This window comes from Lycorma delicatula, chromosome 3 (genome assembly GCF_047948215.1).
Source record: "Lycorma delicatula isolate Av1 chromosome 3, ASM4794821v1, whole genome shotgun sequence".
Classification (NCBI taxonomy): domain Eukaryota; kingdom Metazoa; phylum Arthropoda; class Insecta; order Hemiptera; family Fulgoridae; genus Lycorma; species Lycorma delicatula.
This window is the reverse complement of record NC_134457.1, coordinates 11,990,491-12,112,386: the sequence shown is the minus strand read 5'-3', so window position 1 is coordinate 12,112,386 and position 121,896 is coordinate 11,990,491. Positions and strand designations below refer to the sequence as shown.

Here is a 121,896-nt window from a genome sequence, read left to right as displayed (position 1 = left end):
ACCTGTACTTTATACTGGAAGGCAGACATCCATATATGATTCCCTGAATGTGACTGGCTATTTATCTTCATGTAGTTACATATAAATTCCAAGAGATGGCAAGAGATGTTCTTTCAATCATTTTGAGGTGGGAATTCCTGATACAATGTAATTTGAAACCATTTTACTTGAGTTATCAAATGAATTCAGTGACCATGAGTTCTTAACAAGACGCATTTATTATTTTTTTCATGTTTTTCACTCATTTTTAAGTAATTTGTTTACAAACTGTTCCTTCCAAAACTTCATTTTTGGCTTGCTTCATTTGAATTTAAAAAAAATTTTCAAGACAAAAATTCCGAAGGAAATGAATAAAAATATTTATATTATAATAACACCATATTATACTATTCCCTGCCTAGGTGCAGTACGTCTTAAAATTGCTATTATTATATTTCCATCAATGTTACTACTGTTACTATTACTATTCAGTGTCTTTTACATGAAAAGAATTCAGTGTAAAACATAACCAAAATCATCAGCTATACCTATATCACTTATAGTTTGCACCTATCACCTATAGTTTGCAAATTCTAGTGTGCTCATTGAGACTTGTGCAGTTTTCATGTAAGCTTTTTCTCGCCAGATAATTGAACAGTGTTCCTGAACCAGATTAATGGCAGAATTCAGCAAAAACACAAGGTATATTTTGTTTTTATGCATGAGTGCATCTTTTAAGATATTTTTAATAGTTTTTGCATGAACTTTTTTTTTCTTGAAAATGTCTTCTGCCCACAGCCATAAAACATCACCGCCCGTGAAGGGTTAAGATTCTTGAACAGTTAAGTATATGTGTGAAGTATTGTTTCAGATTGGGCAATTTATTTACAGAAATTCTGAAAAAGTTGCAAAAAGGCTTACAGAGAAGATTGAACTGTACAGTATCAATATTTCAAATATGTCCAAGTCATTATAATGCGAAGATGATATTAATTGCTTTTTTTCATTGGAATGGTGCCATTCATTATTAGTAATAATTTTGTGCATGTCTCGCATCAACTTAACAACAATAAATTATTTGATTTGGAAGTAATGCAGTATTTGAGGGAAGCAGTGAGAAAATAGAGATCTGAAGAGTGTGTAAACAAAACATAGATGTTCTACCATATCAGTATACTTGTGCGTCTGCTGCTCCTTATTTGACAGTTTTAGCCTTGTTGAGTTTGTGCACAATACAAATATTATACTCCAATCCTAGTATTTTCCTAGTTTCACACTTGCAGATCTTTTTCTGTTTACTAAGGTGACAGCTGTGCGCTGAATGGATATTGTTTCCACAAGATAGAAGAAATTTGTTACAGGACCCGATAAAAGAAATTTACTATTCAATGTAATTTCCTATTGAAATTATCATTTACAAACAGTGAAAAATGCTAGGGAAGCTGTGTTAAGGTTGAACATTACTTTGTTGGGATAAATTTTGATAATTGTTTATTAAGTAAATAAAATATCTGAAAAAGTTTGGTTTTCTTTCTGTTAGAAAAAATTATAAAATTTGTTACTCAGTAATGATAAGTGTTAAAACAATTGTATACAGAATAAAAATCTATAATCGTGTTAATACAAAATTGTATTGACTTAAATTCACTCTAGTAAGTTTGTTAACAACCACAGTAAGGTATTACTTCAGAGGATGAATGAGGATGATATGTATGAATGATGTAGTCATGTACAGTCTCAGGTCACTCCTGAGAACTGTGGTTAATTGAAACCCAACCAACAAGGAACACTGGTATCCACGATCTAGTATTCAGATCTGTATAAAAACTGTTTTAAGTGGGATATGAACCTTAGAACTCTCGACTTTGAAATTAGTTAATTTGCAGTGGCGATAACAGATAAACCTATTAATATCTAAGTAACTCTGCCATACAATGCTTTACTCTTATTAATGATTATGCTGTGTTTTTATAATGACTTATTTTTCATTTCAGATTACAACTGTTTGTTTATGGGCACCTGATAAACAGACAAATTTTCAAAATAGATTTGCAATATAGCATTTCAATTTACAGCTTAAGGTTCAGAACTTCTGAAACTTCATTTACTCATCTGAACAGAAAAAAATACTTTTATTTTAGGATATTAGTTAATAGTTAAATAACTATCTTTGAACTTTTTTTCTTGAAAGAATGTTTTGATCTAAAAGTTAAATCACTTACGATTTCACTGATTCTATAAAAAAAATTTCCTGCCTCTTAAGTGAATTTGTTTTATTTTGGAGCTGGTTTATTGATTGTATTTTTTTTTTTTTTTTAGTGATACTATTAAGTGGTGTGGAATATTCAAGAATTTTGTAGAATTTACATTAAAAAATGGAGAAATCAGTGAGTTTATAGATTGTGTTAAAGAACATAAAAACACTTACATTCATGAGAAAAAAGAAGTTATGTGGCCTGATGTTGTAACTATCTTAACAACAGCCAAAGATCTTGAGGATAGTCATATTCCACTGGTAATGAGCTTATAATTTTATTGTTTTGATATATTGTCCATTAAAACAAAATTAGAAGATACTCATTCCAGCTATTTTACCTTTCCAGCTATTATAGTGTAGTAAACCGATTAACTGGAAAGGATGATAATCATATCAAAATTCATTTTACCACATTTTTATTTTGATTCATGGGAATGTGAAATGTTGTGAAATAAAAAAAGCTGAAGATAAATATTTTGGCATCTGTTTGGATTAATTTTTAAAATTTATCTTCTTAGAATAACAACATAATATACTTTCCTATTTTGAACTCTTCCATGTACTTCTGAAAGCTATAATGTGGTGTGTACCATACTTGTAGTTTAAAAAAGTGTACTATTTATTTTGAAACACTGTAACCTTACTTTGGTAAGTGATTTTTCATGAAAAATTTCCTTTAAACTTATCTAAAAACAATTTGTTTATGTTTGTTATTTCATTTTTTTTTTATGAAACTTCACAGAATCAGGTGTTTTATTAACATTGAGTTTTACTAATTCTTTTTTTACTTTCTTGTATGAATTATTGTGATTGCAAAAAATTTTGGTTTTCAGATTTCAATAGAAATATCCATTTTAACCATCCCTGAACCCATTTTGACTAGTTTCAGTGTGACGTTTGTACAAACGTGTGTATGTATCTCACATAACTAAAAAACAGTTACTGTAGGATATTGAAATTTTGGATTTAGAATTGTAATATCTAGTTGTGCACCTCCTCTTTTGATTGCAATCAAATGGACCAAAATCCAAAAAGCAATTGGATTTTTGACTTTTTCTTAACTGCGACATAAGGCCTCATTGAGAGCTTTTCAATTGATAAGACTGTCTTGTAGACAGTAGAGAGAGTGAAGGGGTTGCTATCTTCATGTGGGACAAGATATCTACAAGGATACCACTTGCTACTCTCATCTCTGCTGTTACTATAAAATCTCTATCCCCTTCAAATACATATCTGCAATTTATATCTCACCAAAGTCCAAGTTCAATTCTCTATGTGTATCAAATTTCCTCACATAAATTCCATCACCATCATTAATAGTAGGAAACTTTTAATGCCGACCACCGTATTTAAATGGAGCTCATCAGTCTGCTCCTTTCAAGGAAATATGATGAACAGAGTAAGACTTGAACCTCTGTCTGCTGAATGATGGGTCATGCACATTTATGTCATTATCATCTGATACATTGTCCAACATCGACCTCTCCTTGTGCTCACCAAGTCCCTGTCTTAATTGGTCTGTTTGTAACGATTTTGACGGCAGTGACCATAGACCAATTATTATTGCTTTTGGTGTCGACCACTTTGTGAACAAAAGAGATGGCTTGTTGAAGAAGCAAATTGGAACAGTTACCATAACAGCCTTCCCATCACAGTAGTGCAGATGCCCAGGATCAACTTACCTTTTTTATCTCCCTGATCCTCAATAATGCTAGTAGATACATTCCATAAACATCTGTAAATCCTAGACGCCCTTCTGTTCCTTGGTTGAATGATAATTAACAAAGTGCGATTAGGAAACAACTGCAGGTCCTGTGTAAATTTAACTGCAGACCTACAGATGAACATCTGAATTTGTATCATAAGGCTAGAGTGGGGGATGCTGTTGGGTGTTATTAGAAGCTAGGAGAAAGTCATGGACAAGTTAGGTAGAAACCTCATACACTACTCATAACTCTAATATATGGAAGAAGCTTCGTGCAGAAACATTCTACTGTTGGATTTATTCACGATGGAGAACTGCTATGTCATCTTCTGCAGTCGCATCTAACTTTGCAGATTGGTTTTTGTTTGGGGACTCCACTTCATCATGTACTAATGAATTTCAGATATAAGATACATGGAAATAGTATCATTAAATGTTGGTGATTCGGTCAGTGAATTAAATACTCCCTTTGTATTCAATGAGTTGTCACATGTACTAAACACTTATGTGTCACCCCCCACCTTTCCTGGTCCTGACAACAGTCCTCTCAATATGCTCTCATACCTTTGCAATTTGCCACTACAACAACTACTGTATATTTATAATGATTTGTTCTCTGCACAAGTCTTCCCACCCATCTGGTTGGAAACCATTTTCATACCAGTACCTAAACCTGGTAAAGGCAAAGCATCTCCTCAGGCTACCATCCTATCTCCTTGACAAGCATTCTATGCAGAGTAATGGAGAGAATGGTGAACTGCAGGCTGACTTTGTATTTAGAGAGACATGTTGTTTTTATTTCCAGAACAGTGTGGTTTCTGCCAAGGACGATTTTCAGTTGACCATGTAGTGTCATTAGAAATAGCTATTCAAAACACTTTCCTGCTCCACCAACGCCTTCCTTTGCTATCTTCTTTGATATAAGGCAATCATGGCCTGGCAACATACTATTCTAGACACCCTTAAAGAATGAGGAGTCAAGGGCAATATTATTAGGAGTTTGCTTACCTTTATTAAGTTTCTTAAATCACTGAACTTTCCATGTTTGTGTTGGAGGCTTTGTTGGATAGTGTCTCCTTGGACAACGGAGTGCCTCAAGGAAGTGTATTAAGTGCCACCTTGTTACAGTCATTAACAATATTATTAAATGTATGCAGCCACCTATTTCATGTTCTTTATTTATCGGTGATTTTACTAAGAATATCATGTCCCTTCAGCAGTCATAGCTGAGGTACTACTGCAAGATACTATATCTCACCTTGAAGCTTGGTCCATAGTCTCTGGCTTCACCTTTTTGTCTGAGAAAACAAAATATATAGTCGTCTCTCGCTGCGAGATTCTTTTATTCCAGTGGTATAAAGACGATCCATGTTGTACAGCACCAATGGGTCTTCATACTCAATACTTATGTACCTTTTAAATTTCGATACACCTTCTATTTGCCCAACCTATTCCTGTTCATATCCTCCATGGACACTCAACCCCATAAAATTTAATTTTGATCTTACCATATGTAATAAAAAATCAATATCACCTAACATAATTCAACAAATTTTTTTATGAATTTCTCTCAAAGACAAAACCAGAATAGTATACAGAGATAGATCGAAACAGAATGAAACCATTGGGTGGGAATTTGTCATTAATGACAGAACCTATATGTTCGGTCTGCCTAGTACTGCAAGTGTCTTCACTGCTGAACTGTACGCCATCAATAAAGCTTTGAATATCATTAATCCAAAGTACGCTCATGTCCTTATTTGTAGTGACTCTTGCAGTACACTCCAAGCTTTAGAAAATTTGTATTCTAGAAATCCATCAGTGAAATTTATAATGCAGTTGCTGAGTTGAACCATCACAACACAAGTGAGTTTCTCTGTTGGATCTCCATAGATTCTATTGCTAAAGATGCATTTAGTCATCATCATGTTATTACTGCCAATTTTATTAATTTTGTAAAACAACTCTTCAAGCAATGTGGTAGGTGACTGAACTGTTAACAGCAGATAAACTCTGACACATTAAGGATGCTGTGCTGCCTTGAGATTCTTCATGTAAAATAATTTGCTCAGAGGAAGTGGTTGTATGTCAGTTGCGGTTAGGACATACCAGAGCTAATGACATACGATATCTGATGTCATCAGAAAATGCATCCCTCTATGTACAATGTAATTCCTGCTTGACTGTACACCATATCATTGTGGATTGCATATGTTATGCAGTCTTGCACCTTCTTGGTAAATTTAAATTGCCAAAAAACATTTGCTGTATTCTGGGCAATACTAAGGAAGTTTTAAACTGGGTATGTTGTTGTTTTACAAAGTATCAATATACTTAATAGAATTTAATATTATTTTACTATCTGAAACCAACAATTGTTTTTGTTTAATCGTGTGATAAATAAAAATGATTTAATTTTTTTTAATTTGTGTGTATATTTTGTTTTGATGCTGAGACCATTTTTATCTTAATCACTTGTTATCCAAAAAGGGCCCTTTTACACTCCTTTCGGATTTCATTATATTTTATTTGAATTTGTCTAAATTTTATATTTTTTGTTTGCTTTTGTGACGTAATTTTAAGTGAGGTTTTACTGATAGGTTTGGCTGTAATTTTTTCTTTTTATTATTTAGTTTTGGTCTGGTTTTAATTTTTTTTTTGTTACAATATGTTTGTCCCAGGCAATGATAATGCAACAGCGTTTTTAGCTCTTCCAAAAACATTTAATGATTATTGTTTATTAAGGTTTATTATTAATCTCTCTTTGTTAGTGTAAATATAATATAGTTATTTTGTTGGCTAATTATTAAAGTGAAAGGAAAATTTTGAGAAAAATTTATTTAATACAGTAGAGATTTTATTTTTTCAACAATGGGATTCTTTATATTTTGTTTATTTCAAACTCATGATGATTTTTTCTTTGTCTTCAGCATTTGACTGATTTGATGCAGCTCTCCAAGATTTCCTATCTAGTGGTAGTCGTTTCATTTCAGTATACCCTCTACATCCTACATCCCCAACAATTTGTTTTACATACTCCAAACGTGGCCTGCCTACACAATTTTTCCCTTCTACCTGTCCTTCCAATATTAAAGCGACTATTCCAGGATGCCTTAGTATGTGGCCTATAAGTCTGTCTCTTCTTTTAACTATATTTTTCCAAATGCTTCTTTCTTCATCTATTTGCCGCAACACCTCTTCATTTGTCACTTTACCCACCCACCTGATTTTTAACTTTCTCCTATAGCACCGCATTTCAAAAGCTTCTAATCTTTTCTTCTCAGGTCCTCCGATCATCCAAGTTTCACTTCCATATAAAGCGATGTTCCAAACATATACTTTCAAAAATGTTTTCCTGACATTTAAATTAATTTTTGATGTAACCAAATTATATTACTGACTGAAAGTTCGTTTCGCCTGTGTTATTCGGCATTTTATATCGCTCCTGGTTCGTCCATCTTTAGTAGTTCTACTTCCCAAATAACAAAATTCTTCTACCCCCATAATCTTTTCTCTTCCTATTTTCAAATTCAGTGGTCCATCTTCATTGTTTCTACTTCATTTCATTACTTTCGTTTTGTTCTTATTTATTTTCATGCGGTAGTTCTTGTGTAGGACTTCATTCGTGACGTTCATTGTTTCCCCTAAATCTTTTTTACACTCTACTAGAATTACTATACCATCAACAAATCGTAGCATCTTTTATCTTTTCACCTTGTACTTTTACTCTGGATCTAAATTGTTCTTTAACATCATTAACTGCTAGTTCTATGTAAAGAATAAAAAGGTAACAGGGATTAGGAACATCCTTGTCAGACTCCTTTTTTTATTACGGCTTCTTTCTTGTTCTTCAATTATTATTGTTGCTGTTTGGTTCCTATAAACGTTAGCAGTTGTTCTTCTATATCTGTACTTGAACCCGAATTTTTTTTTTTAAATGCTGAACATTTTATTCCAGTCTATGTTATTGAATGCCTTTTCTAGGTCTATAAATGCCAAGTATGTTGGTTTGTTTTTCTTTAATCTTCCATCTACTATTAATCTGAGCACTAAAATTGCTTCCCTTGTCCCTATAATTCTCCTGAAACTAAACTGGTCTTCTCCTAACACTTCTTCCACTCTCCTCTCAATTCTTCTGTATAAAATTCTACTTAAGATTTTTGATGCATGACTAGTTAAACTAATTGTTCTGTATTCTTCACATTTATCTGCCCCTGCTTTCTTTGGTATCATAACTATAACACTTTTTTTGAAGTCTGATGGAAATTCCCCATTTTCATAAATATTACACACCAGTTTGTATAATCTATCAATCGCTTCCTCACCTGCACTACGCAGTAATTCTACAGGTATTCCGTCTATTCCAGGAGCCTTTCTGCCATTTAAATCTTTTAATGCTCTCTTAAATTCAGATCTCAGTATTGTTTCTCCCATTTCATCCTCCTCAACTTCCTCTTCTTCCTCTGTAACACCATTTTCTAATTCATTTCCTCCGTATATCTCTTCAATATATTCCACCCATCTATCGACTTTACCTTTCGTATTATATATTGGTGTACCATCTTTGTTTAACACATTATTAGATTTTAATTTATGTACCCCAAAATTTTCCTTAACTTTCCTGTATGCTCCGTCTATTTTACCAATGCTCATTTCTCTTTCCACTTCTGAACACTTTTCTTTAATCCACTCTTCTTTCACCAGTTTGCACTTCCTGTTTATAGCATTTCTTAATTTCCGATAGTTCCTTTTACTTTCTTCATCGCTAGCATTCTTATATTTTCTACGTTCATCCATCAGCTGCAATATATCGTCTGAAACCCAAGGTTTTCTACCGGTTCTCTTTATTCCGCCTAAGTTTGCTTCTGCTGATTTAAGAATTTCCTTTTTAACATTCTCCCATTCTTCTTCTACATTTTCTACCTTATCTTTTTTACTCAGACCTCTTGCGATGTCCTCCTCAAAAATCTTCTTTACCTCCTCTTCCTCAAGCTTCTCTAAATTCCACCGATTCATCTGACACCTTTTCTTCAGGTTTTTAAACCCCAATCTACATTTCATTATCACAAATTATGGTCGCTATCAATGTCTGCTCCAGGGTAAGTTTTGCAGTCAACGAGTTGATTTCTAAATCTTTGCTTAACCATGATATAATCTATCTGATACCTTCCAGTATCGCCTGGCTTTTTTCAAGTGTATATTCTTCTATTATGATTTTTAAATTGGGTGTTGGCAATTACTAAATTATACTTCGTGCAAAATTCTATAAGTCGGTCCCCTCTTTCATTCCTTTTGCCCAGCCCGTATTCACCCACTATATTTCCTTCCTTGCCTTTTCCAATGCTTGCATTCCAATCTCCAACTATTATTAAATTTTCATCTCCTTTTACGTGTTTAATTGCTTCATCAATCTCTTCGTATACACACTCTACCTCATCATCATCATGGGCGCTTGTAGGCATATAGACGTTAACAATCGTTGTCGGTTTAGGTTTTGATTTTATCCTTATTACAATGATTCTATCGCTATGCGTTTTGAAATACTCCACTCTCCTCCCTATCTTCTTGTTCATCACGAAACCTACTCCTGCCTGCCCATTATTTGACGCTGAGTTAATTACTCTAAAATCACCTGACCAAAAGTCGCCTTCCTCTTCCCACCGAACCTCACTAATTCCTACTATATCCACATTTGTCCTACCCATTTCCCTTTTTAAATTTTCTAGCCTACCAACCTTTTTCAAGCTTCTAACATTCCACGCTCCGACTCGTAGAATGTTATTTTTTAATTTTCTGGTGACCCCTTCCTTAGTAGTCCCCACCCGGAGATCCGAACGGGGGACTATTTTACCTCCGGAATATTTTACCAAGGAAGGCGCCTCCATTATTGCTATGTGAAAATGCAGAGAGCCACATTTTCTTGGAAAAAAAGCAGCTGTAGTTTTCCATTGCTTTCAGCTGCGCAGTACTCAGAGGACTGAGTGATGTTGATACGGCCGTTTAAGTCGTCCCGACTCACGCCCCTAACAACTACTGAAAGAGCTGCTGCCCTCTTTCAGGAATCATTCCTTAGTCTGGCTCTCAACAGATACCTCTCCGATATGGTTGCACCTTCGGTCGAGCTACTCTGTATCCCTGAGCACTCAAGCCCCCTCACCAACGGCAAGGTCTCATGATTCATAGAGGAGGAGTACAGTAGTAAATACAAATATTGGACCCTCATTTGGAAATCCAGCTTGTCACATTCACCCATAAATTTCATGTTCCTTTTTAAGAAAAAAGGTGTGTGTTTTACATGAGTCAATACAATATACAGTTTTATGCATTGTACATACACCAAACTTTGGTTTTCTTGGTTATAGACGTGAAAATATTCTCACAAAAAATTAAATTTGTTATCTTACTTTAACTACATAACACAAAAAACTGTATTGGCAAAGGAGGATATATGCACTAAACATTGCATAAGAGTTTAAGTTAAATTCATGTATTTTTTTGTCATAATTGATGACAGCATTAAATATAATGAGTTGTATGTATGCAGCTTTGACAATATCTTTTATTTCTATATGTAGTGTAGAAACTTTTTAAGTTACTGTTGATTTGTTCCAAATTATAAGAACAGAGCGTAAAAATAGTTGTTTATTTTTAAATCTCTTTCATAAGTAAATAGTAAAATTTTAATTTAGTTAAAATTGCATACATGTAATTGTAGCATTAAAATTGTAATATATTGAAATTTGGATGATGTCTTAAATCATGTAACTACCATGCCTTACTAAAATCAACAGATAACTTTTAAATATGTAAACAACATCCACAGAAACACAGATTTTGCAAAGATGATTTTGCTATGAATGGTTTCTAACAGTGGGTGGGGTATAAACATATCATTATGAAGACAATAATAGCTTTGTACGCATGAATGCATGATGATTAATTTACTGCAGGTTCTGATATGTTATTGCTGAGGAGTCTGCTGAGTTATACAGTTAACACACCAGCATTGTACTTTAATATGTAGTGTGATGTTAAAAATTCACTATGAAGGCATGTCCTGTGGTTTCATTTAGTTGTGTGATTTATAGTTACTGTGTCAAGTGTGTTGTGTTAGTGAATAAATATGCCAAGGAAGTAAATGATCCGGATAGCTTCTGTTATCATATGTGGGGAATTTGACTTTAAAGAACAATGATGAAATTTGACTCCACTTGTTAAAAAAATGTTATGAACTATACTTTGGCTTTAAATTTGGGGTCCCTTACACCTGCTGTTTGATTTGTGTGAAATGTCTGATAGACTTTGCAAGGCGCAATTGCCACATGAGTTTTGCCATATTGATGAATGTGTGGTGTCAGAACACAAGATCATTTGTCAGATTTCTGTATTACAAAGATAAAAGAAATAAGTAATAATTCCAAACACAGTGCAGTACCAGAATTTGCCATCTGGTAAAAGGCTTATGGTTGGTACTGTCTCCAAGGCCATTATCATATCCTCCTCCAATACATGTAACTTTAGAAGATGAATTGGAATACAAGGTAGCCACTAAAGTTTGTTATGAGGAGTATGATAATCCTACTTTTGAAACAGAGTCGACTTTCTAAAATCTTATCTGTTAACTCAAACTGAATTAAAATAACTTTTTTCAGGAGAAACAAGCAGAGCTTTTGTGATCTAGGCTGAAAAGCTGAAATCTTCTCCATACTGACACTGAAGTTTGTTTCTTTCATAATTGTCAGGAAGATTTATATTCTGAAGAAAATAATTTAGTGTATTTTAACAATATTAGGGTTGATATAGATGCACTTCATCATGAACATAGCTGGAGAATGGAAACTGTTCATTGATTGTTTGAAAACTAGTTTAAAGGATGTCCTTTAATACAGTGGCAACAAATTTTCTTCTGATCCAATATCTTATGCAACTAACTTGAAAAAAAGTATGACAGTATGATAATCCTGTTAGAAATAAATCAGTAAACAATTACCATTAGACTATATGTTGTAATTTAAAAGTTGCATTTAATGGGTTTCCATCTCTGCTACTAAATTTTCTTGCTTTTTTTGTGATTGGGACACCAGGGACAAAACAAATCATTTTATCAGAAAGAAATGGGCGAAAGGTGAAGCACTTATGCCTGGACAGAACAATGTTGTTTGTACATTCCCCACTAGTTAACTTAAGAAATAATTCTTATACCTCAACTACATGTAAAGTTTGGGCTTTTCAAAACCTTATTTAAGGCAATGGGGAAAAATGTTCTGGGTTTCATTATTTGAAAGAAAAAGTTAAAATCAAGTAATACATTTTTGAAAGGAAAAAGAAAAGGAAGAACTGATAAGGTAAATTGAAAAGTCAGCATGGATGTCATTTAGTTGTGAAACAAATTTTATAAAATCATAAATCCCCCAACTACTGTGACATTATGGGTGTATTTATTACAGTAAATTAACAGAATTAAAACATGTATGGGTTATAATAAAAATTCATTTTTTGGATTCACACCTGGATTTCTTTCTGGACAATCTCGATGCCATCAGTGATGAGCTTTGATAATATCTTCACCATCAAATCTCAGTCATGGCAAACAGGTACCAGTGACAGTGGAGTGAAATAATGCTTGCAGAGTATTGTTTGACGTTAAAGAGCGATGTTCCATAATACGGCAATTTTCTTGAATTTTATCGTTGATTTTCATCGTCAGTTCATCAGTCACAAGGCTAGGCCGACCAGTGTTGTCAAATTTAGACTAGGCACAGGGTCCGCGCTTCTGCGGTCTCAGTTAGTTAGTTAGTTTGAGGAAATCATGTTAGGTTGACCGTGATGTCTGTTTGAGGCCTACGTGAAGGCAAAATTTGATTTGTGTTTTACTAATGTAAATGTCTGCGGAGGCATTTACATCGGTGGCATCCCAACTGAGGCCTGGTTGATGACTGTGAGATGTAATCAGTTAGAGGGACCTCTGGTAAAGCCCCTCGGGGCTAGGAACAGAGAGGTGGTGTGGCGACCGGAAACATCACAAGTTGGATGTCTTCCCCTACAGGGCTATGATGAGGCTAGACTGAAAGATGTCATTGCCAAGGTACTGAAGATGAACTCTGGTAAAGCCCATAAGGGCAAAGTACAGAGGGGGTGGTGAGGTGACCGAAACCATCACATAGAAGGTGTCTTCTCCTGTGTGGTGAGTTGCAGACTGATATCTCATCTTAAGCTATCATAGTAAATATATTGTTGAACAAAATTACATTTTCCAGAACTGAAAGATATTAATTTGTATTTTATGGCGTACAAAAATTTAATGAAGATTTTTATTAAACGTAAACAAATTACTCTATTTATTTATCAAGTTCTAAAATATTAACAGGGAGCAACACAATTACTTTTTGATTGTAACTTTAATTTTACTATTGGGTAGAAATTGTTGGCAAGTTTATAATTCTAATTTATTGTTATGATTTTAAACGTTACAGTTGTTAATAGAAGACAGAAATAATGCAGTGGCTTTGGAATGTATGTGCAGAGTTCATATACATTTAGAAAAGTGGGATATAGCAAAAAAATTGTTAGCAAAACTGGAAACTATGTATACCAGTGGTAGTAATGAGGTTACTGCTATATTACTTCGAGTTCAATTAGCTGAGCTAGCCGATAAGGCTATGCCACCTCCTTGATATACTTTTTGGTATTACTGTTAAACATCCTGACTCACCAGATGCTTGGTATCATCTAGGTATGCGTTGTTTAGAAGAAGATGAGATTCAACAATGCATTAATGCATTATTTAAGGTACTTTATTGTTTATTCATGTTTATATTAAAGATAAATATACTTTTTCCATTTTGTTTATTGAAATTTATTGTTTTATATAGTGTGCAAACCTTGATTTAGTTTTATTATTTAGTTTAGTGTATTATTATAACGAGTGTTTTGAAGAGGATCCAATTTTTTGAATGTGGATTTATAATTTATCCAAGAGTAAATTGTATATTACACTATTTGTCTCCATTACTGTACTCAGGTTATTGTATGCGAAAGATGAAATAACTTTGTGATACACCATTGTCATTTCAATATCCATTCTTTGTTGTATATCAGTTATGTTGTTTGCCATGAATTAGATTGCAGAAATTTATCCAATTTATCAGTTGAAATTTCATTAGTTTGTAATTTGCAAGAGATGAACATTATCATGTTTCTATATAAATGTTTGGAGAGCAGAAGTGTATGTAACCAAAAGATACTAGGTGATATCACTTTTAACAACTGAAATATCTGATTATTCAAAAGAGTGATAAACTCATCCGTAAGAAATATTTCTATAAAATTTTTTAGAAAGTTATCTATATTAACATTTTAATTAGATTATTTGCAACAGTGAAACATAATGTGACAGCATTCATAATAGGTCAATGCAACAGCATAATGCTGTCTTCACTGCTGTCAAATTGGAACTCCTTTAGCCCCATTTTCGGGTTGGAGAACAACCAGAAATCACAAAATTCCATGTCTAGTCTAAATTCCAAGTAAGGGGTCTGGTGATCTTAGGAGTTCCATACTTGACCAAGAAATCCTGGATTACATATGAAGAAAGGGCTGTAATTATCATGATGCAGAACCTCTAGGTAGTATGTTTGTTGGAAATTTGGCCTTATGGTGGGTATTCATATCCACAACTTCATAAAAAATATAATAAAAATAAAAAATATAACTGGTCAGCATTACTTTCACTTAGCTCTTCATTTGTTTTGTTTGCATTGGTGTTGAGGATGATGGTGACTTTCTTTCTTTCTTCTATTCAAATGAAAGCAGTTTTGGCTTAAATTTCATAACCGCTGCGCATGCTCAAATCATTCATTAAAATCATGTAATTAGTTCTACAGAACTATCATTAATGCCGATGTCATTTGCAATTTCTTAGTCGGTCGAAAATTTTCCTTATCAAATTAAATATTTTGTAAATGAAATGTGGATTTTGGTCTGATGACAGCCAGCCACTGTGTTGGTATATTTATTTGATTACTTAGGATGTTTTTTTAACTAGTAGATATTTAATATGTTTATGGTTTGTTCTACTTTTATAGGCTGGAAAATTAGCGCCTTACTGGTATAAAGTTTACTTAGAACTGGGTAATTATTATGTTACTCATGATTTAGTAAAAGCTAGATGTTGTTACAAAAAAGCTTTGTATCTTAATAAACGGTCTTCTGAAGTGGCAATGGCTCTTAGTGATATATACAGGATTCAGGGAGAGACAGTAAGTATTTTAAATTAATATTTATGTCTTGTGTGCTTGAAAATTATTATTTTAAATTGTTAAAAGAATGCTCATGAAAAGAAAATGTAAGAGTGATCTAACTTTTTGACATCAAATTAAGACACCTTTCTGCTTATGTTTATAACAACATATGAACTCATGTTTTCCTACTGTTACTTGTAAAAACTGAAACTGTTGCTCATTTCCTTTTTTCAATAATTTATAATGCGATTGAGATATCTTTTTATTGTAATATCTATTTTTTCAAATGTAATAATTACAAAAATATTTAACACAGTTAGTTGCTTATTCCAATCACAAATTTTTTTAATATTATTGATTATTATATATATTGTTTTGTGATGTGTAATTTTGTTGTAGTTAAGTGATGAAAGTATATTTGTAACAACTGACTTCACACATTACTAAGAGATTGTGGTTATTAAAATGTACGTCATACTTTGTTATATAAAGTGTTGTTTTTATCGATTGTTTGACGTATTACATTTGATTCAAAACACTAGTGTTTTGAATCTGAACATTACATGTCCATTGTATATTATATTACTATCCAGACAGTAACATAATATTGGCTAGCCAAACCACACACATACACACTCCTTCTTATTTAACATATTTATAATTTTAACTTTTAATTAATATTTTTATTATTTGACAACATATTTTTATATATGGAATTTTTAACTTTAATTTTAACTTTTGATTTTGATTTTAAATCTTAAATATAAAAGGAAAAAAAAATCTAATTCCATTTTGATTTGAATTGATTTTAAAGTTTATATCCAAAATTTTAACAAATTTTGTGTTATTGTATTTATCAAGATTTTATTTTGTTAATATTGTGTATTTATGGTATGTAATTTTACGTGAACAATTATAAGTTTGGATCAACTTAAGATGAGAGAAAATTGTGGAAGTACTCTTGTGTAAGGTAAGTGTCATCCTATCTAATTTAATCTTATTCTGTACTTGGTGGATCAAGTTATTTATTTATATATATATGTGTATTACTGAAATTAATCTTTTCAAAATTAATATTATTCCTCTGTGCTGTTAAATTATATTAAACAAACCACCTAGTATAGAATATTAAGATACTTTCATGGGATCCCGCATCCTTAGTCACGATTGAAATAATTCTGTTATTGCATAATAAATATATTATTATTGCTGTTATTTATTAAACAACAATAATAAATGTTATTCTACACCAGGTGGTTTATTTAATAGAATTTATATATATATATATATATATATATTAATTAAATAAGAATCCTTTCAAATTCATTATAAATTATTATAATGTTCAGATTTTGAGCATTAATACACTAACTTTTTGCTCTGTCAAGGAGCTCTTTCTATATTGCATGCAAGTTGAAATAAGTCAATGAATGATTTAAAAAAGATAACTTATTATTTTTTATTCTGAATATTCTGATAATATATTGTTTGTGAATTTTATCATAGATATAATTTTTTTTTACCTATGTAAGTGAATTAATTTAATACAAAAAAGTTTTTGTATAAAATAATGATTTTTAACTCTGTAAATTCTCTATTGTAAAATAATAATTATTATGATATTGGATAATGCTATTTTTTTAATGTAGAATAAGATTATTTATACAAATCAATTATATTAATTACTTATATAATGATTTTACTTTTAATTACGTATTATGTTACTTATTTAGGTTTTAATGGTCATAAATATTAATTGCTGTATTCTTAAAATGATATTTCTGAAAACCGTTCTGATTTCTGAAAGTTATGATGGTTCTATTATTTTATTGACTTATAAGTCAATATTTTATCCACTTTTTTTTTTTTTTAATTACAAGAGACTATCAGAAAGCAAGTTACACCCCTTCTATGAAACAAACACATATTTATAAGACAATTTTTTTTTTATTGAACAAAAAACTACACTTTTTCATCTATTTTTCGACATAATCACAAAGTTTTTCTGAACACTTTTCATACCTTGTGACAAGTTTTTCAAATTTCGTCCAATTTCCTTCAACCGTTTGACTACCGCTTCCTTCAGTTCATCATTAGTGAAACGCTCCCCTCCCAGGTCTCGCTTGAGAGGACCAAACAGGTGGTAGTCACAGGGTGCTAGGTCAGGGCTGTAAGGCGGATGAGACTACACTTCCCACTTGAATTTTTGCAGTAACTCCTTTGTCACATGAGCTGAATGAGGAGTAGTGTTGTCGCAAAGAAAAACGATACCATGCTCAATCTTCCAGGTCTTCGATCTTTAATGGCTTTACGCAATTTTTTTAAAGTCTTCACGTTAAGATTCAGCATTGATTATTGTTCCTCAGGGCATAAATTCACTGTAAATAACTCCCTCGGAATTGAAAAAGATGTCAGCATAAGCTTTTGAGCAAATCTTAGTATCTCCGTTCATGTGATGCTCGTTTAGTCTCAGGACTGTAATGAAGCACCCAGCTGTCATCCCCTGTGATGATTTGTTTCAAAAACTGTGGTCCAGTCCTGGAATAACGTTGAAGAAAAAGAAAGAGCAGATGCAAAATGTTTATGTTTGTGGTTGTCAGTCAACAGATTTGGCACCCATTGTGCACACATCTTACGGTAACCAAGCTGATCGTGAATAATCACAATCAAACTACCAAACTGATGTTAAGTTCACTTGCAATTTCTCTAATTTTAATATGCCAGTCACTCAAGATCATTTCATTCACATGTTCCGTGTTACCCGTTGTGTTTGCTGTTGAAGGACGCCAGCACGCAGTCTGTCATTCACATTTGTTTTTCCGTTTCTGAACAATTGGCACCATTTTGTGATCATGGGATGTGACATTGCAGTCTCACCATATACCTCAACAACTTGGCGATGAATTTCACAATTGTAATTTTTTGCCTACAAAAATCGGACTGCTGAATGCCCTTCTAATCTGGACAAAACCCCTAAAGGACATCCTATATTTGACAATGACACTACGCATGTACTGAATGTTGTACAGAATTGCTGCTGGGGGAGCTTAAAGACATCAGCACAACCAGTGCTGCCACTGTAAGACATTAATATATCCTTTTCAGTTCAAGAACACAGTAAGGGTGTAACTTATTTTTTGATCCACCTCTCATATTAATGGATTTATTGATGTTTTTTATTTTATTTTCTTTGCAGGCTTTAAATATTGAATTATTAACTGCTGTTACAAAAACAACACAAAGCAAATGGGCGTGGTTACAATTAAGTATTCAACATTTTGAACTTCAAGATGTTGGTGCTGCTGTGAAATCCCTTCTAGCTGCTATTCGTATTGATGTGGAAGACTCGTATGTTTATGTTCTTTTAGTTTTATAGATAAGAGATAACTATGTTTTTTTAAAACTATTATGTTATAACAGAATTTGCTGAATTATTAATTTGTCAGTACTTAGTTTTTCTGTTGAATTACATACATTCTGTTAGGTCATGAAAATTTGATATTTCTTTATTAAAAAATACAGTTATGTGGTGAATGATGTTTATTAATATCAGAAAATGTTTCATAAGTAAATAAGTGACTATCATGTATGGCTGATAGACGTAATATATTTATTTTTCAATACAAATATTATGCAGCATCAACAATTGTTATATTCATTAGTCAGTAATAAATGCCAGCAGCATGCAGTGCAACTGTATTCACTGTTGTTTAATATTCGTTATCTGTAGAAAATAATTTATTAAACTTTGCTTTGGCTTTGGCATTTATCCTTATTTCTCAAGTTCATTTTTCAGGATTCTCTATTCCTTAAAATATTCCAGGTCATTTTAGACTCTGGCTTTTAAGGAATGCAGCTTTTATCTTAACCTGGACCTTATTAAGTTTGTGTTAGCAAAGGCATTGTGCTATAAAGATTGATTCACTGAATATTCCTGTGTTTGGAACTTTACTGCATCCCTGCTGCAGTGACTATCAGTTCCTGAAAAGTGGTTGTAAATCAACCCCTTTGGATTGTGCAGGCTTGACTGCAGGAAGATATTCCTTCAGTATATATGTAGATGAATATAAAATTCCTTTATTTTAGTTGGACTGAGTTGCATTGAGGTCTGTCGCAAACTTAAAACCTGGTGAAAATTTTTTCCATTAGCTATGTTTTGCCCTTTATAGTTCTATGTGAAAATTTATTTAAAACCATAAATTTGGAAATGACAAACTGGACCAAATTTGATAAATACAGTGTTGTTTAATAGCTTATTTCATAAGATTTTTAGTTACCCTTATAAGAAAACTAGCTGTTTACTTCATAAATAGACACAATTCAGATCTAGTACACTACTTAATCACATTCGACAAACAGTCGCCATATTTCCCTGGCAACATGTCATTTTAGAACCTTGTGGTAACCCTGAATAGGGCTGTTTGAGATTTTATAGTGGCCCTGAAAAGGGCTGTTTGATGTTGGATGAGGTAGCCCTGAGTAGGGCTGTTGAGTACAACTGCTGGTCTCTGGCAATGTTGCCTTGGCTGCTGATCTTTGACAATGTCACCTTGGTTCATGGATTGTAGTCAAGGAGTTATGGCTCATCTATTGGAATCAGACTTGTGTCCCCACTACAGTATGGTTGGGGATTACCCCCAGATCATCTGATGCCAGCATAGCTGAGATGGTTCTCGTCTATCTCTGTCTTTACAGTAAAGACAGAGTGCTCGCTGGTGCTAGCAGGCTTTGTGCTGGGCCAGCCAGGCCTTCTGCTCTAGCAGGAATGTTTGCATCTGCTGAGAGATCCCACATTGGGCTGGCCAAGAGACTTCTTCCTTCTTCTTCTTCTTGTTCTGGTTCTTTTGCTTTTTGTGATGGCAGCTCAGAAGTAGGGAAGACCCTGTCCAAAGGATGCCCCAGTATAGAGAGTCCCTATCTCAGTATAGTTTCCTCCATTTTCTTGCGTTACGTAGGTTGGCTGAAGGTGTTTAAATGGACTAAGTTACCGGTTGCCCATTATCAAATTGGGACATTTGATTGGTTGGAAGTAGGTGTCTTGGTAGTGAGCCTCAAGTTAGTTAGGTTAGAACAGTAATTGTTAAAGTTGAGTGGCAGAGCTGCTGTTGGTGGGGAGGTGACCGTGCTACCGAGGGCATGGTAGTCCATGCAGCCTTGAGGTGTGGCGCTGTCTTGCAGAGAGTGGTCTCCAAGTGTGACAAAGTAAATGTCACGCAGGACTCTGAGATAGAACTGGATGGGAGTAAGAGGTCTGTCCCAGACTCTCTTGTGGACCAGATTGGAGTCCATTTTTCTTAAATTAGTTAATTTGTGTATTTTGTAGTGGGTGCTGAAATGTAGGTCTGAATTTTGTTGTATGTATAACAAATATTTGAGTGGTGTGAGTTTGGCTTTGTATTTGACTTGTTGCTTAGTCAATGTTTGAGGCTTATAGTATGACGCAGTATACTATAGTATTATAGTATATAGTATTATTATTATTATTATTATAGTATTATTTTATTATAATAGTATATAGTATTATTATTATAGTTTAGCAGTATAAAGGCTTACAGTAACAAGCGTTTATACTGTAATTAGGAGTGGGGTTCATACTTCCATGAACTCAGTTAACTAGTTCAGAGGGTGATGCTGTAGGATAGGAAAAGTGAATGAAGATGTTCGAAGGAAGCCTAAAGTGAAAGTGTTGGCTAGTTATTGGTTTTTACTGATGTAAATGTCTGCCGAGGCATTTGCGTTGGTGGCATCCTGACTGAGACTTGGCTGGTGACTATGAGATATAATCAGTTAGAGGGTCTGAAGATGACCTCCGGTAAAGCCCTTCTAATGGCTAGGAACGAAGGGGATGGTGTGGTGACCGGAATCACCACAAGGTGGGTGTCTTCCCCTACGTTGTTGGGGTAATCTTTTCTGGTGGTGGTCTGAGAGTGAATGCTCTTGTATTGCCATGCTGCTGTTTATAAAGCTGCTGGCGCATGGTGGGTCATTGTGCAGTCGTCTGCTATTTTGGTAGAAGGAGCTTGTGTGCAGGCATGCAGGGGAACTACAAACTCCCCCTACATCTACTTGCTAGTATTGTAATATTGTGCTAGCCGATAGTAAACACAGCATGTGGCAACAATACGCACCTACATAACAAATATGAACATCCTGCAACAGTATAACGTGATGTTTGAACATTGTATTTGTCAAATATGATTTGCTTCTATTTTAAAAAATGTGCAGATGTAATTTTTTTCCTTTGGCTGTACACATTTGTAATGAAAATGTTTATAGGAGAGCCAGTTTCATTGACATTTAATGTCAAATGAGCATTGTTCTTCTTAGGCTACTTTAGCTAATGCATTAAGATTCTTTAAAGTGACAGAATCATAAGTATTTGTAGTTTCATTTATATTTAATGTAACCGGACTCTACTAAATCAGGTAACCCTTGATTATTTATTTATGTAATGCCAGGTTATCGAGTAACGTCATAGACATGATGTCAACAGTACTCTGCAGAGATAATAAAAAATACCTCCTTATTTTTCCATTACTATTTTAATGTGTGAAATATTAACAATACAGTTGTTGATTAAGAAAAATATAAATTGTTTGATTTTGATTGTTATTCCAGTCAACTATGTGGTAATTTTCTACTGTCATATCTGATTCTGTTAGTATTAAAAATATTTCATTTTTTCTACTATTCACTAAAACTTAATATGTTTAATTTATTAATTATGCTGGTAATTATTTGACAAATGTCATAACTATGATTGACATTAAGTAATATAAAAACATAAAATAACCTCATACTTTATAAAAAATACCGAAACACAATAATGGAGTTGTTTGACTAAAACGTTTGGATAAATATTGTAAAAAATGTCTCCAAGCAGGCCAGGAAATATTAGAAAATAGAAACTTTTAACATTTTAAATCGCTACTATAAAATTTCATTCATGTTAAAATTGTTGGGATATAAAATACAACAAAAGTTGTGTTGGGTTGAAAGTAAATGGGTAACTGTAAGCACCATTCATTAAAATGGAAAGAACAAGTTTCGGATCAAGAAAGATAATAAAAATTAGTTTTTTATTTTTCTGTAACAATTTTTTATTACTTAGTAATGTTGGAAGGGTGCATTAACCCATTCATCACAAAAGATGAACACAGTCCATCGTGTTTTTTTTATTGCGTAATTATGAAAGATGGACTCTGCCTATCACTATATTTGAGCATGTACATTCTACTGCAAGATATAGTTTCGGGTTTTTTATCTTATAGAGAAGTTTAGAAGTTTAGATGTTTTATATCAACTGCAGTCATTTGCTATCATTTCTATTTTGATAGTTTTATTTTTATCATTACTTTTAGATCAGCTGTGTGTTTACATCTTATACAAGTTGTTTTTTATGCTTTCTACTTTTCATGGACAATCCGACTTTATAGAAGTTGTGAGCCAGCGAGAAATTAGAAACCTCAACCCTAAAAAATCCTGAAACCTAATGCAGTGTTTGATTACAACAAATATATATATAGGAGGGGTAGATAAAGGTTGGTGTCACTCCCAGTAATGAGGAGGTTTGCAAAGGGGTATAAAAAATTATTTTTTTATCTTTTTGATGTCACCTTGTATAATGCAAGCATTATTATTATAGAAATATAACAGGAAAACTATAAAACTTAATGATTTTCATTGAAATTTAAGTGAGCAGATCCTAAATTCAATTCACCTCCAAGATAGGGACACACCAGTGGTCGACAATCAACTTCAGGGATATCTCCTCTTTGGCTGAATGGAAAATTTTGGGCCCATTTTATAGAAAAGGTTTCCTCAACTAATAAGGCTAAACCTACCAAGAGGTGTAAACTGTGTTCCAGCCAAAGATTAAGAAAAGAAACAATTTATCAGCGTAAAAAATGCAAAATACCATTATATAGAAAACTGTTTTGAAATTTACCACACAAGAACAAAGTATTCAATTTTCAGCAGGATATAAAATCAAGTTGTAAAGGTAAGTTTTTACCTTTTATTTGTATGTTCAGGTAATTTGTTTCATGAAATGACAAATTAAGACAAAAGACTCAGTAATAAGAACCGGTGATTTGAGGTAAATATTCAGCAATTAATATCTTGTTTCTTGATGCTGCCTGTCAGTATCTCTTTCTGCAATACAGAGACTTATTAGATTAAATTTTATGAGATATGGAATATTTGACAAACCAATTTCTTGGCATATACCAAAATATATTTATCATTAGGCTCTTATTTATAACTTCTATCATCATATTGATGATGAGGATGAGGTGCAACCCTCTTAAAATTAATTTTTTCATCTAAAATATTCTTCCATCCTAAAAAAAGTGCTAACTATAAAGACAGAATGCCAGCAACATAAGCCAAGTTCATAAAGTAGTTCTTGTAGATCAGATAGTTGATATATATATATATTCTTTTTATAATCAGGTGGCAGTGACAGCCTGTGGGTGGATCTTCTTGAAGGATCACTGACTGCCCAGCAAGTATAATGGCTGAAGAATCTGGTGGATGTAAAAATATCCTAAAATATAAATATGTCTTCATTTCATACAGTTGTATTTTCTGCTTAATGCATTAAAAACGAATATTTATTAGTTAATGTATTATGTTTGTATACATACAGTATTTATTTTGTTTTAGTAACTGTTGGGAGGTCTTAGGAGATGCATACCTGGCTAGAAAAGCTTATACTGCTGCACAGAAATCTTATCAGAAGGTTGTTCAGTTAAGACCAGGATCCTTGTATCCACAACTTCAAATAGCTCGAATTAAACTGGTTTGTAATTTGATTAAAAAATATATATTTCATATTTATTTCACATACAAGGGATTAAAAATGTTAATACTAAGTTATTTTCTATTATGCCTTTCATTCTTTGCATTTATCATACAGTATTGTTTGAAGTTTTATATTATATTTTACATTACATTATATATCTTTTTGTTTCTATTTGTAATTTCTTTTTTACTTAGTGTACAAAGTAAATGAAGCATTGCGATCACGAAAAGTTTCGGTTTTCAGATTTCAACAGAAATGTCCATTTTGACTAGTTTTGACATGACATCTGTACTTATGTATCTCGCATAACTCAGAAACGATTACCTGCAGGATTTTAAAATTTCAGATGTAGGACTGTTGTAACATATAGTTGTGCACCTCCCTTTTGATTGCAATTGATTGAACCAAAAGTGTCCAAAAAAGCCCAAAATCCAAAAAAAATGTAGATTTTAGACTTCTTCTTAACTGCAGTAATAAGCCCTCATTGAGAGTTTTTCAACAATATATCATAAGCGGTACTTATTTTCATTGGTTCCAGAGTTATTGCCAAATAAAATTTTAATTAATGAAATATTTGGATCATACAAGGCACATTGGTTTTTGAATCAGACTTTATCCCTTTTTTTCCAACTTTTTTTTAAATTTAAATATATTGATTTATTAATAATTATGAACCTCTGATTGTAAAAAAAAATTTACAGTAAATAATAATTCAATAAAAAAAAAATGTGTTTATGTAATTTAATAAGCGTACAAGGAAGTCATGTCATGTCCGCATCATATTTTTTTCTCTTTGCAGTAATTTTTATCAATTATTTACCTTTCATAGTATTTAATTATGCATACCAGAATAACAGCTAGAATAAAATAAAATGACTGACATTATCAGAAATTAATATTTAAAAAAATAAACATTTTTAATGTTTATTTTTTTAATATTACTCAATGTGATGGTATAGTATTTTTTCTTAATCTTCCTGCTCAGTCTGTGACAGAAATTACCATCATGCATATGAAATCTTTAAATGAGTTAAATACATTAAAAGTATTAAAACAAGTTCTTTCATTGTATATTTTACATTTGATTATATCTTGTAAACATTTCTATATAATTTAAAGGTTTTTACACAAATATAAAATTAACTTTCAATTTAATAAAGATTTGGTTTAGATGAAATTCTGATGTATGTTAGTAGAATTATGAAACATTGAATTCAATTAGAATTTCAGGATTGATTTTTCGTTTGTTTAGAATTACAATCGAGAGTGGAATGTTTACTAACTTTTAATTTTTACTAATTATTTTCTATGTAGACATGGTCGCTGTATGGCTTTGACAGAATTTGGCACTTTAAAACCTTATGGTAGCCCCAAGAAGGGTTGTAGTTGTCCCCGAATGGCTTTTATGACCCATGGAAATCTAGAAGCTTATGGTAGTCCAGAAAAGGGCTATTGTTGTCACCGTATGGCTTCAACGGCACGTTGCCATTTGAAACCTTGTGGTAGCCTTGAAAAGGACTGTTTGAGGTTTCTGGACTGGTGGCTCTGAAAAGGGCCGATTTTGCATTAGCTCTGAGAAGAGCTCTTCGGTGCAGAAGCTGGTCTTCAGTGATGTTGACTCGGCTGTATTCAGGGAGTTGCAGCTTGTCCGTTTAAATCAGATTGAGTTTCCCCTTAGCGGCAGTTCAGTTGGGTCCCCACTATAACGTGGCAGTGATGGCCCCCAGATCCCTGTACTGTCGGGTTGGCATTTGTCATCTACTGCCGGCGCAGCTGAGGTGGTTCTCCTGGAGCGATCCCATGCTGGGCTGGCTTCTGCTGGTGAGTCCACGGCCAGAGCGATTGAAGCCCAGTGGTTGGGCTGGGAAGGTAGCGTCTGCACCAAGCAGCTCCCTCGGCTGGCCGGCCAGGCCTGCTGCTTCGGCAGGGATGTTGATGATGTAAGAAATTGGATTAATGAAACATTTTCTTAATTTAATCATGGTTTTACTTCTGGGGATATTTTTTCCAGAAAAAAAATACAGAATGCATCTGTAAATGAACCTGCTAAAACATTCTACTGCTAGACTGCAAGAAGTACTATATATCTAAGTTTGAAGAAATAAATTTAAATATCCTGAAACATAATTGAATACAAAATTACAATTAATAGAATACAAATATATTTTTTTAGTGGTATCATAAATATGTGTCTTGAAAAAAAAAACATCATTAATGAAACAGAAAAATTATAACAGTGCAACAACAAAAATGTCATTTATAACAAAACTGCAAATATCATTGAAAATGTGTTATTAAACTGTCTGTTAACTTTGAATAAAATTTGATTTATTATAAAAACATTGGTTTTAGTGTTATACATATGGTAATATTTTAAAATTTAGCTGAAAAAAGATTGGTAATTTAAGGGTTTAATGTTTAGATTACTAAAGAACCAGAGGATGTCATACCTGAGTTCAGAAAACTTTCTGAAGAATATCCTCAGGATGTTCCTGTCCTTAAAGGTCTTGCTGAAGCTTGTCTACAATCAGCAAAAATTTTTCACTCAGAGATTATTAGGTCGTACAAGAGATAGCCTTCAGGAAGCCGTAGATGCTGTTACCAGGTAATTTTGTTTATTTTTCTGAATTTAAAAGGAGGGGTTACTCTTTTCATAAACATGGCAGATTCTAAAGCAACATTTTTTCACAAAATACTGCCCTTTTTTAGATGGAAAAGAAGGTATAATATATACCTTGTATATATAATTCCTTCTATATATAATATATATAGAAGGTATAATATATAAGAAGGTATTTATATATTCATTTAGAAAAAATAAACTTACTTATTTTCCTGTGCTTAAGTTTTTTTTTTTAAAGTAAATAAGAATTAAACTGACCTCACCATTGATAAGTTAATAAGAACAAGAATTTGGATTAATTAAAAAATAAATATCTGCTAGAAAAATTTCATGGTCTTTTTTGTATTAAACAACAAAAATATCACCTACATACCGAGTCCATAATAGAATATCATAAGTATGAATAATGCCATAAATAATTTTATTTTCAAAATCATGTAAATAAATTTCAGACATGATGGCTGACAAAAGAAAACCCATTGGTAAGCTAGTTTCCTGAATATAATATTTGTCAGCAAATTTAAAGTAGATTTGTTGGCACGTATTTGTAATTATAGTAATAATGTTATCAACAAACAAAGGGTCTTTGTGATTATATATTAATTTATTTTTTATTATGTGAACTGTTTTGTCTATGGGTATGCTAGAATACATATTACTAATATCGTAGCTAACCATCCTAGTATTTTTTCAATTGTTAAGTCTTTCAACTTATTTACAAATTCAAATTCATTATTTATATTATAATTATAATTTAAATTCATTTTTATCCTAAGTAATTTATATGTTATTTTGGAAATATATAATATGGAGCAGTTGTATAATTAATCAAAGGTCGCATAGGGATACCAGGTTTATATATTTTTGGAAATTTGTTCCAGTTAATTTTTGGTGCAATTTGTTCAGAAGGGTATAATCTGGAGTGATATTTTAAGTTATTGTTATAATTAAAAATATTATGGTATTTTGCTATTAAACTTAGTTATTTTTAAAAATTTATTAGGGGGATCATTTATTTCTTTGAAATTATTTTCTAATATTTATTGTTTCATCAGATTATTTATATTTTTCGATATTCATGGTAAGTGTATTAGTTTTATCTGATTTTAAAATAGTACAATTATTTTTATTTAGTTTGTTTTTCAAATAGTAAATTACTTTTTTATTATTAAAAATTGGTTTGCGAGCTAAATTTTCACATTTAATTTCATGAATTTTACTACTAATGATATTAATTACATAATTGTTCTTTGTCATTATTATTTACTTTATTAATATTTATGTCAGAATCAACTGCTATATTTTTATTAATATTATTCTTATCACTATCATTCAAATTTAATTTAAATGCATTAGCCCCAATAAACTGTTCCTTATCATCAAGCTTGACATTTGTCAAATTTATCAAATCAAAACAAGGATCAGTAAATGAACCTGAATCCACCTGTACATCTTTGAAATGTAAATCTTCAAAACCACCATTCGCTACAGAATCCCCTTGTAATCTATAATAACCAAAACCTTATTACTATTATAATTCATGCAAATACAATTGTAATTATTATTATTACTATTATTTCCTCTTTTATTATTGTTATTATTATTATTATTACTATTATTTCCTCTTTTATTATTATTATTATTATTATTACTATTATTTCCTCTTTTTATCTAATTACTAATTTTATTATAGTTAGATTCATTAAGTTTATTTTTTTTTAATTTCAATATTAGTTTTAATCAAATTAAATACATAATCAAATATTAAATGCCCAAAACTTGCACCAATTGAAAGTGTGTGTTATATAACTAATTTATAATATGATTCCCTGCTTCATCCTAAATCTTTCTGCAAAGTATTTTGTTTTTATTATACATTTCTTAAATTGAGAATTCTTTATGTTAATCCTAGCATATTTAAAGAATTATGTTTAATTTAAGGCAAACTTTATTAAAATTTATTGAATGTGTTATATTGTGAAGTTGAATATGTAATTTGTAAAACTTAAATGATAATTTTTGTCTGGTTAGCATTCATGATAATTTTTATAAAGTCAATCTTTTCAATACTACATCCCTGTGTACTAATATATATTGTATATATAATCCAACTTGATTCACCTAAATACAGAAATTATAAATTAAATAAGATGACACTTATGTTATTTTTTCATATCTTACAATAGCGTTTTTATGGCAATTCACATCTTCTATATATATATATTCTATATATTTCTATATATATATATATATAGAATATAATATATATTATAACATAATTAATTATATAATAACATAAATTAAATAATATATAATAACATATTATAATATAATATATATATATATATATATATATATTGAATATATAATCCAACTTGATCCACCTAAGTACAGAAATTTACCTTATTTTTTTTATATCTTGCAATGGTGCTTTCGTGGCAACCCACATCTTCAGTTATAATTTACTTTTTAAGTGTTTATACTTTTTAAGTGTTTAGTTTATATCAAATTACGTATTCTACTCAATACGATTTGTATAAAAAACTGTTTTGTAATGTATAATTTTTTTTTATAAATTAAAATATTTAATTCAGGAATTAAAATATAAAAATTCTTTTAAAAATCACAAGTTAAAAGCTTTTTTAAAAAATATATAAATTAAAAATTTCAAAATCTCCTTAAATTTATAAAAATATATTATTAAAGAATTTTTTATATTTAATTGTATTGAGTATAATATATGGTTTGATATAAACACTTAAAAAGTAAATTATAACTGAAGATGTGGGTTGCTACGAAAGCACTATTGTAAGATATAAAAAAAAAGGTATAATTTCTGTACTTAGGTGGATCAAGTTGGATTATATATCCATACGCATTATGCATTTTATACACTTTATTAAATGATTTTTATTGTGTTTCAGTGCATTAAAAGAATGGAGTGATGTTTCTTGTTTATGGAAACTGTTAGGGGATATTTTTACACTAGCTGGTAATTTACCTCCAACTTGGGCATTTTTATTGATTCCTTGTTGGTTTAGTCCACAACAGAATCAGACTGGTGACAGGATAACGATCAAGTCACAATTTTCTTGTTACAAATTTGCTTCTACGTAAGATATGATTTGATTAATTTTTTAATAAGTGTAAATTATTTATTATCTTAAGTTAATTAATAAATAGAAAGTAATATCTCTGTCATATCATATTCTGTGCTGTAGGTGTTCATACATCTCTTCAGTGGTTACTTATTATATAACATGCTTCAATGGATACACAACATAATTTTGGTAGGTAGAATAACTTTTAACTTTATATGTATAAAATTTTATATTAAACATCCTTGCTCTGTTAAAATATTCAATAACAAGATTAATGATACCACCAAGACAGAAAGTGTAAATGGTTTTCTTATATATATTTTCTTAATGCTGAAACAGTGAGGTGGAAGAAAAATTGATGCCGTTATTCTAACAGTGTCACCATCTTAAGAAATCCATCACTCTCATAATTAATTTGATGGCACGTAATTTATGTTTACTTTTTAATTTTTAAATGTATAGTATTTCGAGATGTGTTGCTTGAAGTTTAAAAAGAAATATAATAATAAAAGAAAGTTTTATTTGTATGTATTTAGTGAATATGTGTTCATTTAAAAATGGTTAATTATTAAAAGTAAGTATCTAATTTATTGGCTCAGCTAAAAAAATTGAAGATAAGAAAATGTGATCTATTATGAAAACATATAAATATGTATGATAAAAACACATAAAAACATTTTGACGGAGAATTAATATATATAAATAAAACGGATACATGCGTCATAAATATGAATGTTGGGTTTGCAACAAGTAGCCAAAACTATCATTAAAAATGCTCATGTGTAAATCACAATAAAGAAGTATTTAAAAAAATTTGTTTTATAACCACCTTTGCTATCTAAGTATAACAATATAATGTATTTTTTCTTGTAAAAATAGTATAAATATGTGTTATTAGATTCAAGTTACTAGTCTATGGTTTTAGTTAAGTTTAAATATTTTCTTGGGTTGATTTTCATATTAATTTTTGCCTCAGATTTTATGTTAAAGTTTTACCACTTAACTCTTTTTAACTCTTAATTTTACCTTTCATCTATAGTATTTGAATAATTAATTATTTAAATTGTTGGAATAGTTTGTAACCACAATCAATTTTTTTATAAATTGTTTTGATAATTGAAATAAAATAATAAAAAAAAGATATTCTCTTTTTTAAAATTATTTTATAGTAATACTGCAATCTATATATTTTTATATGCAATCTAAAATATTCCTAAAGTCAGGCATTTCTTTTTATTTCTTATATATTCATTGTGAATGAATATTTCATCATTCAGTGTTTGAGAATTTACGCATTTGACAATTATAAAACTAGAAATTCTTAAAATTTATTAACAGATTACATAAATAAATCAAATAAAACATAACTCACCTGCTTCTGTTTGATGACATTTTTCTATAATTTTAAAATTCTTAGAAGCAATGTGGTATTTGATAAGCCATAATTTGTGTAGTATATTATACTCTTAATATAATTATAAACTTAAAACAAGTAAGTTAAATAAAATTAAATTGAAAAAGAATTGTGGTGAATTGTCTTTTCTGGATAAAACAAATTCAAAAAGCTTAAATATGCGTGCCACTAAAATTAAATGTTGTAACTAAGAAAAGGTCACACCCATGCATGCATGCGTGTGTGCTCATTCTTACAAAAATTAATCCATTTTCCACATATTTTTATCATTCATTATGCTGAAGCTAAAAACAGTTGTGCCACTGAGAGGAATGTATCCTCCTTCTGGTATCACTATACCACACCCTGTTTTCCATAAAACCTGCATCTGGTAGCACTACTACCTCATTTATTCAGTGAAGTCTTAATAATTCATTTTTTATCAGTTGTAATTAGACAGTCTCCCTCAAACATTGTGTGAAGGTTTATCAAATTTCAGTTTTGTTTGTATTTATATGTGTAATATTTTTCTGATAATTTAATTTTATATCATCTTTATTAACTTCCAATATTTTTAAATTTGTGTTAATATCAGAAATAGAATGTTTATTGGACGGTCTGCCATTATATAAAATTAATTTATTATTTTTTTAATAGAATTAATTATTGCAATTTTTATAAAATTAATTGCAATGATTGTGATGGTACTTATACAGAAGAAACAAATTGGTTCTTAAAAACTAGATTTCTTGATCGTGATAGAAGTTACAGAAATAATAAATTTGCTTTATCTACAAGGGATATCTCTAAAATAAAGACCGCAAATAAATTTCTCTCCTTAAGGTTGGTGAACCTGTGTCGTTCGTGGCCGTGCTAGTAATGTACACACTGCATTGTTGTCTGTAAGTTGTGGCATTGTAGTATCTTAGATTACATGTAACTTATTATGTTATAAAGTGAGTAGGAAAATCGATGTTGTTGCCGACTGGAATACTTGAAGTCATACATTTTTTAAATCATCAAACTGTTAAGCCGGCTGAAATTTATAGGCAGTTGGTTGCTGTGTACAATGACCGGTGGCAGTCATGATCATGACTGTAATGCCACGCAAGATACCATGGTGGGACTGGGTGGGGGTGCGAGGTTTGTTCGTGGCTCCTGTATGGATCAGAATGAGGAGACGTTCCCCTTGTTAGGTGACCTAAATTGGTCGATTTATTTGGGTGTAGGGCTGAATTTATGTTGCGTAAGACATAATTTTGATTGGTATAAGTGTAGCAATGATTTAACTTTAAACTCGTTTGTTTTCTGAGGCATTCACAGTCACTAATGGTGCTGTCAAATCTGGACTAGGTTTGGGATTCGTACCTAGTTAGTTTTGGTTAGTTAGTTTGAGGGAATCATGTTAGGTTGGATGTGAAGATGTTCGTTTGAGGCCTAAGCGAAGGTGAAATTTGATATGTATTTTTACTGATGCAAATGTCTGCCGAGGCACAACATTGGTGGCATCCTGACCGACACCTGGTTGATATGTGAGATGTAATCAGTTAGAAGGCAGGTCTAAAGACGACCTCCAGTAAAGCCCCTCAGGGCTCGGAACAGAGGGAGTGGTGTGGTGACTGGTAATGTCACAAGGTGGTTGTCTTCCCCCTACGGGGTTGGGATTTGTACAGTGATAATTTAATGAATGAAAGAAACATCCGAAAATGATGTGAAAGGTTTAGAAGTAACAGAATTAATGTGTATGATGAAGAACATTTGAGGAGGCTCTCAATAATCAATGAGGGCTTGTTGAAATGCATTGATGATGAAATTAGAAAAGATTGTCGCTTAACGATTTCCAACCTGGCCCTTCTTTTTCCTGATATTTCAAGAGCTGTTATTGGTCACATTGTTCATGAATATTTAGGCTTCAGAAAGGTTTGTGTGCATGTTGGGTGCTGCTGTCTTAATGGAACGTCACAAAAAAATCGGAATGGGATTTGCTTTGTAATTTTTGACGATACATAGCGATGACTTCCTTAATTCAATCGTTACCAGCAATGAAATATGGATTTTGTATTACACACCAGAGAGAAAATAGTAGTCAAGTGAATAGCGCCATCCTCAATCACCAACCAGACCAACAAAGGTCAAGCCACAGCCATATGGACGTAAACTGATATAGACGTAAAGCCAGAGTCTTTTGGGTTAAGTTTGGCATACTGCTGATTGATTTCATGCCACATGGAACAACTATAAATGTAGAAGCCTACTGCAAAACTCTACATAAGTTACGACGTGCCATTCAAAATTGGCGATGTGGTTGGCTGACCGACGGCATCATCCTACTGCACAATAGTTGTTGATCTGACGTATGATTTACTGAAAATATTTGGATGGGAAATTTATGATCACCCACCATGTAGTTTGGACTTAGCTCATTCTGATTATCAATTTTTTGGGAAATTGAAATAATTTTTGAGTGGTAAGCAATTCACGGGTGACTATGAACTTAAAAATCACTAGCTAAATGGACTGGTGGCAGAAGAATGTGACGAGGGTATATTGAAGCTGGTATATTGCTATGATAAATGTCTTAATTCACGTGGCAATTATATAGATAAGTAGTATAAAATATGTAGTTTAAGAGAAATAAAAATATTTATAAAGTTTTCAGATTAAATTTTTTTTACAATGAAACGATCTTTACTTTAGAGATAACCTCTTGTAATATGGCAGACCATCCAATAAGCAATAAACATTCTATTTCTGTTATTAAACCAAATTTAGAAATATTAGAAATTAATAAAGATATCAAAATTAAATTAGTAAAATATTACATATATATAAATATAAACAAAATTTAAATTTGATAAACAATCAGACAGTGTTTGGGGAGACAGTCTTATAGAAAACCTGCAATAGATAGCAGCGCTGGTATAATAAATTAATATGCAATTTTAATTATTTCAGTATTTTTATTATGCAGTTTAACTAAATTATTTCATGATATTAGATTCAGGAGGTCCCATGAAAGAATTTTCTTGGTAAAATTAAGATAGCTATGTCTTATTTCAATATTCTATATTAGATGGTTTATATTAAAAAAACAAAAAATATATATATAATATAATATAATATAAATTTTCAGTGTTTTATCATTTTTACAATTGTTTGGTTGTTATTTTTGATTAATTTACATATTTGATATGTTTTGTTCCCAGCTATATATATATTTTTTTTTTAATACAAAAAAAATACTGCCTTAATATTAAGCTATTAGAAATACCTTCCACATACAGAATATGTGAAAGCTGTGGCTAATATGTGTGAATCCAAAATATGCTTCTCCACACCCCAAATTACTATTAAATGTTTAATAGATTAAACATAGAGTTTAAAACTGTGTCATGGAGGTAAGATGGTTTTTATATTTTTCTGCAATGCAGATTATATCCCTCCTTGAGCTGACATTAAGAAATATATCAGTTCCAAGTTTAGTTTTATTTCTCTTTCAATTGTGAGAGTAATAAAATCACTCCTAGTTATCTAATTCCATCAACTTTATAGATATTTTTGGTAAGTGGTATTTAACATTATTTAAATTTCACATACCATCATTCTTTACAAAATTTTACGTACAAAATATTCTTTTCTTCTTGATGAATTTGCCAAATAACCTTGATGCTTTAGCAGGAGAATATGAAAATGAAATTTTGTAACATATGAAAAATACTGTGCCTGAACAGAATCTCCAGATGAAAGACCAAAACAGTACGACTCTGTCAGAGATCGGCAAATGTTGTAACCCAAATTGATGTTATGACTATGCATGGGCATACTTTTCGATCAAAAGTACAGCATTTTATAAAACTATTTCTCAGTCGTCTCAGGTCGTTCATAGCAAAATGGTGCTCAAATCTCTGAAGCATATATATCACTAATGAACAGAGAGAAGAGAAGAGGGCTTAAAGAGATGCTCCGTACAGCTCCCTCTGTAATCAATCTTTGCTGATTTCAAGGAATTCTCATTCAGCATGATAAAATTCCTTATCATATAAATTGGTAATTACTGCAACTATTTTCACACTCAGCTCTATACTCTTTAGTTTTGATCATAGCTTCAAGCAGTGAATGGTGTTGAAGGCTTTCTTAAAGTTATAAACATCATGTAGGTTGTTCCCTTCAGAAGGTATAATATTCAGTGTTGAGAATAACACAAAGATGTTTTCTACCTCAAAGCCATTTTTTTCTTCTAAAAGTACATTTTCAGTCTCATCCCATGTCATTATTCTGTCAGCCAAAGTAGAGCAGAGGTTAATAGCTTAGTTAATGCATTACCTATGTTAGTTGCTGAGCTTTTTGGGGTCTACTTTTTTAAATGATGACCGTAAATCACTGTCTACCCAACTGGTACATTTCCAAGATTAAATAAGTGTGGAATTTAATGATCCCAGCATTCTGGTAGATTTTTTAAACTTCATATAAAGGCAATTTGCTGCTGATGCCTTCCTGTCTTACTTTTAAGATGGCAGCATATTGTAATTCAGTTAACTTTGTTGTAAATAGATGAATAGAAGTATTATTCACATCTCACAAATTAATCTATTATGTCAATTATAAAAAAAAAAACATAGTTATTAACTGTATTGAGATAAGTTTAAATAAAGTAGATATGTATTGAATGAACATTTTTATCTAAATTTGTATTTAAAATCATTTAACAGGTGTTTTACACAAGCTTTAAAGTTGCTGGAAAAAATTGGCAATTGCAGCCTTTTATGGCATGATTTAGCAGCCAGTTATTGTTTACAGTCCAGAGTAAGTCTTGATAGTACAGATAAAAAACAATTGATGCAAACAGCATTTCTGCGGCTAAAAAAAGTATTAGTCTTGAACCAAAAGGTTGGGAAAATTGGAATTTGCTTGGAGTTATTGCAAAATCGAATGGTAATAATATTACATTTATTGGTATTTATTATTGTTTTTAATAGTTTTTTTGTTAGTGTGTAATCTGTCTTTGGTAATATATTAGTTCTAGTTCTAGGTGGATTGTACACAATTTTGTTGGGTACAATCCACCATTGCCATCTTTTTGGAACTTTTTTTGATGCAGGTTCTTCCATTCTCCTTTCAATTTTGTGGAGTCTGTCTTTGATTGTTTGTTCAGGTGAACGAGTGCATATGCATGTATTATGTGGAAAAATGTATGTGTATATATAATTACAGAGATAATAACTAATGAACCAGATTAATAACAAAGATGAACCGCTGAATGTGAAAATAGGAGGAGAAAAGATTATGGAGATATAAGAATTTTGTTATTTAGGAAGTAGAATTGTTAAAGATGGACTAAGCAGGAGCGATACAAAATGCCGAATAGCACAGGCGAAACGAGTCTTCAGTCAGAAATATAATATTTTTACATCAAAAATTAATTTAAATGTCAGGAAAAGATTTTTGAAAGTATACGTTCGGAGTGTCGCTTTATGTGACATTCAGACTTTTGAATTCAGCTTTATGTTTATTAAAATTCATTTTATTTTGAGCTTCTGGGCTAATTGGCACTTGGTTTGCTGTATGAACCGTTTTCATTAAAAACTATCATCTTATATTGTGCAAGATAAAAATATAATAATAAAAAAAAATAAAGGATTAAAGATTTATTTATTCATAAAATAAAAATGTGGAAAATTAAATTCATTTCTTTAATAACAGAAACATTATGTACAGCGATAGATAATATCTTTAATTCAAATACCAAAGCATTTTGTTTTGAATTATTTAATTATTCGTAATTTATATTAGGATTATAAATAAATAAATTTTGTAGTTTACTTCTCATTAAAAAATTAAATAATCTTATAATTACTTCAATTTTGGAAAAATTAGCAGAATTTGTAACAATAAATCCTAATTTGTGTTATTGATCTTGTTGATATACTTATGAGTCAATCCTAAATGTATAATAATACCAAAGTTTATAATTTCTCCCGAATAACTCTGAATTTTTCAACTTATCCTTGTTTATGTACCTGAGATATTCAGGTTGTTTTATAACTGTCAAGACAAGAATTTGCTGACCTGGTTTTTTATCCAGCATAGTTCTGATGATAACAGAAATCTGAAGAACAAATCTTACAGCCTTTAACAAGGTCCTTGACTCTGTTTTCTGCTAGGGTTGGCTATCCAACCTTTTGCTGGGCTACTTGGCTTAGGAGGAGTAAGGTGTGGGGCTTTTTTGTAAATCAAGTTTTTGAGTTGAAGTGTGAGTATTTTGATGTGTTTTCTTGAATGATTTCAACTAGCTACAATGCAAATATTAGACAACTTTGCACATTATCACTCTATTTGCCGGATCCAAAACCTTTTCTGGATATGCTCACAGGGTTCATTTAAAAATTGTAGAATCATAATTAATAGTAAAGAAAACAGAAAATTTTGATTGGAAAAAGGAATGATATAAGATGACATTTTGAGCTCACTTTTTTTAGTTTCATGAATTTAATGGCAAAAGAGGAATTAAGTGTTATACAATTGGAAATTGCAATTTAAAACTAGTGTAATACAATTTCTTTTTTATGCAGATGACATCATATTGTTTAAGAAGAAACTAAACAATGTTCAGGAAGCAGTATTAGAGTAGGGTTACAACGTAGAAGAATAAAAGTTATCGTTGGGAGTATTAAAGTAATCAGGATTGGATGTGAGAATGAGGAATTGAATATAAAGTAGAAAGATGTAACACTAGAATAGATTTTAAGTTACTAGTATTTAGGAATAATAATTCATGAAAATGGTATAATAAAAGAAGAGACTGAAAGAAGAGGAGATGATCGAATTAAAAAAGTTAGAATTTAATCTATTAAAGTTTGTATATTATATTTGTAAAATGAGTAACATTTATACAGTTATATAATATATATATTTAATAATGAAAAGTATATTTATTAGAAAAAAATCAGTCTGTTTCTTCTTAAGTACTGTGTGACTTTGAGAAATAAATAGGAAAGCAAAATAAGTAAAGCATCTAAAAGAGGATGGACAAAATGAGAAAGGATCAAGTTAGAAATTATAACAAAGAGAAAGTTCATCAGCCACGATTTGTAACTGAAACACGAGAATGGATGAATCTGCTCCACACAGCACAACTTCAAGATTGGAGAGCTTCAATCACAATCACGAGAGCAAGGATACCATTCATAGCAAACAAATTATTTCTTAGGAACCAAATGCCGTGTTACTTTCAAAACAGTAGCAACATGTTGCTACAATTGCTGGGTGGGATGTGGGACTTCTTGGATGTAGCGTAGAATCAAAATAAATAACAGCAATATAAAGGTCTATTATCAGCATAATATCTAATCCGCATGAGATATCATGAATAACAACAAAAGATTATATATGATAGAATGATCGTGATCCTTTGTTGATCGGACATGATTTATCATAAACAACTGTATTTATCACAGCTAATGCACATTTATAAAAAAATAATTTAATGTGGCAAGTGGTGGACTGCAAATATTCGTAATAATGTTGACGTCCAGTTTAAGTTCTGTCAGTGTTTCAGTCCTTGTGAAAACTTGTAAAAGATTTGTTAATTTTAGACAATTGGCATAATCAATAAAATGGGACTTATTTTTTCAGTTTCGATCAATGGTTTATTTATATTGGCATAATATTTATCTACTCGAATAAAACTTTTTAATCATATAAATTTTTTGTGCTGTTAATAATAATAGTAATGTATTGTTTTTGTTACAGAAAAATGATCCTCCATGTGATGTAGGGAAAAACAATCTTGATACACCAGCATCCCCACCTCCTGAAAATCTAGCTGATGATAGCCTTTCTGATGAATTGTCATCTAGTTAGGTCTCAAAAGAGGTAATTTACAATTACAGTATTATCTGTATCTCCTTTCCTAAATGCATGTAGAAAAGCTTAGTATGATATGTTACTATAAAATTGAACAGTTACTAATTAAATTAAAAGATTTGTTTTTATTTTTTTTTGTGAATTATAGACTGTTTAAAACATTTCTTTCTGAACATTTAAATAGTTGAGTTGAAGCAAAACATAGTTCCATGTGTTTCTGGTTTAAGTTTTTTATAAGCACCAGTACTCTAGATATCTGTAACGAAATTTATTCATTTTAAATGATCTATTAGAACTACAAGGGAGGGAAGAAAACAGCATGTTTTTGGTTTTATTTTTCAATGTAATCTCCACAAAGCTAATACATCTTTCCTACCGGTGCTTTAATTTAGTTTTACCATTTTTATTATGCTATTTGTCAAGCTCCTCAAAATACCAACTTAACAGCATCTGTATCTTTTTCATTTCTTTTAAATTGTTGTCCATGAAAGCATTTTTTGAGATTATGAAATAAGTCTCTGGGTGCTAAATCTGGTGAATACAACAGATGAGCAAGCAATTTGAACTTTAGTTCATTGATATTAGCTATTGTGATGACTGATGAAATGTGCTAGTGCATTGTCATGGTGAAACAACATTTTTTTTTTTTTGCTAATGTGGTCTTTTTTTTAACGTACATGCTCTTTTGATATTTTAACAGATAAAAATTTAGTAATATCAGCTAATTCATCTTAGAAAATTGTTAAAGTAAAATCCAATAAGAAGTACGACTTATACCATAATAGATAACAAAAGTAACTTATGCTGGAAATATTCATGAAAATTAAACAAAATAATATTTTACAATCTATATTTAAATTCTGTTTTAATAATTTTAACGTTCGGTTCTATTTTCAAGATTTATTTGATTCTCCGCTTGATGTATGTTGAATAATTTTGGTTTTCAGTTTGAGAAATACAGGTTATATTATAGGTTATAAGTTGACGTTCTATTTTTCCAGAGTGTTTTGTTTCCTTGGTCACTTGTATATATTTGTTATAAAAATGATTGATTACTAATAGAAATCAGAGCAGCCATTCTGTTATTATGATGGTACAAAAACAAATCACCATTCTAACAATAGTCCAGTAATATTAGCTCTTTTAAGTATATATTTTACATTAAGGTTTTCCATTAGTATTAGTTCCTGTTGTAGTGTATTGAATTTAGTGAAAAGTTGAAAGATAACTGTTATGAAGATCTTAGTAGTGCAAGAAATGTCTTTGCACGAGAAATTAGTGAAAATAACATTTTTTGTACTGCATTTGTAAACTAAATTCCTTACCTTGCATGAATAAATACATTTACAGTGTTATTGTGTAAATTGAATTTTATTTAATTCAAGAGAATATTGTGAAATGAAAAAGTCACCAAGTTCAATATTAAAAAACTTTTCATAGTTTTATGGTAATGATTATTATAATTATTTAAATTACATTATTCAAATGGAATTAAATAAATAAATTGACTGTTAATAAATATAAAACTAACCATAAGTCTCAAAATATTTTTTGTGTTCAAAGTTGTGTTATTCTGTTTCTTACTTATACGATATTATATGAATAAATAGTAAGCAAATTGCATTCTAGCAGCTGAATATACGATGTTTATTCAAAAACTGGCTGAACTTTTTAAATTGCATACTCCAACCACCGTGCATACCTAGCTGCATATCTTGCTAACATATTGTCTTTTACTGGGTTCTGATCTATGCGTTAGTTATTGAGAACTATCAGTTGAGTGAGGTCATGCATAAGCTGCTCATCAGATTAGTGGAAAGCAAAAATGTAGGAGTTGGAGGAACAATGCGCCTCCGTGAAATTTTGCGTAAAACTGGGGAAACTTTCACGGAAACATTCTAAATGCTTAACCAATCATACAAGGATGACTGCATGAGTCGAACACAGTGCTGTGTTTGGCTTAAGCATTTTAAGGAGGGCAGAAGTTCAGTTATGTTAGGGTTTGTGTATGTGTGTGCATGTGCATGTGTGTGTGTATGTGCACGCTCATGATGGATGGTTAGTTTCATGTAGAAGTGAGTGTTGCTGGTCTTCAGCAGTATGTGTCTGGAGAATCATTGTGTTGGTGTTTTATACTCCCTGTGTCATATATTGAAATGTGCATTCTTTTTAGTCTGTATTCCTAGGCATTCAATGTATACTTTATTAGACTTTGTGTGTGTGTACTTATAAACTTCAAATTGTGATTAAAATACAAATCTTATATATTTACAATTGGTATTCATAACCATTATTTATACAGTCCACTATCCAAAAAAAAACTTTTAAGCAATAATTCAGAACAAGCATCAACATAAATTCTTAACAAGCGTTTTATGTTCTACACATGAATTTGTAAAAATCAATACTCTTCAAAAGAGTAACAATTTTTTTTAGTCATCAATTTTGTTGCAGCTCTCCAAGATTCAAAAGATTTCAAAAAGTATTTACTTTTTAACATTCTTCCATTCTTCTTCTGTATTTTCTACCTTATCTTTTTTACTAAGACCTGTTGCAATGTCCTCTTCACAGATCTTCTTTACTTCCTCTTCCTCAAGCTTCTCTAAATTCCAGCAATTCATCTGGCACCTTTTCTTGAGGTTTTAAACCCATTCCATTTTATTACCACTAAATTATGGTAGCTATCAATGTCTGCTCCTGGAGATATGCATTGCAGTCGACGAGTTGATTTCTAAAACTTTGCTTAACCATGATATAATCTATCTGATATCTTGCAATATCGCCCAGCTTTTTCCACTATTCTTCTATTATGACTTTTAGACTGAGTGTTAGCAATTACTAAACTATACTTTGTGCAAAACTCAATAAATCAGTCCCCTCTCATTTTTTTTTTTGCCCACCCAAACTCGCCCACAATATTTCCTTTCTTGCATTTTCCGATGCTTGCATTCCAATCTCCAGTTATTATTAAATTTTCATCTCCTTCTATATGTTTAATCAATTTCTCTACGCACTCTAACTCATTGTCATCTTGGGCACTTGTAGGGATATAGACATTAACAATTGTTGTCGGCGTAGATTTTGATTTTATCCTGATTATAATGATTCTATTGCTAAATTTTTTGAGATACTCTACTGTCTGCCGTATATTCTTTTTCATTATGAAATATACTCTTCTTGCCTGCCCTTTGTTTGACGCTGAGTTAATTGTTCTAAAATCACCTGAGTAAAAGTCTTTTTTCCCTTCCCACCAAACCTCGCTAATTCCTACTACATCTACATTTAACCTACTTTAAATTTTCTAACCTTCCATACTTTTTTAGGCGTCTTAACATTCCATGCTCTGACTCGTAGAATGTTATTTTTTAATTTTCTGATGACCCCTACTTTAGTAGTATCCACCCAAAGATCTGAATGGGGGGACTAATTTACCTCCCGAATATTTTACCAAGGAAGGCTCTCCTTGGAAGGAAGGCTCTCCTCCATCTCTTTTAAAAAAGCAGAGAGCTGCATTTCCTTGAAAAAAAAAACAGCTGTAGTTTTCCATTGAGCTGAGTACTGCACAGCTTCAGCTATGCAGTAATCAGAAGATTGAGTGACGATATGGCTGTTTAAGTGCTGCTGATGTACACCATTAACAACTACTGAAAGAGATGCTGCCCTCTTTCAGGAATCTTTCCTTAGTCTGGCTCTCAAACACCTCTCTGATATGGTTACACCTTCGGTCCAGCTAATCTGTATTACTGAGCACTCATGCTCCCTCACTGTCGGCAAGGTCTTATGATTCATAGTGGGAGAACAATTTTATTAATTGTCATTAATTAATTTCATTAGAAATTAGGTTAACCATTTTCTGGTTAACAAGAAAATGGTGTTTTATAAAATATAAATGGTTTTTAAGGAAATAATTGATGGTTGTTTTTTAATTACCTCAAAATATTCAGTATATAGCCAGACTTTTCCCTTTGCTTTTGTAAGCAATTCTGTGATTACATTTTCAGAGGATTTAATGTTAAATATTTTCCAAAATTCCCAGATTTTTTCTTTTAATTTGACTATTGTAATTGTAAACAATTTATTATATATAATAAAAAAAAAAATTAAAGCATATAACAATGGTGTTAATAGAAAATTTGAATTCGTATAGATCAAGGGATTACTGTAATTCTGTAGTAAAAAAAATTAAATAACATTGTTATTACTCTTATTCTATATATTAAACAGGATTATAATAAGTAGTAAGATTTTTTTTTGTCATTTAATTCACTTTCATACGTTTAATTCTATATTTTGAGATTTTTGGAAAATTAACCATATTGTTTTGTATTTTTATTTTTTTAAATTTTAATTTTTGTTGTATGTTATTTTGTGAAGGGTAAACCAATAGAGGTGATATCATCTACAAAGAATGATACTGGATTCAGTTTAGCTGATTTTTTAAAGTCCTTAATGACATCGCAAGACAACACTCAGGCGAATAGAGTTACATCCAATGAAATTGAACCGCCTGGTATAGACACTCCTGTAATTGATACTTCAGTACCTCCACCAAATATCGATGAAAATTTCCAAGAAAAACTTTGGAATTCAAACCTTCCTCCTAAATTTTCTTCGTGGAGTGATTCACAGGTATTTATTGTTTGAACTCATTTAACAAAATGATTATTTTATTTAGTCACGAGTCATTTTAATCAGTTTTTATTACTTTTACTTAACACTGTCAGTGTGGATTCTTTTCTTGAATTTTGATACCATCTCCTATTATTACATGACTACCACTGAATACAGCTTTTATATGTGTTTATTATTACACGAGTGTTCACAAGTAGCTATATTTTATGGTCCCGATTGATTAACCCATTCACTGTCATGAACATATAAAAATACTACTTGTAATTCAAACTTTTAGCACTATCTAATTTAATGGTTTTCATCAGTCCTTCTCTTATTAATATATCAAATTGATTTTAGTAAAATGAATTTTTTTTTCTTTTTTAAGCAAATGCTATGAATAATATTGCTTCTATTCTGTTCTAAATACAGTAAACAAAGAGAGCGACAAGGCTTGATTCATTGTACCGTTTTAGCAGTATGTATTGCCATTAATAATGGCTCCTACTTTTCTAACATGTGAAAAATGTAAATACTGCAAACCTGTATGAAAAATTTAATTTAAAATTAAAAAAATAATTATTTTTAAAATTTGAAAATATCTTCATTCATCAACCAAAACTGTGATATAGGTCTAAAACAAATTTGACTGTGGTCAGATAGTAACTTGACTTTAAATAACATTTTTTTTTGACAGAATACAATATATTACATCGAAAGAAAATACTTACGATTTAATAATTTGATTAAAAGTGTTCTTTGTAGTCAATAAGTTAGGTATACTGTTAAAAATTATATATTTTGTCATTTATGGCTGATGTGGGATTTTTTTTTTTTTTGACAGTGAATGAGTTATAAGTTTTCCCTTCCAAATGATAAACATGTGTTCAGATTACACTATCTTAAAAAAATTAATTACTAAATATTATGTCCTTTTTTTTTGTGTATTTTTATATAATTTAACCCGCTCAACATTCCAGGGATATGATGGAATATCTACATTGTTGAGTGAAAACAAGAAAAATGTGAAATGCTCCATACATTATGAGAAATATTTTATAACTATGTAATATCCCATTACAAAAGTATAACCTCTTAATAGTCTTGTGGAAGAAGGTAAACTATTGTGATCAGAGACAGTTGCTGTGAGTTGATCATTTCCTTTATTCTTCTCTTGCCGGTTCCATTTGTGATATTATATTAGCGGTTTCTAGATTTCTGGAAGAGGAGCCTTTTTTTTATGGGGTCGTGATACTCCATGTTTATGAACTGTTTCCTAATTAGGGATTGTGTAAAAACCAAACAAGGCTGAGATAGCTGCTGGGTAAACCCAGGCACCCTATCCCTCATAAATTTAATTTAATGAACTAATGTAGTCATTCAGTACAGTTCAACTAAATATTGAAAACTAATCACAGAATAAAAGTTTTGGTAATTTTAAAATTTAACGCTTTGTCTCTAAATCTTCTTAAAAGTAATTTTTGTAATAAGAACTGTTCTTAATAACAGTTTCACTTCCCCGGTCTTTAACAAGCTTATGGGCTGGTAAACCGGTAAGTTTCTGTGGTATTCAATTAGTATATAATTTCTTACTTATATACAGCTGATTTGTTGACACCTTACAAAAAGAAATTTCTATTAAGTTTTTTGTACATAACCGTCCGTTTTTTCTAGTATGTCAAAGCAGTCGCTGTTTTATACAAACATGCAATGGCCACATTTTTTATAATCGTGTATAAAATGGTTAATGTTATAATTTTTTCAAAGACCTCACCAACCGGTATAAATAATCTAAAAATATTCTGTTTATTGGAATCCCCACTTGACTGCTATTATTATTTTTCTCCCGCTATAAGCTGAGAAGGTATAATTGTAGAAGAATCTTTGGAAAAAGTATACAGCCTCTGGATATGAAAAAAAGATGACTTCTTTTATCATGCAAATGGATGGTAGTAAATGATTGTGGAAGTGTTGTGTAAAACGCGTGGAGAAAGATACTTATGAAGCATCTTCTACATCGAAAGTTATATTAGAAGAAGCGAGTGAAGACAATAGACGTGTTTGCTAAGAAATTCTACCGGTAAGATCAAATAGGAAGAATGAGAAGCCCTAAGAAATGAAACTCCAACTTAACGTTGGAGATTTTCATTAACATTATGACTATTTGAGATTTATTAATGACCTAATAAAAGACGGCAGGCAATCGACTACAGATGATGTTTTTAAAAATCGTTTAGCTGCAGTACATTTTCTTGTTTACTTATTCATTGTTTATTGAAAATATAGATTAGTTCATTAGTGTAATTTTTTAGCATATATGTTTATTAATGTTTGAAAAAAATAGATACAGTAATATTGTTCAAGATATACTGTGAAATCAGTACCCAGCATCTTTTTTTATGGGTAAAATTTCCTGTTTGGAGAGGACAGGACATTTTTGTGCCTGGTGTTACAAGTATGAAAGTCGGAGTTATGTTTCAGTTCTGATAGCTTATCTTCAGTAAATAGTACAGTCCTGGAAAATATAAATGATAGAAGAGTGAGGGTTCTAAAATATCTTAAAGAACTCTCATGAATCGCCAAGTATAGTTGACAAATCACATGAATGATCTTTTTATGAATAATAAAATCTTTTTTGCTATTAACAGAATTACCCCAAGAAATAACAACATAATTTAAAAGGGAATATACATATGTTTTAATACACCATCAATAGAATTCTCTTGTTCATTATACATGACAGTGTAAGTACAACTGAAAAAGCCCAGTTTAATTTAGATGACAGAGATTGGACCTAGACCTTCCAAGTAAGGGCATCATCAGTTGTGAGACCCAAAAAATAAGCAGAGCTTGAAAATTTCAATGGGGTATCAGTAACTGTTCCATGATTCAATTGAAACCTTGTTGCTTGTGTTTCATTGGAATTAAGTAGCGAGCCATTAGCCAAAAACCATTCATTCATTTTGATAAGATCAATAGTAACTAAATTGGAGAAAATGGAATAATTTAGATTTGTAAAAGCCATTGTAGTATTTTCAGCAAAGGTAATTGGCCTCAACAGACATATTGAGTTCGGCGAGTCATTTACATAAATCAGAAATAATATTTGCCCAAGGATAGATCCCGTAGGAATGCTATCAGGTACCAACTCATAATGTGCTGTTACTGTTAACCAGACATGAATATTCTGCATCAATCTTTTTATTCACAATAAAATTGTGATTATTTATAAAATACAAAAATCTAATCGTGCGAATGTAAATAGTCCTTGCATTGTTTAGTAACAAAATATTGAAAAGCAACTAAACAATGAATTATTATGACTTATCGAAAATAATGAATAGCGCTTAAATACATTAAAAAAATAATGTAATTAAAAGCAAATGATAAAATTACATTGATGTTACACCTAAGCTGTGGGCAAACAAATAAGAACATTCTTTATTCCAGTACTGCTAATAAAATGCCATAGAAATACTAAAGAAGATACCAAGCATCGAATCCAAACAGATTGGAATGTGTGAAATACCCTGTGTGAATGTAGCCTTGCAGTCATTTAAAGGCCAAATATAAAAACGTGGGCTATCCGTGCGTGTGCAAGGGGTTGGGTGTGTTAAATTTAAATAATTTTTGTTAATTTAAAAGGAAACAATTTTTTAAAATTATATTTAATATCTTTTTTTGTCAGAGAAGTTATTTTTTTAAATTTAATTTTTCTGACTAATAATTTTTAATGAAATAAAACTTGATAGCTGCTTATACCATACTAATTAGCATAACTAAAAGAGTTTTTATCACAATACAGAACTTCAGCCACTATTATATTGATTGTTCTGGCTACTACAATTTCAGTTGAAGATTTGAGTTTGAAAAGTTGATTTTTATTTCCTCTATTTTAGTATTAAGGTTACCCTTCTTTATTATTGTTGAAATAACACTGCTCGGAATGTAAAAATTAGACAATCTTTATATTCCGCATCATCACATGGTTTGTTATCTTGCATCACCGTGTAACCTATGTTTCATATACATCAAATACACATCATAGAAGTCATTAATGTATCTATCCTGTGAAAATATTTGTCTGTGGTAATCCACAGAAATTCACTGCTAACATTTTCATTTGGTGTGTTATTGTTGATGTGTATGTTGTAAATTGTATTCTTGTTATATTTATTTTAAAATTCAGGAAAATTTTTCTTGCTCAGTCAATTTCTACTTATATGTACATTGCTCCTAGACTCATTATAAAGTGACAGTTCGTGATCTGCAGATATAAAGCTTTACCTGAACAGATGATTGGTGTATCGTTGTTCAGTTATGTCTGTACATTATCTATTTTCATATAAAGTAAGTAGAATTACCTTGAATTAAACTAGTTACTAATTAATTGATCTATATGTGAGATATAAAGTGGGGCCTATGATAAAACTCTATGGGATGCCTGCTCCCACAAATCTGTCTTAATTTTCTATTAATAAGTAGAATTTAATCCTCTGAATTTATTTATATCATTTATTATCCAATTTTTAAAAAAATACAGAATTTTTTTATATGTATATATATATAATATGTATGTGTGTGTTTGTATATATATATGTGTGTGTGTATGTATTTTGAACATTGTATAACACTATATCAAACAATTAGTAATACGAGGGTCATTCAAATATAGTTTAGAGCTTCATTAATATTAGATAAAATTACAAATAAATACCTTATTTTTCTAAATAGTTTCCTTCAATAGGAACACATTTTCTCCACTGGATAGGTAACTTCCTGATTCCTTCATCAAAAAAACATGATGGCTGCCTCAGCAACCAATTCCACACATGCATGCTCGACTGCGGCATAGTCTTTAAATCTTTCCTCTCCTAAAGCTTCTTTCAGCATACCAAACATGTAGAAATCACTTGGTGACAAGTTTGGACTTTTCTGTGGGTGTTGAAGAAGTGTCCAATGAATTTAGTGAGTTTATCGTGAGTCTGAGTTGCCATGGAGTAGGAGGATGTTGTGAATCTGTTGCCGGCACCGTTTGTTGCTATGAGCAGCCCTGACATCATCTAACAATTGGCAGTAATATGCCGAATTTACGGTTCTTCGTTCATGCAGTTAGTAAATCATCAGCATACCTTTTTAGTTACCAAAAGACAGTTACCAGAAATTTTCCAGCTGAGAAGTGTTTTATGGCCTTGATAGTGCTCCTCTCACTTTTCCAACACTCCATACTGTTCTTTTGTTTTATGGGGTGCAGTTGTGAACTCACATTTCGTCGCAGGTCACAGTACGGCCATTAAATGCCTCCCTTCACCACAAAGCAATTCATAAGCTGTTCTTTTCGGACATTTCTCTATGTCTCATGGAACCCACACATACCCATATGTGAAACCTACCTTGCCAACACTTTTTTGTATCCAAGAGTGTCTCTCTTTTTTCTGTTTAGCCTCTGGAACCACTGTAATGTATTACTTCGTAGGATGATATATATGAATGTGAATGAAGGGTAGTCTTGTACAGTCTCAGGTCGACAGTTCCTGAGATGTGTGGTTAATTGAAACCCAACCTCCAAATAACACTGGTATCTACAATCTAGTATTCAAATCTGTATAAAAGTAACTGCCTTTACTAGGATTTGAACCTTAGAACTCTCAACTTCGACATCAACTAATTTGCAATGAGTTAACCACTAAACCAGCCCAGTGGGCATCCAAGAGTGTCTGACAACATTATATGCACACTCCCAACACTTACACCCGCCTCTGATGTAATTTCAGTGACAGTCATCTTCCACAAGGTCATGAACTTCCTGAATCATTGTCAATGGTCTGCAGATGATATTCGTGACTTTTGTTCTCCACTGCATCACAGCCACCTCAAAATTTTTTGGCTCGGTTAAACATTTGACAGGGTAGCATCTCCAAACTGTGCCTAGAGTTGAGTCAAAATTTCAGAGAATTTGACACCTTTGTTGGCAAAAAATGCTAATTTTTGCTCAAAAGATGCTAATTCGTTACAAAACTGATGATGATACCTCCTGCTCAGATATTCTGCTACTGACAGGAATGTTACCTACGAACATGGCTGGCCAGTTGTTCCCCTTCACACATATCCACCTTACTACCCACAGTGCCCTACCACATTTACTGCTGTTCCTCAATCCACACAGAACAATTCTGGTTTACATATCAATGACCCTCATAAATATCTAAATGCACAGTTCAATAAAAGGTAAGAACACTCACTTATATGTCTGCAGTGCCATCAGCATCAGAGACATTTTTAAGAATACACATAATTATAAATAAAATATAGTTATTTTTGTAAAAAAAAAGTTAAAATTTTAAAATTATTATTAGTATGATGTATATACTATTATCATATTTAAAACTTATGTTCACACCATGGTTAAATAAACTATCTCACATTTTAACTATGGTTTTTTTTTAAAAAAAAAAAACTATTTTTAACTATATATTTTATTTATAATATTTGAATTTTACAAAAATTGGTCTGCTAATGATGGAGTTAAGCTCTGTAAGTACTACAGACAAATAGGCAAGTATTCTTACCTTTTATTGAACTGTAACTGGTGGATTTAGATGTTTATTTGTTTATATTTTATATGTATATATATTTATTTATAAATTTTATATATATATAATATTAATAATAACTATTTTTAATAATATTAAAAATGTTATAATTTATTATTATTTAATTCTTTATATAAAAATTGAATTTTATATAAATTTTCTGAAAATTCAAATATTTTATTAGTGTAGGGGATTTTTATATATATATATAGTTTTTATATACGGGTGTGTGAACTTGCAGTCCCCAATAGAGCATGCAGCAGGTATCAAAAGTACCTGTGTATATGTCTTGATTAGTAAATTAAAGAGTAATTCATTGTATAAATTAGTAGTTCACTTGCTTATTAAATTTGTACTTACATTTTGAAAATGAAATAATCTACATAATTTAAAAAAGTAAATAAGCTATTATTTATTTTCTTATTTGACCATTAACGTAGCTTAATTTAGCAGCTGTACTTTTTTTATTTACAGTTATTGGATGTTTTTGATTTCCTACTGAAAAGCCTCTAATTATAACTATTTCCCTACTTCAAAGCAGTTTCAAGTTGAGATTAAACTTTCATTGCTGTTGGTATTTTTTCTGTTTTTATATATATATATTTTTTTATTTAAAATAAATAAATTTTTGCCTGCTTTCAAATAAAAGATTGTCTTATCATTAAAGATAACATTGTATTACCATTTTTATTTACAGTAAATAACCAATATGCTATTGTCTAATCACTGTAGCTAATCCTAATTTATAAGAATTTACTTTTTATTACTTTTTTGTGCTTAATCATTTTAGAGAGTTCAGCTTATAACGTATCACCACTGGTGATCTGGTTTAATAGAATAATAAAATAGCAAATGTGATATATTAAAATATTAGCCTGTGAGATTATGGAAAAGCAAATTGGTAACATGAGGTTTGTTTAGATGGCTAAGATATTTTATTTTTCCTTTCTTAGGTTTCTTTTTTCATATTAACTTACCATTACTTTTGTTTAGGCAAGTTGGGGAGAAGGTGTTAATTCACCACCAGGTTATAAAGAGTGTTTTGGAAACTCATTGGACTATGAAATTCCAGTACCAGAAGATAGTAGTGAAGACGATGTGCTGAGGCCTCCACTAGCAGTTGAAATTGACCACAGAAATCTTATAAGTCTGACTGGTTCTCCGTTGAATAATGACAATAACCAATGGCAACCACAACCTGTTGATGTTGATTATAGGTAATAATTAATTTTAAAATTTAATACAATTTTATCTTTAGTAATAATTTCTCTGAACGAGGTATATTTGCACGAGGTTAAATACAACTTGTTTAGTAGCAGTAGTCTTATTTTTAGATTTTTGGGTTATTTTTTTTTATTTGGATACTCTGCTGTGAGTTCCAAAATTTACATTCAGTGTAAGAGAATTTTGTAGTTTATCAAAAAATTAATGAATTTTTGAAGAAAATATTGCTGTTACACAGCAGTTATGGTGAGATTAGCAATGGGAATCATAGTGAAAAGTTTACAATGAATTTAGAATAATGTGATTTTAATACTATTTATTATTTATAATGTAGTAAGTTAATATTTTTAAGTTAATAAATATTTTTAATAATTATTTTAAGTAATTACCAATATACATCTTTTCCTTACATTTATTCGTTATAGACTAAATTGTTTTACTATAATTGGCATACAAAATTGTATGCCAATTTTACAAACCAAAATGTTTTGTAAGCACTAAAGCTCACACTTTATTATAATGATCATTTTTCCTTGACTTCTTCTTTTACCCTGTGACCTCTTTCTAGCCCTGAGCTGTTATTGTTACTTTTTTTTAATGTTTTCATCTTCTTTTGTGACCAATTCTTACTTTGTTAACCCAACAGGGTTTTTGGTGAGGGAACTGTTCATCTTGTTAGTTTCTGTTCACTTTGGTGTATATTTTTCAGTGCTTTTATGGTGTATGTTTCATGATCCAACTTTTTTCATTGCGTGTATCATTCTTTGTTTGAATGACATGGGTTTTCTTACTGTGTATATTTATGAAACAAGTTTAAAATTGTTATGGTATGTAATTTTTTTTTCATGTTTTATCAAGTTTTTTAAAACCAAATGAAAAAAAATAAGAACACTAGCTTCCATTAGCCTGTAAAGATACAGAAGGAAATGAAATAGAATGAAGAATGGCCAATTTTAGTTTATAACTGTGCTGCAATATTTTATTCTACAACAAAAAAATGATAATATTATACATAGATTATAATCATGAAGAAAAGAAAATTCTGGAAAATAATCAAATCTTGAAAGTGGAGTTTTACTAGGAAATCAAATAGATGTAATTCAGTATCTGGGAGTAGTAGATAAGGTCACAACCCAAGTTTTTACCTTACTTTCTAAAAAAACAAACAATTTTAATGTACTTTTTTAACAAAAACAAAATAGAACAGAGAAAGTTTTGCTAGATTGTATAGAAGGTGTAGGATGCAAAATCACATTTTAAGACTTGGAAATTTTTCTGAGGACACATTCCAAGAAATCATTTAACATACAAACATAAAATTAAAAATCACTAACTGGAATATTGTAAGAGCTATTCATCTGATTAGTGAAAGGAGTTAAAGAAGTCCTTGGGTTATTATGTATATAACCTAATCAATTCTTTAAAATTTTGTTAACTTATTGTTGGTGATTCAGAGGCTGTAAATAGAATGACATCAGAAATTGTTTATCTCGTCTTGTATTTGAATTATTACCATTTACTTCTTTTGCTTTCCTATAATTAATTAAACAGCTTAGTGTAGTAAAGTAAATTACATTTTATTTCTAAAACAAAACACATAGTATTTGTTTTAAAGCTTTTCTAGCTCACTTACAGTAAAAGAAAGAAATAACAATAAAATCAAAGCATAAACCAGCTTGTAACATTATAAAATAAAAAGATATAAACATTTTTTTTTTGCATTAATGATAAATTTGTTAATTTTATTCTACAAAAATACTTACGTTACTACGTTTAATACATTATTATTTTACCCTTAATTCAATTAAAAAAATTGAAAAGTATGTCATCAAAGGAATACCTCTGTGATGACTTGGTCACTTTCTCTATAACTAATTAAAAATATATTCCTGCTTGAACAACTTATTAGTTTTCAAATAAATCTGAAATTTCTATGATTTTCATATTATTATATTGCTCATGAGGAAATAAAAATAATTCCAAGATATATTAGGCTGGTGAGAGTAAAGAAAAGAATTAATAATAATAATAATCTTTATTCCACAAAATAAACAGATTACAAATGAAAATAAAATTATTTAGTTATAAATTCTTAATACATAAGCTTAGTAGACATACAACCAAACAATATAAAATAATAAAAGTAAACAATTTTTACATAATCTTGTGGAACTAGGTACTCCCTATAGTAATAATTGTATTGTATGTTAACATCCATTATTTTTCAATGAGCAAAATAATAAACTAACCATTTATTGAATAATGGTCAAGTATGGATTTCCAAGTGAATATAAAAAATAATTACACAATACAGATCTTGCAGTACTAAAATTGCAGCTAGTGATAAAATTAAATAAATGTACATGCATACAGATTAAATAAATCAGAACCATAAATACAATACAAGAATACAGTGATAAAATTGAAAATGAAATTAATCCTAGATAAAAAATTGAAACAAAAATAATAACAAAAATCTCTAGATCTTCATTTGACAACAACCAATCATAAAATGATAGTGAAAACCTTTTAGAGTCTTCTATGGATTTAAATTCCCTGGGTAAGTGATTAAATATTTTTGGACCTATGAATAAAAATGTTTAAGTAATTCAATTCTTGGCCTAGGAGGAACTAGTCTAACTGCTTGCCGCAAAGGCCTCATAGCCAGAGTACCAAGGATCCTATCCTGTTTACAGCCTTAATAATATGTCATTAGTATTCTATAGAAATATATATGACGCAGTGGCAAGTTCTTAAGGCCTCTGAATAATGGGAAGGATTCATGTCGTTTACTTATTCTATAAATATAGTTTCAGAAATGCTTTGTTTTTGCGTTATTGTTAGCAAATATTTCTTTCTGATTTCTTCTCCAATGGTAAAATATTACCGTCCTACTTTTATAAGTATGAGGATGATTTGGAAAGTAACCTACATATAAAAAACCTGTATAAATAAAAATATTTTATTATATACAACTTAAAATTACAACTTTAACCATTTTTCAACATGCTCACCATTTAGACTCAAGAATTTGTCATAGCGCTTCACTAATTTACAAATATCTTCCCTTCATAAAATTCAGTCGCCTGAGTACCTAGCCAATCTTTCACGGCATTTTGAAATTCGTCATCATTATCAAAGTGCTGCGATGCAAGCCATTTCTTCATGTGAGTGAAGAGAAGAAAATCACTTTATATCAAGTTTGGGCTGTTAGGGAAATGAACAAAAATGTCCCATTTGAATTGATCAGAAGTTCTTGAGCGCTTTTAGGACGAGTGTTGTCATGGAAAAACAACACATCGGATGACAGCATACTGCAACATTTGTTCTGAATGGCTTGCTTAAGTTTTTTCCAAGTTTCACAGTAGACTGCTGCAGTAATTGTCATACCATATTCTATAAAATGGACTGGATGAACTTTCTTGGCATTTCAAAAAACCGTAGCTGTAACCTTCCTCGTTGGCAAAGTTTGGCTGGTTTTTTTGGTATACATGGAGAACTGGTAATGGCTGCAGGCCATCGATTGTTTTGTTTTGGTGTTCATGTAGACCACTGAAGTTTCGCCCCCGGTCACAGTTCTCTTTAAAAAACTTTCTCCTTCCATGTCATAGTTTGAAAGGAAGTCTAATTCAGAGCCCATTTGTTTGGTTCGATGAATCTCTATGAGCATTTTTTGGAACCAAGCACAGAACTTCCAGTAGCCTAATTTATTGGTGACAATCTTGTACAAATCCATACAAGAAATGTGCGGGAATTGTTCAGAAAGTTCAGAGATGTTAAATCTTCTATTTTGATGCATTTTTTCATCAGTTTCACTGAAAAGATCATCATTCACATTATAGAAAGCCTAACACACTTTACTTCTTCCTGGATGTTTGTCTTTCAAACAAACATCCATGTATCCAAAAAGGGGGTTCAGTTTTTAAAAAATCATACCCATTGCCACACTACATCGCGTCATTCATAACGTTTGGGCCATTCACAGTACATAACTGACGATGGATGTCTGATACAAAACATTTTGTGCTCAAAGAAATCTTATGATAGCATGTACCTTGTATTTTGTAGGATTTTTTATTGCAGTGCTCATGTTTTTAGGTTATAACAAGCAAACGCGCTGAAGTACACGGCTCACACTAACACAGCTGGAAGCGCACTTATTCAGAGAGTACGCTGATGTTTCAGTAGTGGCACCACTAACATTACTAGTAGCGCTAAGCTACAATGGAGGTTACTTTCTGAAACACCCAGATAATTTTTACAAGTTAATTGGCAAATTTATAAAATGAAATTTTGTTTAAATATCTCATTTTTATAATCGGTTATTAATATGAAAGTTTTATATTTTTTATTATTATGTAACTTGATTAACTTAATTCACTGCTTTTAAGTAAGCTTTTAATTATTTTTCTTTTATTTATTGTGGATTGCTAATTTTGTTTTATAATTTTTTTACAAAATAAAAGATTTATAGTGTAGTTTGGTTTAAAGTTTCGACTTTTTGTATATATTTCAATCTAAATTATTTAAAAAAAAGGTCTGAATCATATACATTTTTCATTTTTGTAATTGATGCTATTATTGATGTATCATGTACATCAGTAATATATGTAATAGATTATTATTGTATTGTATACAACAATAATGTATGCAAATAAAAGTGTATAGCATTCAGACTTTATTTAACATTTCATAGCTCTGTTTCTATTTAATAATTTAATCCATATTAATTTACAATTAAATAATGGATCAAAATAAGGTAAGAACATTTTGTTGTATTTTATTGCTTAATTGGATTCATATTTTGGATTATTAAGATTTGAATACTTTGGTATATTTTACTGCTTAGGTGGATTCACTATTCAATTAATATTGATTTATAAATAAATATACACGTGGATATGTTCATTTTTCACATGCATAATGTAAATATTATTATTAAATTTTGAAGTAACTTTCAGTTTAGATTTTAAGCCCCAAGTATGGAAATATAATTAGTACAAGAAGTAATCCACAATATATCTATTTTTCACAGAAAAAAAAATACAATAATAATAATAAAATTTAATCCAGAAAAAAAAATACATAAGTGTAATTTTGCTAAATTATCAGAACATTCCTCTTTATGTTGGTTAAAAAAAAATTAAGTTATTTTTTAATAAGAACAAAAAAATGATGTCCAATAATCCAATGTATTTATTTATTCAGTTTTTGTAAATGTACTGTCTAAATTTTTACCCATATTTTAAATAATGCCAAAACTTTTTTCTGTTCTGTAGGTTTGTAATATTTCTTGATAGTGCATTGCACATCTTAGGTCCTAAAAGACTGTAAAATCGCTAATGTAGAAGGTTTTCCTTCTACTATACCTTCCGTATTGTTGAAGGTTGATGGTATTTGCCATTAAATCTAGGAAGTTTATGCTGAAGACACCATTATAAATGATTTGTTGTGCTATGTTGATGAATTCATCTAACAGGATCAGCATTTTATTTGATGAAATCAATGAAAATTTTTAATTTGCTTCTTCCAACATTATCCATGGAATTGTCACTATTCATCTCAATTGTAAAAAAATTTCTTGCAGACTTGGTGTTAAACATTTAAAAATCCCCATTAAGATGCTGCATTGTAATTTTTTAATCATTATGCAAAAGATGGAGATGAATTCTTTACACATATCATGACATTTTGACCCCTGTAAGAGAAGATTCCTGCCATGACAATCCCAGTTGCCACACACCACTCTCTCTATTTCTAGCACTGATGGGCTTTACCGGAGGTCATCGTTTAGAGCTTCTAAATCTGATTACATAACACTGTCATCAGTTTGGCCTCTCTCAGAATGTCACCGATGCAAATGCAAATGCAAATGCCTCAGCAAACATTTCCATCTGTGTGTTTACTCAACTCTGCTCTCATCTTCGTATTAGGCTTCTTCCAATTTCTCTCACTTGCTTTAATTTGTAGTACTTTCAACTAACTGATTAACTGTTTATGGAAATGCGATCTCCGCCCCTATATCTAACATGGACACAAAACAACCATTTCCCATAACTAAATTTCAAACTAGATGTACTATCAAAAAAATTTATTCATTTCAATCTACTAGAAACATCTAATTTCTAATTCCATATCCCTTAAACAAGGGTTGATTGCAACAACAATTTTGTCCCAAATCCAACTCTTAATTTGTCAGACAAGAAATTCAATGAAATTCTAACAAAACTTATTTACCATCTCTCTCTGTGCTGGTCTACTTTTGAGAGTGAGTCAAATGTCTTCACAGAGTTCCTAACACAATCTACCTTCATCCTAAAAATGATAAGTTCAGTTGACCAGGTTTTGATCCCAAAATGCTTATCTTGGCGAAGAAAGCACCCAAGCAGGTTCCTAGCCACCCAGGTTGCTCTAGCTATTAGAGCATCAAATTTCAGCCATCCTCTGCAGGGTCAGAAACCTAAGTAAGTATATTCGATTCCCATCAGGTTTTCCAAATAACTTGCAAATCAGCATTAATTCTTGTAAGTTCCCTTACTACTCTAGTACATACAGACTTGTAATTTGGACAGATATACAGGATGACTACTCTACAGGAAAATACCATGAACGTGACAGCCATTAGACGATTCATCCCATCTGACCTACCTTGAGGATGGAATGGGTTTCTGTTCAAACAGAAACCTTGGTTCTCAATTTATCATTTGTGCTTGGAGGTCAGGTGGGGCCTAATTTAATTTGTAGTACTTTCAACTAACTGATTAACTGTTTATGGAAATGCGATCTCCGCCCCTATATCTAACATGGACACAAAACAACCATTTCCCATAACTAAATTTCAAACTAGATGTACTATCAAAAAAATTTATTCATTTCAATCTACTAGAAACATCTAATTTCTAATTCCATATCCCTTAAACAAGGGTTGATTGCAACAACAATTTTGTCCCAAATCCAACTCTTAATTTGTCAGACAAGAAATTCAATGAAATTCTAACAAAACTTATTTACCATCTCTCTCTGTGCTGGTCTACTTTTGAGAGTGAGTCAAATGTCTTCACAGAGTTCCTAACACAATCTACCTTCATCCTAAAAATGATAAGTTCAGTTGACCAGGTTTTGATCCCAAAATGCTTATCTTGGCGAAGAAAGCACCCAAGCAGGTTCCTAGCCACCCAGGTTGCTCTAGCTATTAGAGCATCAAATTTCAGCCATCCTCTGCAGGGTCAGAAACCTAAGTAAGTATATTCGATTCCCATCAGGTTTTCCAAATAACTTGCAAATCAGCATTAATTCTTGCAAGTTCCCTTACTACTCTAGTACATACAGACTTGTAATTTGGACAGATATACAGGATGACTACTCTACAGGAAAATACCATGAACGTGACAGCCATTAGACGATTCATCCCATCTGACCTACCTTGAGGATGGAATGGGTTTCTGTTCAAACAGAAACCTTGGTTCTCAATTTCTCATTTGTGCTTGGAGGTCAGGTGGGGCCTATCTTTTTTGGCATCATAGTGTAGTTAGCACTCAGTGGCAAGGATATCAGTAGTCTTAACATCCGGAATAACAAGGACTGCCTTGCAAGAGGCAGTTGTATAGCCACCAATTACTGACAATTATAAGAGACACTGGGCTCCCCAGACATCATTTGGTGAGCCCAGACAGGTGGAGCATACAGCATTATAGCCTCATAAACACTGTTTAAAGATCATGCTTAGTTCTAAAATTTTATCTCCAATTGTGCTACTCTACAAATACCAAAGAAAGCAGCATCACACTTTCTTGGCAACATATTGAAAGAGCTTCTTGAATTGAAAATTCTCATCTAGGATAACATGTAGATACTTCTGAAGCAGGACATACCTAATTGGATGACATGACATTGATACACGAGCTTGTTGTGTAGCAACCAGTCACCCTTGGAGCAATATCATAATAGTTTTCTCTGGGCTGAACACCATCTTATGCTGTTATCTTCACAACTGGAATATGTTACAAGCCTGAGAAGCCCTGAACTCGATCCTACTCCATGAATTTCTTTAACTAACAAAAGCTCATCATCTGTATAAGTGATGACGCAAACCCATTGATTAATCTGAACCACATCAAAGAATCGAATTCAACAAACTAGAGTAAGGGTCCTATCATTCTATCTTGCGAACAACCTTTGGCCTTTGTCTTTTCTACCTCTGAGCTGCTGCCTTGAAAAACTTCTCAATTGCTGAAATAACTAAATACTACATTTAGCTCATTTTGGGTGCAATCACCCTTTTGGGAATGAAAGCTGAATTTTTATACCAGAGAGTAAACTTCAGTATATGATTACCTTGTTCACCATGCAAACCAAACAAATTTAAGTAGGAGTCTGTACTTGAATAGTTACGACTACTGTCTTCTGGAACCAAAAACGTCCTTCCTTGCTGAGTTTATGGTCCATTTAGCATAAGTAAATACTGATGCACATTGTAAAACAGTAACAAAATTGTGGTAGACTGTTTGAAATTGTAGAGAAGCCTGTTGTCTAGCAGCATTTTGTTCCTCTGTTACATTTCATGGTCTCATACCAATAAGAAAATACATCAGTTGCTTTTAAAACTGAAGTAGGAAATTTTCAATCAGCCAACCTGTACCCCCTCACCTGACCCCTAGTGGCTATCATTTGTTTATCAAACTGAAAGACCTTTTTTGGAGGAAAATGTTTGGGAGAGAATGATAAGACTTAAAACAGTGACTACTATCTTGGTGAACTGGGAACAGAGGAATATGATACAGGATTGCCCCGGTCAGAAAATTTGATAGATTTTCTTTTTATCATAAAATTGGTACCATTTTCTGGTTGGCCTTCATAGTATTTATATGTGTAATTTATGTAAAAGTACCTTTACTTAAATGCTGTTTAATCTGATTATATTGTAGCAAACACAAACTGATAACCAAAGTCAATTCCTAGTTATTATTATTATTGATAATAATAACAAAAAACCGTTTCAATGTGCAAATTATAAAATGGAATTTGTTTTTGTTTAACAGTATTTTGACTTGTAAAATTAAAAAAAAAAAACCATCATTTTAGAAGGATTAAAACAATAAGTTTACTCCGTCTTTATGAAATCTATATAGAGTTGAAACCTTTCCATAATCAAGGGCTATATTATTGATAAGAGAGGAACTTGAATATCTTGATCCAAATTCTATTTTAGTGTAGGCTTTAATTTTGTGACAGACTTTTGGCAAATTCTGTTTTTTCATTTTATTCCAAATAACATAGATTTGGTTGTATGTAACAATTATTTTGGGACCATATAAAAAAAGCTTGTTTTAAATGGGCATCTGTTTTAGGAAGATTTATAATTTATTAATTAAATTAATAAAATTAGTTTAGTAAGACTTGTTGAAGATCTGTTTACTATATAAAAGTTTTACTGGAAATGAAGGTTAATGAAAATTATTTAAAAAATTATTATTATATACTATTTATCTTTATAATTGCTGAGATGGCAGGTTGTATGATGTATGATAATTGACCTCAAATGTTTTTCAAGGCAAAGAAGTCACTGCATGTATGCATGATATTATTGGCCAGTTTTATTAGGTGTTCATTTCTAAACTGATTTCATGATTATTGAAGTTAATCTGTGATTTATAAATTTTTTTATCTGTTTTAGGAAAATTCCATTGCCAGATAATAGAGACATAGTTGAAAGTGTTGATATGGAGATGAGTGATGAAGAGGATCCTCAGTTACCAGGGTCTTTTACATCAGTAAAATTAAAACCACCACCTCCCACATTGTTGACATCATTGCAGAAAAATCAGCTGAACAGAAAAATTCATAAATCAGATTTACGTAGTCCACTGGAACCTCTTACTGGTGGGCAGAGCCAGTCTCCTTTAGAGTCTCTTTAGAGCAGATAGAGTCTCCTTTGAAAGAAAAAGAAGAGCCTAAGAAGAAATTACCTTTACATAAGTTGAATCCTTCTCCTCCAAAAAATATTATTGAACTCAGTGAAATAATGCCACCTCCATTGCCTCCAATGTCAACTAAACCAGAAATTCATCCAGGGAACATCGGGGTTGAAATCACTAGTCAGAAATCTGTGAATCGTCTCCCCAATGAAGATGATAAAAGAGGAGTTCCTGAATTAAAAACGGAACAGCATCTTACAAAAAAGGATGAAAATGTTGTACCTCAAAATAATAGTTCAGGACCAAAGTTTCCAAACACAAACTCTAGGTTTTGTGGTCCTAATAATGCAGGACCAAGATTTCCGAACCCAGTGCCCGGGCCAGGTTTTTCTAATGTTGAACAAGGTAATAACATTGCTTGCCAAATTTTGGACTTAAATAATCCAGTGAGTAACATAAAAAATGATGAACAGGATGATGGCGGTGTGATAGAGGATTTAACATGGATGCCACTTCTTAATACACCTCCTCCTCTTAATGCACCACCACCATTAATTTCACAACCCCCTGTGTTTAGGCCAAGAGGTTCTGGTCCTAAATCATGGAGAGGTCCTAGAAGAGGGATGCCACCTCGGTTCAGACCTTCTGGCGGCAGTCCTCCTTCAGGAAATTTTCAACAGTCACATAATGTGGGACCTAGACCTTTTTTTAGAGGAAACAATAATTGGAGACCACGCTTTAATAACTGGTAAGTCATTATTGTTAAAAAAAATTAAACAAAAAGATACAGTTGTGTAAAATATCTTAACATTTTATTTTTAAATATTGTCATTCAAGTAGTAATGAAAATAGTTTTTTAAAAAATAAACTAATTACTCGTATTCTGGATCAGTGAGTCATTCTATGTCATTTTTCTTTTATTTGAGAATAACAGCTTTTCTTTAATACTGTTAATACATAAATATGTATTTGAGAAATTATATAATTTTGTCATAAGTATGTTTGTGTACATTTAGTCAAATGAAAATTTTGTCCAATGAAACAATTGTAAAAAGAGTGTATTATCTAATTTTTTTTTTAATTTGATTCTATGTTTGTATGTTTGTTTTTTTGACAGCAGTTATATATTTTATAAACTTATAAAAAAGGATTTTACAATTTTTTTATATGCAGATCTTATAAGTTGAAGCACTAGGAGAGTGAATAAAATAAAAAAGCTTAAAATTAATTTGCAATCTTGCAAAATTTGCTATTTATTATGAGTGTTATAATGTAAATTTTATAAGAAAATAATTCTTAAATTAAATTATGAGTATTAGTATTTAATTTATTATCTGTTAAATTTATTTATGTTCTTTTAAAACCATTTGGTTTTTTGTATTGATTTAGCCATTAGACAAATGGTGATTATTTTATTATTTACAACTTACTTTCATTCAGCATTTAAAAAAATGTTAATTATGGTTATTTGTTTTAAATATGATACAACATTACTTTAATACCAAAGTGTAATTTTTTTTGTACATCAAAGATCAGATGTATTTTTTAAATGGAGATATTTGATATCATTTTTATAACGAAAGAAAGTAGTTATACCTTTTTAAATAAACACATAGAATACATTATTTTTCCTTTACTAAATTAACAGACTCAATGATTAAAAAATAACTGAATTTGAATGGATTTTCCCTGTAGATTTACTATAATCAAGCAGCAAAAATGTTTTCAGTAAGGACATTTTGAATTAAAAATAAAATGGAAAAAAAAGCTAAAAATTGATTTAAGTATATATCTCACTAGCCTCTTCACACGCCATATTCAGAAAATTGTCCTGTCAGTGATTTCAACTATCCATTTATTTTGTTTCAGTTCATAATTTCTAAAATTCTTCAGCCATTTTTTAAAATACAGAAAAATGTGATTTCTTTATTCAAGGGGCCATAGGAAAAGCAATTAAAGATTTGTGCAAAATTATCATGCAAAAACATAATACTTTTGAAGCTCTCTGTATCTTTAGTTGTGAATATTTTCTAGTAGTTTTTTTACCGCTTATGAATCAGTTGTGATCCCGTAATCAAGAAATTGGAAATGTAAAATTCGTTTTGAGTTTCAAGAAAATAATGAACGTAAAGTTTCCTTATTGAACAAATTAACTCCTCCTCATAACAGACAGTGCTGTAGTCTTGACATTATTTTAATTTATAATATTTGGCTCATAGCTGTATTAAATTTACCCGTGAATTAATGCAGCATAATAATTTTTTCCAACAAAAACAAATTACAGCTTTTGATTTGTTGTATTTTTAATTTTGCATCCAATGCAAATAGATCATGAGAGGATACAACTGCATTGCTACATTCCAAAGTTTCACTATTGTTATAGTCAAATGTTATGTGTGTTTCTGATCCAAAAATTATTTCGAATGGTACTTTAAAATGGAAATTATTTAAAAGAAAAAAATGCTTCATGCATGATTGATGATTTTGTTTATAGTTTCAGTAAATTAATTAATGCAGTGCATTAATTAATACATGCTAAAGAATGTTAATATTGTGAAATTTTACTTCACTCATATCTTTTTAAGTTTGTAGTAAATTAAAAATCCATCATGAAAATAATTGCTTCTGACTAATGAAAATAATTTTTATTATAGAATTGTTTTGCTATTTTATTTAACCATATTGTTAATTTATTTTAAGTAGCATTGACTGCTGTGGTCATTAACTTTTAAATACTAACAGTCGCTCTCCTACCTAATGAGAATATTGACCTATTTTTTTTTTAATTTTGCCAATCTTTAGGAACAATTTTATAAAATTTTGTTTTACATTTTTAATTAATATCTTGTTAGTATAATTATGTGATGTTATTTCATTATGTATTCCATATGCAATGGAATCATTACATAGTAGGACATAAGTTGTTATTGCTTAATACATTCAACACTAAAGGATGTTATGCAGAATCCGTTTATGGTGTATTGAATGACTGCAGGATATCATGGAATATAATAAATAACCTGAACAATATTTTTTTTTGTTTTTAACTCGACATCATCTTGGAACAAATTAAATAAAGCTATTCAGAAGTGTTTCTGTAGTTTCTGGCTGAACAAGTGTAAGTTTTATAGCATACTTTTAATTTTTTTTTTGGTGTGGAAATCTTGTAGCTTTTTACTTTAAATGTTTCTGGCATTTTAAAGACAAAAATATCTTAAGCCTGAATTATCTATAACCTTTTTTTTTTCATTCAGTTAAATATTTATAAAGTTTGGTGTTAAGCTAGTACATCTGGTAATGTTTGTTGCCTGTACCTTAAATATCAGTATAACAAATTAGAGGATTCAGTCGCCTGTTTTATTCTAATCAGTATCAGGGATGAAAGGATTTTATCTTGTGTAATAGTTACTTAGACATCAGTTGAAATTGTAGAAAATTTAAAAGAAAACTACTGCAAATTTAACTGAATAAAAATTGTAACTTTATAGTTTTTTTTTTAAATAGAATTACTTTTATCATTAGATTAAAATACTCTTTTTTTAGATTTCAGCTAGTAATATTGTTTGATTGGGAGAAACAGAATGATTACGAAAAGTGAAAAATTTAACAAATATAGTAAAGTTGTGTAATTGCTATTAATAACATTAGTTATAATGGTATGAAATGTTAAACTCTGTGTTTAGATAAGTTGGATTTTGCAGTAGCTATTAATAATATTGTTCCATATTTTTATAATCTGAAAAACTGTGAAAGGTACGCTAGACATTACATCTAATCAAATTGTGCCCAATGTTTTAATTGCTTGTTTGGAATTGTATTAACATTTATAATTGCTACATCTTATTGATTCATGAATAAGATCATAAAAACGTCTGGATTTATCAGTTCTTTGTTAGTATTTTGGTAACTATGATTTGGGAATTATACTAACGTTTTAGGTGTAGTTTACTTTATCCCCATATACTATTTTCACTTTAATGTAAGTTTAATGTAACGTCATGTAAAAGTAAGAGATTGTCTCAGAATGTTTCCTTGAGTTTACTCTCCAAAGTTTATAAAATCACAATTCTGCCTTCCTCTTAACTATTTTACAGAGTTAAGTGAAGGTAGAACAATAGACAATCTTTTGTCTCTTGGAGTTGAAGAAGGAAATCTATTTGAGCAGAACAACATTTGGTAGTTATAGATTAAAACCTCTGTAGAACACATTAATTTAATATAATGTTAATTAATTAAACATTAATTTGTATATAATGTTAGTTTTGTTGTGCAGCTTATGTCACTCATTCCTACAAGATCTTAATTAAATTGGAAGATTGGTATCAGATAATTATCAAATTTTATTAATGAAGAATGACATAATCTTTTTTAATGTGCTAATCTTTGTTGTTTTTTTTTTAAGTTTTTATCATTGCATGTTTTGGTATAATATTTTTTAGTTATTTGAATTACAACTTTATTCTAATAGAAACTCTGAAGAAGGAAATCTCAACAGTTTTTATTTTTTAATCTGCTGCTGTCAAAAGATTTATGTACACACTCATTTTTAAATATTATGTATGTTCTAAGTATTACTGTATCATGCATCTAAGACTTTTGAAACAATGTTGTTTATTTAAATGTTGAATTATTTTATGTTAAATTTTTTAAACGATATAAAATTTTAGGTTTATTTTCAGCATTTTTTATATGAAAAATCCATTTTCATTAGATGTTTTTGTATTGAAAAGAACAATTTTGGTGTACCCTGTTACTTTGATACCTATTATTTCAAAAATCTTTTTAATTAGCCAAAGAATTATTTTCGATTTAAAAAGTAATAATTTTTAAAACATAATATCATGGCAAAACTTTTTTTGAACCAAGGTGACAGGAATTTAAGGTGCATCTAAATTTTTCATCTACAAAACAAATGCAGTCTCTCGTGCATCGGTCACCATAAACTTTCTAAAGAGTAGTTCATCAACTAGTTAATCTTCTTAAATATTTTTTTAAGTTCAAGCAAAATTTAATATTTCTCGCTCCTCGTGAATAATTTGCTTTCTTGAGTATCACAAACCATATTCTATTTATACATGAAAAATTTGCTATTTCTCAATGAAAAACAGTAGTGGGAGAATGTAACTAATGACAGTTATCATGAAGGAAACCACTATACGGTACCACTTAGCAATCATTTCTACATCTTCATGTTGGAGCACTATTTAAATAAAGTTCAGAGTTTTTTGAAAAGACCTCCTATTGTACATCTTGGTGAATAGATTTGGAATTCAGAATTTAAAATTAAAAGGTTAAAACAATAACAGTGGATAACTTATGTATCTCAGCTGTAATTAAAATTTTATGACCTTTTACTTTATTATATTAGAAAAAACTATTTAAAAATAAATATTCTGTAAAAAAAAAAAAGTTAAAGAACATAACTAATTTTAGCAATTGTTTTTTGATATTTGTTATTATTGACTGTAAAAAAGTAATTTGTTATTTAATGTTTTTACTGTAAATTTTGTGAGTTTGAGAATTTACTGTAGCACATCTTTGGTGAGTACAGAAACATAGTACAACGTGTTCTACTGCTGTAATCAGTTGCTCATTTAATTTTCATATCTATATATTTCACTAATTTTGAACATCAAGTAACATGTTCGTGTTGTGCTTGATCTCAGTGTGCACTTTGAACAAGATATGTTTTTAATAAATGTCATAATTTTTTCACCGATCGTAAAATTTTTCTTAGCTTTGGCGCTTGGATCTTACTTAACAGTTCAACCAATCTCTGATTAAAGTTAATATTACTTATGCCAGATTTATAGAAGTCTGTCTATTTCCTGCTGCAACAACCCTTTAAATAAGAAATTGCATTTAACTAGCATAGTATAATGTAATCTTAGTCTGTATATTGGATTTCTCTTTAACCCTTCTGAACATCCTTCCTAATTATGAGAAAAATTCTCATTAATTTTAGAAAAAAATTAAAGTAACATATGTAACTTTATTTCAAAAATATGGCATTGCCATCAAAACAAACATATGAAAATCATTTTGATGGTATTTGTTGTAAAGGAGTAATAATAGTATAAACTTATATATTCTGCTTAATCAATTTCTTTATTGGTGCTTTTTACTTTGGACAGAACATAGCTTGGTTTACACTTGGCAGGATTGTGTATTTAGTTCCCTTATATTATGTGATGCAATACATCTATATTATGTAATATGTCACAGCAATATATTATATTATGTGACATTATCGAGTTTTATGTGAATTAAGTGTGAGATTTTTTGTATTTTATGTTTTATTATTAAATTATTTATTTATTGTAAATTTACTCAGAGTAATGTATGTCAAGAATAGTTTTCTTTTTTTATTAAGTTATGTTATAAATAAATGTAAAAGTACTGGCATATGGGTAATTTTAATAAACATTGAGCTAAGTTATTGTTATTAATTATTTAAAAGATTTTTTCTTGTTGTCATTGTCTCAAAATTTGTCATTTATTAACTGCAAACTCATAATTTTACAAGCCTAAGATTATTTTGAATATTAGTTTATAGATTCCGCAAATTTCAACACTATTAACTAAGTTTTTTAGGAATGTCTCTATTTTATTTTATTTTTCAATGTAATTCACTTATTTTTAATAAATTTTCTTTTTTAAGTGAACTGTTCTTTATTAGTTTTTAATTGTTTCATTAAAGAATTCGCTTAAGTGATTTATTTTGTTTAATTTCTACATTATGTTGTAACACTTATATGTTGAAATGATTAACTGGAGTAATGCTGTGTTCTGTACATATGATTTACTTGTGAGTTTAAATTTTGTTTGAATTAAAGTAGCTGTTTAGTTGATCTCATATTTAGTAACTCTCAGAAATCTTGTGTGTTATCTTTGGTCAAAATAGAAAGCATTTCAGTGATTGTAATTTCTATTTACTCTTGTGCATTGTAGACTGGGAAAGGTAAGGGGTTTTTTCAGAATGTGAATTCACCTTAAAGAATTGAACTATGGATAAACATATTTATCAATTATAACAACAATCCTTAATAACAAAATTAAACATTAGTTACAATTTTATGAATTAAATAAAACAACACAAAAGTTTGGCATTACTGTGCCATGGAAAAATTCATGGATTTTTTTTCCACATCATAACAGTATAGATAAACAATGTTGATGTAAATAGCTAGTCATTACTCTGATATACTTTAATTACAGTATCATCTAATGAGCACGAAGTTGTGTTATTGAGGGTCGTATATTAGAAAGCACTATTACCATTTCTATAATAAAGTAACCGATTAAAGATTTCTTAATGAAAGTTTTCACTTTATCTCAGTACATCTTATGCCATTTTTTCATCTAGTCATCCTGAAAATTTTGGAACCTTCTGTAATGGTAACAAATTTTTTTATACTCTCACCGAATTTCTTCAACACTGTCCATTCTGAAGCTAGTGAGTGGTTCCTGCAACTATTCATTTATTTTGAAGCACTCCTAATCAATTGTTCAGTTTGATGAAAATGTGAAAATCACTTATGAAGGGTCATGTCCAAGTCTTAGATGAGCAATCAAAAATATCCCATTTTAAATAATCAAGTTGTCTTTTTGTTTCTGAGGGGTGGTGGTTCATCTTAGAGGATCTTGCTAATGTATGACAAGTAGTCCTTTTTTGCATTTCTTAATATCTCTCTGCTATTGCTTTAGTACCTCACATACACATCTAAGCTTCCTAAAAAAATGTAGACTCTGAGTCAAGAGCTTCTGCTGAAACTTCTTAAGTTAGAATGGTAAATAAGGTGATACCATTTCTTTGACTAACGTGTACTTTCTTTCTAACGTAAGAAAAGCAATGTTCACCTGTCATGATGTCCTTAAAATATTCATCTCCTTCCTTTCTGAATTAGTCAAAAAATAACAGTGCAGCGTCTGTATTTTTTACTACATTGATCAATAGCATTGCATTTTAGTACCTCACATAGATTTTAATTTATTTGAAATAAACAGGACAGTTTCATGGGTTACGGTGGGAAAACATGTGGAAATTTTTTATGTCATCAAGAGTTTGATATAAGTCCTTTATTACATATATTGATTACATAAGCTTCTAAAATAATGAAACTTGTACAGAATATGAGAAATACAGTGTTGAGATTGGTTGTCCTTGAATTAACCAGGATCACGATTACAGTTCACGAACGGGTATTACTTTCCACATATTCTTTGTGCACATTGACTGTTCACCATGTATATTAACATGTGTAATATCTTGAATGTCAATATCTTGAAGCTTAACTCCTTAACTAAGCTAGTCAATTTTTTTTTCTCACCGGTTTGAAAAATCTTTAGTAGATAATTTGTGTTTTAACAAAACTTAATAAGTTTAAACTTTATAGGAAAAAGTATCGACATTACAGATTGATCTTTCCAGGTTCATAATTAATCTTTTAACTAGTTGTTTTTTCAAGTTACAAAAATAATTTGAGTTTTTTATAGAAGAAAGAAAGTAGCAATATTTGTTTTACATTTTTAAAAAAGATCTCTGGTTTTTTTTAATCATATATTTTTAAAAAATTTTGTACATTCTATGTAAAAAAAATTGTTCATTTTCAACCAAAATGTTCAACCTTAAAATGCCAAATTAAAGAAAAAACTTATATTTATTTCATACAGAGTAAGAGAATATAAAATCTATATTTTCAAGTACAAATGATAGTTATAAAATAATTTTCAAATAAAATAATATGAACATTTTTATCATTATTAATTTTACCTATAATTAATATTTAATTCCCATTTTTATCGGTTATTATTTGAAATAATGTTTGGAGACTACTTACAATATCTAAAATTAAGGTTCTCTTTTTATACTTTAAATATTTTTTTTAGGAATTTACTAAAAGATATATTTTGATTGCTACTTAAAAACAAACAAAATTGACCTTGAAAAATTTAACAATCAAATATTTATTTTCTTTATTTTGTTTTACTTTTTCTCCTCAAAACAACTTAAATCAGCATATAATCATTATAAAGTCCATAAAGTATTATTTAACTATTTATTTAAGCAATAAAGCGAATTCTTAGTTATAGAATTTAAAAACTATAAAAAGAATGTCAGATTTTATTGAGGGAAAACATTAAAAATTAGTATAAAATTAAATTTTAAAAATCTTTTTAATTATGATGGAATGGCGTTTTTCAGCAGTTATTTATAGATAAGGCATATTAGATCTGGAGGGTCAAAATAGGAGAAAACTTTTCCCACGCATGAGACCATGTGGAAAAGGCTCGTAAAAGTAAGTATTTGGATTAACGTATGAAACTTTATAAAAATAACGTGGTGCTAATTTTTTTTTATTAACAAATTTAAAAAAAAATATTTTGTTCAGTTTTCTTTTGTTTTTTTTAATATGTAAATTATTTATTAGAACAACAAAATGCCACTAACACCATAAAAAAGCTGAGAAAATTCTACACAGTTTTAATAGTGAGCACTTTTTTCTATGATCACTAGATTTGGCAGTATTTAATAAACAGATGGCCACTCACTAAGTAGGTGCACGACTGCTGCAGCAGTATATACTTACGAGTTGCATGTGCCATAAACAGATGCCCATAACTTGTGATTTATTAAAGATATTTGAGAAATTTAAAATGGTATATAAGTACCAAGACAATTTGGTATACAAGTACTGAAGACGTTAATCATATTGAATGTTTGAATTCTCGGTTTTATTGTTTAAGTGTTAAATTTTGCAATTTGTTAATATTAATATAAGCCGTGTAATCATAAACAGATTTCAAAAACTAAGAATTCATGTTTGTAATGTCTTTCCAAGGCCATTATCTATGAATTCTGTAAGGAATATATCTAAAGGTTATTTATTATTTTTTTCAAATTATTTTAGTTGTATCTTATACAAAAAATGCTTTTTCGCATCCTCTCCAATTAGAAAAAGCAATCTCTATTTATTGTAATCTTTTAGATTTAAAATTTATTTAGGAGTTATGAGTTAGGTAAAACACATACTTTCAGATGGTGGAATCGGTTTTAATAAAACTTTAATTTTTCTGTGAGTTTTATTAGCAAAAAGTTAAAATAATCTCCAAAAAGATGAAAATATTGCTGTAAAGAAATTGTAAAAAATAATGAAAATAGATTTTTATTTTAATCTTTGTAAAGTTGTAGATAAACATATGTTCTATTAATGTGTAACTTACAATAGTGACTTATTAGTTTTTTAAAATTTGTTTTGAAGTACAGGGCTTTAATCAATAAATTGAAAAATTTAACTCTTAAAGAAGAAAATCAGGAATTCAAATGTTTTAAATACTTTCAAAATATGATTAATTAATTTTGTTTAGTCTTAGAGAGTTATACATGCCATTTTGAATTTCTCAAATAAATCACAAGTTACAGGCACTTGTTTATAGCATGTGCGACTTATGGCATGTATACTGCTGCAGCAATTGCATCTACTTAGTAAGCGGCTTTTTGAGTAATAAATACTGCTTAAAAAAGGGCTCACTAGTAATATTGTGTAGAAATTTCTCAGCTTTCCAATGGTGCCAGCGGCGTTTCGCTATTTTAATAAATAACATATATTAAAGAAAAACTGAAAAACACTATTTTTTTACAATAATTTGTTAATAAAAAAAAAATAGCAACAAGATATTTTTATAAAAGAGTTTCATGTATCCACACATGAGACCCTTTAGGGACTCTTTCCACTTGGTCTAATACATGGGAAAATATTTTCTCTAATTTTGTCCCTCCAGATCTAATGTGCCTCACCTTGTCTATTAGTAAAATTAATTTTAAAATTATTTTTTTTTGTTAATGTTTAATTAATATAATATATATTGCTGAAATTTATTGGGTTATATTTAATATTGATTTATTTATAAAGTCATAATTTTTTTTTTTCTGTATAGATTATTGATATAGTATTATTCTTAAAAATAATATTGTACAATTAAAGTTTATTTGTTTTCTTAATATTTGGAGCACAACCACATTACTATACAAAATTAGATTGTATATATATATTAATTTTTTAAAACTACTGCTTGTTAACTTAATTTGTTAATTAAATATGTTAATACTCTCTTTAGCATAACGGGAAGAACATGTTTTCAGAGTATTAATCCAGCTTTGTCCCCTTTATCTAGTTTTTTTTTTTAATAATAGAACCATCAAATAATTAAAAGTCTTTATCAATGTACATTTTGTATTATTAATCAACAAGATATAATACTACTAAACAGAGTTTTTAAAATCTGGATGCAGGAAAAGTTATCGAAGATGGAGTACTTATGCAAAACACATTCTTCCTGGAAAAAAAAAAGGTAAACTACATTTACTGTTTCCTACTTTAGGTGACATTCATTATATATTAACAAATAAAATAAATATTTGTATATCAAAAAAATATAATAATTACTTGATAAAAAGTCAAAATCTTGTAGAAGTTTTTTTAATAATGAGATTATGAGAATTGTTAAGACTATGTAGATCCTTACTTTCTAAAATATTATTAGAAAAGCTTCAGTTCAAGTTAATTGGGATTGTGCTGTACAATTTTCGTGCAAGTTTTATTTCTTTTTTTTATAGTTTAGTTATCTATATTTTTTAATCTGTTACATTATCACTCTAAAAAGGTTTTTGTAAATACATTTTATTTTGTTATGGTGAAAATTTAATATATTTTAGATTTATCATTCTATAGAAAGGATTTTTGTGTTTAAATATAGTCTCATTAGATATTTTTTAATTTTCCAAATGCATTCATTAACTTTATCATCTAAATGTGTTATTATTGTATTTAAAAATAAAAAAAAAGATAATGTCAAATTTATTGTTATAACTGCTTATTTCTTTTTAAAAAAATATATATATTTATATATGCATGAATATATTTATAACTTGAAAATGATGCTGGCTTTGAAACTATAAGGTTAATTTTTATTTCATGTGAAGTTAATATAAATAATTTATTAATTAGCTTCTAATAGAAACTGTGAGTAGATTAGAAATTAATAAAATAAAAATATTTGGTTGTGTAGATAGAAAACCAGTATTTTGTTAAAAAAGTATTCCTGAATTGTAAAATGGTAGTATATGAAAATAAACAACTTTTTTGTTTTGAATTCCTAAAATTCCAGATCATCCTGAATCATTTTTGTTCTTATTAGAGTAAAAAAAAAATTAATAATCAATTTTTTGGTGACAGATGGAAGGTCTCAGATATTTAGGACATTCATTCACTTAAAAATATCCATTATTTAAATTTTATTTTATTATTTAAACTTTATTTTATAATTAATTGTATTTCAGTTAAAAATGATAAGTAATTTATAAACATTTATACTTAATTTGGTTGCTTTTTAGGTTAGATTTAATTGTTTATGTTGCAATTACTTACTGCGTAACATAACTTTAAAATTTTTACATGGACATGACACTTGTACAACATTGCTTATTCTGCTATTAAACTCATCCCTCCCCCCCCCCCCCGTGTAATCTGCATTGTGACAAATATAAGCTTGTCACAATGTAGATTATTTTTAGTATTAAAAATAGAGGTAGACCAAAAATTGCATCCCAGTATTACAACTTACAACCCTTTGAAAAATATAGACCCATAATTTCTTACTAAATCTTTGGTATTGCGTTATGCATTGTTTTTGAGTTACAAGATGATATGATGTTTATAGTATATGCATTTTCTTACTCATCCGCAGCTGGTAATATATGAATTTATTTTTTTAATAGAAGTTGTAAAGATTATTTTTGTTTTTTCTTCAAATTTTTTTGATAATTATTAAAGTTTATTAATATTTCATTACAATAATAGTAATATCAGTAATGTTTAATTACTATTAATAAATTATGTATAAAAATCTTTATTCTTAGGTTTAATACCTTTTTCCCCAAATTCCTAAACTTTTTTCATAATTATTTATATAATTAAATAATCATTTAATCTAATATTATTTTGCTAGCACAAACATTTCAAAGAAATTAGTTTCACTCAAGTTACATCATTAAATTAAAATAATAATGAAGTGATTAAAATATATATATATATTTAATTAATTACTTATTTTCCTAATGTGTATGTTGAAATCTGTTAAGCTAGTGAACAATAAGCAATCCTCCCCCTGGCCCAATGAGATAGACATGTAAGTGAGGTGTACTCTTATACAGACTCAGGTCATCCATTCTTGAAACGTGTGGTTAATTCAACCCCGACTCCAAAGTACACTGGTTTCTGCTATCTGGTGTTCTAATCTGTATAAAGCAACTAACTTTTACTGGAATTTGAACCTCAGAACTTTCACCTAAGAAAATCAGCTGTTAAACAACTAATTTGTTATAAGTTTGATTTACTTTATATATATATTTGTACTTGAAACAATTAATTAGAATTAGCATTTACAAAAACATTTAAATCAGCTGATTTTGAAAACTGAAATTTCATTGCAATTTATATGAGACATTAATGAAAACATCTGATACAGCTATTTCAGGAACAGTGAAACCTGATTAATGCTAGAATAAGAGTGGTATTAGAATGACTAGGGATGCCTTTGACTGTATAAGGTAATTTTGATAATAGAGGTTAAAGATATTGTATTGAATGATTACTTGCTCAGTTCAAAACAAAAGATTAGTTGCTTTCTTTGCTGTTCATTACATTATTTTTTTATCTGTATAGAACTACATTAATTAATATGACTAATTATTTTACTGGAGGGTAAGAAACAAACCATGTACTGAAGGAGTTTAGAAATTTTATCTACTGTTTTTATTTTTACTCGTTCCACATTCAAGGTGTCATATTTTCACGGCCTTCTTGGTTTTTATAAACAAAAATTTATCAATATTGCCAGTTTCCACAGAATAACTTAAATCTAAAAAAGTTCACTTTGCATTATATGTGTTTCAGTATCACTTAATCTATTATCTTTTATGTACACTTTATACATTGTTAATTAGAATATTTCTAGCATTACAAATATTAAAGAAAAGTATTATGAATTTGCATTACTTAATTGGCTTCCAATCTTTTTTCTTCTATAACCATGTTTTTGACAATTATTTCTTACATTATAATCATTCTATTCTTTTCAAAAGTATAACTTGTATTCGTATGAAATTATTTATAATAAAAAAATCCTTTTTTTTCATTGGTAAAAAATCTTTTTTAATTAACTGAATTTATGTGATTCAGTGTAGTCTCTAGTACAATTTATTTTTCACCATTCATGTTGCTTCCCTTTTCCTTTAATACAAATGTTATTGTGTTCATAAATTTATTGAAATGAGCTTAAATAATGTCTTTATAAAATAGATATTGAAGGACTGCATGATTACAGTTTTCTAACTGCTTGCAAAAGTCATCCTTGTTTTTATAGTTAACTATTTTTTTATTAGTAATATCCACATTTAAAATATTTATCTTTAGTATTACTTTTTTATATTACGCTTTCACATGTTATTTACTTTATTTTCTTCTTATGCATCTTCCTTGGTCATTAGCGATTCTAATTTCTCCCATAATATTTTTGTCACTGGTAAAAAAAAGAAAATTTCTTCTAGCATAATTTAACTTTATTTAAGAATGATTTTGTTAAATATTGCGCATCAAATCAGTACATACAGTATTAATTGGTATATCCTTGCTAAAGAGTGAATTTTTCAAGATGCTACTCTTGTAGATTCTACTTGTTTAATGACAGAGAAAAATTAACCGACAGAAGTATGATAATATAAATTTCACCAGGCTGCAGGTGACCATTTTGCACAAATCAACTCCTCAGAGCATTCAATTTAAGAATTTAAAAGTGTAGATGCACTATACTATTAGAAAATTATTTTATTTTTGTTACAGATTATTCAACTATAATTTACGTTATATATAATATAAACTGCTTACTAATATATTATTTATTTCCCTCAAACGCTGTCAGCTATTCTGCAATCTTCAGGAGGGATAATTTATATTTAAGATATATAAAAGCTTAAAACTCACATATTTAAGTATACATAACAGTTGATCATCATTTTGTAAAAGTTGAAGTCTTACGTCGAAATAACTACGTCCGTATTGTAATAGTATCACAATTGTTATACTACAAGATAACAATTGTGATACTATTACAATACAGACGTACTTACTTCAACTTAAGACTTTTAGAAAATGACAATCAATTATTATGTACATTTAAAATGTGAGTTTTAAAATTTTATGTATTTCAATTATAAATTATAATCCCTTCTGAAGATACCAGGGTAGCCGAAAGAGCTTGAGGGAAACAAGTAATATATTGGTAAGCAGTTTATATTATATATAATTGTACTTTACCAACATTGCCATGTTAGAAAAACTTAATTTATGTTTCATATAATGTGAATAATTCTTTTAAATGATTGTGAAACATTTGGTAAATAATATACATCACCAATAGTTATACGCCTTTAGCAGAATGAAAAAAAAAACTTCCTGAGGAATACCTTCCTCTAATCGTGGTGTTATGGCATGCTTTTATTTTGTTGGGATCTTTTCTATAAACTTGATGTTTATACACTGGTTCTAGTGGCATAGATTTTAATTCTGTTTCATCTAAATGTAAAATTATATTACTGGATGGAACTAACCTGATTTATCTATATCAAATAGCAGTGAATCAATCCTTCTCATGTGGTAAACTTCTTGTCTATAAATTGAAATTATCTGAACCAGTCATAAGTAAAAAAATGTCAAGGTTGGATGTACTTTTATTAAGGTAGTTAGAATAGTCTAAAGCTAATCTGACTAAATTTATAGCCACTGATTTTGTTGGTGTGTTTAACAATGATCTAAATCAGTGGTTCCCAAACCTTTCCGAGTTGCAGCGCCCTTTTTCAATTAAAATTTTTCTATGGTGCCCTACCGTAAGTAAAATCATGACTACTTGTAAGTAAGAGATAAAAATAAATAAAACTTGTGTATCTTCATTATTTTTTTACTTTATTAACATTAAATTAATGATTATAAATGTCTTGGTTCAATTAGTTATGAATATACAATATTTCATGGCGCCCCTATGAAGAGCCATGTCTCTCCTAGGCACCGTGGTCCACAGTTTGGAAATCACTGATCTAAATTATTAATATCAACAATATTGATTAATTTGGATCATGATTGTATCTGCTTTTGCAGTGGTAGTGAGGTTACTCTTACATATTTATTGTTGGATATTCTGAAGTAAACACGCTTGTATCCTCTTCTTCAAAGCAGGTTAGGGGACAGTGTAATAAAACCTAAATTAGTTTGGCTCATCATGCTTTGCTTCCAGCTCTTGATGAAAAAAGGTTATGTAAATATTTCTACCTTCCTCCATCAAAATCCCCTTCACAAGAAATCTGCAGACAACCTTTTCCAATATGGTGGTTGTCATATTTTTGGTGAAATTTAGCATATTAATACGCATGACTTTATTTCCTTGGTACCACTATTTTATGTATCTGTAGTATTTGTGTAAACTGTACCTGTATTTACTTGTATATACCAAACCCCTACAGAAACAGTAGTATCATATTGGGTCAGTCTAACTCTGAAGTGTTACTGTAAGAAAATGTGTTACAATTTTAAAAATGTATTTATAGGAGACCATTCTTTCAGTATTGTAATTTGAATCGATCCTAATCCTTTTTTAAATTGATAAAAAGTTTATTTTTTATTCTCATTTCGTAATTGTTTATTTAGTAGTAAAAGAATCTGTAGACAAATAATGTGGCCACCACATATGATGCAAATTTTATTTGTTGATGAAGCTAAACGTCATGTTTTTTAATTTAATAACATTACCTTTGTATAATCTTTGTTATGAATGGATCATAATATAATCCTGTGGAACAGCCATATAATCTTTTCCAATTTTATCAACAAGAATTAATTTAGCGTGCAACAGCAAAAGAGCTAATTCTTAGCGGTTGTTAATAAGAATTTTCCTGCTGTTTCCTTTTATTATATCAATGAGCCAATAAACTATTAGGTAACATATATCTAATTGAAGCTCCACTTATATTTTATTTTTTTTTAACAGCATTTGTAATGGGTCAGCTATAAAATTCTGTATGTGTAAATTTTGCATTGGGTCAATATTTTTGAGCAGACAACTACAATCCATGCAGACAAGCAACAATGATCAAAAGAATATTTTACAATAGGGGATTAATTTGAAGGTTGTCTCCACTTGAACAAAACTGAATAAAATAAGGTGATTATAAAGAATATTTAATCGGGTCGCATTGACCTGACGTAAGTTATTAAGTGTTGGTTTACAATCCTAAGTAAAAAATTTTAAGTTTTTATAGTTATCAACCTGATTTACTTTTGTTTTAATATAGATAACATTATTTTAACTGTTTGTTTTCTCCAATCAGTTTTCCAGCGACTGCCGGATGTGAGTGTATAGGCAAATTCAATTGCTGCTACTGGCTTGCCAGGCCTGACATAGCTGCAGATGTAAATGTATTAGATGCAGATGGTAAATGTTTAGAACTGACTCAGGTCAACCGCTCCTGAGATGTGTGGTTAATTGAAATCCGACCACCAAAGAATCCACAGTTTAGAATTCAAATCCATATAAAAACAACTGCCTTTACAAGGACTTGAACTTCAAACTCTCGACTTCAAAAATCAGTGGATTTTGTGATGACGAATTTAACCACTAGACTAACCCGACATTATTATTTTAAATATATAGATTAATTTTAAAAACTTTTAATTTAATTGATATTATGTATAAGCTTCCTTTGCTTGAAATAATTTATAAAATAAATAATTATCTTGTTACTTGTATTTAGATTAACAAACATTACTTACGTTTGTAGTTTGGAATCCTTAAATATAAACAAACAAAAACTTGAGACTACATGGAAGAAGGAGGGGGTGTTTTTGTATAATTACTTTTTTTTATGTAAATGGAACCCTTTGCAAACGTATAATGAAATACATTAATATGTATTTGGCTGTTTGTTTATTCCACTCGTCTCTTAATATCCAAAATTTCTTATAGCTCAAGAAGAGACAATAATGAAACTTATAGAGGTAAGCTACCCTAATTTCGAAGCAGATGTTTTCTTTTTTTATCCATTTATGTCATCATTAAAACTGCAGTAATGTTTTATTAATAAAAAAAAAAACATTCCACAGTTTTGCAATTTTTATCGCTATTAGTTTTTTATATTTTTAAAATAAGTTTACAAACTTTGATGAATTTTATTTTCTCTTAATAAAGTTTATTGGTAAAGCGTGTTTTATTCATCAAGAATAAACTGTCGTTTGTTTTTAATTAGTCACTTCATCGTCATTTGATCCATTTCTGTCTACTCTGTACTAATCTTTTAATTTCAACATTATTCATCTGTAATTATATACTTTTATTTATTCTGACAGTTGCCTTTATCAATATTTCCATCCATTGCTAAACTAAACCTTAATGAAGTATTTTATAACTTGACAACCTAGCATTAATAAGAATTCAACATAGACTTATTTTTTCTCTGATTCATCTAAAACCACTTTATTAATTTTATTAGATCTGAATTCTATAAAACCACATTTCAAAACCTTTAGTCTTTACATTTATGGATTTAGTATTATCCCAAGTTTCATTGCATTAATATTGCTACACTCCATATACATATTTCAAAGAATTTTTTTCGTATTCCTAGATGCTTTTATACTATTTTTTTTTTTTTTTTCATGAAGTCTGTATCTGTCCTTTCTTTATGCCAACTTCTCCCTGTTATTTGATTCATGCTTTTTAATAAATTTACAGTGTATTGGAAATGAATTCTAATTTCAGTGATTACCTCCTCTGAAGTTGCTCCTTACACCAGTTTTATTTCCATTCTCTTTTTCAAGTTAAATTTTTGATTTAATAGATCTCATTTCCTTTTAGTTTTTCTATTATTTTTGATCATATAACAGTATGTCTTAAGAGTTTATTTACCTTACCATTATATGCAATTTTGTAAGCATTGTTTTTCTCTTATTTTAAATTCCTTTTGTATCAGTGAAACCTTACTTCTGTGAGCAGAGTTAAACTGTTCAGTAAATTTATCGTTTATTGAAAAGGCTTTCAATATTCAGTTCAGTTTCCTAGTTGTTTATCTTTAATTCATAACTTCTCTATTAAATTAAATCAGAATATTTATTTCTTTAAAAAACACATTTGTCCTCCAACTTGTACAATTAAAGACAATAAGGTTGAAAGAAGCATTATAGATACGTTAAAACTTTTATTATATAAAACAAAAATTGTATAATTATAATATATAATTTTTGGTTAATTTGAATAAGTATTTAATTTGTAAAAAAAGGAACATTACAGTTTTTTGCCTGATTATCGTCAGTATCATGTGGTTTTTTGGTGTGTTTGATAGTATTTCTTAATTCAGTTAATTAATTGATGTTAATAATCCATTTCCTCTAAGAATGTGCCCCATCGAGTTAATCTTTCATCTGTATACAACAAACAGAAGTGGTCTTTTGCCACAGTCCATTTTCAGCACTTTATTAGTTATTTGATCCATCCATTTACTTATTTCCTCCAATCATCATCCATACATCTAGTCCCTCAGTCTTATATTTACCCTTTCTCATAATCTACAACTGACTCCATATGTTTTACTTAAGTCTTTTTAATCTGTTTGCAATCTTTTTTCTTAATCGGTGTCTGTTTGTGTAACTTCCAGTTCAGTATTCCTTGAATGTTCTATTTGATCTGTCTATTAGTGTATTCCATACTTAATATATTGTCTAATAACCTTTACTGTTCAATTTACTTTTATATGTTCACTTTCGATCACTTATTCTTATACCTTAGATTTTTCATTTTGTAACCTATATTGCATTTAACAGTAAAACTTAATAGATTGGGAAAAAATTTCATGCGTTTTGGAAAAAACACTTATTTAAAAAGCCATTTTCTAGAGGGTATATTTATTCTAGATTCTACATCAGTAGAAAGTGAATTAACTAACCTAATCACAAATTCAAGTTTTTTTTTGTCTTCAGTCATTTGACTGGTTTGATGCAGCTCTCCAAGATTCCCTATCTAGTGCTAGTCGTTTCATTTCAGTATACCCTCTACATCCTACATCCCCAACAATTTGTTTTACATATTCCAAATGTGGCCTGCGTACACAATTTTTCCCTTCTACCTGCCCTTCCAATATTAAAGCGACTACTCCAGGATGCCTTAGTATGTGGCCTATAAGTCTGTCTCTTCTTTTAACTATATTTTTCCAAATGCTTCTTTCTTCATCTATTTGCCGCAATACCTTTTCATTTGTCACTTTATCCACCCATCTGATTTTTAACTTTCTCCTATAGCACTGCATTTCAAAAGCTTCTAATCTTTTCTTCTCAGATACTCCGATCGTCCAAGTTTCACTTCCATATAAAGCGACACTCCAAACATACACTTTCAAAAATCTTTTCCTGACATTTAAATTAATTTTTGATGTAAACAAATTATATTTCTTACTGAAGGCTTGTTTAGCTTGTGCTATTCGGCATTTTATATCGCTCCTGCTTCGTCCATCTTTAGTAATTCTACTTCCCAAATAACAAAATTCTTCTACCTCCATAATCTTTTCTCCTCCTTTTCACATTCAGTGGTCCATCTTTGTTATTTCTACTACATTTCATTACTTTTGTTTTGTTCTTGTTTATTTTCATGCGATAGTTCTTGCGTAGGACTTCATCTATGCCGTTCATTGTTTCTTCTAAATCTTTTTTACTCTCGGCTAGAATTACTATATCATCAGCAAATCGTAGCATCTTTATCTTTTCACCTTGTACTGTTACTCTGAATCTAAATTGTTCTTTAACATCATTAACTGCTAGTTCCATGTAAAGATTAAAAAGTAACAGAGATAGGGAACATCCTTGTCGGACTCCCTTTCTTATTACGGCTTCTTTCTTATGTTCTTCAATTGTTACTGTTGCCGTTTGGTTCCTGTACATGTTAGCAATTGTTCTTCTATCTCTGTATTTGAACCCTAATTTTTTTAAAATGCTGAACATTTTATTCCAGCCTACATTGTCGAATGCGTTTTCTAGGTCTATAAACGCCAAGTATGTTTGTTTGTTTTTCTTTAATCTTCCTTCTACTATTAATCTGAGGCCTAAAATTGCTTCCCTTGTCCCTATAGTTTTCCTGAAACCAAACTGGTCTTCTCCTAACGCTTCCTCCACTCTCCTCTCAATTTTTCTGTATAGAATTCTAGTTAAGATTTTTGATGCATGGACTAGTTAAACTAATTGTTCTGTACTCTTCACATTTATCTGCCCCTGCTTTCTTTGGTATCATTACTATAACACTTTTTTTGAAGTCTGACGGAAATTGCCCTTTTTCATAAATATTACACACCAGTTTGTATAATCTATCAATCGCTTCCTCACCTGCACTGCGTAGTAATTCTACAGGTATTCAGTCTATTCCAGGAGCCTTTCTGCCATTTAAATCTTTTAATGCTCTCTTAAATTCAGATCTCAGTATTGTTTCTCCCATTTCATCCTCCTCAACTTCCTCTTCTTCCTCTATAACACCATTTTTTAATTCATTTCCTCCGTATAACTCTTCAATATATTCCACCCATCTATCGACTTTACCTTTCGTATTATATATAGGTGTACCATCTTTGTTTAACACATTATTAGATTTTAATTTATGTACCCCAAAATTTTCCTTAACTTTCCTGTATGCTCCGTCTATTTTACCAATTTTCATTTCTCTTTCCACTTCTGAACACTTTTCTTTAATCCACTCTTCTTTCGCCAGTTTGCACTTCCTGTTTATAGCATTTCTTAATTGCCGATAGTTCCTTTTACTTTCTTCATCACTATTATTCTTATATTTTCTACGTTCATCCATCAGCTGCAATATATCGTCTGAAATCCAAGGTTTTCTACCAGTTCTCTTTATTCCGCCTAAGTTTGCTTCTGCTGATTTAAGAATTTCCTTTTTAACATTCTCCCATTCTTCTTCTACATTTTCTACCTTATCTTTTTTAGTCAGACCTCTTGCGATGTCCTCCTCAAAAATCTTCTTTACCTCCTCTTCCTCAAGCTTCTCTAAATTCCACCGATTCATCTGACACCTTTTCTTCAGGTTTTTAAACCCCAATCTACATTTCATTATCACCAAACTATGGTCGCTATCAATGTCTGCTCCAGGGTAAGTTTTGCAGTCAACGAGTTGATTTCTAAGTCTTTGCTTAACCATGATATAATCTATCTGATACCTTGCAGTATCGCCTGGATTTTTCCATGTGTATATTCTTCTATTATGATTTTTAAATTGGGTGTTGGCAATTACTAAATTTTACTTCGTGCAAAACTCTATAAGTCGGTCCCCTCTTTCATTCCTTTTGCCCAGCCCGTATTCACCCACTATATTTCCTTCCTTGCCTTTTCCAATGCTTGCATTCCAATCTCCAACTATTATTAAATTTTCATCTCCTTTTACGTGTTTAATTGCTTCATCAATCTCTTCGTATACACACTCTACCTCATCATCATCATGGGCGCTTGTAGGCATATAGACGTTAACAATCGTTGTCGGTTTAGGTTTTGATTTTATAATTCAAGTAAAAGGTAATAATGATAGTTCCTTAGAGCTATCATTATGAGATAGATATTTTTCACCCAACAGCTCAAATTAGGGATACTTTCATTCTCTTCATTTCCTCAGTGTTTGAAGATTTGAGGATCTTTTTTTTGCCTTGCACATTGGTAAAATAAGTGGTAAACATCACTATCAGTCTGAAGTTGTGTGATATTTCAGAATGTAATTCAAGATATGGTTAGTTTTTATTGCTTGAATCCCCATTTTACTTTGATCATTGGGGTACAGTTTACTGCATTATCTTAAAACTGGTTTACTTGGGACTAGATAAGATATCAAACTACTTTGGCTTCAGTCTATTATCAAATTTTATAATCTGTTGATTTATCTTTTTTATTATTCAGTACTGATCCTCCTCAACTTAAATTCAACACAGATCAGTTTATTATCACTGTCATGTAATGTAATTTTGATCATCTGTCATTTGACTTGTTGCTGTCTCCATTCTTTTCTGATGTGTGGTAATCTTTTAACATCCATAGAAAAGATTACACACTAACTTTATTTTTGTTTCCATTTTTTGGAACTCTGACCTTGAAATAGAATCTATCTGACATTAACATCCATTTCATTTTCTTCCAAAACCTAATCAAATATTTTTCTCTTGGTACAGATGCTTTATTTTTTTTTCCACATACTAGTACTTTTTTCTCTTTCAAATTACGTTTTTTCCAGCCATATGTCATATAAATGTAACAAATTTTGACTTCATTTTTCCAATATTTTCTTTTATTTTCTATAAGCTACCTTTCTGGTAATTATTTTCTTCTGATCAATCAACCTCTTCTTCAATCAGTCATCCTTTGTTGTTTTGCACTGCCAATGTTTGAAAATAAGCAAATACAGTAAACTGTGGATAGTTTGGTTTAATCAGTGATTAGAGAAAACAAGCTTGTTGAATATGCCTCTGTTATTTATATTTTATCTGTACTTCACAAACCTTTTTCCAATAGTCCAGAGGATATGGAACTATTGTAAAACAAGGGATACAGTTTATTATCTTGCCAAAGGCAATGTAACTTGTGACAATGCTAAAGTATGAGTTAACCTTGTCTTTCCAAAAATATTTAATTTTTACTAAAGCTTTCAAATTATAAATTTTTTACTTCACTATTTCACATTCCTCAAACCTTTCCGTCTTTGCTCATATACTTTTTCAAGCTCTGTATTCATTTCATATGACTTAATTCCACTTCTCTATCTTGTTACCATTTTTATTAGGTGCTTCCCATGCAATTACTATCAATTTTTTTATTTCATTTATAATTTTTTTTACTTTTTTTTTTAGTATACGTCATAGATATCTGGATCTCAGATTTCCTTAATAAACATAGTTCTTATTTCTGTAGCTTTTTGCAGGTTAATTTGAAATTGCAATACTTTATCACCCATTTCTTGCAGTTTATACCACCTTCTCTTTCATGTATTATCCTCCCACTTCTTCCTTGGTCTAACTCTTGCTGCCCTCAAGTCTCAATTTCCATCATTTTCTTGTATGGTTGTTATCCTCCTTCATGTCCTACATCTTCTCCTGAACCTCAACTTTCTGCTATTTGAGCCTTTTTTCCCAGGTTTTCAGTCCTGCATTGTTTTATATTTATATATAATTTTTTAATGAAATCTTGAGTATAGGGCGAGTCAGAAATTTAATTTAAATGTAATAATAAACCTAATTTTCTTATTACAGGGGAGAGAAAAAATTCTTCAGTGTAGTAAAAGATTTTTATTAAAGCCTGCTTTAACTTTTTTATATAAATTTTTATATTATGACAGGTACTGTGATAAATGTAATTTCTCCATAAAGGCCCTAAGGCTTAAATTTAAATAATGTTCTATTTACTATTTGTTGTGTTTTTTTACTTACAGATATAAGAATTTAAATTTCATATAAAATCTATCTGCTTACAATGAATTATTTTTAAAATAAATAATGAAGAAACAATCATAATTTTAGGTCTTTAAAAAATTGTATTTTTTTCTAGGTTTAATATTTCTTTTTTTGTTTTTTATAAAACTAATATTTTTATTAGCCTAAAAATTTTCCTGAATTTTATTTGGATGATGATTCTTAAAACATTGTTAAATACTGAACATGGAAGTTTATAAATCCATGTGCTGCCCTTGTTAATTTTTAATCATCAAGCATACACTAATAGAACAAAAGAATTTGTGCTTATTTTATTCCAAATATAATTATGTGTTCATTTTAACAGTTTATAATCAATTATTAACTTGATGGGCTGTTTCCCAGTTTAGTCTTTCATCGTTATCAATATGGAATGTTTGGTATCTAAATTATTTTAATTTAAATAGTAAAAGTCTTTATTTCTTTTTCCCTGGGCCACTCATTTTATTAAATTTATTCTCATTTATTATAAATACTATAAGAATTAGTCTCGCACAGGATTGTTTCAAATAAGTTTGTCATATGATATATATCAATTCGTGTAATGTACTCTTCAATGTTAGACTACTGCATAGTCAAATTTTGGCTTACCAGTCCTGAGATGTTGCTGTTAATCAAGCATCAGTGACTATGAAATAGCATTGTTAATGCATGCAGTCAGATTTAATAATAAAAAAAAAAAACATATCTTTAACTAGATTTGATTTCAGTATTTCTGTAATTTTTAAATTTTAACCGACTTGAAAAAGAGAAGAGGAGCTCATTCAATCCCTTACATTTGAAGTTAGTAGACCTTCAGGAAAATTGTTCTATTTTTTTCTTCAGTTATTATTAATATTATGATTAAATTATATTCATATATCATTACTGACAAAATATATATCACAAACGTCAAAATAATGACACTACTTGTGTTATTATTTTGTTACAAAAGTAAGTTATATTTTATGTACTAGTTTATATTAACATGTGTGAATTTTATTTTTACTATTCGAAACTGATCAAATTTAAGAATTAGTTACATTTTATTACTAGTCAATTATGTTAACAATTTGTAATAAAGTTTTAAAATCCATTCAGTGACATTAATTATGTTACAGGTATTGAGAATATATATTTAAAATTTATTTTTCAGTTTTACGTTCAGCATCATTTTTAGGTTTTTATATTAATATTAAAGAATAGAAAAATTTACCTTGTCATCAAACAATTTTATAAATGTTTTTTTGTTCTGAATGTTAAAAAAAATTCTTCTGTATTAATAAGTAATTCATTCATTATTTCATTATAATAGTCTGTATTCTGTTAAAATGTTTCTATACTATCGACAGAAAAATTGAGAAATTTACTTATGTTTTTTTTTTTATTGAACATTTTTATTTTGTATGTAAAAAATACTTGTTAATTTATATTTAACAATAGAATTTAAAATATTTATTTAATCCAAATAAAATTTGTGATTGATAATAATGAAATCTTGCATCGGATACATTGCAGTAAAACATCAATAATTGGAACTTAGGGTGATTTTAATATTTCTCCAACTTATTGAATTGTTTCAATGTTTTTACATCTAAATAAGGTAAACTTAATTACCAAGGTAGTACTGCATCAAAAGCTTACTACAATTTCTTACTAAAGATTTTATAAAATTAATTGTTCTAAAAAAATTCTTGTTTTTATTTATATTTTTTACATAATTATTACAATATATATTTTTTTAATACTTATTTTTATAATTTGTATTCCCTAAAAGTAAGAGTAATTTTTTTTTTACTTTTCTCATTTTTCGTCTGTTTTTTCTGTTCGCTGATATTGAAAGTAAGTTTTTCCAGCATTATTGTATTTATTTCATACTGGGAACTGTAGTTTAGTGAATTTATCCTCAAATGTATTAATATCATCCATCACGGTTGGGTGGTGGGTTATTCTTCTTTCTTTTTCTGTTTAGCTTCTAGGAATTACCGTTCAAGTATTATTTCATAGGATAATATGTATGAGTGTAAATGAAGTGTAGGTCTTGTACAATCTCAGGTTGACCGTTCCTGAGGTGTATGATTAATTAAAATTCAACCACCAAAAAACACCAGTATCCACGATCTAGTATTCAAAACTATACAAAAGTAGCCTTTACTAGGATTTGAACTTTAGAACTATCGACTTGAAATCATCTAATTTGTGATGACAAGTTCACCACTAGACCAACTCGGAGGATTTAGGGTGGTGGGTTGTTGATGGTCTTATAAACTGTCCAACGAAACTGCAGTGATGCTGCAGATTCCAGATTTAATTGTAATTAATTATTTTTTTTTTATTTTACATACCATGTTGTTCATATACTTTAATTAAAGACTAATATTACCAATAACTCAGATGATGATTTTTCTTTTCTTCAGAAAAATCCTGAGTCAAGGGCAGGCAATGTTAGCACACATAGTATTTTAATTAAATCTGGTTCACAAGATTGCTTTTTTCTAGTCTTCTTGGTGAAGTCAGTCTTTCTATTTAATTATATTAAATACTTTCTTTGTATTGCCATTATCTATGTTATAAGAGTTTGTTATACATTTTTATTCTGCATAAAATTTTGACGAAAACTACTCCATGTTTCAAAATTATCAAATTGATAATTTTAGTTAATAAAATTATTACCTTGTTAACCAAGCTGAAACAAAAATACTCTGTTAAAGAAATTTTTCGTAATTAACAACATGACAGCACAGTTGATGCTATTCTGAAACAAAACCTGTGGAATATTTTTACAGTGGTAAAAACATTGGACCAAATATGTTGAGTAACAAGAATACTTCTTAAATTGAAGTCACATCTTGGAAAATATATTTTTTTTAATCCCTTAAGGTTAGATATTTTTGGAACAAACATCTATAATGGTTTATTTAGCAGATTGCTGAAGAGTGAGTGTGGGTCTAATCATTCATTACCTCTAGTTGGGGTATATTTTATTTCTTTTTACAATATTTATCATTTTATTATTATTCACCCTTACAATAGACTCGAGCCAATTAAATTTCACCAGTTTTCCTCTCTGACCATTCCATAAATTTACATTATGTGATCCCTAATAATCATAATTTACATATACTCATAACATATGCATTCAAATTGTAATAAAAATTCAAATATTTATGTAACTGTATTTTATTAGAGTCCTGATGCATCTAAACACTTGTTCAGTTGATTGGTCATGATTCTAAACACTCCCAACTGTTAGTTGGCTTGGTATGTTAATAATAAAAAACAAAAAATTGATTTTTATTTCTGGATATCGCTACATATTTTATGCTAAACGTAAATTAAAATTTTTACTACACCAATTAGATGATATCGTGTTTCTTACTGATGGTACAAAATGTTTTAATAATGAAAAGTTTGCATTTGTAGTATTCTATTTCATTTATTTCTGAAATATGTAATGAACTATTACATATAGTGAATTATTTTATTTGTAACACAACTATATAGTGCCAATACTGTACTTATGTCTAATTATTAGGTAAAATCTCCTTCGTGGAGTGGGTTGTATTTATGCCTTTCATTCAAAGAGTTCTTTATTTGATCCTGGTCTGACCTAACATTCATTATTTTAGTAAAATTTGTACCTTATCATAAAAAAAGGAATAGGGTAACTGTAACAGCACAGCAATGTAGCTACTAATAAATAAATGAACTTGAGCAAATTAATTATATAATCAGACCTTACCTGTCTGAATTGACACATTTTGTGAAATTTTATGTTTGTTAGGGCTATGCAGCAGCCAGCCTAAAATGACCAAATCCCATATTTTAGTTACCGACTTTCAGACATATTCTTCTAACATTTGGAACTTTTGAACAAATTTTTGCTGTTCTCATTTGGGACCGTTACTTTTTTTTAAATTTAATGAGTATAATGTTGTAGTATTGTGTAATAATGCATACTATTTACTCTGTCAGTAGCTCTATTTTTATTTACATTATTCTAGAGAAAGAGAGAGAGAGAGAGAGATGGTGTTATAGAGTGGTAAATTTGTTTTGCTTCTTTAGATTACATCTTAACTTTATTATGCACTGTCCCACCAACTTATTATAATAATTCATGTAAAATTTATTTATAATGACAATTTATTCTTTCATTAATTTGAATTGATTATTAATAGGTTGTTACTAGCTATAATTTCATCATAATAACTACACATTATGTGTAATATAACAAATCCATGGTGTTCCTGTAAATAAGATATTTAGAGGCGATGGAATACTAGACTTAAATTTTCTAGTGATATGTTTGTCATATGATTGTTCTAATATTCTCAGAGTTAAATAAAGTAAGTTAAGTGTACTAAACAGCTAACAGTTTGTCAGTTGCTACCTAGAACCCTGTAGGCTTTATTTATTGTTTCTAAAACTTCTTAAGTGCTAATGATTTACTTAATATAAAGTTGATCAGACCTTAAAGTAATTCTGCCATTTTGTTTTAAATTAAATTTTTCAGAAAATGTCTGTTTCCCACTAGATCTCTTTTCATTTATAAGGTGCTTCTCATTTTTTACAGAAGTGGTGATAGCTAAGAGTGAAAAGCTATTATATAACTAGGTAAATTTTTACAGAAAGTTTCAAAAAATTTTTCTTTTTATAACACTTAAGTTGTTTAATTGTATGTATGTGTGTGGGGGGGGGGGTTGTAACTCTTCAGTGGATTTATGTAATACTGGTGCTTAAAAAAAAATTAGAATACTATTCACCAAAGAAGGGTTACTGTACTGTTTTAAAGAAAAGACACGTTGACAAATTCAGCTGCATAGGAATATATAAATTTATGTAATGGTTAGTTATTAAACTTCATTGATTGCATTGTCCAATTACACTGGACATACTGGACGCATGAATTCATGTTCAGATACTAGAAACTTGTATGCATTGCACATAACAGAATGATCTTTTTCAAATCAAATAAAAGAAACAAGACATATGCAAAGATATTATTCGTATCATATGATTTTCAACATTAAAATCATGGATTCAACATACTTGAACAAAAATAAATTTATAAACTTTAAATTTCACTAAAACAACATATTGGATGAACAGATACAACATAAGCTGACTATATTATTCAATTAAACAATAAAGAGATTTCCCTAGCCTTTTTAAGATTGGTGGTGTCATTAACTAGCGTGCTACTGATAACTCCACTAAAAAAAAGTTGCTCTATTAGCTCTGCAAACGGCCCTTTGGAAGAACAGTTACTATGTTATTTGAAAATCAGTTATTTATAATTCATAATTTTAAAAGCAGTTTGTAGTCATAAGAAATGAACAATTTTTTTATAATTAAATTTACTGCAGTTTCTGTAATAAAATTTTCTTATTGGATAGATTTGAGAAAATAAACATTGTGTTGACATGGAAGTATGAAGTTAGATAAACAGATTCTGATTATAACTGATGTTCCAGTTATTGAAATTTTACTGTATTTGAATGTTGTATATTATAATAAATTATTTTATTGAAAATTTGTTAGATAGATTACATGCTGTGAAGGGAGGAAGATGTATCTTCTGTTAACCGCTTTATATTATTAGGAACTTAGATTTCTCAGCCTGATGCAACTGCCAGTTGATTGATATTGGTTCAAATGTAATACTATGTTTTGTATTTGGTTTTTCTTATTATTTATGTCTTTCTCTTATGATTTAAAAAAAAAATAAATTATTTCTGTAAATAGATAATTGTAAGTAGAAAACACTAAAAAACTATTTATAAAAAAATAAAGGTTTAAAACTAGGTACATATTTTCACTGTTAAATAAATAATTCCATTGTTGAAATAGTGTATGTGAGAAAATTAGCAAAAGTAAATATTAAAAACAAAAAACAGAACTTAAAAAATAAACATTCTGTAAGAAATCTTAACATTAAAAAAATAAAAGCTGCTTACAAAATGTTACAAAAAGAGTATTTCTATGTCATTAATATTTTCAAGAAAATTCATTGTTGAGTAATGATAGGGACCAACATCTAATACATCTTAGAAATTATTAGTAAAATCTTCCAATGTAAAATTTTAAATGTTGCTTTTGTTTAACATACAAGTTAATTCTTTTCCATAAAATATTTATCTATCTTGAGATAAAATTTTATCTTATACTATCCTTTATAAAAAGCCATGAAAGGGGATGTTGATTACCAGATCATGGAAAGTTAGAATAGTATATAATTTAACCAACTTTTTACTTAACTTCCATTGCTTAAAGCAGTATTACGTGATTTTTAATTCAACAGCTGTTTCTATTTGTTCATGATTATTATAAAATAGAATCTCAGTCAGGCTTAACATTTTTAATTTATTACAAATTTTACATCTCATGGTAACTGTAATTTGGCAATAGCTTGTTACTTGTGAAAAATAGTGATAAATAGCCGTAGGTTAATGCAAAGATCTTGACATTATATTATTGTATAAGCAGAATATGACTTTGTTTTAACTATATTGTATAATTTCATTTGTGTCTTATCAAATTACATACAAAATTGTATCTTCGACCTGATTGTATACTTTATAATAATTTTGTAAAAATATTGTCTTTTACATTTTAACTCCTACAGTAAATAATAATAATAATTATTTTTTATATAACAATATATTCCTTTAGTACTTTTTTGTACTATTGGGCCTTTGTTTTATTTATTATTTTAAACGAATGAACAGTTGGTTATTGGATTTAATATGCATATGTATGAAATATTTTTGTCTTGGATTTTAAATTCTATCTATGGTTCGAATTAAGCATTGTTAGAAGATTATAAAAATACAAGAATGGCCACAATCAGCCATCAGGTCCACCTCAAAATGGCCGCCAAAATAAAAATTTTTATAATCATTACACAATAACATCTAGTTGATTCTATCTAGTTGATTCAATTACACTAATGTAAGGTTTACTAAGATGCATAAAATATATAAATATCAGTTTTGTAAATTAAGTGTAAGACCCCAAAATGTTGGAAAAAGTAACTTTTTAATGAAAAGAAAATGTGCCATAAAACCGCCAAAATACTAGCTAAATAAGTTATGTTAACTTAGTTTATGTAGGACCCCAACAGAGGTCTATTAGAACCATAACAAACTCATTTGCACCACCTTTTTTTAAAAACGTTTAAAATTAAAAATGATAAAAATCTGTAACTTTTTAGTTGTAACAAGGAACAAATGTTTTACAAGAATATAAAATTATGATTTAACATAATATGTGAGTACCGATTTGCTCAGCCACCAAATAATGGTCACATTATCAAGGAAACTTTAAAACATAAAATTAATCCCTTGAAGATTTATATTACCTTAATATGCAATAATTACCTTATAAAGTACTGAAAATTATTAATTACAGCAAAAGTATGGTTCAAATATCTAATCAGTTAGGAAGTATAATTAAACAGTAATAACAAGGATGTTTGTTTGGGAAAGTCTTATAGACTTTTCAGTGATAACTTGTCTATTATTACATCATACATATTTTTTATATTTATTTATTTATTTGTGTTTATTTTTATTTTTGCCAGTTCTTCCATACATGCTACATGCTGATGAAGTTTATTTAATATTTAACAAGTAATTATTTATCTATATTTTTTATTTTATTTTGTGAAAAGTTTTTTTCTACTTCATTAACTTTTATTCTATTCTATTTCAGTAACCACTGAGCACCTCTCTTTCTTTGTAAGAGTCTTCAGATTAAAAAAAATACATTTTTTTCTTAAATCATTTGACAGAAAATTTAGTTGGCTTTCTTGTAAAAGTTATAATTTATTGAAAAAAAAAATTTTTTTCATTGTTTTACTATGTTTTTCTTGCTATTAATAGTTAAATTAATTTTTTTTTAACCATGCTTATTTTTAATTTTTTATTAAATTTATATATAGATTAATCTATCTGATAAATTATTTTCTTGTTTCATTTTGTTCCCAATTAATAAATATAGTAAGTAAATAATTTAATTAGTCAGATATTCATTTTTTTTAAATTTTTTACTGAAAATAATAGAATATATCACCTAATTTGAGAAAAAAAAATTAATAATATTGACGTGTTGATTCAGAAAAACGTATATATAATATTTACAAATATGGATTTTATCAAATTGTTTTATAAATATGTATATATTATAGGTTTTAATTTATTTTAAGACTTGAAAAACGTATTAAAGATCTATTTTTAAAAGTCAATAGTACCTATTGTTAGAAAATAATAGCAATGTAAAATACGTATTATTTTTCATAGAAACAAAAACATAAACTAATATTAATTTAGAATATTGTTATTGAAGTAACAGAAGAGTTATTCATGGGTTTTCATAATTAATAATGCATTTAAGAATTATCAGTTATATTTATTGTCATTCTCACCATATTTTATTATTCAATTTAACTGCTGTTTATTTTTTATTTTTTCCAGCATTAAAAAGTAATGTGTAGCTACATTAAGGTTGTAAATGTTCAACTCTGTTCATATTTCATATGTATAAACAAACTTCTTAACAAATTCATTTGTATTTTAAAAAGTTCATTAATCAAAAAATTGATAGACAAATATTGATTTTTATGAAAAATAAATTTCAAATACAATGTGGATAACTAGAAGAAAAAATATTCTAAAGTTTGCAAAGAAGATTAATAAATCTACAAACAGTGGCTTAAATACATGTGATTTATTAAATTGCCATATTTATTGCTACTGTTGGTTAGAATTCTGTAATTACTAAGCACATTTCTTGAATATTATTGGCCGTAGCTTTCTTCATAAATGTTCTTAGAAAAACTTCTTTATAAAAGTTTGTACTCAGCACTTTTTTTGTCCAGTACCACTTTGGAAAATTAAGGGCATACAAAAAATTTGCTATTGCAACTTTCACATTTATTATTGCTTAAATCTTGTATATGGAAACAATACAGAAACTTTACCATCAAACTGAAACTTTCTTGAACTTGTTTTATAATAAATATTTTAAAATTGACTAATATATATATCCAGTATATAATATAAGTTTCAAACTACAACTTTATTTGGTTACTCGATCTACTTCTTCTCTTTTATTACTTCTTATCATCTTCCTCAGCAGCAGTATGATGAATATTTAACTTTTTAAAAAATTTGGGTGTAGTTTCTTCCACATGTTGTTCATATTTGATTTCTAATTTAATCCATGTGCTTTTTATATCACCATAAATGTTCCAAAATAATATAATACTTGAGCGATTTTTATCAGTTTTTATTTTTGTTACTTGCTTGAATAGGTGATGTAAATAATACTTTACTATTGACCCAGTCACACATCGGTTCATAAGCAGCAATAAGGATGTTGTGTTAGAAGACAAGTAAACAACTTTGACATCAGAGTGTAAATCATTTAACTGTTGTGTTTAGCCTTGAGCATTATGAGTTATCAGCAATATCTTAAAGAAATTTCAATCCTTTATGGTATTTTTTCACCTTACAAATGAAATTATAGTGTAACCATTGCTTAAAAAACAGTAGTTCATTCTATAGAATTACATTTTAAAATAAGATGCAATAAATTCTTGTGAAGTCTTTTTAGAGCCTCTGAAAAGTGTATTTTCATTACAGTAAACTAAAAATAGTTTTTAACAGTTTCCTCCTCATAGTTATATTTTTTTAAGAATCTTGGGGAATTTGGCAGTGATAATGAAATTAGCACTAGCACTTCATCAGTTAATTTGATGTTATGGTAATATTAATACTTAAATCTCTGGATCACATATGGCTAGTGTAAATAATAAATTCATATTTAAAATTTTCACCTGTTCTTATTTAAATCTTCATACAAGCTTATAGTCTTTCTTTATAGATTAATGCTGAAATGGATTCATGGCTGAGTTGATCTTTCATTACATTGCAACACATTTCTGTATTCTTCATAATGGAATCCTTTTTTTGAGGTAATCATTGACAACATTGGAGAGCAGTTCTTAATCTTAATATACTCTGATGTGGAATCTGATCTTTTACAACTGTAGCTACATAGAATAACATATTTCATAAGCTCGTGATATTTTATCAACATTTTCTCCTTCATCTACATACATAATTTCATCTACTTTATTCTATATTGTAATTGTACTTCTCTTCTTAGCTCCACACTTCACACTTTTTCAGATTTTGTTTTCTGATTATATTTAATAATTGAAATTATTATTCAATTTATAATGTAACACATTAACTGAATATTACATACCAAAAGTCAAATACATTGCAGTTATAAGGAAATAAATAATCCACCAGTAATATAATACTTTCTTTCTTTTTCCTATTTAGCTTCCGGTAATTACCTTTCAGATAATACTTCAGAGGATGATATGTATATGTGTAAATGAAGTGCAGTCTTATACAGTCTCAGTTAGACCATTCCTGAGGTGTGTGGTTAATTAAAACCCATCCACCAAAGAACACCGGTATCCACGATCTAGTATTCAAATCCATGTAAAAATATCTGACATTAATATAATCCAACTTAATGCAAAAACTCGGTACTATTAGTAAAACAGCAAATTAATTTCACAACAAAATTAATTACATTCATGACGTATTCACAATGAAAATTTTAATGGATGTTACCCCCCATTATAAGAATAGTCAGTTTTTTGTAGTGTACCATCAGCAAGTGTTATGACTATTTATCCACTCATTTATTCTCTAAAAAATAACTTAATCCATTTTTTGAAAGTTTACACTGTATTGTTTTATATAAATTGTTTAAAAATAACCGTGAATCATTTTAAAGATTTTTTTAAAGTCAATATAATAAAGTAGTCAGTGTAAATGTTTTAAGTGTAACTCAGTATGTGTAAAACATTTAATTAAACATAATTTTTGTATAGATCTGAATACATCTTAACTGCCTTTAGGTTTGTTAACTAAATGTAGGTATGTTAATATGTGAAGTGTTTTAAAATGAAATGTTAAATACCGAAAACATGTTTATCTAATACATCTTCAGCAGTTAAAATTTTGCCAAATACTCATAGAAGAAGGAGTTTGTAAGGTGATCCACTGTGTGTTTAGATGTTAAGTTTTTTATTTGTCTGTTTTCTTTTTATTGTAATTGGAGTTTTATTTGTTTAGTTATTTCTTAATTCTTAATAATTATGTTACATATTTGTTCTATGCGTGTGTGTGTTTGTACATATATATATTTATGTTCATGAATATCTCTTTTGTTATAATTCTATTAAAAAAAAAATTAACAGTTTTAAGTATGGTTACATGTATATTATTGCCATATCCATTACATTTTATTTAATCTTAATAATAATATATTTCTGGTACAATTGTGCAAATAACTTTGTTTACATTGCTATTATCGTCTTTGTCTTTAGTATAACTAAATGTGTTATTTTTATAAAATATTTTACTTAAAATTTTTCTTGTTAATTTTATTATATTTTTATGCTTTTGATTTTTAAAATAACAAAATATTTTATTTTATTTTATTTTATTTGTTAATTTTTTACAATGTTATTTTTGTTTGATAGTTTTTTGTCAAATTATTTGCTGATCTAATTACATAAATATATTTATTTAGAAATTAAGATGAATTATCTCTTTTTTTGTAAAAAAAAAAATTGTATAAACTAAATTTTTATTATTGATATGAAAGTTGTAATGACAATAAAACCAAATTAAATCTGTAAGTTTTTGTTTTAATGCGGATGTTATCTTGGAAGTAAAGACTTTTTTTGATTGTAAACATTTTTAATAAGTAATTATATATATTAAACATGTTTTACTATTATGTATTTTAGTGTATCTCTTGACTGCCACAAATAATGAAGCAGATGCATTAGCTTCTAACTGCTGACTGAAAACCCACTGAAATTGCTTCAGTTTCTTTTAAATTTGAGTGAAAAATATATTGCAAAACACAATGGTCTTTGTCATCTCTTTTGCACATTTTGGATAGCTTGGCACATTTCTGGTGCACTTTTCTGTCTGGATTACTTAGAAACTTGTTCCTTATGACATGGAGTTAATGTATAGGGTGCTAAACTGATTCTGAAAGATTGTGCCATCAAGTTGCATACAAATAGATTCTACATGCTTCTTTTTTTGTGACTAAATGATGCTATTCAACTGAACAGTATTATATTTCTGATTTCTCTATGACTCACATGTCATTGCCAATAATAGTTTTGCAAAATTCATCACCTATACAACCTGTAAAAATTTCTAACATGGAACTGTTTGTATTTGTTTGTGGTGTTCTTTACACATATCGAACGTGCACAAATATTTAGAGATGGCTTTTCCTAGAACTGCTCTATAAATATCCAGAAAAATTACTTTTGAAACTGAGGTAGTGGACTTGACAGTCTTTTTTTTATTTTCACTAATACTCTTCTTAACGTTTTTAGTGAGGATCAAGGGTTGCCCAGAATACATTGTCATATTTATATGACAATGTATTCTGGGCAATTATTGTCCAATCCTAAATATTTGACACAATTTTTATAGATTTCTTTCATTCAGAAATGAATGAGGCCAAAAACGTTTGGTTTACAAAGCATTTGATAGATGATAACAAACAATGCTAACCGACCAACTGACCTTGAGTGTTAAAAATGTACCAATCTGCCCGATCGAGTACAAACCTGTTGTTACTTTCAAGATAGGACTTGTATTAAGTTTTTGCAAATTTAATACGTTGTTTTATATTTCTAATTTTAATAAAAAAAAAATTATTATTAGACATTTATAAAAAGCAGAATTTATGTATCAGCTTTTTTTCAAATTATGAATATCAACATTTTTGTGATATTTTTTTACAGAATGATATCGGTTCTATAGTGTATGATTATACCAGGGGTGCACTGGTGTCGAAATGCCATTCTGGTACTGTTTTTTGGGAGAAATAAAAAATTGTTCTTACACATAAAATTTGTTTTAACTTAAATCCGATAAAAATTATATCTTAAGTTACAAAAATCAGACCACACGAAAATGGTCTTTGCCTTTAAATATCCATAGGTAAATGACAACAAAATAAGTCACTAAAATCTAATTTATGAAAAAAGAATGTACATTTTTCATAACATCGTCATGTAGTCAAGTCGCCTGTGGCTGTGGACCATATCTTGCAAACTGCTATAATACAAAATGAAATGTTCCAGTACTGGAAAATTTACAAGCACTCCTGGTATCTAGTATATACTCAATCACAATGATGTCAGTTTGTGGAACGTAAATATTTAGCTTAATATAATTAAACGAATTAATAATTAAAATTTTACATAATTCAGATTTTTCAAGAAATTGTTTTATTAAGTTTACCCTTATATTTTGAAGATATGTAAATCTTGAGATGAGATATTTTTTTAATTATTCAGCAAACTGATCAGAAATTAATTTTCTGTATTTATTTTATAACATAATTCAGCCTTAAGCATTAACATCATTAAATCTCTTTTGACATTCAGGAGCTTATTGTTAATTTAGTTGACTTTAATGAAGTAATTATCTTCTGGGTTGTATAGTTTATTTGTGATTGTTTACTACTTGGTACATGGACTACTTTACCAAAATTGTTCTGTATTTTATATATATATATATATATATCTTTTATTATTTTTATAAAACTGAAGAAAGTGGACTTGTAGTGTTATAATTGGTTATATTTTTTTATTCATTTTTACGAAAATTTCTTATGTATTAATGTGCGGATCTTATTTGTGTTAGTTAATTTGTATCTAATTTAGAGAAATCAATCTGTTAAACAGATTTATGTATTGTGTATATAAATAATAGTTTTAATTAATCAGTACAATAATTTATATTAGTATTAACACTAAATATTTGTAATGTTATTAAAATGAAACTACTAACTAGTATTTATGTATAATATAGATATTATCTGCACTTTAAAAACTGATCTGTATATTAATAGTGCAGTTTAATTTCCTTTCCAGTTTAATTTATTAATTATTTTTGAATATCTTGCTTACTATTAAAAGTATGGAATGTGTAGTCTGTATGGAGTATGTGTGTATGCAGTATGGAGTCAGTTCTACTTTTTTTTAAACATAATCAGTACTTATATGTTTTATTGCCTACTACATCTTGATTCAGTTTCATTTTATTTGAATTTTAATAAATATTAAAAAATGTAAGTGAAATGTTAGTTTGAATTTTAAAAGTATTGGGTTATTCAAAAAAATGTTTTTTCTCTAAATCTTCAGCTAATTTTTGTTTTATTACGAGGTACATTGTTATATAGTAAAAGCCAATTGCCTTTTTGTTTGACATATTTTTAACTATTTTACATATTTATTTTTTATTCAGAGTTTTCAAATGTTACAAACAAAATACATAATTACATGACATTAAAAAAATGCATATGGATCTTCTTTACGCTTGACTTTAGTTTTGTCATAATTATATTATTATTATTTATGTTTTTCTCTTAAATAAATTCCCCTTACGTTTCATTATAATAATGAGTTCGTACATACCTACAGATAATATATTCATAAAACCCTCTGTGGTATATAAAATCATAAACCCTAAAGCATTATATTACAGCTATAACTTAATTGTTTGAGGGAAAAGGGCAGCTGTAGTGTTATATAGAAATAAAGAACTGTATGTAATTTAACACATCTTGAACAGATGTTTCACTATGAGATTTAACATTTACAGATCTTTTAATTCCAATTTATCCTTTATATATTTATTCTTTCATTACAGTGAAATATAAATATAAATTTATATTTTATAGTAGTACATTTTCATACTTTCCAATCTTTATCCCCTTTTTAGTATTTAAAACGTTGATTTTCTTGCTTAATATTATCTTACCTATGGTGTCTTCTGGTGTAAGGTTGACTTCCTTCAGATCATCTCTTATTTCTCTGATCCATCTGCATCCTGTCTGGTGTTTTTCAAGTCGAGATTTCACGAGATTGCACTGTACTAGCTGTTTCAGAAATCATGAATATTCCGTATTATATATCCAAAGAAGTCTAGTCTCCTCTTATGCATGGTATCATTGATGGGTTCTAACTCTTTGTACTCAACTTTGTAAGGCACGATCCACCATGCCCATGTTTCTGGTACTTCTTATTGATGCAGGTTCTTTCGTTTTTCTGGATTCTGTCTATCTTTAATTGTTCATTTAAGTGAAAGAGTGTTTCTGCCGCATAAGTGGCATCAGGTTTTATAACTGCGTTGTAGTGTCTTATTTTTGTGTTTATTGTAAGTATACCGGGTTAATTTTTGAGCTTTAGCTAGTGTGTTTCTTCTTACTTGGGTAGAGTATTTTTCATTTAGGTTGTTTGTTGTTATTTCCCCAAGGTTATTTAATTTGGGTTATTATTTTGATTTTGTTTACATCCTTTAATCATGTTGGTTTATGGGGCATAATTTCTGTCTTTTCGAGTGATATTTTGAGACCAGTTTTATTTGCAATGTTTTGAAGTTTTAATATCTGGGATTTAGCTTTATCGGTCTCATTTGCTAGCAGTGCTGGTGAAACAGACAGAGTTTGTTTTGTTTTTTTGGCTTAGTTTTACTTCCATGTACGAAGTAAAGGAAGTATTGTGTTCGTGAAAAATTTTGATTTTCAGATTTCAATGGAAAAATCCATTTTGATCATCTATGAATCCATTTTGACTAATTTCAACTTGACGTCTGTATGTACTATCTTGCATATCTCAAGAACGATTAGCCATAGGATGATGAAATTTTGGATTTTGGATTTTGGACTATTGTAACATGTAGTTGTGCACCTTTTCTTTTGATATTAATAGACTGGTTCAAAAGTGTCCAATCCAAAAAAATATGGATTTTGGACTTTTTCTTAACCACAGGAGTAAACCCTCATTGAGAGCTTTTCAATGATATATCATAAATGGTATTATCATCATTGGATCCAGAGTTGTAGCCAAATAAAAGTTTAATTAATGAAATATTTGGATCTTACAAGGGGAAGGCACATGGTTTGAAACTGATTTCATCTCCTTTTTTTTAATTTAAATATATTGATTTATTAATTAACCGTGATTGTAAAAAAAGAAATAAAATAAATAATTATTCAATAATAATAATAATAAAAAATATGAAGAAAATGAGAAGTTATTAGTAAAATAAGAGTATTTTTAAAAATGTGTAAATGTAATTTAATAGCCATTATTACATATGTGTATACGTAATAGATTTGGTGAAACATCTGATTATTTAATATTAATTGAAAATTATACTTTAGATTTGTATTATTTTCGGATTTTCTATTTAATTATTCTGGAATTTCTGTTTAATTTTATCTACATTAAAGTTGACTGAAAAACAGACCCTGTCAAGAAAAACATATACGCTGAGGCATACATGGCTGATCTTTAATAAATTGCAAAAAATTCTTATCTTTTAGTTCATTACTCCTCTGATGTTGTCGGAGTTGATCATCATTTCATTTATTTGTTTTTTTTTCAATCATTTAATTGCTTTTTGGTTTGATATAATGCTTGTGATCTTAGTTTGTGTACATGTTCTCTAGTTTTCAAATTTTCTCTCTGTTTATATTCACCATCTTCTCTTAATGTTTTAATTCTTTCTTTATTTGTAATATTTTCTTCCTGTTTATTTTTTGGTTTGTAACATTTTCTTCCTTGTTATTCTTTTTTTGGTTTTAACATTTTCTTCCTTTTTATTCTTTCTTTGGTTTCAAAGAAGTATATCAATTTCCTTCAACATTTCTATTCCCTGTTCTATAGTTGTTTAGCAACTATTATATTGTCTACCAGCCTGCTTCTTTCTCTTCATATACTTACAGAGAAAGCAAATTTCAGATCAGTTGAGTTGGACTCAACTGATCTGACAAGAGTTGGACTGTAGTTTAAGTTTTAAAAAACGTTTAGATAAAATAATTATATTTCTGCTAAATCCAAAAGCATTTTACGATCTAGGAGTAACTATTTAATTTATGTGCGAGTATTGTTATTGTATTAGGCAACTTAATGTGTGTGACAAGTCACTCACAAAATGACATAGCCATACTCAAAAATACATCTAGTATTTCACGATGGGCTTATTAGGGATTTTCCTGTGCCTTCTTTACTTAAATCAATATACTTTTGCATTTGTCTAAAAAAAATACTGGTGATGTTCAGTACTACAAATTACATTTTCACTCTGTTCATTGTAGGGACTGGCCATTGTGTATAGCTTAACAACTTAGTATTTGTGATGATCAATTTTATCATGTTTATTAATTTGGTATGTAGTCCAAGGTGTCTTAGAATTTTTAGTAGGGATTCTCTGCGGACAGACATAAGCTTTCTTGAAATCTACAAACATTATCACATGTCTGTTTCTTTTCTTGTAATCCATTATTAGCTTGAGACTCATGATCTGGTCTGGAAAGCTCCTCCAGTGTTTTTATTAATATATCATAAATTGCAATATTTTATATTTAGATATATTTTCATTCTTCAATTATTTTTTTAACTGTTTGCCAGTGGATTAAAGATATTTTAATAATAATTTTTCCATATAAAAAGCTTAATTTGTGACTGTAGGCTTATCCTCAAAGATTCAAATATTGTGTCATTTTTATTTTTGCAAGTCGCTTAATAAAATATTAATGAACAAGTTTGTTGTTAAATAAAAAATTTTTGCTCAGGAAATAGAAACTGAGAGTTTTGTACTTCAAGATTCATAATGGCATGACAAAGAAATACACCAACAATCTATAAAGAACCTCAAATGCCTTTATCAGGCATGATGGGTAAAATTGCATTTACTTGTGTAATATAAATGTTGTTATAATGATACTGCAAATTAATAATCACGGTCTGCAATTCAATGGATATAACAGAGGTAGCCAAACGTCTGAATTTATGTAGTTGTAAATTCCATTAAATTAAATAAATTATTACATGAATTTTATGCAAATCTATCATTTATTCCATTGAATGAATTATTCAATTTTTATTATTATTATTTACTATGAAGTAAATTCATTTGATAAATTTAACTTACTTTTGCCTTGTCAATAAAGCACTTTTTTTTTTTCAATAGCAGTGGTCTATATAAGTTATTTGTAAATCTATGCCTATTGTGTATCACCTTACACTAAAAATAGTTAAATGAAAGAAAAAATTTATCGGCTGAGTTATCTGAAAAATCCAAACTGAACAAATTACTATATTACAAAAATAAAAATCTCTTAATACAACTTTAGATAATGAAGTAAATTTCATATTGTGTGTATTTAAAATAAAATAAACATGCTAAATGGGTGACGATTGAATGGAGGAGAGTTTTAAACAATAGTGAAACTCCATACGCAACAGACTCAGAATTTAAGAACACACAGGAGGCTTCATAAATCCTACAGAGTTGGCAGCCAATATGTAAAGTGATTAAGCTGTTTACTGCTGCAGTAAACATCAAAAAGAACTACAGATTTTTACAAGATGTAGTTTTTTTTAAGGTATAAATAACTATTACTAATTATATTTATTTTTTTCATTTGTAGATGGCTTGGTTAAAAGAAGAAGGATTTGGAGGTATCATGGTTTGGTCTGTAGTTATGGAAGACTTCAGAGGGTCTTGTGGAACAGGAAAATTCCCATTAATGAATGCAATGGGACAAGAATTAGATGGTTACACAGTAAAATTGGAATATGATGGTCCTTAGGAAACTTCTAATCCTGTTGGTGGTTATACAACTAAAGATCGTAAGTTCTTTACCAAAAATAAAATAATAAATTATACTGTATACATTCTGTATAACGATAACCAATTTTTAATTTGCTAGTTTAATTTACTTACTTAATGTAAGAATTATCTTATTGTTCCAAGCTGTATGAAATTAGTTTAACTGTGGAGTAGAATATAAATTGTTTTTGTGAATTTTGAGTATCCAAATAACCTTTACTTTTTGCAACATGGTTAAATAATTATTAAAGAAACCATATCCTCCTCATTCTGTATGTTTAGAATTGACACATTTTTAATAACAATCTCATTATCTAATATATAAAAATAATATAATCTCTATAATCATTGTGTAGAGTTATTAATGTCAGTTTATAAATATCAACTGAATTTTTTTCCACTACATTTCTGCTCGCACATCTGTAGTTAAATAAATGATTCTTTACTGAGGATGTCCATTAGCTGCCATAACTTAATATCTGTTAGTTTGCCAGAGTGGCTGTCACAAAATTTAAATTTGAATTAGGCTTGGCATTTTTTATTCACTATAAAATTCAGATATCACTAAGAGACTGTAAATGAGTATAAAACTGCTGTTGCTTAGAAGATGAATAAATAATCTCATCGGTTGTAAGCGACCTTACATGAAATCCAAATCGTTCATGAAAATTAGTAACGTACAAACATCTCCAAGAATGAGCATCCAACACCAGGCAGGCATACTAGGAAAAGAAAGAAATGTTTTTCCATTGTATTTTTCACTTTATCAAAAATATTGTTATAAATCAAAATGGGATTTTGATATGTAACAGACTTCAGCGTTGAGGAATATAAAAAAATATAAGTGATATTTCTCATTGTCCATTAATTACAATAAATTTCCCTCATATTTTATTATTTATATGTGAAAACTTATTCACAGTAATTTTATTTATGTAGTTCAATCTCACAATAACTTTAAATTTATGTAATTGTAAAGCTCCATTTGTTTTATTTCTTATAGACTTTTTTATTCCTTATCTTTTATTACTTTTCCTTCATCTTCTGGAATACAATAAATCTTCTTCATGCCCTTAACATTTCCACTTTTACAAATTATTTGAAATTCGGTGTTATTTTAAATACTGTTACTCTGTTAAAAGAAATCAACATTATTAACAGTTTCAGTTTTCCTAGTACTTGTTTCTCAATGCATTCTTTTTCCCTTGTTTGTATTTTTGAGAATATACCACTTACATTTATCTAAAGTGTCCATATCTACAGCACAGACGCAGTTAGAAATCAGATAAAGATAAAACCCATTAGACACCCCAAGGGAAGAATGGATCCAGGATCGATGAAGAGACTGAATAATTTAAAATCCAGTCCATCTATCTGTAATGGACCACATAATAAAAAAAACAGCCCCATCAGTAGGAGTATTTCAAGCTTCTCTGTGGACACTGAGTTTCCACTTTCATTTCCTGAGAAATTATGGTACCTAGGATGGGTTCTGCATATTAGTGATCAGCAACCTCAGCTCAAATGTATGCCTCAACTAATCTCTATTCTTCACGTATTAAATAGCTACCTGAAAACAAATTTAACCTTTCTTTATTAAGCAAACCAGTCTTCCATTCCTAAAATTGTACGCTCTGTGGAATTATCTGACTGCATTATAAACCATTCACCCAGACCCCCCCACTGGAGGGTTAAGTGGTGGTAATCCTTTACTTGAGTGAGTAGATAATATTCCTGATATTGATTTGCGATGCTACTACCTCAGGTTCAAGTAGCTAGCTAAAAGTAGAACTCTTAATCGATTTGAACCCCTTACATGTTTTTTTACTTTTTGAACTGATGTAAGTGCCTAATTTTAATTGTGCCTGTATCCCTAACGTAATGTAATTTTTAAGTAAATTGTATTTGTAATCAGTATTTATTTAAAACAAATGAAAGTGAATTTTCTATTATTTGTGATAAAAAGGTACAATAAATTTGAAATTTAAGATAATTACTTTCTATATTAGCTTTTTATATTCTTTACTAGCAGTAATGAATTACAGTTCTTTGAGCCATACTCAAACACTAATTGTATTAAAGTGTGATTATTTACTTGTTTCTTTTAATTACAATTGTAGATATTATCTTAAAAGCAACTGGATGCAACACAATCTTCTCTATGAATCTTCTAAATGTAGACATACCAAAATAACACGACAGACATTCTGCTCATGACGGCATTCTACATACCTATATAAAACACAAAAATATTCATCCTTCCAAACCGATTATTGAGATTTTCAAGACCTGTCAACACCTTCATCAACAAATACTACAAGGCCACACAGGGGGCCACATACCTTTTAGATAATTGCTGAGAGATGGATGGAGCAATGCAGTTCACAAACCTATCAGAGTATATCAATTTCCTTCGTTTCTATTCCCTGTTCTATAGTTGTTTAGCAACTATTATATTGTCTACCGGCCTGCTTCTTTCTCTTCATATACTTACAGAGAAAGCAAATTTCAGATCAGTTGAGTTGGACTCAACCGATCTGAACAAGAGTTGGACTGTAGTTTAAATTTTAAAAAACGTTTAGATAAAATAATTATATTTCTGCTAAATCCAAAAGCATTTTACAATCTAGGAGTAACTATTTAATTTATGTGTGAGTATTGTTATTGTAATAGGCAACTTAATGTGTGTCACAAGTCACTCACAAAATGACATATAGCCGTACTCAAAAATACACCTAGTATTTCACGATGGGCTTATTAGGGATTTTCCTGTGCCTTCTTTACTTAAATGAATATACTTTTGCATTTGTCTAAAAAAAATACCGGTGATGTTCAGTACTACACATTACATTTTCACTCTGTTTACTGTGGGGACTGGCCATTGTGTATAGTGAACATCATTATTATCAGAGAAAGTTAGTCTGACAGTGTCTTCTTTATCTCAGTTGTTGCTGTATGTGTATCATAATCATAAAAAAGAATGGAAAAGATAGTATACATCAGGAAAAATATGATATAATTTCCTTTTTTAAGCTGCGAAACCAGCAAAATCTCTAAAAATTTTAATATTTTTCTTCAGAGAACTAAGATTATAATGAATATATTTTTTCCACAGGAAATGCAGTGTCATGTGAAGAGGAAGACGATTAAATATCATACCACCCAGATAAAGCAGATTGCACTTTGTACTATATGTGTGAAGGTGAAAGAAAACATCATATGCTATTCCCATAAAATCATTTGTTCACCCTGAAAATATCTGTGATTGGGCAGAAAATGTAGAAGGCTGCATGCATCATACTCAAGCAACACTACCTGCTAAGAGGAGATAAAATAATTATTATAATAACATTAAGTTTTCCTATTTTTTTTACAATGAGCTCATTTTCTATTTACTTTACACTGGTACAATTGTTTGTTCGGTCTACCTTTTTTGAATTTTATTTATGATTGGCCATTATTTTATACTGTACCTAATAATTATTATCTTTAATTTATAAATACTATTAGTACTTCTGTTTTAATTATGCAATTTTTTTTAATGTTTTGTATTTTATGTCAAGTAATGTTATTTGGTTTAAAAAGTTATTATGATTACTTTACTGCTTTTTTTACTGTAATTACTTTACTTATTTCTTTTTATAATAACAAATAATTATTTCTTTATTTTTTGTTTATAAAATAATTTGTTGATTTAAAAGTGTTTTATTCCTTTATTGTAATTCTTTCCCGTGTTTGTTTTTATTTGCTTAATAATTTAAAAATTATTCTTAATGTTTTTCCTTTTTTTTCTAGATATTTGGTTCTGGTTTAATAATGACAATCTGTTGCTGATTACTTTATTTGTATTCCCTATTTATATAAAAATGTTTATTTTAATTACAAAGTTTTTCTGTAAATTGACAATTGATATTTTTAGTAGATCATCTGCAAAGATTCATTGCCAACATACTTAATATTCTTGTATCGCTTTGGTATATTTAATAAATCTTTTAAATAAATTGATGGTAAATTACTGGTCATTTTTTGTTAATTTCTTTTACATATAACATTTTTATGATCATAAACTTTAAATGTGATTTATATCTTCACAATTTATTCTGATACATTTGTATATTATTTTGTATGTTATTACTAATTTTAATAATTATGGTGTCATACAGATTTTTTTTGTTGAAACTATTAATATTCCATTTCAGATAAAAAAATATATTTATATATATATATATATATATATATATATATATATATATATATATATATATATATATGTATGTATGTAATGGTGTTTTTATATTGACATGGTTTTAACCGCTTACAATTACTTTGACATCTTTTGGTAATATTGAACTGTTATACTTGGATAATTTTTTTAAAAGTTATTATAATAAGCAGGCCGTAATGACATATAACAGCGAATATGATAAAAGTTTCTTATAATTTTCTATTGTAATATACAAAATATATATATATATAATTGTAATTGTTATGTAATTGTTAAGTAATTGTTATGTTTATTTTAACTACAGATTGATATCGTTGCAGTTGATCATTGATATGGTGCAGGCCCCTTGGGGTGGTTGGATAGATTGATAAAACAGAACTAATTGATATGTATTAATATTTATTGATTTGTGTTACAAAATGAAATGCATTATGACAAAAGCTGTTTGTTGTGCATGGGGATTGAAAGGTATAATTTTAACCAAAATATAAAAAAAATGATTGTTTTAGCTTATATTTTTGTATGGCATTGCAATATGTTAAAAACGTTAACAAAAATTAAAAAATATATTAAAAAATTGCCATTTATACATAAATAATAAAAATGTTTGTATTAAATAAATATCATTGTATAAAATATTATTGTGAATGTAAAATTTTACTATAATATTATAATTATTTATATAGGTTTTCAACAAAAAATAGGCATCCTATTTTGATGTTTCGGTTTTTGTATCTGATCTTTGCACTCAAATCATCAATCTCACAAAAGATTTTCTTTATTTTGTTCAAAACCAGTTTAAATAGGTTCGGTGATAGTTCATCACCTCGTCTCAGCCCTTTTTTGACTAGGAAAGGTTTGCCTATATTTGCTGTAATTTTAAATTTAGAGAATGTGTTTGTAAGAGTGAGTTTAATGAGGTTCAAATTTTTCTGGTCAACTCATATTCTCTCAAAATTTGAAAAAAGTCTCTGTCCACAAAATTATACGCTTTCTGAAATTTTGTAAAAGATATAAGAAAGGTTTGTTTCTGGTTACGTAATATTTTAGAATCTATCAGACTTTGTATTTATTCTGAATATGATCGTCCTTTTTTAAATCCTTCTTCACACCCTTCTATATGTGATCTATTTGGGGTCTATTTGGGGTTCTAATCTATTCAATAACATTTTCACAGTATTTTATAAGTCACTGGCAACAATGAAATACTTCTATAGTTGTTGAGATCCGTCTTGGAGGTATAAATTATAAATAATAATTAATATAGCTTATTTATTTTTATTTATAATAAAATACTTATACAAATTGAATTGAAATCACAGGTATAAGTTACTATTTATTCTATAATTTTATGCAATTTTAATTCATAATAATATCAGTTTTAAAGTGATTAACATATAATATATCTGTACAAAAAAAATGTATTATTTAAAAAAAAGATGTTAAAATTTTCATAGCTTTTGTTTAATTAAATATTGTGATTTTTCCTGAATAATAAATTAAAATATAAAAAATTTTGTACTTCTGATTATTTTAATACGAATTATACCCATTTTATGTTTATTATTAAATTTAAAAATAATATTAATAAAATCTTTTCTCGAGGATATTATTATTATTTTTTTGGTTATATGAGCATCAACTGCTACAGTCATTAGCCCTCATCACACTCTTTAAAATAGGGATTAAATCACAATCAGGTTTGTCATATGTAAGGGTGGAAAGGGCCCTTACATTTTATTTAAAAACACCAAACTAAACAAGACAGAAAATTTAGACACAAACACTGAACATACTTACAGGATGCAAAGGACCCCGATATTAAAATTTAAAAAGTAAATAAAACATAAATATATGTGAAAAACAACGGCTTCACAATACCAACATTCCCTTTTTTCTCCCTTAATTTTATTTAAGCACCCCTGGAGCAACCGAAACTGCCATTAAGCAGCACATCAATTGACCCAAGATCCATGGGAGTTGACTGACTACCTCTCTGTAAATTATCCTGTAGGACTTAACCCGTTCGGGTTCCCCCTGTGTCAGGAGAAATTAAAATAAAAAAATTATTAAAAATTATATTAATTTAACTTATTTCTGATACTGTTTAAAGGTATTCATAGAATTTCTGTTGTGAAATGAATTTTATTTTGGACTTGGGAGTGATGTTAAGACATTCTGAAGAATTGCCAATTGTAAACAGGTGTGTATCTAAAACTTACAGCTTACACATTACAGGCTTACGGCTTATACATTACAGATTCTAGGTGTAAAAGTGAACAGAAAGTTTCTTAAGGAAAAATGTTACCCTTCGATTTTCCTTCTCTCCGGCATTTTGTATTTATTAATAAATTTATATATGAAAATCGGATTGAGAAGTGAACAATAACTTCAGAGGATGAATGAGGATGATACACACACATTTTTAACAACATTGTCTAATAAATAAAATATTTCATTTTATTAATTATTTATTTATATTATTTTAGTATTTCACTATATTAATGTTAACGGTGACCGTGTAAATTTTTATCATATTATATGTTCTTAAGAAAATGCTAAGCATTTTTTTTAGAACAAAATGACACCTTAGTTTTGAAAATCGATTGACAAATAACAAACTTATGACAGAAAATGTATCACTATTTTCTGCCAGATTTCATCTCCTTCTCTATTAAGTCGGGTTCTTTATTTATTATGTTTGCTATTTATTAATTTAATTATTTTAATTTATATTAGTAGCTTCTCCCGGTGTGCTTATGGCATGCCCTCTGAAACTAGGGTGGGTTCCCTTGGCAGGCGATGTCTTGGAATGAGACTATTAGGTGTTCAAAACTGTACATCTTGTGTGAAAAATATTTTTTGAATGATGAAAATTGAAAGCAAAAATATATCAGGAAATCTTCCCGATTAAATCTGGTTTAGATTGGTCCTTAGTGAAGGCAGTTACTTTTATTTTGATTTGAATACTAGATGGTGCTGGTATTCTATGGCGGTTCAGTTTTAATTAACCACACATCTCAGGAACGGTCGACCTGAGACTGTACAAGAATATACATCATTTACATTCATTCATATCATCCTCATTCATCCTCTGAAGTTATTACTTCAGAGTTTATTACTTAAGGTGGTTCCAGAGACTAAACAGAAAAAGTGAGGGATAGGTGTCGGAATATGAATTTTTTTTTGAAGGGGGCTCAGAGAAAAAAAATCATAAAGGATAAGTTACGAAATGATATTATATAGTATAATTTAAATTTATTAATGAACATACAAACAAAAAACTTGAAATTCTTTTATCGTATTTAATAAACTCTTCTTTTCAATAAAAAATTCACTGTTCCACTTATCGGTCTAGACCATCCAAAATTTCTTTAAAAACAAAATTTTCACTCGTTTATTTCTACGCTCAGAAGACAATTTCACTTTCATTCCACTCCATGCTTTTTACTCTTGATAACGCAACAAACAACTGTCCATGCCCAAAAATTTCTCCTCTCAAATCAATACCGACCAATTCAAAACTTTTTTCATACAAAAAGCTAATCGCAGAGGAAACTGAAGTCTCTTCAATGAAAACCCTTTTGTACTCTCATCGATCAAAGTTATTCTTGGAATATACATTGTTTCTCCTTGCTTACCTCCAGTCGAAATTTTGCACTTTAAAACATTATTCTCCATTCTTCTAACAGTAAATCTCGTTCCATCGCATAAACCATCTTTATGCTTAAATTTCTTAAACACATGACCGTCGAATTCTTCTTTAACTGCAAAACATAATTTAAAAAATATATTAATAACATATGTATTGTGTATATTTTGGTTAAAGAAATAAATATATATTACAAGTATAAATAATAACAAGTCCAAGTAATAAATATATAATAATATAACAAGTATACACTTGACCACCACAGGACATCTACTAACGAATAGGGATTTTCCGCTAGCGATCTATACATTCCAGTGCCTGTTATCTGAGCACATTATTACTTTTTGTATGGAATGACATCACTCGCACTACTGGTGTTTTATGTGCTAACCTAAGCGGGACGGACACACTACAGACAGACAGACACACACAAATGTCAGTAGGGTAGAATTAACATTGTTAATATTATAAAAGTATGCAATTTTTTCAAAATAAAAGTAATAAAAAAATAATTGTCTAAGATAATCCAATAATTTTATTTTCAAAATAAAACTGGAACTGACAGTTGTTGTATTACATAAGAAAGAGCTGCTGCTTGAGTACCATCGCCTCATCTCCTTTATTCACACCTCTTCTACAAGTAGTGTACCATTTTAACCCGCCTACATTCATTACTTGTTTGTTTGATTACAGATATTGTTAATATGTATCCTCTAAAACAACTCTAATTTCCCATGAACTCATCTCTTTCTCTTTAATTTTGAATTTCATTTATTTTCTCATACAACAGCACATTTCAAATCGTGTTAAAACATTCGTATTTAATTATTAAAATGACATGCTACCGGTATTAAAATAATAATGCTGTTTAAGAGTTACTTTTGTACATAACTGAAAAAACATTAAATGAACACCATTTTAGTTAAGAGTTACCTATTAGAATAACGTATCACAACTCTAACCTTTCCTTTAAACATTTTTGAATTGGCCCTGAAGAGGAGGGGACCTTGGGATGCGGTAGGTTTTTAACCAAAAAATAGATTTTTTGAGGTAAACCATTTGCTGAATCTCATTTTAAGAGTTGAAATTTATTTCAGTGTTACTATACTTCATGAATACTGTGTATATAAATTCTCCTTAATTCAGTACCATGAAAAACACGGTTTGCTTAGCGTAATTTTTTATCTTATAATCAAATCAGAATAATATATATTTATACTAAAATATAGAGACAAAATATTACAGTTTAATACAATATTAAACTGAAGATGATGCATACAGGAGAAAATAGGATTGAAATGTCTTTTTATTTTTTATCGAATCAAATGTAGATTTAAAATAATTTATGTTTTGAATGTTATAATTATAAATAAATATTAGGTTTACGTTACAAATAAAGATTAGGTTATGTACTTGAAATAATCGGCTGAGTTTTCTATCTTGTTTAATTGTAACTGTGTTATTTGAGGATAATAAAGATTTATTTTACTTTTTGACTGGCTTACTCTTCTAACTTTAATTATATTCTGTGGTTAACATGTTTGATACGATATACATATATTAATTTTTCAAATATGTTGCAACAGGTAATAAATTTATTAAGAAAACGAGAATTCTTAATAAATCCACATCCTGTTTCTTCCACATCCTTATACGTCTCATCACCCCACATCCTCTGCTAATGATTATTTTAATTATAATTATTATAAATAATTTATTGTATAATTACATGCAATCAGAGTAGCATCACAAAATGCACGATTAGAAAATAAAAATTAGAAGCGATTAAAGTCCATATTATTTATTTACGTACAATATAAAATCATGAAATTATGTTTTGTAAAATGTTTGAAGATATTAAATACAAAAGATAACAGCCAAATAATTCAAAAATCAAAAGGCATTAATGAAGATTATTGTAGCACATGTTTATGTGCAAGTTTAACAGTTACAGAAGATTCAGGGTTTTTCAATTTTTAAATTAGTATTATTTAAAAATTCATCAACAGAGTAATATTGTTTCTGTAAGATAAGATTTTTTACTTGTATTTTAAGTAAATTAGTCAGAAGATTTTTTTAATACATAGATAATTTATTAGATATGGAATAAGAAGCATAATAAGGCCCTTTCTTGTAAGCTCAAGTATTGAGTTAAATACGTAAAGAGGAAAAAGGTTTTGCGGTCGTTTTTTGATAGAAACAATAAGGTAAACGATAAGTTACTATTCTTTTTAACAAGACTATACATTCATAAATATAAATTAAGGGTAAGTTAACATTTAAAAATTTATGTATATATTCACAGTTATATAGTGGTATATAATTGTGAATATAAGGACTGCCTAAAAGCACATACCGTAAAACAAACAGAAGATGGTTTCCAAAAGAGTCGATAGACCACCATAAGGAGACAACACTTTGCATATGCCCAGAACTGAAACAATAGTTTCACCCAGGAGGTGATGCTTTTTGACAGTATTCTAACCTATGATGAGATGTGGATTCACCATTATTAAGTGGAATAAAAAAAAATAGAGCGTGGATTGGAAGAACAAGAGTTCAGCTGTTAAGAACATCATGACAGTATTTTTGATTAACATTGCTGATTGCATAATTTTTCCATCACCTAATAACAGGATTTTTGAGTCTCATACAGTAACAGCATCTCCTTTCTGGCTATTTTATTAGATGAATAATTTGCTTGGAATGAACAAATTGATTTTGTTAGTTAAAAAAATGAAACTGTATTGTTATACTTGAAGTACCTTAATAGAATACTGAGTTTATCATCATTATTAAACATATATAAATATTTATGTATATTCCTCTTTGAAGTGTAATGTCATTTCTTAGGGCTCCCTCAAAAACTTGAGTATTCAAAATAAAAAATGGCTATAAATATGGATTGTGTATTTAGAAAATTAAAAATGTTAACTAATACTTGTGTTTATAATTATGAAATCAGTCACTAACAGAAAAAAAAATCGCTTATTAATAAAAAAATAACAATTTCCAAACCAGACAAAAGAACATTTTACAGGCAAAATTTTCACAATACCTCAGCTTATAAGAAAGAGTCTTACGTCTTACGTGTTGCCATTTTTAATGAATTGCTGAACTATTTAAACTATCTTCCCACCAATTTATTTATAAAACATAACGAAAGGTTTTTATTTTACAGAAACAATATTACACAGTTAATGAATTTTTAAACAGTCTTAAAGAATTAAAATTTTTTGTAAGCATTTAAAACAATTTTTAAATGTTCATTTCTTGCATTTGTTCAAGGTTAGAATTATTTTTTCTAATCTTCTACTCAAGTAACCCACCGGGTCGGTCTAGTGGTGAACATCTCTGTCTCTCTCTCCGTCTGTGACTCTGTCGCTGTCTCTGTCTTTCTCTTTCCTTCTCTCTCTCTATCGCTGTCTCTCTGTCTTTCTCTCTCTCTCTGTCTTTCTTTCTCGCGAACTCTCTCTCTCGCTCTGTCTCTCGTTCACACGCTCTCTCTCTCTTCCTCTCTTTGACTCACACTCTTACTCTGACTCTCTCTCTCTCTCTCTCTGCCTATATCTCTGTCTTTGTCTGTCTCTGTCTCTCTAACTCTCTGTCACTGTGTGTGTGTGTCTCTCTCTATCTCTCTCACTCTCTCTTTGTCTCTGTCTGTGACGCTGTCTCTATCTTTCTCTTTCCTTCTCTCTATCACTCTCTCTCTCTCTCTCTCTCTCTCTCTCTCTCTCTTTCACTTTCTATCTGTCTATCTTCTCTCTCTCTCTCTCTGTCTGCCTCTCACGCTCGCTCTGTCTCTCTCTCTCTCATTGTCTCTCTATCTCTCTTTGTCTCTCTCTCTTTCTCACTCTCTGCCTTTCTCTATCTGCCTCTCTCTCTGTTTTTATCTGTCTCTCTGTCTCTGTCTCTCTCTTACTCGCTCTCTTTCTCTTTCTCTCTCTGTGTTTTTCTTTCTCTTGTTCTCTCTCTGTCAATCTCTCCCTCACTCTCTCTATCTCTGTCTTTTCGCCTCTCTCTGTCTCTGTCTCTCTCTCTCTCTCTCTGTCTCTATCCCTCTTTGTCACTCTCTCTCTCTGTCACTTTCTATCTGTCTCCCACGCTCTCTCTGTCTCTGCCTCTCTCTCTCTTTCTCTCTCTGTCCGTCTCTCTCTTTCTCTCTCTGTCCGTCTCTCTCTATCTCTGTCTCACTCTCTCTTTCTCTCTCTCTCTATGTGACTCACTCTCTCTCTTTGTATCTCTCTTTCTCTCTCACTCTTTGTCTTTATCTGTGTTTTTCTCTCTCTCGTTCTCTCTTGGGAGAGAGAGTGAGTTCTCTCTCCCTGTCTCTGTGTCGGTGTCACTGTCGCTGTCTCTGTCTGTCTCTATCCCTCTTTGTCTCTCTCTCTTTCTCTCTCTCTCTCTCTCTCTCTCTCTCTCTCTGTCTGTCACTGTCTATCTCTCTCTCTCTCTCTCTCTCTGTCTTTCTCTTTCTCTCTCTGTGTTTTTCTCTCTCTCGTTCTCTCTCTCTCTCTCTCTCTCTCTGTTTTTTCGCCTCTCTTTGTCTCTGCCACTGTCTCTCAAACTCTCTTTCTCTCTCTCTCTCTGCTTTTCTCTCTCTCTGTGTGCCTCTCACTTTCTCTCTGTCTGTCTCACAATCTTACTCTGTCTCTGTCGCTCTCTCTATATGTGCCTCTCACATTCTCTCTGTCTGTCTCTTTCTGCCTGTCTTACACTCTTACTCTGTCTCTCTCTCTCTCTCTCTCTCTCTCTCTCTCTCTGTATGTCACTATCTCTCTCTCTCTCTCTGTCTCTCACGCTCTCTCTGTCTCTCTATTTGTTTCTCTCTCTTTCGCACTCGATGTCTCTCTCTCTCTCTCTCGTTCTCCCTCCTTCTGTCTCTCTCACTGTATCACTCTCTCTCTATCTCTATCTCTCTCTCTCTGTCTTTCTCCCTGTCTCTCTCTGTGTTTTTCTCTCTCTCTCTCTCTGTGTTTCTCTCTGTCTCTCTCTGTGTTTTTCTCTCTCTCTCTTTGTCTCTCTCTCTATCTTTCTCTCTGTCTCTATCCCTCTTTGTCTCTTTCTCTCTCTCTGTCTCTTTCTCTTTGACTGACACTTTCTATCTGTCTCTCTCTCTCTCTTTCTCTCTGTCTGTCACTTTCTCTCTCTCTCTCTCTCTCTCTCTCTCTCTCTCTCTCTCTCTCTCTCTGTCTGTCTCTCTCCCTGTCTACCTCTCTGTGTGTCTGTCGCTGTCGTTGTCTCTGTCTTTGTCTGTCTCTTTCCCTCTCGCTCTACTCTCTCCCTCTGTCACTCTCTCGCTGTCTCTCTTTCTCTCTCTCTCTCTCTGTTTGTCTCTTTCTCTGTCTCTCTCTCTCTGTTTCTCTCTGTCTCTGTCGCTGTCTCTCTCTCTCTCTCTATCTCTGTCTCTGGCTCTCTTTGTCTCTCTGTGTCTGTCTGTCGCTGTCTCTGTCTCTCTCTCTCTTTCTCTCTCTCACTCTGTCTCTGTCTTATTCTGCAGTATTGAAAGTTTATTTTCATAAAAATTTTGCCTCATTTAATGTGTTGTAAAACTGTAAAGATGAAAAATCTTACAGTTTTTAAAGTTAACCAAATTAATGAAATATTAAAATACAGCTCAAGGAAACATAACAAAGATCAAAATTATAACTCAGTGACTTACGTTACTTAGGTTCAACTTATAGGGTTCATGTTGTCAATAGGTACAGCTGGTGATTAGGTAACAATTAGGAGGATCACTGCATTAAAGAGAAAATATTTGAGAATAAAAATAATATAAAAAATCACTAATTTATGCCAGTGATTTAAGAGATGGATTAACCACCCCAAGCTTTCATGTTACTTTTTTACAGATTTCAATACTAGATTGTGGATACCAGTGTTTTCAATTAACCACACATCTTAGGAATGGTTGATCTGACACTTAATTTACATTCATACATATTATCCTCATTCATCCTCTGATGAGGATGGTGGTGGTTCCAGAGGCTAAACAGAAAAGAAAGCTTCCATGTAGAGCAGCTCAAAAATGTTTAATGAAAACTTTAGATTACAACAACCTTAATCAAAATAGCAGCCATCTGATATTTTTCAGCTAGTTTCAAAGGTAGCCCCCACAGTAGATCCAAATAATAACTCGCATTGAAAGCTAGATCGCTTTGAGGTGAAGCATTCGCTGAATTTTATTTTTTTTATTATTTCACTGTTACTGTTTAAGAGTTACTTTTGTACATAACTGAAAAAACATTAAATGACCACCATTTTAGTTAGAGTTACCTATTAGAATAACGTATCACAACTCTAGCCTTTCCTTTAAACATTTTTGAGTTGGCCTTGAAGAGGGGACCTTGGGATGCGGTAGGTTTTTAACCAAAAAATAGATTTTTTTAGGTAAACCATTTACTGAATCTCATTTTAAGAGTTGAAATTTATTTCAGTGTTACTATACTTCATGAATACTGTGTATATAAATTCTCCTTAATTCAGTAGCATGAAAAAGATGGTTTGCTTAGCGTAATTTTTTATCTTATAATCAAATCAGAATAATATATATTTACACTAAAATATAGAGACAAAATATTACAGTTTAATAGAATATTAAACTGAAGATGATGCATACAGAAGAAAATAGGATTGAAATGTCTTTTTATTTTTTATTGAATCAAATGTAGATTTAAAATAACTTATGTTTTGAATGTTATAATTATAAATAAAGATGTAGGTTATGTACTTGAAATAATCGGCTGAGTTTTCTGTTTTGTTTAATTGTAACTGTGTTATTTGAGGATAATAAAGATTTATTTTACTTTTTGACTGGCTTACTCTTCTAACTTTAATTATATTCTGTGATTAACATGTTTGATATGATATACATATTAAATAAATTATTAAATATATTCAGGAAATACATTCAACTAAATCAGACATAAAGAAATTTTTTTTGAAATATCACGACTCCACCACCACCTAGGTGGTCCATGTTTTGCAAAAATATGTCGTTTCACGTAGCAAAGATATATTCTGAATATGAGCCAAATTTGACCATAAATAATTTTTTTTTTTTAATACCACGATCCCACGACATTGCAAAAATATCTCATTTCATGTAACTAATATATATTCTGAATATGAACCAAATAGGACCAAAAATAAATTTTTTTTAGGATATCATGTACCCTACCACCATCTAGGAAATCCATGTTTTGCAAAAATATCTGATTTCACATAAATCATATCTGTTGGACTGACATAGGCGCCGCCTATGTCAGTCCCAACTGTGAATTTCATGAATTTGAGGCATTTGTGGGTAGACTCAACGATTCATTGCCAAAACGCCCAGGAAGATCATCCTGATGGGTTACTTGAATTGTAAGGCTGTTGTCGCCAGTAGTCCTTACAAAAACTGCACGGCAAGGTTCTTTCAGACTCCATGACAGTGATTGTCTTTACTGCTTAAATGACCACACACCTACCTGTGTGGCGAGGGGACATATCTCAATTCTGGATTTAACCATAATGGACAGATGATGGGAGCGCTCCAAGTGTAACTGGACAGTCCTGCAGGACAAAACGGCAAGTAATCACTTGGCCACACTGTTAGAAATCGAAGACCCATTGTTTTGTGTGATTCAGAAACCTTTAAGACTGACATGAAGGCAAGTTGCAACTGTCGTTGAAAATGTTGCCAGACAGAGCAGAGGTGGTAGAAATTTGATGCTTTTACTCAGTATATTTGTGGACCGTGCAAATAGTGCACATGCAAAGTGATCTTCAGAGTTTATGATGCCAAAAATAGCGGTTAAGGGTTTCAGGAGGAGATGCATATGAAGAGGCTGCGCAAAAAGATATGTAGCTTCATGACACTTACTAAATTATGAAATCAAGCAGTCTAAAAAAATAAATGGAGAAAATTCTGCAGAGAGCTCAATTCAGATCCATGAGGGCAAGCCTATCAAATCGCTATGAAGCGATTTAGTAGGCGGCTCCCCATCCTCATGGAGGAGATAGCGAGACTCCCACTGATTAGATTGTTTTCTTGCAAAGATAACGGTGCTACTGAATACATCAAGTGTGACAGAAAGCGCTTCACACAAGATGAGGTGACGGCAGCCATCTTCAAACTGAAGGACAAAAAAAGTCCCAGGAGTGACATAGTTGGGCCTTGTTACTCCCTCCTGGAGATTAGAGGCAGGCAAAATAAAGATCAAAGATCTGAACAGGGGGGCCGAACTGCCGTGCCAGATTTACTGCCAGTTGGCAGGTTGGCTGCCTTAGAGTAAAAGGACAAAATAAAAAAGAACAAATATATATACCCTGGGCTCAGCTTTACTTAATTGTATGTCTGGCCCAGGGAGTAGGGTGAAAAAAAAAATGTAAATAAGTGAAGTTTGTATATATTAGAAGAGTTGCATACAGTGTACAGTAGCATGTGAATGAGATGTATTTTGTATGAATGTAAGGTGTGTGGATGCACATGATATTGAGGTAATGTTTTAATGGCAATTCCAATACCACATCACATGAGGGAGTGGTTTTTAGTGGGTACCACTGCAGTAGACGGTGAACCCCACACACCCAGTATGTATGGGCTGCTGGGCATTTGGGTAAGGCAAATTTCCTAATTCCAACAGGAAAAAAGTGTGGGATGAATTCAACTAGTGTGGATGTATTCCGAGTATGTTGAGCACCCATGACTTTTTATGTAGAAAAACTTTAATACAAAATTAATGTTATGTTTTTATATTGAATAGTTTTCAAAATATAAATAATTCAAATCAGATGATTTTTTTTGGGACACGCTTATATTATATTAATATACTTACTTGTATAATTATAAGAATGTATTCTTTTAAGAATTAAAGGTATTTCAAAGATTAAATCATGCCAGTACTGGACAGCAAAGTTACAGGTACATTTTTTAATGTAATTCAAAATTTCAAAACAGAAAACAATCTGGAATAACAAATTATTAAAAGAATATATTTTAATGTAGTTATAGAAATTTATACCAACCAAAGATGCAGGATAATCTATAATTGGAAATTATTATGATAAGTTTAATCTATAGGATTTTCAAAGATTAAAATATATGAGTAATTATTTATTATTATAAATTAATGGTAATTCATTAAAAATAAACTGTTCTCCTATAGCGAAGGATGAACTAATGCACAAAACAAGTGAAGAAAGCCATATTCCATTGCAAGTGATAAATTCGTTGAAAAATTAAATACGCCATTTGTGATAAACCCATTTCATGATTACTGAATTAAGTGAAAAAACCATTATTCTCAAAATACACAAAAATACATGTTTATTATTTATGTTACTGAAAAGAAATTATATTTATAAATAAGATATTAATTTAAAAAATGAAGAATATAA

At 29.7% G+C, this 121,896-nt stretch overlaps 3 protein-coding genes across 3 annotated transcripts; all 3 read left to right on the top strand.

Annotated features, from left to right (window-relative positions):
* The first annotated feature begins 2,310 nt into the window (after positions 1 to 2,310).
* LOC142321380 (tetratricopeptide repeat protein 37-like) lies at positions 2,311 to 29,653 on the top strand. The gene is made up of 7 exons (XM_075359411.1): positions 2,311 to 2,494; positions 13,415 to 13,730; positions 15,026 to 15,199; positions 18,378 to 18,529; positions 23,849 to 23,984; positions 26,410 to 26,592; positions 29,535 to 29,653. The coding sequence occupies exons 2-6, from the start codon at positions 13,677 to 13,679 to the stop codon at positions 26,560 to 26,562; spliced, it is 669 nt and encodes a 222-aa protein (XP_075215526.1). The 5' UTR covers positions 2,311 to 2,494; positions 13,415 to 13,676; the 3' UTR covers positions 26,563 to 26,592; positions 29,535 to 29,653.
* A 9,225-nt stretch (positions 29,654 to 38,878) lies between these two features.
* Positions 38,879 to 61,309, top strand: LOC142321381 (uncharacterized). The gene is made up of 4 exons (XM_075359412.1): positions 38,879 to 38,976; positions 43,342 to 43,596; positions 51,165 to 51,388; positions 61,069 to 61,309. Exons 2-4 carry the CDS (start codon positions 43,417 to 43,419, stop codon positions 61,307 to 61,309), a joined length of 645 nt encoding a protein of 214 aa, XP_075215527.1. The 5' UTR covers positions 38,879 to 38,976; positions 43,342 to 43,416.
* On the top strand, positions 61,272 to 108,153 carry LOC142321382 (uncharacterized). Its single transcript, XM_075359413.1, has 3 exons — positions 61,272 to 62,057; positions 104,454 to 104,655; positions 107,751 to 108,153. Coding segments are annotated over exons 1-2 (642 nt in total). The 5' UTR covers positions 61,272 to 61,416; the 3' UTR covers positions 104,455 to 104,655; positions 107,751 to 108,153.
* Positions 108,154 to 121,896: the final 13,743 nt, after the last annotated feature.

Coding starts and splice junctions, on each gene's coding strand:
- LOC142321380 (XM_075359411.1), top strand. CDS start 13,677: ATGCGTTGTTTAGAAGAAGATGAGATTCAACAATGCATTAATGCATTA. Junction 15,200..18,377: donor ACAGGATTCAGGGAGAGACA/GTAAGTATTTTA, acceptor TTTTCTTTGCAG/GCTTTAAATATTGAATTATT. Junction 23,985..26,409: donor AAATAGCTCGAATTAAACTG/GTTTGTAATTTG, acceptor TTTAATGTTTAG/ATTACTAAAGAACCAGAGGA.
- LOC142321381 (XM_075359412.1), top strand. CDS start 43,417: ATGACATCGCAAGACAACACTCAGGCGAATAGAGTTACATCCAATGAA. Junction 43,597..51,164: donor CTTCGTGGAGTGATTCACAG/GTATTTATTGTT, acceptor ACTTTTGTTTAG/GCAAGTTGGGGAGAAGGTGT. Junction 51,389..61,068: donor CCTGTTGATGTTGATTATAG/GTAATAATTAAT, acceptor TATCTGTTTTAG/GAAAATTCCATTGCCAGATA.
- LOC142321382 (XM_075359413.1), top strand. CDS start 61,417: ATGCCACCTCCATTGCCTCCAATGTCAACTAAACCAGAAATTCATCCA.